This window comes from Castor canadensis, chromosome 12 (assembly GCF_047511655.1).
Source record: "Castor canadensis chromosome 12, mCasCan1.hap1v2, whole genome shotgun sequence".
Lineage (NCBI taxonomy): Eukaryota > Metazoa > Chordata > Mammalia > Rodentia > Castoridae > Castor > Castor canadensis.
Window position 1 is genome coordinate 40,220,211 of NC_133397.1, and position 144,179 is coordinate 40,364,389.

Here is a 144,179-nt window from a genome sequence, read left to right on the forward strand (position 1 = left end):
AGTTGGATTTAATTACAATGACTATGATGGAACTGGCAACGTCTCATTCCCTGTTGGGGTGCAATACCCAAGGGCCTGGAAACACAAAGTGAAGTGGCAACTGCAACCTTCTCCCACAGGGCCTATCCTGGCAATTTACCCAGAGTTCTCTGGGTTTGAAGCTCATCATCCCAAACGAAGAGTACTTTTAAATTGCTCACATGTACTTGGCACTGCCAACTAAAGTAGTATTTATAAGGCAACTGCCTCCACACGTGGGGCACAGTATCATGGAATCCCAGGCCTAGCAGGTATAAAAAGAGGTGATGCCATTCATAATCCCGTCCCCTACCTCCAGGCATCACTGCCACCATACTCAAATAAGCAGAGCTCACTGACCTCCCTTTCCAATTTGGACTGCAGATGATCTTGTGTTAGCCTGATTCAGGAATCAGGGTACGCACCAATTCATTTAACACTCATTCGAAACACTATTCTGAGCCAAGGCACTATATGGGCACAAAGATGTTTAACATTTGACTCCTGACTTCAAATACCTTATCCTCTAGTTGGGGGATTTTAATTTAGGCAGATGTAATATAAAAACATAAAGACAGAGGAAAGACCTGGTTGATGAAAGGGAATGATGTCAAGACTCCAGTTGAAGGGATCAAGGCAGTCTCTGCTCTGTAAATAAGAACGGATGAGAAGGAAGAAGGGCAGGGAACTGCAGGGAAGAGGTGGGCAACTTCAGGAAGTTCTGATATATTTCCCTGTTTTATTGTCTTTGTAACACTTCTCATTCCTGATTTATCTTGTTGGTTTTGTTCACCTTATATCCTTAGCAGCTCAAACAATGGCTGCTGCATACTAAGGCTCAGTAAATATTGGCTTAATGAATAAAGGACACACGAGGCAGTGGCAGTGACAATGGAGAGGAGAGGGCATTCAGTATGTGAGGAGGGGTAATGGGCTAGCTTGCCTTCATTGTAACAAATACCAACCTATAAAAAGGTTTATTTTGGTTCATGGTTTTGAAGGTTCCAGTTGATCTGGTAGACCTGCTTTTAGGCCTCTAATTGAGGGGGAGCACATCATGGTAGGATCAAATGACAGAACAAAGCTGCTTACATCATGGCCAGGAAGTGAAAAAGTCCCACACTCCCCTTTAAGGGCTCACCTTCAATGGTCTAAAGTCCCTCACTAGGCCCCATCTTTTAAAGATTCCACCAACTTTCATTAGTGCCAAGCCAAGGACCAAGACTTTTAACACACAGGCCTTTGAGGGACAATTCCAGATCAAAACTACAGCAGACAGGGCGATGTTGGAGCAGTAGGAAGTGAATGGAAGATTACTCTCAGTTTCCTGGTTTGGGTGACTGAGTGGATGGTACTATTGTCAAAAATAAGAACAAAAACAGGAGGTTTTGTGAACTTCAGAACGTTATGAGTTCTAATTTGGGCATGGTATGTTGGGAGACAAGTGAGCTGTCCGAAAAGCACTTACATCTTCAGGTCTGAACCTCATTAAGTGTACATCCAGCTGGTGACTCCAGCAGCATGGTTAGATCGTCCGGTGTAAACAGAAAGACTGTGGGACTCTCTCCAGGAGTCAACAGAGAACAGACTTAGAAAAATTAACGAAAGGGAAAGACAACGCAAAAGACTAAAGACTAAAAAGTGGTCCTTGGTCACATGGATGTCATTGATAGTCTCAGGATGCCGCTGAATACTTTCAATGAACTTGTAGGGAGAATAATTTAGACTGTAATTGAGTCATGAGTTGAAATAAAGGGTGAGAGCTAGACACGCTATCACCGGCAAGTCGTTTTGGCCGGAACGCATCACGGGTGTCTAACAGTACGCGGCGGGTGAGTTAGTGAATGCCGGCCGGATGCGGACGTCCGTTCCCCAGCCATGCGCTTTCCCTTTCAGCCATTTCGAGGGAAGGGCAGATCCATATAAAATGTGAGCAAAATGAGAGCGACAGATTTGTGAGTCATCTTCGCGGCAGAGTAAAGCGGACACGGGAATACTTGAATTAAACGAGGTGCCCGGTTTCCCGTGGATCTTGGAATTTAGTGACTGGGTGGCTCCATACTGGAGGGAGCTAGGGAGATTCATTCACATTTTCCTACCCTGCACTCACGCCCTCCATTCAGCATTTCCCTGTCCTTTTCCTTGACAGAGTTGAAAGCAGGGACAAAGCTTTCTCCCTGCTCCCACCTCAGGTTGACCTTCCATCTTCAAGCCCACCTCTAGCCCTCCTGCCGCCACGTGATCCTCCTTAATTAAGCCCCGTGACTAACTACCACCGCCCCTTCCCCTCCGGCTGCAGCCCGCTTTGCCCCGCCTCTTGTGACCACGTGACCGCATATCTCCGACCTGACTGGCTCCTCCCTTTCCCCCAGGCCGGACCCAGCCGCCGTCGCTGCTGCCCGACTCCAAAATGGCAGCCGCGCATACCGCGCACCAGACCGGCCGGACCTCCCTGACTCCCAGGCCGCCCCCCTCTAGCTCCCTGCCTCCCTCCTTCGGCCTTCATCTACACGCCTCCGGATTGGCCACTGGGAATCCCGCCCCTCCAAGGCCCCGCCTGCTATTGGTTACGGTAGGCTGCCCTTCAGAGAGGCGTGCCCCCGCCCCCCGCCCCCCGCCCCGGGAGGTATTTTCCATTCCGGTGGGGGTTGAGGGGAGGGGGGAGGGGAGACGGGTGAAAAGGGGGAGGCGGCTGGAGAAAGGGGGTGGGGGCTGGCGGGGGCATCCGGCGGAGCTGGGGTCCCCGGGCTCTGTCCGGATGAAGCGAGGCTGCGCCGGTTGGGCAGTCAAAGGGGACGGGACGCACCGGCGGGCAGGCGGACTCGCCCTCTCCGTGACTGTGCCGTCCGGGTCTGTCCTGCCTGGCCGCAGGTGCCCTGGATGAGGCCGCCTTGCGCGCCCCGGCCGGTGAGTGTCCCTGCGATCGCCCGGCCGGCTGCCAGCCCCCCGACCCCTTTGCTTCTGTCAGCGGCCGCTTCTCTTTGCCCCGGTGCCCGCGTCCGGCGCAGTGCGCCTTCGACCGGCGCCTTGGCATCCCCGCGCAGGCAGCGCCGGTCCCCGGGCCGGGATGGGCCGGCCGGGAAGAGGAAGGCAAGCCCGGGCCGCGCGCCCGTGCACGCCGTGCCGCGCGTAGTGGGAGCTTGCGCGCAGTAGGCTCTCGCTGCGCTCCTGAGGTTGGAGGAAGGTAGGGCACCTAAGGCGAAGGGGGTGGTCCCGGGCTAGTAGGAGGGCGTTCGGCATTGGGGTCGCGGTGGGTCTGAGGGAGGCCACCGGGCGCGGGCTGCAGGAAGGGAGGCAGCGGTCAGGTCACTTGGGGGCTCTGGGGTTTCGACCTGAGGGTCTTCAAGGTCGACGAGGAAAGGTCCCCGGGGAGATGACGGTGGGAAGCGGGCGGCACGGATGCGGGAAGCGACTGGAGCACCTCCGAGGTCCAACCGGAGGTGGTCAGTTGGGGATGCGGAGGCGGGAGCAGCTCCTTGGGCTCTCAGGTGCTGGGGCGCTGGGGTCTCAGCATCCGAGTATTTGAAGCGGGCTGACTTTGTGGAGAGAGCTGCCTTTCAGATGGATGCTGAGAAAGTGTAAGTACATCTTGGTTTGCTTCTGAACTTTGAAGGCTTGGGGAATCGAGTCACGAGGAGGTTTTGACATTTTCTTTTGGCATTCCAACCAAAAGGTGGCTCGCTGCTGGACTTTTGTCAGTGTTCCTTTATTTAATATTATATGTGTATGCCTGATGGTGTTTTCTCAATTACTAGTTTTGCTGCAGATTTTTAAAACTATACCTTGAAATTCTTTGTAGCTGCCTCTCCATCTATACTGGTGGGTTACTTCTTCGCAGTGTAATATTTGGGCTGGACTGTACTGTTATAGTTTGCTACTGAATTTTATTCTAGAAGATTAATGAATAAGCCATGTTTTCTTTTCCTTGCTTGTGTTTCTTTACAAGGTCATGCAAAATTGAATTACATATTCTATAGAGGTATTAAAATATTTGAGGCGTTGAACTGGGAAAAGAGACCTTGGTTAGGTAGAGCCCTAGAAAGCAATCAAGTTTCCTAACATTTGAGAATCTTATATCAGATGCATGGTTTAGTTTTAATAATCTTGTACTTACATAATCTCTTGTGAATGGAGTTAGGACAGAGACAAGAACACCAGGATTAGTTAGTGGCTGTCCGTAGAGTACACCTTTATGGCAGTCCATGGAGGTTTTTCATTTTACTAAAAAGAGTAAGCCAAAAATTGCCCAGCTAGGTCTTTAATCTTTTAAATATTTTTTTAATCCCATGCATTTGTTGAGTATGACTTACAAAAGGAAATATCATTTAATTAGGACACATAATTTAGCAAAATTCTAGATCATAGTTTGCCTTTTAATTAACAATCCAAGAAAACATTTCTACAAAAAAGTGCTAATGTTTTCACTTGGCTTTCTTAGTTCTTGAATAACTAATGGGAAATTATATATTTTTTCTCCTTATTGTCCTTGAATTTTACTATTTGTCCTTAGGGAGAATGTACTGGCATACAAAACAGCAGGCTAAAATATTGAAACTTAACACCTTTTAACATTATAATGGCTTCTACATTATTCACCTTGAGAATCATCTATGGCAAACCAGTTGTATGGAAGGTTTCCCCTTCTGGCCTTGTTTGGATTGGACTATTTTCTCTTATTGTGGAAATAAAAATAATGTTTATTAGCTGTGAAGTAGTGGTAATAACTAAATAGAATGAGAATGGGAAGCTTGGAAAAAAAGATGTATGTGTATGAGTCACATTTCTTTTAGAAACTGGAAGAATAGACCATGGAGATGATTATTTTGTACTTCAGGAAACTAAGGCCCAGAGCAGTTAAAGGACCAGATTCCAGATTGCTATTTACTTCTGGAGCCAAGATTAGTGGGCAGGTCTCTGGGTTCTAGTCCAGAGGGTTTTTTTTTTTTTTTTAAATCACATTCTTATTGTTTATTTCTAAAACATTCTGGTGTCAACTATAAAGAGTTTTGGATTATTTGTGATACTGTACCTTTCTGAGAATGGAGAATTTTGAGTAGAATACTTTTATACATGAAATAATGCAAAACTGGGTGAACTTTTACTTAAAAGTTTAAAACAATTTGTTGTATTACTAATGGAAATGCTGATAGTTCTCTTATTGGAAAGAGACAAACTGTCAGCTAGATTAAAATATTAGATGAGTGTTTTAAAGTAAGCTAGCATTCTATAATTTTATGCTAAAATTAATTGCTTAAAAGAATTTCAGAGTTCAAAAGGCTTTTGTACTTTTAAAGTGGATTATGAGAAAATTACTATTTTCAGTAAGTGTTGAGGTTTTGTATGTTAAAGTGGATCTTAGTACCTTTAAAAAGCAGTAGAATTATATCATAATTATGAAAACATAACTACTATCATAGTTGTAAGAAAGACAGGATTTGTGTCTCAACCACTTTAAGTGAATTTTAGGTACGTGATTTAAGCACTATGTATGTAGGTTTCCTCATCTGTAAAGTGTGGTTATTGAAAGTCCCTGCTTTATAGCACGGGTGAGGATTACCTAGCGCAGTATTAGCCATTATTTTCTATGGTTCACTAGGAATAAATAGGCCCTTGTGTACTCATTTGTTTGCAGTCACTTTCAGACTACAAAAAATTCCCTCTTCCTTAAGGGGCACTTAGTGTTTTGTTTTGTCCTCCTTCCTCTGCTTACTTTTGGCCTTAATTAGGCCTGCATATCATTAAGAGTTAATGTGCCCATTTTTCTGAATATTGTGAGAGATTAAAATATGCCACCCCAAAGTGAGCTTTGTCATATTTCCAGATGGGTATTTGGAGTGGTGGGGTACATAGGAGTAGCTCTGAAAAGCTGTCCTTTACGGGAATAGTTGCATTTGTATAGAGGAAGTCTACATCAGTGAAATAAACCACTATACACACAGGCTTTCTCTGAGGCCCCTTCAAACTGCCTTGTCTGGATCTAGGAAGAAAAATCATATGGATGTTCCCATCTCTTCACATTGCCACAGGATGTCACATACTCTTCTGAGCATGTCACATATCCTCTGGAGCTCCTACCTGAAAGACTTCTATCTGTATCATGAGACAACACTGGTTGATCTTCAGTGCATTTTTTCCCCTCACCCTCCCAAAACCTGTCATCCACCTACATCCTCAACTCCCTATTCTTTCCTGTAGTGCTGAATGCTGTTTGAACTTCAGCTGTTTCCCTCTCCTTTTTTGGGGGGCAATGCAATCCAAGGCCTCAGGCATACTAGGCCTACCTCAGTGCTCCACCACTGTGCTATACCCCAGCCCTGGCACTGTTTTGAGTCTCATATTTTGTGTATTGCCCATAATAAATTTATATGCCATTTTCTCCTGCTAATCTGTCTATTGACAGTTTATTTTAAGACTCAAACTTCAAACCTTGGGGCAGGGGAGGAAAATTCCGTTCCTGTCTACAATGTTATTGAACTACATTTATAGTAGTTTCATTATTCTTGAATGAAAAATGCTAGTAATTATTAGCAGTTATTCTAGGAAATTCAGTGAGTTCTCAAGGCCTTCTGGGTAAACTTAGGAGTTTATCAGGCCTGTTATTAATTGCAGCTCTCTTCTGCCAATGGAACCATGAGAAAGTCATTGAGCCTTGTTTTCTGTTAAGTTTTGTTGTCTATTTAACTTTTAGGTTTTCATGGTAAATTTGTGTAACTCCCAATTTTACAACATAAAGTTCTTTTTAATTTGCTATAACCCGGGTTCAGCTAGTGTTAGGTCCATGTGGTTTGACATATGTCTCAGAGCCATTAATGATGCGTCACCTGAAGCATGGTGGTTTTCTTCTAAGTAGCCTTTGGTTCTGCCTTCTCAGATTTTTTTATTGCCTTTAGAGAATTCTTCCATTTACATTCCTCTTAACTTTGGTTTTCATTCATTTTTGTGGTCATTTCTTCCCATAATATCTTTCCCTTTTGTCAAAATATAACTTACCTGTCACCCAAGAACTTACCTTTTCTATGACTTTTTTGAGTGTATGAGTCAATTCTTTAATCCGTGGTAATGGTGGCAGACATAAGAGAGTTATATAGAGCCATTGAAGTTTATAAGATCATATTTTCTTTCACTGCTAGAGCATTTTAGTGTTTGAAAAGTAAACAACTCCTAATTTTTTGATTATTATAAAGATAATGAAATTATCATAATTTATTGAATTCATGATATGCTTTTGGGAATTTTGTAAAACCAAAACATGCAGAAACCTTCTTTAGGTCTACTATGTAATCTATTTATATGAATAAATTATTTAGTTAAATATGATTTTAGAAGACATCAGAAAATATAACATGTATATGTCACAGTAAAATATAACCAGCCATTGCTCATTTTCTTAGTAGGCTGGAGTTTTCTTTGTAAAATGGCATTGAGAATGGTCTGAGTTGACCATGCACAATACTTTCTTAGCTTTAATGTAGTTGATAGAAAGTGAAAGGGGGAAAAAATGAAGTATTACTCTTGTCCAATTTAATAAATTCTTCATCTGCATCAGCCAAGGGGTAATTAGACTGAATTGTTGACTCATGTTAATGTTGGGTAGTTTTTTTTTTTTTCCTTGAGCAATAAATAGTCTACTTTGTAATGTTTATAAACTTTTGTGATGATTTTTCATTAGCATATGTTAATTATATAGGAGTTTTGTTGTGACATTTCCATACATGCATATAATGTGCTTTGATTGAATTCACCCACTCTATTACTCTTTTCTTATGTCATGTGTGTCCCCCCATTTTTAAACCAACTTTGAATAGATTTAATTCTGTTTTCATACATGTAGGTAAAGCAATTCAATTAAAATCACCCATCAGCCTCTTCTTTCATTCTTCCCCTCCTACTGGTTCCCCTCCCCAAACAGTCCCTGTTTTACACTCATGTCATTCTTTTTATTTCTTTTCCTTTCATTATCATTATTAATAATAATATTATTAGTCTAGAGTCTGGATTTGTTTTTCTCTAGCTTATTTCACTTAACATTTTCTTGCCGCTAACATAATTTCATTCTTCTTTATGGCTGAGTAATGCTCCATCGTGTTTAGTACATTTTCTTTATCCATTCATTGATTGATCGGTGCCTAGGCTGATTCCATAATTTGGCTATTGTGAATAGTGCTGCTATAAACATGGATGTGTGGATATCTCTACTGTATGCTGACTTCAGATAATTGCATTTGAGTAGTTTAAGTGAAAACTAGTTGCCACCTTGTCTCACTTATAGTGAGAAATTCTAAGGAATGATATGAGAGACCATGATGACACTATTATGAAATACAATAAATATACTGAGAGTATATTTTCACAGGTTATTATATGGCATTTAACACTGTGGGAAACCAAAATATGCTACTCCCAAAATATGCTTCTTTGGCATATATCCAGACAGCTATTCAGAGAAGCTGCAGTCACTGGAATAATTCTGAAGAGCTATCCTCTTGTAAAAGAAATTTACACCTGTAAAAGAAATCTACTTAGTAAACAGTGGACACTAGGGGCTTTTTCTGAGGTCCCCTTACCTGCTCCCTAAAGAAGGATCTAAGGAAGATCATACCACAAAAGAGGTTAGAGGACTATACTTCACTTAGAGACTGCCAGCAGGCTATCACCTAGTCTACTGAGGGCAGCTCATATTACCTGAGATTGTATGTACATAACAAGACAGCCTGTTGTTAGCCTTGCATTCCTGCCCCCACTCTCCCATGGCTTGTTGCCACCATGCTCCCCATAAGAAATCTCAAGCCCCTGTTTCTTTCTGTAGCTCTGGATACTATATAAACTTCAATCATCTAGCCCTTCTCCAGTCATATTTTGTCCTGTGCATATGCACATACAGTTTGCTCTTCTTATCCACAGGTTTCTCTCTCTTCTTTCTCTCTCTCTCTGTTTTTTTGAGACAGGGTCTTGTTCTGTAGCCTGTCTGGGCTCCAAGTGGCCTCAGCCTCCAAGTGCTGGAATTACAGACATGTACCACCATGCCTTGCTATCCACAGGTTCTTCATCTATGGCTTCAATATCAGAAAAAAAAATAATGGCTGTACTGACATGAACTGACATTTTTTCCTTGTCATTGTTCCCTAAACAATATAGCATAACAACTATTTATATAACAGTTAGATTGTATTAGATATTATAGAGATGACTTAAAGTATATGGGAGAATATGTATCAGTTATATGCAAATACTGTGTCATTTCTTAATAAAGGACTTGAGCATCTGCAGATGCTAGTATCTTGTGGGAAGAGGTCCTGGAATCAGTCCCCCTCTGATAGTGATGGACCACTGTATATTCTAAATCAAAGGATTGGATCACTAAACATTAAATATAATCCCTGTGGAGAGGTCCAAGCACTTTCTTAAAGTTTAAAATATGCCTATAGCCAAAAGAGAGCTGGTTTAATTACTTACTTAGTCTTTGGCTATTAACATGAGACTGCATTCTAACCCCATTACCCTTCAGGTGATGAGTGCTAGTACCAGTTTTATTTAACATTTCTATAAATGATTTAAAAGATAGACTGTCAGTGAAAGTTGCCAGATTTGTTGCTTACTTCTTGTGCTGTTCCAGGTAGTTAAAAGCCAAGCCAACAAAGAGAAGCTACAGGAACTCATCCTTTGATGAGTTTTCATATGGCAGAGAACAAGATAATGCATTTAGGAGAATATATTCCAAGTTATATTTATAGGACCTGAGTTGTGACCAGGAAGGGGATGATCCAGAGTTATGTAGATGACTTCCTTGAAGGCATTTATTGTAGTTTGCTTCTGGATCAGAAAGACCAAGAATGTGTTGAGGCTGTTGGGCATGGTTCTAAATACAAAAATAGTGTTTGACACAAAAACAGATGTTCAAAAGGATTACCATTTTTAACTTTGTTATGTTCTAGGCTAAGTGATTTATTTACAGCCATTCCTTCATTTAATTCTCTTAACAGTTCTGAAAGGCAGATGGAATTATCTAGTTTCGTAGAAGAGTAGTTTAATCAGAGACAAATCCAATATATTGTGGATTTGGGACTACCACTCTAGACTTTTGAGTGTTAATCCTGAACATTTCCCAGGATATTGGGAGCTATCTCCTAAAACTTCTGATTGTTTAATTGAGGGATTACAAAGTACTTTTTTAACTCTCTGCTGTGTTCTGCTTTGGATGTCATTTCTACAAGGATGTTAATCTGCATACCTGGAGAGAAATTAGAGACATTCTTTTAATCCTTTTTTTGGTCTAGTTATTATGGCATATGGCACAGGAGTATCCAAAGTTCAAGGCCAGACTGGGCTACATAGTGAGACCCTGTCTCAAAAAAAAGCAAAAATCAAGAAAACAAACTATTCTTCTTTTTTTAGGAAAGCTAGGGATGTTTTGCTGTGCATTTGAGATTGATAAATCAATTCTGGCTACCCATAAAACATTTCTCCCTTTGCCTTTATAAAGTGCTAGAACATTAATGCTGATTAATAAAGGTAACATTAATTAACAAGGAAAATGTTGTTTAGTAGAAAAGGTCACCAGGAGCACAGATCAGGATTCTTACAAAATGGTGAGGTGTGCACAGGAAATTAATGTGAGTCAACTCCCTGTATAGCTATCCTTATCTCAACCAGCAAAAACCCTTGTTCCTTCCTATTATTGCTTATACTCTCTCTTCAACAAAATTAGAGATAAGGGCAAAATAGTTTCTGTCGGGTACTGAGGGGGTTGGGGGGGAGAGGAAGGGGGCAGAGTGGGTGGTAAGGGAGGGGGTGGGGGCAGGGGGGAGAAATGACCCAAGCCTTGTATGCACATATGAATAATAAAACAATAAAAAAAATGGTGAGGTGAAAAACATTATGGTAGTATTGAAACATTATTTCTTATTCTTAGAATAGAGGAAATCTTGACCTGTGTCTTTAGAGATGAACAAGTGAAGAGGAATTGTTGGAGTTACAGGCAGGGGGAATCATAGCTTTATTAGGTGAGTCATTGAATCTTTTTGAACTATAGTTTCATCAGAATTGATAAAATATAAGAAAGTACTAAGGGCAGCATTCACTATATTCTTTAATATGTATACACATACATACTATTATGTTTTATGTATGTATGTGTATATATATATATATATTTGCTGATTTTTAGAATCCTAGAAATTGAATTTGTAAGGAACAAGTAAGTATATATGAAAATGACTGGTAAATTTTAAATGCTGTACAAATGAGAATGATAGAGGAATATTGATGATCCTGTGAAGGGTAGATAACAAGAGTACAGTGAAAACTTAGGTGACCAGAGAAAAGAAGAAGAAAAACAACAAGTGGGGAAAAGAGATATTAAAGATCAAAGACAGGAAAAAAACAGTTGTGAAGAAAATTGGATTGTAATTTTATTTTGCCTATAGTAGGTCATAAGTGTATAATTGAAAATTTTTAATAATTTGCTGCAAGGAAGAACTCAGCAGTAGTTGAAACTTTCCCCACCTATCCCTTTAGTCTACATTGACCATATTAGTAAGTCCACAAAAATAGGCTTAGTTAATGGCTTTAAATAGTATAAGGGTGCTCATAAAAATAAGCTGGACTGACTTACTGTTTATTCTGGATTATTAAAAATGAAAGGGTAGAGTGTGTTTAAGGAGAAGGGTAAAGTGTAAGCCTTCTAAATGAATGTAAAAGAAAACTAAGAAATCAAGCTGGGTGTCGGAGGCTCACACCTGTAATCCTAGGTGCTTGGGAGGCTGAGACTGGGAGGATTGAGGTTTCAGGCCAGCCTGGGCAAATACTTCTCGAGACTCCATCTCCAAAATACGAGACCAAAATGGACTGGAGGTGTGGCTTAAATGGTAGGGCACCTGTTTTGTAAGTGTGAAGCCCTGAGTTCAAACTCCAGTCTCACCAAAAAAAAAAAAAAGAAAAAAAATTTGGAAATTAGACTAGGACCAAGGTAGAATGGGAAAAAATTGTGAAAATCTTGTATGCCATAATAGGAGTTTGGATTTTTATAGGTGGGGAAGTGACATAGTTTTGTGTTTTAGAAAATTGATCATAGCAGTTAATGAATAGAAAGGTCTGTAGGAGAAGAGATTGGAGACATTTATTCACCAAATAATTATTGGACAAACAATACATACAACAAAACGAGTGAATGCAGCAATTCTGACCTCAGGTAGGTAGATTATAGTCAAGGATGCCATTTAAGGCTCTCCCTTAGTTCAGGAAGATTATATGTGAATTAAGGAATTTGTGGTGGGAATGGAAATGAGACCCGGTTTCAAAGAAATGTAGGAGTTCAAGTCTCCAGACTTAGTGTTGGAGGTGACAGAAGTTGGTGTTCAAGTTTGGAGGTGGGAATACTCAGTTTGCATTCAGATGAGTACTTATGCTTTTTAGATAAGCAGTGATACGACCAAGATACGAGATGAACATGCAGATCTGGATCAGGAGACCGGTCAGATTTATAGGTAAGATTTGGAAGGCATATAGCTTATAGTTGAAAATCATGAGATTTGACTCATGACATTTCTAAATGATAATACATTTAGAACAAGAAAATAACTGATACTACTGACACTTAATTCAATAGTAAACACTTTAAAATATTTACTTATTACTACTGCCAAGGAAAGCTGCCACTTAGCTTTATTTAAAAAATGTAGAAATGCTAATAAAAACCCAAAATATTTTAGAGTCCTTGAAACAGTGTATTAGTGTCTAGCTAACCAGTTTATACAGGGGATTGTTACAGGTTGTACTTCCTTATTCCTCTCCTAGAGTTCGTTTTTGAATCCTTTTTTGCTTTCTTGGGCTGGTGAAGTAGTCCAAACTGAGACTGAAGCTTGAAGGCTTTTTTCAAATCTACTCCAAAGCGTCACTAAGTCACCAGTTTTTATTTTTTGTTTGTTTGTTTGTCTGTCTCTTTCTTTCCTACCCCTCTAGCCCTTTAGAGCTTAAGGTCCTGGCAACTCAAAGAGGAAAAAGTAAAAATAGCACAAGAGGAAGTACCCTGAAGAGAGCTGTAACTTTGCACTTCTCCCTCAAAGGTTCACCCTAAGCTAGGGAATGGAGTTGGTGAGTCATTAAGATGGGATGTCCAATTTCAGTAAATAAATATATCTATTAAGAGCAAGATCTTCTAGTGCTGAGGGGAGTGTGGAAAGAATCTAAGTTAGGTTATTGAGCACTTAGTGGAAAAGATGAGTTTTTGGTTCAGCTTTAAAGGTAGAAAGACAAGACTATGCAGAGAAAATAAAAATAGTACTCTTAAGAGGTAGGGAAAACAGAATCAAGAAGGTAGAACATTCAGGAAAAAAGCAAAGGAACGGGCAAACAGGATTCCATATCTAAAGTGCATAGTTTGAGTTGGGATTAATAAGAAATTAGGGTAGTTAGATGAGTGAAGACTGTTAGCCATCTTTTCCCTTTCACTGTAACAAAATACCTGAATTTATTTGTAGGGAGAGACGGTTTCTTTTGGCTCACAGTTTTAGAGGTTCTAGTCCGTGACTGACTGACCCAATTGCTTTAGGTCCGTAGTGAGGCAGGACATTGTGGTGGGAGCATGTGGCAGAGCAAAATTGCTCATTTCATGACCAGAAAGCAAGAAACAGACAGAGCAGGGTCCCATAATTGCCCTTGAGGGCATATTTCTTAGTGACCTAAGGACTTCCCTCAAGGCTCCATATCTTAAAGGTTCCACCACCTCCCTACTGCGCCACATTGGGGACCAAGCCTTTAATATACAGGCCTTTGAGGGACACTAAAGATCCAAAGTATGATTTTGGATTTTGATTTGGGATTAGTAAGAAATTAGAGTATTACATGATTAAAGACTAAAATTTGGAATTGGAACTCCTTGAAGCACATAAATAGAAAATTAAACACAAATGGAGGCGGTAATGTAACTTAAATACCAATTGAGTGCTTAAATGACAACTGTTACATAGTTTATAATGAATATAGCAGTGATTAATTAATTTATATACAATCTTTTTGTTTTCTTATTATGTAATTCTGTAAAAGTGATTCTCAAACTTTCTTGGACTTAGGAATTATATGAGCCTCTTATTTAAAATAATAAAGTTTTCACAATACCTGACTTCAAACTATATTACAAAGCAATAACAATAAAAACAGCATGGTACTGGCACAAAAACAGACATGAAGACCAGTGGAACAGAATAGAGGATCCAGATATGAAGCCACACAACTATGAGCAACTTATCTTTGACAAAGGAGCTAAAAATATACGATGGAGAAATAGCAGCCTCTTCAACAAAAACTGCTGGGAAAACTGGTTAGCAGTCTGCAAAAAACTGAAACTAGATCCATGTATATCACCCTATACCAAGATTAACTCAAAATGGATCAAGGATCTTAATATCAGACCCCAAACTCTTAAGTTGATACAAGAAAGAGTAGGAAATACTCTGGAGTTAGTAGGTATAGGTAAGAACTTTCTCAATGAAACCCCAGCAGCACAGCAACTAAGAGATAGCATAGATAAATGGGACCTCATAAAACTAAAAAGCTTCTGTTCATCAAAAGAAATGGTCTCTAAACTGAAAAGAACACCCACAGAGTGGGAGAAAATATTTGCCAACTATACATCAGACAAAGGACTGATAACCAGAATATACAGGGAACTTAAAAAACTAAATTCTCCCAAAACTAATGACCCAATAAAGAAATGGGCAGGTGAACTAAACAGAACTTTCTCAAAAGAAGAAATTCAAATGGCCAGAAAACACATGAAAAAATGCTCACCATCTCTAGCAATAAAGGAAATGCAAATTAAAACCACACTAAGATTCCACCTCACCCCTGTTAGAATAGCCATCATCAGCAACACCACCAACAACAGGTGTTGGCGAGGATGCGGGGGAAAAAGGAACCCTCTTACACTGTTGGTGGGAATGTAGACTAGTACAACCACTCTGGAAAAAAATTTGGAGGCTACTTAAAAAGCTGGACATCGATCTACCATTTGATCCAGCAATACCACTCTTGGGGATATACCCAAAAGACTGTTACTCCAGAGGCACCTGCACATTCATGTTTATTGCGGCACTATTCACAATAGCCAAGTTATGGAAACAGCCAAGATGCCCCAGCACTGACGAATGGATTAAGAAAATGTGGTATCTATACACAATGGAATTTTATGCAGCCATGAAGAAGAACGAAATGTTATCATTCGCTGGTAAATGGATGGAATTGGAGAACATCATTCTGAGTGAGGTTAGCCTGGCTCAAAAAACCAAAAATCGTATGTTCTCCCTCATATGTGGACATTAGATCAAGGGCAAACACAACAAGGGGATTGGACTATGAGCACATGATAAAAGCTTTAGCACACAAGGGAGGGGTGAGGATAGGTAAGACACCTAAAAAACTAGCTAGCATTTGTTGCCCTTAATGCAGAGAAACTAAAGCAGATACCTTAAAGCAACTGAGGCCAATAGGAAAAGGGGACCAGGAACTAGAGAAAAGGTTAGATTAAAAAGAATTAACCTAGAAGGTAACACCCACGCACAGGAAATCAATGTGAGTCAATGCCCTGTATAGCTATCCTTATCTCAACCAGCAAAACCCCTTGTTCCTTCCTATTATTGCTTATACTCTCTCTACAACAAAATTAGAGATAAGGGCAAAATAGTTTCTGCTGGGTATTGAGGGGGGGAGCGGGAGGGGGTGGAGTGGGTGGTAAGGGAGGGGGTGGAGTGGGTGGTAAGGGAGGGGGTGGGGGCAGGGGGGAGAAATAAACCAAGCCTTGTATGCACATATGAATAATAAAAGAAAAATGAAAAAAAAAAAAAAGAAATGGTCTCTAAACTGAAGAGAACACCCACAGAGTGGGAGAAAATATTTGCCAATTATACAACAGACAAAGGACTGATAACCAGAATATATAGGGAACTTAAAAAACTAAATTCTCCCAAAACTAATGACCCAATAAAGAAATGGGCACGTGAACTAAACAGAACTTTCTCAAAAGAAGAAATTCAAATGGCCAGAAAACACATGAAAAAATGCTCACCATCTCTAGCAATAAAGGAAATGCAAATTAAAACCACACTAAGATTCCACCTCACCCCTGTTAGAATAGCCATCATCAGCAACACCACCAACAACAGGTGTTGGCGAGGATGCAGGGAAAAAGGAACCCTCTTACACTGTTGGTGGGAATGTAGACTAGTACAACCACTCTGGAAAAAAATTTGGAGGCTACTTAAAAAGCTGGACATCGATCTACCATTTGATCCAGCAATACCACTCTTGGGGATATACCCAAAAGACTGTTACTCCAGAGGCACCTGCACATCCATGTTTATTGCGGCACTATTCACAATAGCCAAGTTATGGAAACAGCCAAGATGCCCCAGCACTGACGAATGGATTAAGAAAATGTGGTATCTATACACAATGGAATTTTATGCAGCCATGAAGAAGAACGAAATGTTATCATTCGCTGGTAAATGGATGGAATTGGAGAACATCATTCTGAGTGAGGTTAGCCTGGCTCAAAAAACCAAAAATCGTATGTTCTCCCTCATATGTGGACATTAGATCAAGGGCAAACACAACAAGGGGATTGGACTATGAGCACATGCTAAAAGCGAGAGCACACAAGGGAGGGGTGAGGATAGGTAAGACACCTAAAAAACTAGCTAGCATTTGTTGCCCTTAACGCAGAGAAACTAAAGCAGATACCTTAAAGCAACTGAGGCCAATAGAAAAAGGGGACCAGGAACTAGAGAAAAGGTTAGATCAAAAAGAATTAACCTAGAAGGTAACACCCACGCACAGGAAATCAATGTGAGTCAATGCCCTGTATAGCTATCCTTATCTCAACCAGCAAAACCCCTTGTTCCTTCCTATTATTGCTTATACTCTCTCTACAACAAAATTAGAGATAAGGGCAAAATAGTTTCTGCTGGGTATTGGGGCGGGGGAGCGGGAGGGGGTGGAGTGGGTGGTAAGGGAGGGGGTGGGGGCAGGGGGGAGAAATGAACCAAGCCTTGTATGCACATATGAATAATAAAAGAAAAATGAAAAAAATAAAATAAAATAAAATAATAAAGTTCTAGCCTCCTCCCTCCACCTTAAAATTCTGGTTCCCTAAGTTAGGAACAGGGCCCAGGTTATTGTGATGCATGTGGTCCACAGACCAAACTTTGGGCAGTACTGTTCTAGAGAGTGAGCAGAAAGTAAGAAGATAACGTTTCAATTTTAAGTTATTGTTTGCCTTTTTTAAAATAAGAGACAGAGGCATAATTAACATATAATGAAATACATAGATGTTGTGTTCAGTTCCAAACACTTTGACAATTAATATATTCATGTAATTCATAATTTCCATCACCCCAGAAGGATTCCTTGTGTCTCTTCCTATACACTTATTGTTGTCTTTTCCTTTCCATATCTGCAACAGCTGTTCTGATTTCTTTCACTAGAATTCCATGTAAGTGGAGTAATGTAATATGTATTGGCTTCATTTGATCAATATAATGTTTTTGAGGTTCATCCATGTTAGATGTGATAGTAGTTTCTTTCCTTTTTGTTTCAGGTGAGTATTTCTTTGTATGGATATTATTATTGTGGAAAGGGTTGTTTCTGATTTTTAGCTGTTAAGAATAAAGCTGCTATCAACATTCTTGTTCCTGTCTTTTTGTGACATGTGTGAAAACTTGAATGAATATTTAGAAGTGGAACTGCTGGATTAGAGGATAAATGTGTAGAACAGGTTCTGAGATGGATTTCCTGTTTTATGCTGTCATGGTTAATCTTAATTGCCATCTTGGTCGGATTGAAAAGCACCTAGGGGATTAGTAAAGCATACCTCTCAATGAGTCTGTGAAGGCATGTCCAGAGAGTATAACTAAGGGGTGGGGACCCATGCTGAATGTTGTGGCATCACTGCATAGACTGGGGACCCCGCATGGAATAGAAAGCGAGAAAGGAGAGATCCAGATAATGCAGGCATTCTTTTTCTCTGTGTGGGCTGCTATGCTGTTAACTGCCTGCTTTGCCATGCTCTTCCATTCGTGATGGACTGAAACTTCTGAAACCATGAGCTAAAGTAAATACTTGTCTCATAAGTTGTTTTCTTCAGGTATTTGGTCACAGCCACATAAAACCAACTAATACTTCCACAGACAATCCAATCCACTTATGAGCAACTACTTAATTCACAGGTTACTAAAGCTCTTGACTATTTTTCTTCCAGTCTTTTGTTGTGTTGCCCTGTCTTCAAGTTGTTTTTTTTTTTAACTTCTCCTTTATCTAATTTGCTTTTATGCTTGTCCAGTTAATTTTTTATATTAGATACCTTTTTTTTCAGTTCTAAAATTTCTGTAGTGGAGAGCTCAAGGTATAGCTCAAGTGGTAGAGCACCTGCCTAGCAGACATGAAGTCCAGCACCACCCAAAAATAATATTTCTCTCTGGTTCCTTTTTTCTGTGTATGGTTTCTCCTCTCAATTGAGATTTTTCCTGGTTTTATTCATTATGTTCATGTTTTTTATAATGCTTTTCTATTAGCTGTTTTAAGATCTTTGTATTCAAATTCCTCTTCTGCCTCTCATATCTGAATCCTGATTATAGGCTATCATCTCTTCTCTCCCCACCCTGCAGCACTGGGGTTTGAACTCGGCCTCATGCTTGCTAGGTATACACCCTTTCCACTTGAGCCACTCCTTTTAATGGGTTTTTTTGAGTTAGGATCTCAAGAACTATTTGCCTGGAGCTAGCTTCGAACCACATACTCATGATCTCTGTCTCTAGGAATACAGGCATGAGCCACTAGCACCTGGCTTCATTTCTTTTTTCTTATGTCTGGTAATTTTTTTTTATGGATTTTATGATGTTGAGTGTCTTTTGGGAGGTTTTTTTTTTTTTTTTTGAGTTTTCTTCTGGCAAGTAGTTTGTTTATGGATCAACTTGATCTCTAAAGTTTTTTTTTTTAGGGTTTTTTGGTTTGGGGTTTTTGTTTACATTGGCTTTTGGTTTAGGGCTGGATTGGACCCACCAGTGTGTTCATTAACCCTAGCTGTCTCTTCAACCCAGCTGATAGGGACCAAATGATCCTGGCTCTCTTTGAACTCTTTTTAAGTTTTTTGAGAGCTAGCCAGTATTTGTTATTTTGGGGGCATTTCTTTCTGTCTAGTCTTGTGGAGTGATATACCACACATACGCAGATGGGATTTGTATTTATCCAGAAACTCAAGAAGATCTCTTTTGTAGAATTTTGGGAACATTTTCTTCTCAAAAAGCTTCTTTCTCTGTATTTTTTTTTTCAATACTTTAAAATCATCATTTCAGGGTGGGGGCAGGGGGGAGAAATAAACCAAGCCTTGTATGCACATATGAATAATAAAAGAAAAATTAAAAAAAAAAAAAATAAAAAATAAAAAAAAAAAAAAAAAAAAAAAAGGGCTGGTGGAGTGGCTCAAGATGTAGTCCCTGAGTTCAAGCCCCAGTACTGCAAAAAAAAAAAATAAAATCATCATTTCATCTTCTTCCAGCCTAGATTGTTTCTGATAACTCAGTAGTAATTCTTACCATCATTCACTTGGTATAATTAATGTGTCTCCTTTTCTTCTCTAATTGCTTTAAAGATTTCTTTTTTTATCTTTTGTTGGCAGTTTTATTAATTCTAGGATTAGCTTAGCCTTAAATACAAAGGCATGGCTTTACTGGGGTTTCTATTGAATGCATGAGGTGGTCAGAGAGATCTCTCCACTCTAGCTGCTAGGACCTTAACATCATCCACATCTTTGCAAACTTGGGTTAGTTGTTCATTCCCCACGTATTGTTCTCATGGCTTTGTGGAGTACTGTCTTGTGGATATGCAACACACCTTAGTCTCCAGGTAGTCAGGAAATATTGCTACAGATATCTGAAACATTTTTGCTGTGTAGGAGCCTTCTATTTTTCAGACCCTCAAATTTCAGCAGCCTCAATAGTTTTACACTTCAAGCTCTATTTCTGTAGCTCAATGAGATTTCTGTGCTTTTTTTTGGAGGGATGGGAGTGGGTGAGGGGGAGTTTCTCTTCCCTATGGCATAAGCATAAATGCCAGGACATTTGTGATTCTTTGTTTCTCTTCTCTCAGTAAGCAAAATCCCATATTGCCTGTTATTTAACATCTAAAAATAATATTTCATATGTAGTCTTCTTGACTTATGATGCAGTTACGTCCCAGTAAAACTCACTGTAAGTTGAAAATATTGTCAAGTCAAAAATGCATTTAAGAAGCTAGGTGGCTCATGGCTGTATTCCTAGCTACTCAGAAGGCAGAGATCAGGAGGATCGTAATTCGAGGCCAGCCCAGGGGAATACTTTATGAGATCCTATCTTGAAAATACCCAACACAAAAAAAAGGTCTGGTGGAGTGGCTCAAGTGGTAGAACACCTGCCTAGCAAGTGTGAGAGGCCTTGAGTTCAAGCCCTAGTACCACCAAAAGAAAAAAAAATGAATTTAAGGGTTGAGATGATGTAGCTCAGTGGCAGAGCACTTGCATAGTATATGCAAAGGCCCCAGATTCGATCTCTAACACCACAAAAAATATGCATTTAATATACCTAACTTTACTGACCATCATCGTAGCTTACTAGCACAGCACACTGGAGTGTAGGCTATTCACCATTGAGCTCGTGTGGCTTTTGGGGAGCTGCAGCTTGACGCTGCTGTCCGGCATCTGGAGAGTATTGCACTGCATAGCACAAGCCTGGGGAAAGACCCGGATTCCAAGTATGGACTTTTCTGAATGTGAAACCGTGGCACTTTGATACCATTGTTAAGTCAAGAAATCATGAATTGAAGCATCATAAGTTAGGAACCATCTGTACTACCTAAGTTATGGTTGTTCATAGAGATCTAGCCTGATACCAGTTACACCTCTATTGTAACTGGATATGAAAATACAAAAGTTTATTTTAATTTTTCTTATATTTAAGAAGTTTAAGTTTTGGTGTCTCATACTTTTTAGAGTATGACTTTATTTTTTAGAATTAAATCTTTTAATTTTCAAGCAATATAAGAGAGGTACAGGAAAGAAATTTTATTCTTGTTGTTTTGTTTATTTTTTCTTGAGACAGGGTCTCACTATGTAGCCAGACTGCCCTCTGCCTCCCCAGTATATTACATGCTCAGCTTAAGAAAGTTTTTAAAGTAGGAAAATGATTTCAGAGCTCAAGAGTTCACAAGTTTTCTGAGCATCATTTCAGTTTTTATTGCAAATACATAAAAGGATAATTTTAGTTAAAGTTTTATAATTTGTTAAACAAAATCAATTCAGGAAAAATTGCTCAACCATAGGTAAATGTTTATTCACTACAAGACCTGTTTCTTCTGAAAGATTTTCTTCTAAGTTTAAGAAAAAAAATTATAGCCGAGTGCCGGTGACTTATACCTGTAATCATAGCTACTCAGGAGGCAGAGATCAGGAGGATCGTGGTTCAAGGCTACCTGAGCAAATAGCTTGAGAGAACCTATCTTGAAAATACCCAACACAAAAAAACAGCTGGTGAAGTGGCTCATGGTGTAAGCCCTGAATTCAAACCCCAGAACCAAAAAAAAAGATTATAGAAGAAGTGTAAATGGTTAGTGATTATGTCGTGCTCCAATAGGTCTTTCATGTAAGAGTCAAATGTGACATACATACATTGGTGCATCTTTCTAAATGGAAATTTGGCAATATTCAGAATCCTTAAATTGTTCATACCCTTTGCCCTAAATTCTGTTTTTAGGAGTTATTCTAGGGAAATAAGGACACACAAATATGTATGTGTTACTCATTACAATGGTATTTATAATGTTATAACATTTAGAAACCTCTTAAATGATTAAAGTATGTATAGCTGTGTAACCAAATACCATGAAACGATTACAAATCGTATTCCTTAAAATTTCTGTTTAATGTTACAATTATAATAAAAATAATTGGCAGGAAATAAAAACTCATGGATTTTAGGATGTTTAAGGGTGTAGCAAAATGTTCACAATACAGTGAGTAAAAAAGTAGAATGAAGCTGAGTGGCTCACATTTATCATCCTAGCTACTTGGGAGGCGGAGAACAGGAGCATCATGGTTCAAGGCCAGCCTGGGCAAAAAGTTCCTGAGATTCCACCTCACCCAATAACTGGCTGCACTCAGTGATAGGAGCCTGGTCCCAGCTACATGGAAAGTGTTAGTAGGCAGACCAGGATCCATAAAGCAAGACCCTATACAAAATAAAACAAATGCTAAAAGAACTGGAGTCATGATTCAGGTGGCAAGAGTGCCTGCCTGACAATTGTAAGGTCCTGAGTTTCAAACGCTAGTACCTCAAAAAAAAAAAAAAAAAGACAAAGTAGGATGATACTTTTGAGTTTCTTAAAAAGGAAACATTTATTTTAAAAAATAGGATGTAATAATATATGCTAACTTTGAATAGTTAGATATAGGTAATTTTTCCATCATCTCATACTATGGAATATTTTTTATATTTTCTACAATAAGCATGTACTATATTTATAGTTATCCAAAAAATGACATGCTTTAATTTTTGAAATTCTGATAAAATTAATGATTAGGAGAATGAAGACAGGATTGAAGTGAGTTTTACTTATTATCTTGATGCCTTTTTTCCAGTTTTGGTATTTGGTTACACGCTATACTCATACTTTAGTGAACTCTTCCTACCTTCCTTCCTTCTTTCCTCCCTCTATCCCTCCCTCCCTCCTTCCTTCCTACGGAGCTGGGTTTTGAACTCAGGGCCTGCACTGTGAGCCACTCCACCAGCCCTTTTTTGTGATGGTTTTTTTTCGAGATAGGGTCTGGCGCACTATTTGCCTAGGCTGGCTTTGAACCTGTGATCCTCCTTATCTCTGCCTCCTGAGTACCTAGGATTACAGGCATGGGCCATTGGCACCCAATGTGAACTTTATTTTTATAGATCCAATAGACAGTTATGCTTTTATGTGTAATATGTATTCTAAACTTTTCCCAAACTAAGGCAATTCCCATGTTTCAAATTCTGAGTTTCTATCAAGTACCTCTTTATACACTTGAAGAGTTTTAATATTGTAGCCACTGTTATTGCTCCCCTCCATGCAGGTGGGATGTTAAAGAAAGAATGGAAGTCATAGTCTTTGGTTTTCTAAATAAAATATATATGCCATCTCTATCCCTGACATCAAGCATATGGACCTAGTGCTCTTCAGGAAGTCGTTGTAGTGACTCAGCTTCACACATTTTGATATGTATAGAACATGTTAGAAATCCAGAGAAGAAAATTATATTTAAGAGATAAAGGAATTTTGCAGTTAATGAGCAAAGAAATAGACTCCAGGAAGGCACCATTCATTCAGAAAATGACTTTAACATAAATGCTGTAGACTTTTTTCCTCAAAAATTATAGATCCAGAAACTCATTGTAGTTGGGGGAATCAATTTCATTCTAAGCAAACTTAGAAAAGACTAATGTAGAGCTGGGCATGGTAGCTCATATCTGTGATCGCAGCTATTCGGAGGTAGTGATCAGGAAGATTTCAGTCCACGGCCAGCCTGGGAAAAAAGTTAGTGAGATCCCCATCTCAACCAATAAAGCTTTGCTTGGTGGCCTGTGCCTTTCATCTCAGCTACTTGGGAGGCATAGGTAGGAGGATTATGATTTAGCGTGGGCTGGCAAAAACACAAAATCCTATTAGAAAATAACTAAAGTAAAAAGGGCTGGGGGTGTGGCTCAGTGGTAGGGCACTTTTCCTAGGAAGTATAAGGCCCTGAGTTCCAACCCCAGTATTGCCAGAAAAAAAAAACTAATGTAGGAAAGTAACTAACTTCTAAATTTACATTAAGACTAAATAGTATCAAGCCATGATGGTTTTGTGGCCTACATCTTTCTTGTAAGCTGTATCTACTAAAAAAATGTGAGCGATTGAGTCCACTGATCAGAGTGTCCTGATATTGTCCTGAAGATTTGAGACAGTAAAAGTTCATTCTTCATTACTTTATTATTAGACTTTGTAAAGGGCTCTGTAGCTGTGAACAAGTTTTTTGTAACCTCTTGAACCTCAATTTCTCACTATTAAAAGAGCGATAATAACTGGCTACTTTATAAGATTGTTGTGAGAACCAAAAAAGGTAATCCATGTAAAGTGACTAGCATAGTGCCCAGTTCTTGGCCATTCAGTAATTGTTAAAATTGTTTTCTTGTACTTTGAAACCTGAGGCCTGAACTTAAGGTGCACTGATCTTTTCTTCTTCCCTGAAGATGTTGCTGGGAACTTTAACATTATGTGATTTATAAGAATATTGTTTGGAATTAACCTCAGTATATTGAAGAACTCTGATGAATTTTTGCATAGATTATTTTTAATGTGAGATCTAGTCATTTTAATATTTAAGAATTTTTGTTTTAAGGAATTCAGTAGTATTTACATTTTCAATTTGGCATTTTTTAAAATAACTTGTTATTCCTTGTAAAACAAGGAAGTCAAGTCTCCAGACAGCAAATTTAATAAGCTGTTTTTACTTATGGTTGGCAGATTTGTAAGGTTCCTACCATTAGTATTTCTAATTTATTGTATTTGTAGATTATTATGGTGTAAGGGATGTGGCTCAATTCCTTGGTTTTTAGATGGGCTTAACTGGGACACAGCAAACCAAAATGAAACTAAACCAGACAGCTGATGTGTTCTAGGGGGGTCCCTGGGACTGTGAGGTGCCAGTGCAGCTGGGCCCAGGACAGAGAGGCCCTTGATATAAATGTTTGTACTCTGAGGAAGCAAGAAGAGCTGCCAGCTCCTCCTTCTTGGTGTCAGCATTTTTTAATTTATTTTTTTCACATGACTGTGAGAAGGTGGTTGAATCAAAGCAGAGATTGCTGTCCCCAGCAAGGTACAAACAATCTGAGTCCTTTCTAGATGGAGTCCCTGTCTGTGCCTCCTTTCTTGTTTAGCCAAATCCAAATCAGAGGTGAATGAACAGATGTCCTTTTTGTGTTAGGTGTCATGTCCACTAACTAGGCACTGGAACACAGTTCGGACTTACCCTAGAGTTTTTAATGGCAGAGCTAAGACAGGTCTCCAGCTTTTCACAGTTTCTCCCAACTTCAAATAAATGTCTCTTCTCGTCCCTTCAGTGAGAAGAGACATATGAGAGATTTATTAAAGAATGTTTTGACATTTATTCAGATATTGTTCTCCAACTGAACTACACAGTACTTAACTGGTATCTAGTTATCCCGCAGGCCTTTGTTGTCTTCCCGGCTGAGCCCCTGAGGATCTGGACCTTTATGTGACCTTTAGAGCATGGGATGTTTTAAGCATTTGGTAATTAACTTGCTGATTGAGAGTAAATATTTATTGTCAATTTTTTAATTGTACCAAATTTTACATTAACATAATAGAAAACAAATAATAGAATAGAAAAGGTCAGATTTGCTATTTAAGAAGATTTAAGATTAAGTTATGCAAGCATTGTTATTTGAAAAGAACCCTTTGATCCCACATTAAACTTTTTGATCAATGCCTTAAAAATTAAGAAAAGTTAGGGACAGTGAGATTAGGTCACTTATTTAAATAAATGGCTTAGCCATCCATTTTTTTAAAAATTACAATCTAAGAACTTTTGCCATAGTGATTTGCAGTGGGTTTGCTTAGTTGGGAGAAAAAGAAACATTAATTTCATGCCTTCTTGGAATGGTTTATAGAATAGTGCAACTCTGACCAGTTTTAGAACCTGATCCTAGTCAGCATTCTTCAAAGTACATGCTTTTGCTGTCAAGAAGATTCAGGTGAGAAAACTATGGATAAATTAGCATAAGTCTGAAACTACTATTAGAAAAAAACAAGGCAATATTATGATAATGGACAGTATTGTCATCTCTATTCTAAGGATCCAATGAATATCTAATAAGTATATGAAATCTTTACTTTTATATTTATATATCTCGTTTTTTGTGTCTCAAATTATATTTTTCACATGGTGATATTAAATATTTTACTGATACTAGGGGTTAGTAGCAGTAATAGCTGTGTGATTGGTTGACACATTGCATTAGTCAGCTTTCAGTTACTATAGTAAAGTACTTGAAATAAATTTAAAAAGAGAAAAGGTATATTTTGGCTCACATCCCTACCAATTGGCTCCATTGCTTTGGATTTGTGATGGTGGGAGTGTGTGGCAGAGCAAACCATTTACTTCCAAGAACAAAAGAGAGAGAGGGGAAGAGACTAGGATCTCATAGTCCCCTTTGAGGACAAGCCCCTAATGCCCTGAAACCTCGCAATAGGTCCCACTTTCAAGGATTCCCATCGTTTTCCAGTAGCACCAAGCTAAGAAAGAACCAAGCCTTTAACACATGGAATTCTGGGAGGGCATTCCAGATCCAAACTATAGCACAGATGTAGCTTTTTCTGAGTCTAGAGTTTATATCTATCTCCTATCTTTGTGTTAAATTTAAGTCTCCTCTCAGGTACGGCTTCATTCTCCCATTTTACTGATGCACACGTACACAAAACATTCACTTTTGAGCCTTAATTTGTAAAGAATTAGAAAGTTTTAAGATAATGCTATGTACTTTTAAGACAGTTTTGAATTTTTTAAACTAGTATGCAGCAAAATTGATTATTTCATATATAGATCTATTTATTTCAACTCATACACAATCCATCTAACCACCACCATAATCAGGACACAGTTACTCCATTACCCCAAAAAGCTACCAGGTGCTGTCTCTTTTGTACCACATTCCTAGCCCTAATGCCTGATAACCACAAATGGTGCCACTGTGCCTAGCCTTTCTGTTGAAAAGAAGTCTCACAAACTTCTTATTCAGGGGTTGGCCTTGAACTGCAGTCCATCTCTTGCCTCTTGAGTAGATAGAATTACAGGTGTGAGCCTCCAGCACCTGACTTGCTTTGGTTATTTTTAAGGTTGCATCTCTCATTTGTGCCTGGGGCCGGCCTGAACCATATCCTCCTATTTATGCTTCTTACATAGCTGGATTACAGGCACACACCACATGTCCAGTTTTTTTTAAAGTTGGTTGAAATGGGCTCTCTCTAACGTTTTTAGCAGGGCTGGCTTTGAACCATGATCCTCCTAATCTCCACTTCCTGAGTAGCTAGAATTAGAGGTGTGAACCATCATGCTTGGTGGTAAACTGTATTTCATAGCTTCTTGTTCTTTGCTGAGACCTGCTTGTTCCAGCAGTTCACCCTTTTTGGAGCATTTTTATAATAGCTGCTTTAAAGTCTTTATCAGATAATTCATCATTATGTCATCTCTGTTGGTGTCTGGTTTTTGTCTCTTGCAAGTTGAGATTTTCCTGATTCTTCATATGCCATGTTATTTTGAATTGCATCCTGGGCATTTTCAGTATTACTTTTGAAATTCTGGATCTTGCTTAGATTCTATAGAGAATGTTGATTATTTGTTTTAGTACTCAGTCAACTCTGAGGTTTAGCTTGCAAACTGTAGCAAGCTTTCTGTGGGTTATTATTTCAATGTCAGTCTGATTTTCAAAGCTTACACTTTGCTCTTTGGGTCTGTCCTGAGTGTGTACTACCCATTGGACAGTTTTAGGTAAGCGACTACCACCTTTCTTACTTCAGTTCTACAAGTTTCTGGAATTTAGGTTAAGAACCATGACTTCATAATCAACTTTCTGGGGTCAGTGTCCTGGGTTCCTTCCTCTCAACAATTTTCCTGATACTTTCCACTCCCTTGCAGACTCCCCTTTTCAGTTTCTAGCCAGGCAGCTGGATCTTTGTGGACCTTGCTCACTTCCTTTGATTGCACCCACACTGGAAGCCAAGTGGTGAAAACACAGAGAACCTATACCTTCTGGAACTATGGAGGAAAGCTTCCCTCTCTTGGAATTTTGGGTACTTGTAGGCACCCAACTGTTATTGCCAGGAGATCCCCTCCCTTCTCCTTAAGCCTGAACTAGAAGATTTCTCTTGGAGCTCTGCATTGATGCTCACTTCTTGGTTTCCCCAAGCCCAGGTGGTGGGATACCAAGAGGAGAAAAAGTAAACCCATCCTTGCCGTGGTACATTGAACTCTGGAACAGTGTGTACTGTTAAATATGGCATTCATTTATTCAACCAATTACATAGTTGTCATTTGAGTGTTTAGCATACATTGAGCACTTTACATGTATTAATTTGTTTAATTTTCTAACATTTGTCCCACTTTTAGACTTTAGGAAATTGAGGGAAAAACTGTGTAACTATATCCAGAGTAAATAAATAGTAACATGCAGGAATTTGAACACAGGTATTTCTGATCCCAAAACTTTGCGGTTTGCTTCTATGCCAGTGGTTCTGAACATGTGGTCCCAGGGCTAGCATCATCAGAATCACCTGGAAACTTGTTAGAAGCCCAGACTCTCTCCCAAATCAGAAATTCTGGGAGTAGGGCCCAGAAAAATTTGTTTTTGACAAGCCCTCTGTTTAGCTATGCATGCTAAATTTGAGAACCAGTTCTGTATGCTGTGTCACTTCACAAGCACTAGGTATGGCTTAGTTTCTTAGCAAAACTAGTTTCTAAGAAGTGGAAGTAATTTTTTACCATTGTCTGAGACATATGCTAGTATGCTGAGATTTTTTTTTGTAGTGAGGTCAATGACATATAGCTTGAAATTCACACTTAAAAATATTACTCAAAACAATAGCTAAAATATAAATACTGTGACTTAAAAATATTTGGATGTACACATATATAAAGCTATTCAACTTAGATAATAGGTTTTGGGCAATAAATCACTTAGCCTCTGGTAATACTATGTTATATAATGCCCTGTATTTAAAATTTCAGGATAACTTTTAGACTAAAATTGAGTTGAACAAAGTGGCCTGTATCTGGAGAATGGGTCCTATTTTATATGATTTTCTTTTTTTTTTTTTTACAAAAGATTAAATTTTTAATTAAATTTAATTTGTGTATGTTTATAAAATACTGCATATATTTACCAATCAGAAAATGTCTGTCAGCTACATCTCTAGAATCTGTTTTTAATTAGTCTGTAATTCACATATGCCTTGAGATATATGCAAGTTAGTTGATTAGATTAGTAGATATTTGTAGATATGGAACATTGTCTTTCTTTGTTATATACTTTGGGGTCAGAAACACTTCTGTTCAAGTCCCAGCTCTTCTTTTACTAATAGGGTTGCTGGGGTTGGGACAAAGCAGATATTATTTATTTCCCTCTGTGGAAACTGACTTAATAGTCATTATAATTTATATCAGATTTTAACTCTGTTACCTCATGGTATCTGCATTAGCAAGACACAGACTGTCTGCTGAATAGTGCTTAAGGAATATAAGTATTAAGACTGAAAGGGCTGCTATATGCTGAATGTGTTTTCCCAAAATTCATAATGTTAACACGTAATTCCTAACATTTGAGAGGTGATCAGGTCATAAGTGTAGAACCTTCTTGAATGGGGTTAGTGCCTTTATAAAAGGCTGCAGATGAACATTCTCTTTCTACCTTGTGAGATTTTTAGTGAAAAGGTGGCTGTCTATGAACCAAAGCAATCCCTTCCTAGACACCAAGTCAGCTGGTGCTTTGGTCTTAGACTTCTGGCCTCCAAATGGTGAGAAATAAATTTCTGTTGTATATAAGTCACCCTGTTTATGGTACTTTCTGTTATAGCAGCTGGAAAAGACTTAAGATCAGGTCTCTGCCCTAAGGATCTTACTGTCTATTGAAATAATAGGAAAACAGTTATTATTACAAAAACAATGATTACTAAGACAAAAATAAGTACACAGTACTGTGGGTATGGTATGTGAGAGTCAGGTTTGACCCAGAGAACTGAGCTGTTGGCATTTTGAAATCAGCAAGTGGTACACAGTTCTGTTAAGGAACATATGCATTCCTAAAAATCACCAAGTATAAGAAAAAATGGAATGGGGCCACAACACGGCAAAAACTTCATCAGTAACATGTTTTTTAGGTCTGTGGCCAATAAAAATGATAGCATCGTTTTACATGTTGTAATGGTTAAGAAAAACAAGTATTGCAATATTTATGGTACTTTCCATTGAAAAAGACCTAAGTAGGCATGGGAAAAGTTGCCACTTGTAGTGATTGTGAAGTGGTAGAAGGTTGTCGGGAATTTGGTAGAACATTAACACCAGATGTGGATGAGTGTGAACTGAGGTAGCTGGTGTTTTACACATACTTGAGCATCCTGGGCTGTGGCTGGGTACAGTTTTCTTCATGAAGCTAGTGTTTAATGGCACATGAACAAATGTGATTTGTATTATGTTCATGGTGTTCTCCAGTGTAACAAGAACATTAAAACAAATTTGAGTTTTCAAAACTAGTATGATAGTAGAATAGACCATGTCAGGGTGTTTTTTCCCTTCTGAGTTGGTTTAGCAGCAAGTTGTTGGAGCAGGAGCTCAGCTAGCCTGGACGAGTCAAGAAGCCTCTACAGAAAAGATGGCAGTCGGACTGTGAGGAAAGAGTGTAGTATTTTTCCAAGTATAGTTTTAAGTAGGAAGAAGGTATTTTAGTCTTAGGGATGTGGAAGAACATGCAAAAGTAAGCCTGTTGCATTCCGATGTTAGTTAAACCACAGTTGGAACTTGTAAGGAAGGAAAAAGAAATTCTGTTAATAAAATTCAAAGGTTAAGTAATGACCAAATTTAAAACAACCTAATATGCTACTTGAAAGAATTTATATTTTATCCCCAGTAAGTACATAGGGAATTGTATTTTCTAGTACTGATTTATATGGTACTTTCTTGTGACAGTATAGAAGATAGTTCAAAGCATATACAACTGGAGACTGAGAATCTAGTGAGTTCAGGAGGAACAGAGTTGCTTACTGGCAACTTTCTGTGTTTCTAGTTATCATAATTACTATAATTTCTTGATTTTAAGGGCTAAAGCCAATAGAGTTAGCCTTCTGTATGGCGGTGTGTTAGGTGCTAGTTTCACTGTTAGTTTTATTCTTATGATGTCTAGAAGTGGTCAAGTGAACCACCATTGCAGGAATATTAACATCTTTGTAGGCATTCATTGGTAGATCAAAGGTCTTTGCCCACTGGATTCTTGTTTTTTGCCCAAATTATTATTAGTATTTTTGAGACGGTCTCCATATGTAGCCCAGGCTGGCCTCAAACTCCTCCTGCCTCAGCCTCCTGAGTACTGGGATTACAGACATGTACCACCACACATGGCTTCAAATTATTTTATAATAAAGAGTAACCAATAAAAAGCAGGAGATTTTTAAAATACCAAATGAAATTCAAAGGTTAAAAAAAAGCAAAACTACAATCTTTGAAGCAAAAATTTTATTTAGCTACAAATGATTTGAGTAACAAGTCTAAATTAAGAAAACTGTATACCCTGTCCTTTTAAAAAATGTTTTCTGGCAATGTTCCTTTGCAAATGTTTCGATGTTTGTTACAGAGTGGAGTACTGGTAACACCTGTCTTGTTGAAGATACCAGAATCATACTCAAACTAATTGAAAACAAATATCATGTTAAAACAAAAACTATGCCTATGGTTTTAAGTTAGTAAACTTCAGTATCCCATACTGATATGATTGGTGTACAGTAAATATTTGCTACTTATGTTTAGGCAGGGTTAAGAATAATGGAAACACTGTGAATCTCTTTTGGGTTTTTTGTTTCTGTTTTTTTTAGAATTTTCTGATTGTTAAAACTTTGAAGAATATGATTAATGGATTATAGATTCATAAAGGACATATTCCGTCTTAGTAATTTATTATACTTCTGTGAGCTTATAGTTGCTGCTGTATGTTGGTTTCTTAACCGGACAGTGGTAGTATTTTGGGAGGGATGTGGTTTACTGGAGTTTGAACGCATAGCCTCATGCTTGCTAGACAGGCACTGTACTACTTGAGCCACTCCACCAGCCCTTGGTGTTTTGTTTTTTTTTTTTTTTTAATTATAAAGTTAAAAATTTATAAAACTAACATCACAGCAGAACAGTAAAAGAATATTGGTTGCTTAATAGAAGTTAAAGCTCCCAATAACCTTTTAAGAGTGCTGATTTTTTCTTCCTTATATTCAGTCTCTTTAATAGGGATTAGATTATCAAATACCAAGTTCCTACTGTAGATAAAATACTGTTAGGCTAACAAATGACAGTCACTTGTGAAAAGAAACCATAGTTTTGGGCATAAAACAGTGCTTATTTTTTGTTGGGACTGGGGTTTGAACTCAAGGCCTCATGCTTGCTAGTCAGGCACTCCACCAACCCAAAGAATTTTATGTAGATATTTTACCCTTAAGGAGGTAGAATTTACCCCCTACTCCTTTTATTAGTTTTCTTTTGTGTGTGTGTGTGTGTGTGTGTGTATGTGTGTGTGTGGCAATACTGGGGTTTGAATTCAGGGCCTCACTCTTGCTAGACAAGTGTTCTACCACTTGAGCTACTCTGCTAGCCCTTGAGTATAAAATAAAAATGAAATCTATTACCAATAGATGGTTATAATTACACTATAATTGACTAATCTCAGTTTACTTTAAAAGGCAGATATTCCAATCCTTACTTAATCCAGACATCATCTTTTCTTCCTGCCAGATATTTTTCCTAGTCCTCAGCTTTTACTAAAATAATAGTGTATCTTTCTGTCATAGCAATAAGTTTTTTTCCCCTCTCTAACCCCTGTCCTCACCATATCTTGATCCATACTGCTTGATTATTTTCTTACTAAGCTTTTTGGCTCTTCTACAATATACATAGAACCTTCTGTGGAGTTATAGTCAATTAATAAAAGCAAGCCCAAAAATAAAGGCACCTTTTTTTAGCATGTAAGACTCTTGAGAGTATCTTCTCAGCCTTTCAGGTGGCTCTTTCTTTTACTGTAGCCACCTGCCATGTGCATCAGCCATTGTAACCCTACCCTACCATTTAGATAGCCAGATTCTTTCCTGAGTCTGTGCCTGAAACGCTCCTTTCCACTTGGCAGTTCTGCTCCATGAAGTTATTAAGAAAGTAATCTCTAGCTCATGGCTTCACAATCTCTCAGCTTTAATCCTTATCCTTGTGGCCCAAAATTGAGGTGTCTTTAAGCAGCAAGATACAGGAAGAAAAAAAAAAGAAACAAGACATTTGCCAGCTGTCACTTAAGAAAGAATTCCTAAAGCTCCCATCACGTATCTTCATCTTTTTTTTACCAGAACTTAGTCCGTGGCCTCAAGAAAGATTGAGAAATATATTGTTTATTCTAGGTAGCTCTGTGCCAGCCAATGATACTATTGAGGGAGAAAGGAAAAATAGGTAGGAGGTACAACTAGCAGTCTGCCACCCACCCCCCAGCAAGAAGTAGTTGCTTTATGCTTTGGATTCCCACAGCTCTCTAAATCCTACTTAGTCTATGTTATAATTTGTTTGCTGGATTATGGATTTCTCAGAAACTGAGTATGCTTCTCATCTATCTCCAGCATCTTTTTGTAAACATATTCAGGAAAAGTACAGCAAAAAATATCAGATAGGAGTAGATAGCAATATTTAAATACCCATGTAAACAAGGTTAATTGCTTATGTAGACACTGGTATCTACTTCTTATACTTAAATTTTGGTTTTCTTTTCTACATTACATACAGAGAAAAGCAGACACTGCCAATAGTAAAGGAGAGGGCTTATCCTTTTCAATAATGCCTCAAAATCAGTTAACCACAAAGAACAATTGTTTTCTTGCACTTTAAGTATACAATTCAGTGACATTAAACACTTTCAAATTATTGTACAACAGTCATCACCTGTCACCAGAACTTCTTCAGTTTCTCCAACTGAAAGTCTGTACCGATTAAACACTGTTTCCTCTTTCCTTCATCTTCTCAATCCCTGGAAACTACCATTCTGCTTTCTGTCTCTGTGCTAGAAGCCTCATCTGAACAAGGTCATTCAGTGCTTACCACTCTGTGATGGACATACTTCATTTAGCATAATGTCTTCAAAGTTCATCCAGGTTGTAGCATGTGTTAGAGTTTCCTCCCATTTTAAGGCTGAATAATATGCCATTTTATACGTACCATGTTTTGTTTATCCATTCATCTGTTCATAGACACTTGGGTTGCTGCATTAAATTGGTTTTTGTAAGACTTTTTTTTTCCCACAAGTATTCTTAACATATAGGCAGTCACTTACTGTCATAATTTCACCACCACTACCCCCCAAACACAAACCACATACTTTCGGGGTTTTTTAGGGGGGGAGTTAAATACCTTTTTTTAACAGAGCAGTTTTCTGTTAGAGAAAATTAAGCAGCTAGTACAGAGAGTTTCCTGTACCTTTTCCCTCCTCTGTTTTCCCTATTAACACCTTACATTAATTAGTATGGTCCATTAGTTACAGTTAATAAAACAGTATCAATACATTACTATTAACTGAAGTCCATAGTTAACATTAGAGCTTTCTCTTTGTGTTGTGTAGTTCTAAAGGTTTTGACAACTGTGTAATGTCATGTACCCACCATTTCAGTATCATACAGAATAGTTTCACTGCTGTAAAAGTCTCTCATGTTCTATCATTTATCCCTCTTTTGCCCCTAATAATTACTGATCTTTTACTGTCTTTATATTTTGCCTATTACAGTGTCAAATAATTATAATCATACAGTAGGCTGTCTTTTCAGATTGACTTATTTCTCTTAGCTATATACATTTAAATTTTCTCTCTTTTTTTGTGGCTTCCTAGCTCATATTTCTGTTGTTGAATAATAGTCCATTGTCTGGGTAAACTGGTTTGTTTATCCACTCACCTATTGAAGGGCATCTTTGTTGCTTCCAAATTTTGAAATTATGAAAAAAAGCTGCTATAAACATCCATGTGCATGCTTTTTGTGGACCTAAGTTTTCAGCTCAGATGGAGAAGTACAAAGGAACATGACTGCTGCATTACATGGTAAGAAAATGGTTTATTTTTGGTAGTACTGGGGTTTGAACTCAGTGCTTGCTAGGCAGGCATTCTGCCACTTGAGCCACTCCACCAGCCTGAATGATTTGTTGTTTTAAGAAACTGCCCAAGTGTCTTCCACAGTGGCCAGAGCATCATGCATTTCTGCCAGCCACCGGTAAGTGAGAGTTCCTGTGACTGCACAGCCCCACCAGCAGTTGGTGGTGTCAGTGTTTTGGATTTCAGCTGCTGTAATAGATATGTACTGGTATATTATTATTTTAATTTGCAATTCCTACTGACATGTGATATGGAGTGTCTCTCTTTTAGGGGCGGGGGGCAGTACTGGGGTTTGAACTCAAGGCTTCGCACTTGAAAGGTTTCCCACTTGAGCCACATCCCCAGCCCTTTTTGCTGTGGTTATTTTGGAGATGGAGTCTCACTTTTTGCTCTGGCTGGCCCAGACTGTATGATTCTCCTGTTCATGCTTTATGGGATGAGAGGCACACGCCATCACACCCAGCTTTTGTCTAATGAGATGGGGATCTTGCTTTTGGCCTGGCTGGCCTTTAACCTCAATCCTTCCCATCTCAGCCTCCCAAATAGCTAGGATTATAGATGTGAACCACCTGCCCAGTGTGGAGCATCTTTTATTATTGTTGTTGTTATTATTATCATGTTATTGTTGTACTGGGGTACATTGTGACATTTACAAAAGTTCTTAAAATATATCATAGTTGAATTCACCTCCTCCATCATTCTCCTTTTGCCCCTCTCCCCCATTCCTGGAATAGTTTTAACAGGTCTCATTTTTCCATTTTCATACTTGAGTATATAATATTTCTGCCACCTTTACCCTTTTATACCCTTTTCTTATATCCCCCCCCACCCGCCACACATATGTACCAATCCTCAGACATGATCTATTTTACTTCCTGGTCTCTGTTTTTGAAAAAAGGCATTTTTGTTTGTTTAAGATAGCTAGCTATACAGAGTATCTCATTGTGATATTTCCATGTATATATGTATTATAACCCGAATTGGTTAATGCCCTCTATTTTTCTTCCCCCCACCCTCCGCCCCCTCCCTCTCTTCCCTACCCACCTTGCTTCCAGGCAGAACTTTATTTTCTTTTTAAAATGGAAATAAATTTAAGAAAAGTACAAAGATAAATAATCACCTATATTAAGAAGTTCTAGGAAGTAATCCACTGCCTCTCCCAATCAGTTTCTGAAGTAAAACTAAAAAATAAAATCCAAGGTATGATGAACGTTGTCCAGGTGTTAGATCTGGAAAGTGCGTCCAAAGATGAAATGAGAGGGAAATGCAGTGGCGTTTCAAAAGAAAAGGCTGGATTTGAAGACTCAATTACATGGTAAAAGATACAGGAGAATACAGTCCTAGATTCTTACTCTTTTGAAATACAGTTTCTTACCATGTCTAGACAATAAGAAGAAACATAGCTGTAGCTTAATAGATTTACTTTTATAAAAATTTAGCATTGAAGAGAAAAGAGTAAGAAAAATACAACACTATTCCTACCACCTAACCTCCTTTGCTATCAAATGGAAGTTTAGTGACAGTAATTATTGGATATTTGATTACAATAATTTGCCTAATGTCTGGAAAATTTTGGTTTCAAGTCTCTATCCCAGGAGGCACAAAGTACAAATCACAGTCAGATTCTGTTACTAAAATTCTCTGGTCAAATTTGCAAATAATTATCTGTTTAAGTAGGGTACATATCCAGTGTTTTAAATAGAATCCTACAGAAGCTCTCCCAGTGAAGATAATTAGTCAGTTTGGCAAAATGGTGAGTCCTGCTTTAGTAACCAACTCACAGACCAGATGTTGATATAATCAGTTGCCTGCACCAAGACCAAAGCACCAGAATAGAGTACCTTGGCTTTGATACCTTTTTGTCTTTTTCCTTAAAAATCTGTATATAAATCTCTATCCCTCTCCTAGGTGCTTTAGGTTATAAGAAGCAGTATATGACTGTTCTTTGTCTTTTGAATCTTATAGTACAGTTGTAGAGATAAAATTGACATGCCTGAAATGATCTGAAAAGAAAACAAATCCTGGTGTTAACTGTAAACCCTTGTAGAGAAATGAACAGGGAGACATTAGAACTTGATGTAGATGTTAAAAAATAGAGTTGAATAGTGGGGAAGAGGTGTTTCTGAACAAGGAGAATTAAGTTTGAATGAAGTGGGGCCTAATTATGAATGTCAGTGAGTGAACATCACAGGTACAAGATGTTGTAGCTGTTGAACAGTCCTTAAGGGAAATGAGTCTGAAAAGTTGTGATCCTGGAAAGAGGAGACTAAGGTGTTGTAGAAATTGAGGAATGTGGCAAAAGAAATCTGGACAACGTTCTTGGCATTGAATGTTCAGAGAAAAGGTAGATTTAAAAGAAACGTTGAGAAAAAGAAAAGCTGTTGAATGACGTAACATTAAATGTAATGATATTAAGTGAAGAAAGAGTACAGTACTCCAGTATATTCAAAGAAACTGAATAGAAACATGGTAACGGCAGCCTAGTTTGGGGAGAAATGTTACATTAATTTTAGATGTAGTGAATTTGATGTGTGATGGAGAACAGCCAGATTGGGGCAGAATGAGGCTGTTAGTGGACTGAAGTGTAAACTAGAAGTATGTTTCCCATACACATCCAGCTGTACTCAAGGAAGTAAGAATTGGTCCTAGAAAATACTTGCTTAAACTATAAAGACAAGAACATATACATAACTTCTATGTCTATGTAAAAACTGTAACTGAAGAAACTAGGTCAGTAACTAGATGAAATTCATAAATCATATCCAGAAAACTGAAGTTTTTCTAACCACACAATTAAATAGTGGAACAAAATTCAAGTTGCTTTACATGGCTAGTAAGATGCTGATAGAGGGGCTCAAGTGGTAGAGCGCCTGCCTAGCAAGCATGAAGCCCTGAGTTCAAACCTCAGTACCACCAAAACAAACAAAAAAGAACATCTTAAATAGGTAATGTGACAGAATAATATGCCAAGGAGAATTACATTCTTAAAAAATTACATTTTTATTAAATGCTAAGTTATTGAATTAACTATTTAACATGTAGTTTGACTTGATAACATTTGTTGTAATCTACCAGCATATAATTGAATGTTTCATGTTTTCCTTTAGTGGACTGTCTAGTTGGATCTGCTTTGCCAAGTATTTGTGATTTTTTTTCTCTCAGAATGGCTCTCTGTGTAGATAGCAAAATGTATATAACCATATGGAGTCAAATAGAAAAAACTTGGCAAGTCTGTTTACATTATTACTGGGTTAGAGATTGTCTTAAGGTATAATACTCTACAGTAGGGGTTGACCATTATTGGCTTTCACTGAGAGATATCTACCTGAGGTAGTGGTTATTAGCATTTTGCTGTTACCTACCATAAGTAACTGTTTTCTACTTTCTTTGCTCTTTCTTGTGTGTGCTTATTTTTTGCTCTTTATTTCCCTTTTGTATGGTAAAAAGCATACATATGTTTGTGTAAACATAAGGTGAAGATGCAGTTTAACGAGTACTTAACAAAGCACATTTACCTCCCAGATTAAGAAATAGGACATTGGGAGCATGCAAAGAACCTGCTGTGTGTCTCTAGTCAGCTCACACCTGTACCCCAACTCTAGCCCATCTCTCAGAAGTTTTGCTTAGCAAAGATCATTTTTTTCCTTCCTTTTCTGCATCCCAAATGGCGTAATTTAATTGACATATATATATGTCAATATTTGTTTGTATATTTTTATTTCTCTTTCATTGTACATACACTTTCCATTGTATGAGAATGCCATAATACATGTATTTTGTAATATTGAAAAACCTAGCTATGACCATTCTGATATATTTTTCTTGGTGTATATGGGTACCATATAGCAAGAGATTATACTTAGGAGTAGGTAGAATTGCTGGGTCTTCAGATTCACTGGATAATACCAGTTTTTTTTTTTTTTCATCTTTGCAGTGCTGGGAATTGAACCCAGGGCCCTGAGCATGCTAGGCAAGTGCTCTGTAACTTGAGCCACGTGCCCTACCCCTTGCACCCCATTTTTATTTTGGTTTTTGAGATAGGGTCTTGTTAACTTTGGCTGGCTGGCCTCTGCCTCTTGAATAGCTGGGGTTACAGGTGTGCTCCATCGTGCCTGGCTTCTGAACTATTTTTCAAAGCAGTTTTACTAATTTACATTCACCCCCAACAGGATGAGCATTCCCGTTGCTCTGTAGTCTCACGATGACGTGGTATTGACAAACTTAAGAATGTGGGGGCAGAATAATAGTGTCTCTTTATGGTCTTATTAAAGAGAATGAACCTTTTTTCATTTTTGGATTTCTTCTTGGCAAGTACCCATTTTTCTATTTGATTGTCTTTTCTTACAGATTTTATAGTTTTTTTTTTCTGCTACTAGACTTTTAGTCTCTTACCAACTACATTTATTGAAAATGCTGTTTCCCACCATGTCTCTTTTCAACTATGTTTGTTGAAAATATTTCCTACTGTATTTTTGATGAACAAAAGTTTTTAATTTTAATGTAATATAATTTATCATTCTTTTCTCTTACATCATACTTTTTTTTCCTATAAAAATTACAGATCTTTTCTTATCTTTAACCTAGGAACTTCATATTATTGATACTATTATAAATGTCATGTATTTTTATATTTCATTTTGTTTATTGCTGGCATATAGGAATAAGATAGATACTGTATATATTGATTTGTATTTTGCATCCTATAATTATTTGTAGCTCTTTTTGGATTTTTGAAATACATAATTAGAGCATCTGGGTAATGATAGTTTTGGTTTTTCTTTTCAAACTCATAGGATAAATGTTGTCAATGCCTTTTAATTTCTTGTCTGCTGGCTAGGACCTTTATCACAATGTAGCATAGAAGTGATGATAAGTGGGCATCCAGTTTTAAGAAACTTACATTTCAGTGTTTCATCAGGGAGGAGGTGAGTAGTTTTTGGTTTTTTTTTTTTTTTTTTTTTTTTGGAAACTTATCAAATTAGGTAAAGTTTATTTTTCAGTCCTAGTTTTCTAAAAGTTTTCATCACAAATGGATGCTGAATCTTAGGAAATGCTTTTTCTACATTTAATGAGATTATCATGTGTTTTTAATTCTTTAAAGACTTGTACCTATATTCATGACTGAGGTTATTCTGTATTTTCTCTTCTCATAGTGTATTTGTTAGGCTTTGGTATCGGAGCTTCTAGAATAATAAAATCAGTTGAGAAATGCTTGGCTATCCAAATCAAAGACACCAATCAAGGTCAGCCACTGGTCAACCAGGTGGGCAAGTACAGAAAGTTTTGTACAAATGGAAACCAGTCAGATTCTCAGAGGCTTTATGACTGGCTGAAAAAGAAACGTGACTTTTTTCTTTCTTTCTCCCAATACTGTGGTTTGAACTCAGGACCTCATCCTTGCTAGGCAGACATGCTACCACTTGAGCCACTCCACCAGCCTAGAAATGTAACTTTTGTCTTTAATTTTCTGTTGATATACTCAGGGTATATCAAGATGAAGTGGTGGTTCCTATAAGTATACACATGAACAGTGTGTATCATAAAACTCATAAAAAGAAACAGAGATTGCCAGTTAAGCCATAGAAACAGAACTTAAAAAGTCAAGAGTAAGAGTTAAGAGGAGCCAAGACCAAGAATTAGTGAAAGATACAAGTGGTACCAGTGAAGTCGAAGAAGAATACAGGACCTACAGGTAGAGATAATAGCCAGGGTCTGGAAACAAGTCAGATGACAAAAGCTGATACCCAGGAAGGTATTCTTTGGTTCCTGATGCCTACAGGTCCCTAAGGAAGCCCTGGGACCAGACCGGACTCTCAGCTCCAGTATCCTTGAGGTGCAAGCTCATCTGTGTTACTGATTTTGTTTTTGGATTTCTGTGAGAATTCTTATTTCCTTTTTCATCAAATTGATGCTTTTCATCAAGCTGCTCTCCCACTACACACACTTGTGCTTGTCTGCCAAGTGTCAGAACCTTGCAATCTAAAGATTGATAAATGAGTAAAGAGTTCCATTCATAGGGACTGACACATGAGTTGAATTAATATCACGGTGCTGCTGTTTTGATTAGCAAATAGAAAGCATTTTTATAATAATGGAATACCCATTCCTACCATTACTTTTCCCTTCTCTCCTGAGGTTTTATAACATTCTAGAAATTGTCATAAGCTCACCTGTACTAATTGTTAATGTTACATGGCATCACATAATCTATTTCTGTTCCTTAGCCTATAAATAGTATCTCTACATACAAGGGAATGCACATTGCTTACTATTGACACTCTCTTGGAAAGGTATTTCTTGCCAATCCAGTGTTACCACTAACCCCAGTACTGTTTGAGGGTAAGGCTGGCTTTAGCAGAAACCTGAATTTGTTATTCCTTCTTCATTGATTGTGTCTCTCTCCATCTAGGCCCTTATTTCAGTATCTCTTTCTTTGTTGTTGTCCTACCTTTTCTTTAAAAAGTTTTTTTAAATTCTTCATTGTTTATTTTTCTGCCTTTTACATACAACTTTGAGTTTATAGTATGAAATTAGATTTGTCTCTTTGAAGATCTTCCTTTGCATTTTTTCCAACTTGGAAATTAATGTATATTGAATCAAATGGTTTTGGAAATTACAAAAAAAGTTGAAAGAAACAAAAGAAATGACAATAATCAGATACTATCCAGGGATAACCAGAGTGGAATTCCCTGTTTGTAATTTGGGTGGGGTGGGGGGGCAGGGGGACAATACTTGGGTTTTGAACTGAGAGCCTCACACTAAGCAGGGGCTGTACCATTTGAGCCACACCCCCAGACCTTTTGTTTTATTTATTTTTCAGATAGGGTCTCAGGTTTTTGCTCAGGCCTGCCTCAGACCTTAATCCCCCTATTTCCACCTCCCACTTAGCTGGTATTACAGATATGTACCACCTTGTTTTCTGAGATAGGGTTTCACTAACTTTTTTTGTCCAGACTGGTTTTGAACTATGATCTTCCTATCTTGTCTCCCAAGTAAGTTAGATAACAGGCATAGATAACTGTATTCAGCTACTCCTACCCATAAGCTCGAACCTGTGTGTGGCGGGGGTGGGGGTTTGAGGTCAATTTGTATGTAGTATTTTATAACCATTGCCATTTAATATCATGGACATTTCCAGGACAATAAATGCTCCAAAACCATGGTTTTTAATATCTGTTATTACAGCCTATGAAAGTACTTCAATTTATTTACCATTCCTTTGACTCAATACAGTTATCGCTAACATTTTGCTAATGTAACTAATGCTATGACGAGTATCTCTTGTATATAAATCTTGCATGCTTATCTGATTATTTTCTTTGAATAAATTTCCAGCTGTGAAGCCTTGGGTGAAAAGGTAGGTATGCATACTTTTAAAGCTTTGACCTGCCTACTAAGAAGCTCTGAGTTCAAACCCCAGTACAACACAAAAAAAAAAAAAAAGCTTTGCTATATAATGTATCCACATTAGACTCATGTGTTTAACTATAAAGTTTGACATTTTATTTCAAAAAATATTGGATCTGGTGTTATTTAATAAGATGGAGGATTGCCACATTCATAAGTTTCAGGATTACCTGCAGTCAGTAACAGATGATTTTACCTGTAACACATCAAAATGATTGTAAGGTGAACTGTTTAAGTAAATAGTAAACTTTACCACATTTCAGATCTGACAGTCATTTTTTGAATTTTCATGAAGCACCGTGTCCTTCATTATCAAAGAATGTTGAGAATTAATTCTGCTTTAAGTTGCTTTTAATTCATCTCTGAAATGGTTTCAAACTGTTAGATCTAAAAGAATGCTCCTTATAAAAGAGTGTTTAATGAAAAATAACTATACTTCAACTGTGTAGAAAGTTTCTTTGGGGGTGGGGGGGAGACAGGAAGAAAACAAACTTGCTGAAAGAACAGTATTGCTTCTATTACATATTTTTTGTAGCTGGCATTAAACTTTTTTTTTTTTAAATCAAACATGAAATTTGCACTTGATCAAAAACACAACTAGAAAGAGTATAAGGTTAATTGGATAATTCAGTGTGTTGCACATACGGTTTCTTTGGTCTTCATTTGTTCTAGTGGTACTTTCATTTAATTGAAAAGTAGTATTTTTGGAATTAGAGCTGTGTTAAGTTAGACCTTAAATAACTTGAGTCTGTTTGTGGAATGCTCTGGTTTTTGTTGTTGCTGTTGTTGTTTGTGGTAGTACTAGGGATTGAACCAGGGCCTCCAGCTTGCGAGGCAAATGCTTTGCCACTTGAACTATGTCCTAGTCCTTTTGTTCTTTGAGATGTCACTGAAGAAAGGAAAGGGATAGGAGGACTCCCTGATTAAAGAGAAGGGGGAAAATTCTCAAATCTACTTTCCAATTTCCACGCAAATCACAGGAACTTGAAAGCTGCAAATGAAAAGCATTTTGAGGGGTTTCACAAAGAAGGTAAAAAAATTACAGGGTAGAATTTCAGCAGGGTTTATTTAATAAAGCAGGGCAATAAAACAGTAAGAAACAGGGAGAAAGGAGCACCTTGACACACAGGAGGTAGGAGTAAGAAGCTCCATTATTTTTAAGTTCTAATATTAACAAGTCACAAATATTTGTGGTTAGCTAATCCAGTTGCTTGTAGAAGAACTACCTGGGCTGGCGAGGACAGATGATTATTTATCTTCTTTTGAATCTTCTTTCTCTTTGGGTTGTTTATTTCCATTTTTAACCATTTGAAATGTTAATTTTTTCTGAGAGTTTCTTTGTTTTAGTTTTCAGGATTTAAAAGTAGCCACTCAGATTTCTTTTAGAAAAGACTATACACATAAAGCATCCATTTGGTCACCTTTATTTTCCAGGTGATGCAATTTCAGCTCTATTATCTTCATATTCCTAAATCACAATACTGTGAACTATTATTCGGTTGTTCTTTTTGTGCCCAGTTCTTAAAAAGTGGAGGAAATAGCCAAACAGAGGTCACTGATTCCCCCTACCCCTTTGGTGCTTGAAATTCTAGAATCAATATTAAGTCCGGGTAGACTGTGTAAGCTGCTTCAGTTAATCCATGCAAATAAATTGAGGAGGGTTGGCCAGTGTGGCTGTGCAGTAGATTTGGCCCACCAGGTCACAGTTCACTACCACTCAGGCTAGGTATAAAGGCAGTTGGTGATTCTAGAATACCTGTCTTATTTGCCTCCTGGCATTTGAGTATCATATACAAGTTCCAGATTTTGCTAAAGGAATAGTTTGGGGCGGGGGTGGGGTGGGGGGGATCCTATCTGCCTGTCTTCTCACCCGTTAAGGCTATATTCTTTGTTTCAGTTTCCACATTTGTTATTGGTATATAGTTGTGTGATTGATATAGTGGTATCTTGTGACACTGCTGAACTCATTTAGTTTTTTGTTGTTTTGTCTGTCTTTTAAAGATTCCTTACTATTTTCTGTGTGAATAATCAAATCTGAAAACAGTTTCATTTCTTTTTTTTCTAATTTGTATGCCTTTATTTCTTTTTCTTGCCTGATTGAGCTGTTTGTTGCACCTCCTTTGACCTCTGACCTGGCCATTGGTGATTAGAAACCAGAGTTGTTACATTGGCTGCTTCTGCACACAAAACACCTGTCTGGGTTAGTGTTTTCCTTGTGCAAAGATTTTAAATTACTGATTCAAAGCCTTTGAAGGTTGTGGGCTATTGATTTTTTTATTTCTTCTTGAGTCAGTTTTGGTAATTGGTGTTTTTCCGAGAATGTAGTACTTCTTGTAAGTTTTTTAATTTATTGCCTTATGGTTGTTCGTAATGACCCCTTTTAAATCTTTATCTTGCATCTCTGTGTGTTCCTTTATTTAGATTGTACCATGCGTATTCCTGTAGCTCATGACCCCAGACTATTTCTTGTACTTCTTCAGGTTTCTTTGGTCTTGACTTGTTCTGGTGGGTGTCCTTCCACATAGCACTTCTCTCTAGCCACACTCCCACCTCTTCTAATTTTCAGTTTCTAAGCTATGTGTCCAGAGAATAAAGTTTGCTTAAAGTTTAGAGTAAATATGAGTAGAACAGGGGCTTTACGTATTCTCACATGAGAGCTTCAAATTTATCATAAGGTTTTCCACATGTGATACAGTGCAAGTGTTAAAATGAATAGTTTAAAAAAAAAAAACTTTTCAGTTTACTTGTTTCTCAGCACCTGATAGGAAAGGTTTTATTTCACTTTCTGTTAACAAGCTCAAGGTTTTTTAATTGTCCTATTATGAAGTTGTATGTTACATATAACACAAAATGAGGCATATTACTTGTAATTTCTATGTAATATTGGCTAGCTTGCTTCTCTTTATATTCATTTTCTTTATTTAAAGGCATCCTTATTTGCCTTTATCTCTCCCAGTACCTTTCTCAGGTGTCTAATTTTGAGGATTTTTTTCTTATGGTGGTAGAAAAGCTGGCTCAAAAGGAAAGTTGTCCAGATTGCTTTTTTCCTTTCTTGGATTCATTACAAGCTGTTATATTATTTGAAGCTTATTAGTTTTCTTCAGACCTAAAATAGGACCTAAAAGAGAGAAGTATCCTTAAATTTATAAATGAATGATAAATGTATTCTAAGTAAGTTTAGATAAAAAGTAAGAGGATGTATTGTAAAAAACATTTTACTTTAATCCTTAGAGTCTTTCTATTTCTTGTGATACCTGATTTAATTTGCTGGGGTTATAAAATGATTACCCTTCCCAGAGAAGGAAATGGTCCAGATTACATTTATTTACTGTACTCATAAATTATCAACAGGGCCACAGTGAACTCACTGTTAAGCATTTTCCCAGATCAGGGACTCTTTTCTGTATTTAAGCTATCCAATAAATTCTTCAATTGGAAATTGTTTTTGCTTTGTTGGTTTGTTTGTTTTTAACTGCTTTGTGGAGTGATGAGATTTGTGGTACTGGCTTTGATGCCTTGTGCTCTAGGAAGCATGATCTGTAGAGGCAGTGCAGAGGACACTAAACAAAAAAGGTTATAATGCTTAGTGATGCTAAGAGGTAGAAGATAGAGGCAAGACAAACTCACCAATGATCTGTCACAGACATAAACTGGCCTTGCTTTGTGCTAGTATTACTAATGTGCACCATGTCCTGCTTTGGATTGGTTGTATATCAAAAGCTACCTTTCTTTTTTTTTCTTTCCTTTTTTTGTGGTACTGGAGTTTGAACTCAGGGCTTCCTGCGCTTGCTAGGTAAACACTCTACCACTTGAGCTATACCCCCATCCCTTTTTTCCTTTAGTTATTTTTCAGGTAGACTCTCATGATTTTTGCCTGGACCAGCCTGGATGGTAATCCTCCTATGTATCCCACATAAATGGAATTACAGGTCTGAGCCACCATGCCTGGCCAAAAGCTACTATTTTTGAGCCCCTATTATATACTCAGCTGTGCTTGTCTTATATCATGTTATGCTTGTGAGAGAGGTGGTAATTGTTCCTATTTTTAGATGGCAGAGTGAGACTTAGATCTCCCACAGCTAGTGAGTGCTTGAATTTGGTTTTAGGGTCTGCTAAATCTAAAACATATGTTATTTGTGTTATACCCTCCAGTCTTCCAATAGGCTGGCCAGGTAAGAAGTATTTCAGTGACTGGCATATTTGTTAGTATGTTACATAAGATACTCTCTCCATAGAAAATGAAGCAAAACTTACTAGTATTTTATACTTTTCTAGTGAACAGTACCATAGAGTAAATTTTAAATTTTAATTGTAGCCGTGTTTTAAAGACTAAAATGGAATTTTGAAATAAAAAAGAAAAAGAAGAAGGAGGACTGTGTGGATGAACCTTGCCCAGTACTGCACAGATTTAACTCTCCTTAGTTTATGTTGTAGAACTGTAGCTTCAACTGCTGCAGCGCTGTTCCAGGAACTAATATACAAACTTAGGTGGTTGATAGAACTTTCAGTGGCATCATGCTTGCCTACACTGTAAGTGGCCCGGCACTGAAAAAAGCAAAAGCAAAAACCCCAGGACATTCACAGATAATCCTCTGTATTATTTTTGCCAGAATAAAGTGCAATAGGCCAGTAACCTTATTTTGAGTGTGCAGTTGCTTCCTTTGTCACCTTTTAATATTAGAGGTTATGCTGGGTATGTATAATAATTTGAAACAAATTTTATCTTTCTCATGTTTTCCAGTAGTTAAAATTATCCTTTGAAGTTTTAAAAAATGTATTAATGATGCTACTCAGACTTAAGAGTTGTTAATATACAGTCCTACTGTTGATCCAAGAAGAGATAGAAAACCTCAGTAGACTAATAATGGAAGAAACAGAAGTCTGGATTTTTATGAATCTTTCAGTTTTATCAGTTTCTACATCTATAAAATTGAGACAACTTTACTCCTAAGACTGTTGGGAGAAGTAAATGTGTTTATCAGTGCCTGGCACATGGTTAGCACTAGTAATGTAAACTGTCATCACAGCTATCACCATCATTATTGTTCTCTTTTGTCAAGATTAAGCTTTCCAGAGGTTTGTCTGTTTCATGACTCACTTCAAAGACTCTTGGATTTATTTATCATTTAAAAAACTATACTGCTTGGGCTGGTGGAGTGGCTTAGCAAGTGTGAGTTCCTGAGTTCAAACACCAGAACCACAAAAAAAAAATTTTTTTTTTAATAATTGAAAGCTAAACCACCAGAAGTTTTTCTCTTTTGCTAGACTGATTCCCATCTCTGACACAGATAACTAGAAAGATAAAGATGGAGAAACATGTTTTACAAAAAATAAGAAAGGTATAGACATAGACATGGAAAAGGGCTTTTTTTTTTTTAAATCATAATATTTAAAAAAATCTTAGGTTTTTGCATAACAGACATCATCTTGGAAGATATTCACCAAAATGTTATCAGTGATTGATTATCTCTGGGTGGTGGGATTTTAGGTAAAGGTTAGATTTTTTTCATGATTATATAGTATTTTAATTCTTATTTAATAAGTATATGTTTTCCCTTTTTTTTCACAAAAGAATTGCCATTGTTTCACTGTTAGGCTCTAGTGACCACGTTAAATACACTATCTTTATGTCCTTCAGATTATTTTTAGAATATGGTTCCCCAGACTTTTTCATAGAGTCAACATTTGCTTTGGTAAATATAATATCAAAGGCTTCAGGACTTGGCAAACTATGGCCTACCACTTGTTTTTGTGTCTCCCATGAGCAATATACAATGGTTAAGAAAAATCAAACTGTTGTGTGACAAGTGAAAATTACATGAAATTCTCGTTTCACTGGCCATAAAAATAAAGTTGTATTGACATGCAGCCATACTTGGTTACTTGCATATTATCTGTGACTGTATTCAGACTATGGTAGTAGAGTTCAGTAGTTGTCCTCCAAAGCCTCAAATGCCTGCTGTCTAACTGTTCACCAGAAATGTTTGCTGAGCCCTATATTATATCAGGGAAACCTATTTAGTTAGTGTTTTGTTATTTTTTTATTTTTAAATGTTTCTTTCTGTCTTTAGAGTAACCATAGAGTATATAATTGCCAAGTTAAAGATTAAGAGCATTTTAAAAAGTATCACTAAAATGCCATACAGAAAAGTACACTCATAATATGCTATATTTTAAATAGCCTGTTACTTGCAAGTTCTTTTGTTGTTACTCATTTTGTTTTTTGTTTGTTCATTCATTCCTTGAGACAGAGTCTGACTTGGTAGCCCAAGCTGGTCTCAAAAACACAACCTCCTGCCTTAACCTCTAAGCGCTAAGATTACCAGTATGCAACACCTTGCCTGTCTTTTCAGTTCTGAATTCCCCTTTTATGCAAGTTAAGAGAGCTTTTTATTTCCCTTAGTTTTCTTTGTTTGTTCTGTTTTGTTTCATACTTGGCTATTCCATCATGGTAAAAATGTGGCCTGTGTAATTTAAAAAATTTTGTCATGCAATGTATTGCATATAGGAAATTGTGTATAAAATGGTAAAGGCAGCCTAAAAAGTAGGTAATAAGAAAAAACCACAGACCCATTACCTGGGCTAGGAAAGAAAAAATTTCTGGTGTCAGATGCTTCCTTCATCCCTCTCTTAATTCTGTATTCCTCCTCCCAATAGGCAACCATTGCATTGTCTTGCTTTTTATATTTGTATTATATGTGTAAGTACATTTAAACAACATATTTTGAGGTTTTCTTTTTAAAAGGTAAATTTATTCATAATGAATGTATTTATCTGTTATTTCTTCTTTCTCTAAGCATGATCTTTTTGAGATTCATGTGTATTGATGCAAATAGCTTTAATTTATCATTCCTGCTATATGGTATTCCACCATACAAGTGTATGCCAGTAGACTAATGAGTGTTCACTTAGATGTCCCTATGCAACATTTCAAAAAATTAAATTCATTAGCTCTGTGCAAACCCCACTTGCCAGCACTATTCTATCTCTTGTGTTGCCTACTTCTGAAATAACATCTATCCACCCATTTGTCCAAGCTGTCATTCTTGAAATCTCCCTCTTCCTCATTCCACATCCCCAGACAGAAATCAATCCTAAGACTTGACTTCTAAACATCTCACATCCATTTCTACTATCACCACCCAAATTGAGCTCCTCTTTGGACCTCTGCAGTATCTCATCCATTCATATACTCTTTATCATGGATTACAAGGCATACCTCTACAGCTTCACATTGGTACTTTTCTCCTGACTGGCTAGGTCATGTTGACTTCAACCATTGTTCATGCCCTGGGCTTTCCTGCTTTAGGACATTTGCAAATGCTGTTCTCCTTGCCTGTAGAACACTGTCCTAATTCATTCCTATTCACTCTTCAGGACAATATTTCAAAATATCATCTCCCCACAGAAGTCCTTGTTTACCATCCCCCAAAGTCTAGGTCATATCTTCCTGGTATCATTAGGACTTTGTTCTTCTCAATCTCAGCACTGCTATTAACTTTAATTATTGAGGAAAGCCTCTTATCTGATACAATTCAGACCAGTTGTATATAAGTCTAATAGACCAAGAAACCATAAAAATCTTAAATATTTTGCTCTAAGTTTTGATAACTGTATTGTTCACTTATCAGTGTTTTGATTAGCAGCAGGTCTTTTCTCTAAGATTAGGTCTCATAGTTGCAAGTGTCTTGTAGAAACTACACCTGTAACCTAACACCTAAGATTTCAGTTCAGTTTTTTTAAGTAGGGTAATACTTTAGAGTATTTTTCCTTTGCTTTTTTGGTTGATACTGGGGTTTGAACTTGGAGCTTTGCACTTGCACTTGAGCCACACTCTTAGCCCTTTCTTTATTTAGTTATTGTTTGTTTTTGGTGGGTCTTGAGTATTTGGCCTGGGCTGGACTTAGACTATGATCCTCCTAGCTATCTGTGACCTCCCATGTAGGTAGAATCACAGGCCGTGCCTCCACGTCCAGCTTAGAATTTAGACTCTTTATGCATTCTGAGCTTAGAATCCATGTAGATCTTTGCCGTATATTTTTTCAATTCTTTGAACTATTTTCATTGAGTATTTAAAAAATCATTCAATATAGTGAAACAACCAGTCCTCTAACATTTCATTATGTCAATTAACATTCAGTTAAATTGAATAATTATAATATAAATAACACGAACAGGTTTGAAACTTAACTAACTCAGTGAAAGTACGGCTCAGCCAGTAGGATCAGAGGTATCTGACTATTAGATCAGAGGGTTCCATGCTTTTTTGAATACACATATACATAGTCTATTGTATTAATATATTATGTACATTGTATTAGTGTAACTCTGATGTTGAATTGTATGATCATTTTTTACCCATGAAACAGATATTTTATGTAGTTCTATTTGGTTTGGCTCAACCTAATATTAAATAGCAATATTAAGGATAACTAGCCATCCAATTGGATATTTACCTGGTCACAATACAGTCTATAAATAATTAAAAGTAGATCATTTTTTAAAGTCTGCATGGTTCTCAGATTTTTATAAGGGTCTATGCCTTTGAAAGTCATGTACACCTGGAATTCTGGGTCAAATTTAATATTGTTATCTTTTTCCAAACATCAAAATGTCACCAAAATATCAATAATTTTCAATCTATTATACTCATTTGACACAGAAATACTTTAATCTGTCCACATGTTCCAGCTTTTGTTACTGTGACTGAGGGCTTTCTACTGGACAGGTATTACTGTGGTTAAGTAGACTAGGTAGACTAAGCAGTAGAGGCAAGGTTTGTGTTGTGTCATAGTCTTCCTTTGTACCCATTATGGCTTGCATGTTGTCTTAAAATTTGTTGGATTTATTTTCTCATAAAACTTGGGTTAAGTTCCATTGAGATAAATTCTTAGGAACTATTTCAGTTATTTTGTTTTGTAGAAATTTGGCTTTGAGAGGACCATTGACTGCATTCTTTACTTTTATATATGTAAATTTTTGTAGTAATGGAATTTGACCTAGTTTTTCTTAATTCTGATTTATAGTTTATTCCATTAAATACAGTTTTCAATAATGCAATTTAATTTATAAAAGCATTATAAAACCATTTTCACATTATGGTACTTTGGGGATATGAGTAACTTTTTAAAAATTTGCTTTGACAACTGAGGCCAATAGGAGAAGGGGACCAGGAACTAGAGAAAAGGTTAGATCAAGAAGAATTCACCTAGAAGGTAACACACATGCACAGGAAATCAATGTGAGTCAACTCCCTGTATAGCTATCCTTATCTCAACTAGCAAAAACCCTTGTTCCTTCCTATTATTGCTTATACTCTCTCTTCAACAAAATTAGAGATAAGGGCAAAATAGTTTCTCTGCTGGGTATCGAGGGGGTGGGGAGGAAAGGAAAGAGGTGGGGTGGGTGGTAAGGGAGGGGGTGGGGGGAGGGGGGAGAAATGACCCAAACATTGTATGCACATATGAATAAAAAATAAAATAAAATAAAAATTTGCTTTGAAATATAGCTAAGCATGTGTAGAAATGTGAAAGATCGCAGTAGATTATGAACCTTCATTTTAGAGGCAGTACAATAGACATTTAACACTTTTTAAAGTCCTGTAACTTTATAGAAAACTATAAAGTAATAAAGTTGTAATTTAGATCTCAGAGGATTTCAGCTCTATCCTAAATACATGTCCAAAAATTTAACAACAAAATAACCTCAAATGTGACATTGTAAATATTAAGATAGTTGGAATGCCTTCTTGAACTAATATTCCATGAATCACTGTCAGCATTTTTTGTTTCCCAGTGTTATAGCTGCCCACATAGCATTCCCGTGTCAAGAAAAATCCACTTTCTTTCCCCAAGGAGTGTGGAAGCATAATAGCTTTCTTAAATTTGAATATTTTATCTCAATGCAATCTGGTAATAATCTCCACAATAGGAAGAGAGAAATAACTAAATTGCATGCTCTTATCTGTGGGGCAGAACCAAGACTTCAGTGTTAGAAACTGCCTCTGTGCCCTGGCAAGTTCAGATGTTTTCTGCATGTTCTGCTTGTTCATACAGCTTATGCAGAGATGTATAAGATGTGTGCTTTTAGGTTCGGTTATTTTCTAAAACAGTCATATTTTCAGGTATAATTTGGTCATCAGAAAAATATCTATAGAAAACAACAAATGTATCCCAAACACACAGAGAAGACAGACTTTTGGATTAGTTCTTCTCATATCAAGTATGATGTAGAGTTTATTGTCTTACATACTACTGTAGACTAGGATCATCAGCAAAGTTTTTCTGAAAAGAGCCAGTGAAGAAATATTTTAGGCTATGCAGTCTCTGTCAAATGTTTTTTGTGGGAGTTTTGTTTGTTTCAGTCCCCTTAAAAATATAAAAGCCATTCTTAGCTCCAGTCCATACAAAAACTGTCCACAGCCCAGATTTGTCTCTCAAGCTATAGTTTGCTTGAGCCATTCAGTAGAAATATCTGAATTAACAATGTAATTTAAAATTTTCAACTAGCCACATGTAAAAAGTAAAAAGGAGGTGAAACTAGTTTTAACAGTACATTCAACAATTTATATGCAAACTACTACTATTTTAGTATGTGGCACAAACCATACAGATAGTAGCCACATAGATTGACAGCACAGCTCTAGACCAGAGCTACTCAAAGCATGGTCCATGAATCTGGTGCCAGTTCCCTCAAAGGTAAGGACAGGAATGGCTGAAAATCTGTATGTATCAGTCTCCCATATGTCTTATTCTCCTTTATACTGTAGCAGCCAGGAAACCATTGTTCCTTTACTGTGGATAAAATTAAAGGTTTGGAGCTTGGAGAAATTTAATCTGAGAGATTTGGTCATAGCTGAAGTTGGGATATGTTTTGAAAAACCAAAAGGATTAAGGACTAAGTAAAAGTCTGAATTTGCAAATAAAACTTGGGTCCCAGTTCTCCTGTTCTTGCAACATGGCATGGCAGTCAAGTATGTATGACCTAGACAGGAGATTGCAACATTCCTCTTTGAGGTAATTAACCGCTCAGAAGACAAAGTTTATAGATACTAACTTTGGGGGAATCTCCCAATGTAAAAACCAACTCATTGCTTCATCATCTTGTAGTAAAGCCAACCAGTTAGTAAACCCCACCCATGCAGACAGCTTCTAATCAACATTGTAGTGCTAATGGACAGCCAGGAAGCATCAGATACTTGTCTAAAGGCTCTATTTTTTGTTCTTTTATCTTTTGTCTAAAGGCTCTTAAATGCAATACAGAGATCTTAAAGATTCAAGGGGGAAAAAAATGGTGCTGGGAAGAAAAGATAAAAATACTTAAAGTGTTAAAAGAAAGAAAACATTTTTGAAGTGTGTATTCCCAGAGAAATGAGATATTGCATCTAAGAAATTAGAATGGGATGCTATTAAGAGGAATATTCAGCAAACAAGAAAATGGTCTTGGAAATTAAAATTGTGATAGGAAACACTATACCTGCAATAGAAGTGCTGGAGACTGAAGCTAAAAAAAAAAAAAAAATTACCAGAAAACAGAAAAGGAAAAAAAATACAAAATGAAAAAGAAAATAGAAAATAATTAAAAGATCAATGAAAGAGTTGTATTGTCTAATGAAAAAGACTAAAAAGGAAAGGAGGACAGAAGGAGCAGTAAAGAGGACAGTGAATGAAAAGGAGTGAAGCAGCTAGTTTTTCAGAAAATAAAAACAGGTCACATGCAGAAGATTGAGAATTGGTATGGGATTAAACTTAACTCTGTTCAGTATTCACATGGTCACAATGAAAACAATTTAACCAAAAAATGTACTTTCAACTGTTTAAGGAAGAGAGATAAGGAAAAATACATGTTGATGGTATGGCTTTAAAAAGTTAAAAACCTATCATCTTCCATATTATGAAGTCGGTGGATAATGTATTACAGTGGAGAACACGTCAATGTTGTAAATTTAATGAGTGAACAGTTCCATTTAACAGATTTCATTTGAACATAGCAGCGTCCAGGCAAACTTCCTTTGTACCTAACAGTATGTTTTTAATACAGGATAAGTCATCTGAAAGTTCCTTTCTTGATAGCGCAGAAATATGTTCTCTATGTTGTTACTGTCATTAGTCCAAGAGCACTGGTAGTCCAGGAGCCCTTTCTCTAAGAAACTAATAGGAAGACATAATTCATTTTAAGAAAGTTTATCCTTGAGTTGGCAGAGTGGCTCAAGCATTAATAGCACCTGCCTAGCCCTGAGTTTAAACCCCAGTACCAACACAAAAAAAAAGGGAAGAAGAGTTTATTCTCCATTTTTCTCTTAACTCTAGTCAACTTCTAGAATGCAAGTATTTATGACAGAATTAATCACAACTACAAAAATATCAGCACTCTCACCACTATTAGAAACAAGCTTTCTCTTATCACCATAAGAAACCATACTAAAGTCATTTTCCAGTACTGATGCTGAACTGTAAAACACTGATAGTACACAACAAAACAATAAATATGAGCTGGCAGAGTGGCTCAAGTGGTAGAGTGCCTGCCTTGCTAGCGTGAGGCCCTGAGCTCAAGCCCCGGTACCACCAAAAAGGAAAAAAAAAAAATATATATATATATATATATACAAATATATATATATATATGAACAAACAATTATGAAAAAGTTAAAAATGCTGTACTTACTAAATGACAAAATTTTGAAAGACACCTTTTTTTTTTCTTTTATTATTCATATGTGCATACAAGGCTTGGGTCATTTCTCCCCCCTGCCCCCACCCCATCCCTTACCACCCACTCCACCCCCTCCCTCTCCCCCCCAACCCCCTCAATACCCGGCAGAAACTATTTTGCCCTTATTTCTAATTTTTTTGTAGAGAGAGTATAAGCAATAATAAGAAGGAACAAGGGTTTTTGCTGGTTGAGATAAGGATAGCTATACAGGGAGTTGACTCACATTGATTTCCTGTGTGTGTGTGTTACCTTCTAGGTTAATTCTTTTTGATCTCACCTTTTCTCTAGTTCCTGTTTCCCTTTACCTATTGGCCTCAGTTGCTTTTAAGGTATCTGCTTTAGTTTCTCTGCATTAAGGGCAACAAATGCTAGCTAATTTTTTAGGTGTCTTACCTATCCTCACCCCTCCCTTGTGTGCTCTCGCTTTTAGCATGTGCTCAAAGTCCAATCCCATTGTTGTGTTTGCCCTTGATCTAATGTCCACATATGAGGGAGAACATACGATTTTTGGTCTTTTGGGCCAGGCTAACCTCACTCAGAATGATGTTCTCCAATTCCATCCATTTACCAGCGAATGATAACATTTTGTTCTTCTTCATGGCTGCATAAAATTCCATTGTGTATAAGTACCACATTTTCTTAATCCATTCGTCAGTAGTGGGGCATCTTGGCTGTTTCCATAACTTGGCTATTGTGAATAGTGCTGCAATAAACATGGGTGTGCAGGTGCCTCTGGAGTAACCTGTGTCACAGTCTTTTGGGTATATCCCCAAGAGTGGTATTGCTGGATCAAATGGTTGAAAGACACCTTTTAAAAAAATGTTCTCTGCTATCATATGACAAAACCAGTTGAATTCTAAGTTTAGATTTTTTTTCCATTTTATGTTGACTTTCTGGTTGCTGAATGAGACAGTGTGCCTGATGTAGTCTTCAAACAAATTTTTTTTTTGTAAAGTGCTGTAAACTGCTTTAGAGTTCTGGTTTGGTTTGTTTTTTGGTGAACCTGGGGTTTGAACTCAGGGTCCCTTGTGCTTACTAAGCATGTGCTCTACCACTTGAGCCATATATCCAGCCTTTAGCGTTTTTTTTTTTTTTTGTTTTGTTTTTTTTAAGGAGCAAGAATAAAAATGCCAATAAAATAATAATGAATAAAAATGCCAATGAAAATGCATTTTTTGCCTTTGTTTGCAAATTAATACAATATTAGAACTTTTTTATTATTCTATTTTCACTCTTCTGAGATTAATAATTGGGAAGCTATTTAAACCTAAGTATTAAGGGTTTTTGAACTCATTTTAAGTTGTTATACAGTTGTAAACCTGATTATTACAACTTTTGAAAAATCAAATACAGACATGTTTCAATAATACATATTTTCCATTTGAAATACTTGAGGTGGTATTTCAGTTACTTGAAGTAAAGAAACAAAAATCTGTGGAATAATGAAAATAGGGTGATGCCTGGGAAAAGAAAGCAGTTAATTCAGAGGGATTGTTCCTATAACTAGAGTTGTGAGTGCTTTGTCTGAAAGGCAGAGGGAAATGAGCACTCACTGAATAAGGTCAGTGCCCGACAGGCCATAGAGGACGCTTGCCTCACAAGTTGAGCAGGCAGTGTGTGGCGTAGCTTGACTTGCCTCTGCAGTTCTGCACTGCCTTTTCCAGCCTCATATGCCACTTTGAGTAACTTATGTTTCTCCTTTTTGTATTTTGTCTTTAGATCTCATAATCAATGGATAAAGTGGGGAAAATGTGGAATAACTTCAAATACAGGTGTCAGAATCTCTTCAGTCACGAGGGAGGAAGCCGCAGCCAAAGTGTGGACATGAACTCCAACAGATGTTTGGCTGTCAAAGAGAAAAGCATCAGTCTGGGAGACTCATCTCCTCAGCAACAAAGCAGTCCCTTACGAGAAAATGTTGCCTTACAACTGGGATTAAGCCCTTCAAAGAATTCTTCAAGGAGAAACCAAAATTGTGCCACTGAAATCCCTCAGATTGTTGAGATAAGCATTGAGAAGGATAGTGACTCCTGTGTGACCCCAGGAGCAAGACTCTCACGAAGAGATTCCTACTCTAGACATGCCCCATGGGGTGGGAAGAAAAAACATTCCTGTTCCACAAAGACCCAAAGTTCACTGGATACTGACAAAAAGTTTGGTAGAACTCGAAGTGGACTTCAAAGACGAGAAAGACGCTATGGAGTCAGTTCTGTGCATGACATGGACAGTGTTTCCAGCAGAGCTGTGGGGAGTCGCTCTCTGAGACAGAGGTTGCAAGACACTGTAGGCTTATGTTTCCCCATGAGAACTTATAGCAGGCAGTCGAAGCCACTCTTTTCCAATAAGAGAAAAATACATCTTTCTGAATTGATGCTGGAGAAATGCCCTTTTCCTGCTGGCTCAGATTTAGCCCAGAAATGGCATTTGATTAAACAGCATACAGCTCCTGTGAGCCCACATTCAACATTTTTTGATACATTTGATCCATCTTTGGTGTCTACAGAAGATGAAGAAGATAGGCTTCGAGAGAGAAGGCGGCTCAGTATTGAAGAAGGGGTCGATCCCCCTCCCAATGCACAGATACATACATTCGAAGCTACTGCACAGGTGAATCCATTATATAAACTGGGACCAAAGTTAGCTCCTGGAATGACAGAAATAAGTGGGGACAGTTCTGCAGTTCCACAAGTTAATTGTGACTCAGAAGAGGACACAACCACCCTATGTTTGCAGTCACGGAGGCAGAAGCAGCGCCAGGTGTCTGGAGACAGCCATGCCCACGTTAGCAGACAGGGAGCTTGGAAAGTCCATACGCAGATCGATTACATACACTGCCTTGTGCCAGATTTGCTTCAGATCACAGGGAATCCCTGTTACTGGGGAGTGATGGACCGTTATGAAGCAGAAGCCCTTCTTGAAGGGAAACCAGAAGGCACATTTTTGCTCAGGGACTCTGCGCAAGAGGACTACCTCTTCTCCGTGAGCTTCCGCCGCTACAACAGATCCCTACATGCCCGAATTGAGCAGTGGAATCACAACTTTAGTTTTGATGCCCACGACCCGTGTGTGTTCCACTCCTCCACTGTAACAGGACTTCTAGAACATTATAAAGACCCCAGTTCTTGCATGTTTTTTGAACCATTGCTTACTATATCACTGAACAGAACTTTTCCTTTCAGCCTGCAGTATATCTGCCGTGCAGTAATCTGCAGGTGCACGACGTATGATGGGATCGATGGGCTCCCGCTGCCATCAATGTTACAAGATTTTTTAAAAGAATATCATTATAAACAAAAAGTTAGGGTTCGCTGGTTAGAGAGAGAACCAGTCAAGGCAAAGTAAACTCTCCTGTCCCAAAAGGCATTCACTACGTCTGCTTTCATGTGCATCAGACAGCACACCTATAGGGAGCACAGTGTCAGTGCTAGGATTTTTCACACAGTATGTTTAGTTATTAACCTCTGTCATATGGGATCTGCTGTTACTCAAACATGGTGCCTATTTGAAACACCCGGATAGAGCTCCAGGTGTACAGTGAGGCTAGGAGAACACTTGCCAGGTTAGCTACCAGTTTGGTTTTGTAGTAATTTGGTGTAGTAATTGAGTGAGGCAGCTGGGGCATTTGCTATGAAGAATTCTATTTCTTACTGAAGAACAAATTATTAATATTGGATGAGTATTTCAACAGTGTGACTAATGTTTGAAATTATTTTTTCTAAGAATTTTTCTATAACCTTACAAGAGTAGTGATGTTTGTAGTTACAATAAATCAAGCTTTGGACATCCAAATAAATAAGTAAAAGACTGCCTTTTCAAAAAAATGCAGTTTTCTGGCCACACGGGCATAGTGCAGTTCACTTAAGTGTTGATGTAGTTTATAGTCAGTCTCCTTTTCTCTTCTGCAAAAGGAACTGTTAAGTAAACCAGGTTTTCTAAAGTCATTCTTAAAGAAATTTCAGACTTACAAAGTTAGAAGTCTCATTTTATTTAAAGGCCCTTGGTATTAATTTTTTAATGAGTGCTTCAACTTTAAACTTGCATTTGAAATCGCTGCTGCAATTGTAGTCAGGTGTGTGACTTTTTTAAAGCTGACATGTGCAGTCTAAACATGGTTTCACTAAAGTTGGATCTTTTCCTATGCCCATGATGAGCTTGTGAGCCATGACAAAAATGAGACTAGATGATGCCTAGATAAGTCAGATAATAGTAACTACAGTGGTTGCTGATGTTGAGATTATTGTTAAACTATAATTAATGATTTGGATGGCAGTGTTTATCTCTTTGTTGTAAGCTCTCATAGCTAAATTGCTTAAGTATAATTTATAGCACTTCAGTGCAGTTAATTCTTAATGAAAAATATGAAACCTAAATTGCAGATTTCAAAGGTACTGTACAAGCATTGTATCTGTAAATAACTTTACCTAGCACCTTTTTGTCACTTAGAATAGTACGTAATACAACTTGAGTGAGCGCTTTGGGAAGTATTATCAAGTTCTAGTGTTGCTTCTTAGTATTGAACTGAATTTTCAGTTCTGTCCTAGACATTTGCACTACAGTAGCCAATTCCATTCTCCTATCTTTTTGTTAATGTGCTCTGTACTGCTGGTGAGTGCTCCTTAGTTTCCATACCAGCTGGTACAGGTTATTTTATATCCCTATGGCTATTTCCAAGGCTACAAAAAAGAAAAGCTATATTTGTATGCAACACTAATAGCCCTTTGACTGCTAATGTATGTTTCTGCTTGCTGTGCCTTGTTATGGCTGCTTTTTTGTGCTAATAAAGTATGTTTGGTGTTGTTGTATATCTGCTGTTTTATACATTTGCAACAATTTCTCTTGTACGTGGAATGGTTTGGGGTTTTTAATTTAGCATTACCTGACAACCTACTCTAGTTAATGCAGATTTACCTACAGTCTAATACTGACTTATCAGAATAAGCTAACTTTCAGTTTAGAGCTCTCCACCTTTCTAATCCTAATCATATATACTGTGTCACAGTATCTATAGTCACTGCAAATTACTGTACAGTTTAGATTGCAACAGAAAATTCACAGAGAAATTAAAAACCTATTGATTTCTCTGCTCATAAGTGAAAAGATTGAAACTGTCAATAACATATTACAGTAAATGAGCATTTATAGCATTCAGCTGCATCAGAAACAAGTAAAATGAAGTCTCGTGAACTTACTTGTTCAAGTCACCATTTATTAGTTTGGGGACCATTTTAATTGAAAATAAATGCCCAAAATGTAGACCTTTAACCAAAGACTTGTCCATTTTACTGCAAAATGGGGATTTAAGGGACTTAGAATTTCTGTTATTTCTATTAGAAGTCCCTCAAGAAATATATACCAAAGTGTTTGAGAACTTCATCCAAACCTACTTTAAAGTATTATGTGCAATTAAGTTGTTATGACATAATTATATTGCATAATTATTGGGTCCGTTTTCTTGTGCTTATAATGTACCTGGGAAATAAACCTCTTGAAAAAACAGTCCGCACCGATTCTTGGAGAAGGACTACATATGCAAGTAAGACGGTGTGGTGAAGAGGTAACTTGAAACTCCAAGAAAGCACTTGATGTTTTTATGTGTTTGTTGCAAATTGATGTTCTAAGTGTAGTTTTTTAGAAAGTATTAATGCTTTTATGTATTTTGCAACTTTCCTATGTTAAATGCAAATTGTTTTAAATGTGTAACTTTTGAGTTTATGTAAGCATGTGTACACTGCTAAAAGTCACTTTTGTTTCAGTTTGTGTATAATATTAATATGCAACTTTTGGTTTAAATTTTTTTCTTAAAATATTAGTGGCTTACATTTTAAAAAAGAAAAATCACCAGCATGAAAGTGCATCTAAGTCTATATTCAGTGTGTCTTTTTCTGAGTCCATTGTAGCCGTCAACTAAATTTGTGATTTTAATGGTATTTTTTTGAAGTGCATTTTATTACAAACCAGGAAATGCTTTAGAAGATGGGACATCTTCGTAGTGAAATAATTAGCTCAAGGAGAAGTCACTTTGATTCATAACCACTATCATTTTCATACACACACCCCTCTACCTTTCCCTCTCCCCTCTCTCCCTCCTCCCTCTTTCTCCTTCTATCTCCCTCTTTCTCCATATATGTATACATATGTGTATTTATGTATGCATATGTATGCACATTTATATACTTGTGATGTAATGTTACTTAAGATAGTAATACTGCCAACTGATTTTAAATCATTTAGAGGCTTTGTCCTGTAGGCAAAACCTGAGGAATATTCTTTCACCACTCAGATTTTATTATCTGCTCCTAAAGTTTAACCTTGCCACTGTAGTCTTATTTGCAATACAGTCACTTTACAGAGAAAAAGAATTCATCAGCATTTTCTTTGCTGGCCAGACAGTTAAAAAATAATAATAAACAGCTTTTATTATAATTATTAAGTCATAATTAAATTTACACTTCTAAGACAAAAAAAAAAATCGAACCCAAATCATTCTCCACAATGCAGTCTGTGCTCTTACAGTCATTTAGGAAGTTAATGACTTGAACCATAAAAACTGATACTTGAATTCCAAGCTTCATTTTGACAAAATCTAACGTTTATGAACTTTTTTATTTGACATTTTGATCTGGTTGCTAATTCCTTTGCTCTCTGGCACTAAACACTAATCTGGTAAGCTTTATTAAGACTGATCCTAAATCTTTTTTTTATTTTTTTTTTAAGCAAATGACAAAAAATGCTTTGTGGTAGAAGCAAAGAGCCCCAGAGCAAGTCTAAGGAAGACAGCCAGGTCCATCTCAGAGAGTGTGCTAATACAGGAAGGTCACCAGTACCTTCACTTACTCTACCCTGGTACATGGACCTTTACTCAGATGGATCTCCATAAAATTACACCCAGAGGGCTGACTTAAAATGAAAAGTCTCCAAAGAGAGCAATGCTGCTTGGTGCATGGGTATAAAAACACTGTGAGAGGCTCAGGTTTTGTTTTCAAATTTCTTACAACAGCTGATACAGAACACAGGCTTTTTAAAAATAGTATGTTCCATTGAGATTTGAATTGGGATTTTTGTGGGAAGTAGTTGGGTTTTTTGGGGGGGGTGAGGTTGGGCTTTGCAAGGTTTGGATGAGTTGAGGCAGCTGTTTTCATGCCTAGGAATCTTGATTGAATGTTTAGACTTCAGCCATTCATTCAACAAATGTGCACTGAAGGCCTATGTGGCGATCACCATTTTAGGCACTGGCTGTACACTGTGTACAAGACAAAACTACTACCTTCTGGAGCTTAATACATTTTAGTTGATAAGACATGAAACACAAAATCTCGGAAACTAAACAAAATGAGGTAGAGTATGGTGATAGGGGAGTTAAGCATAATCTTACAGGATCACTGGGGAATAGCAACTTTGAATGATGATAAGATTGCACTAAGATCAAAGAATAGAACATTCTAGATGAAGAGAAAATAAAGCCCAAATCCCCAAAGCAGCAGTGAGTTAAGCTGAGAAAGAAAGTGCCAGTAAAATGAGATGATAGGCAATGAGGTTCTGGGATAGATAAGATCTTGAACATTGAGGGCCAGGAGCTCATAGTAAGGAATTTAGATTTTCTCCTGAAAATGATGGGGAACCATTGGAGGGTTTTAAAGAAGGGAATGACATGGCCTGCTTTTATATTCCTCTGATAATGTGGAGAATGGGTGGAGTGGGACGAGAGGGAAGGTAGTCACCAAGGCGAAACTGGTAGTCATCAAGGGTGGCAGTCATGCAGAGAAGTCAGGTTCAGGGTGTAGCTTAATGGCAGCACTGACAGGATTTGGTGATGGATGTGAAGAAGAGAAAAAAGTCCAACTTTTGGTATAAGCATGGTACATTACTGTAATCCCAGCACTCAAAAAACTGAGGCAGAGGGATCACAAGTTTCAGGCCAACCTGGATTAAACAGCAACACTCAAAAACAAACACATAAATTGAATCCTGCCTGATATGTGGAGTCTTGAGATTGAACAGGCAATTGGGTGTCTGAACATAGTTTAGGGGAAAAAATAAAACATTGGAGACATAGTATTTAAGAATATAGGACAGGATGGCAATGGGTTTTTGCATTAGATGATTTCTTTGGGGGAAGTAATTGTGGAAACATTTATTCTTTGTTAATTCAGTGTTCTATATTATTAGATTTTTCCCCCCTAAAGTTACCAATTTTCCATAGAGTATTTGCCTTTGGAAAAGTTTTAAATCAGCAAGGTGCTGGTGGCTCACACCTGTAATCCTAGCTATTCAGGAGGTAGAGGTCAGGAGGATCATGGTTCAAAGCCAGCCCCAGGCAAACAGTTCAGGAGACCCTATGGAAAAAAACTTCATGAAAAAGGGATGGCGGAGTGACTCAAGCAGTAAGAGTGCCTGCCTAGCAAGTGAGAGGCCCTGAGTTAAAACCCAGTACCAATAAATAAAAATGTTTGTAATCCTGAAATCATAAACTTTGCATTGAATTTTAAATTTATCTGTATTGGATTTGGTTGTCATGCTGTTCGTGTCAAATTTGGTTATCAGCATTAATTTTTATAGGATAAATTCAAGTTCATTATTTGATCATTTATAAAGGACCAAAGATTCGGAAGAATCAGTAACCTCAAAGGTCCAAGCTAGCATCTTCTGTGCCACCTCTCTCCTGTCCCTCCCAAGGCCTATTTTGTAATATTCTAGAGGTAATTGCTATAAATAAACATTTGTTGTAGTTCCGCTACTTTTCTATGCATTTTTAATAGTTAAAAGATGAATTTAATAAAATATACAGTTAGATGATAGTAAGAATTTAAAGGCTTGAGTCACTTTTAGAGACTATACTCAGCACCCTCCAAGTGAGGCTCTTCACCTGAGTCAGTGTGCACCTAGGTCACCAAGGTCATGGGCAGGCCCTTCCATGATTAGAATAAATGTGAAGGGCTGGGGGTCCTTTTAAAATAAAATTTCAGTGGAAGATGAGTCACCTCGCTGAGTTTATAAACTGGGAGAGGGGGGTACACTATATAAATGTATAATGAATATAAAAATACACAATACAAAAAACTGGTTTCACTTGAGGTAAGGAATAACAAGTGACATGTGGAGTCACTGATTTGGGAAAAGGTAGTGGATTTGCCTCATCACAAGAGGCTAGTCTAGGAGTTTGATTTAGCAGAAGATGTGGCAGGCAGTGGTAGGGAGCAAATGAAAAGGGACAGGATTGGGTGGGAGAATCCTCCTTTGCTGTTGGTTATAGCATTTGAATATGCTGGATGGAATAGTGTGGACTGGGTTCTTGAGGAAGAATTAGAAATTACTCCAGCAAGCCAGGTCTGGTGGCTCATGCCTGTAATCCTAGCTACTCAGGAGGCAGCGATCAGGAGGATCATGGTTTGAGACCAGCCCCTGCAAATAGTTAACGAGACCCTATTTCAAATATCCAACGCACAACTCAAAAAGAAAGAAATTACATCAGCAGACAAGGGATAAATGACAACCAGGAAAGAAGGGAGTCAGGAAGTCTACATCAGACTAAGCTCTGGAATTAAACTGATCGCAGAAAAGTTACAGAAGAAAAACAGCACAATTTTGAATAAAGAAAAGCAAGTTGTTTGCTGCCCTGGCAGATTTCTAGTTAAATATGTCACAGTTTCTCCAAGTGTAAGCAAATCATAAAGTCAAGCTGTATCTCACAAATAATATGTCCTGTTTTTAAGTAAAACAAACCATATAAAATGTCCTGTTTTTAGATAAAACATAGATAATGTCTTTAAGTGCATGTTCAAGGAAGACGTCATTCCCTAGCCATACTTACATAGGGAAAAACAGGTCAAATCTAAAACATCAAAAATGTTTTTATTTGACACAAATGCTGAGAAAGTTTGCAAAATAAGATTTTGTGAGGAGTTACCCCTCCAAATGCTGATACGATTGATACAGTTTTTCTCACTTCTCAGTTTAGTGTAAAAGCTGCATAGAATTTTTATTATTTAGTAATGCTACATTTAGAAGCATAGAGCAGTGCTACCTAACATTTCTTTCTCCAGGTAGTTACTGGATATCCCTTTCTAACTAAAAACCCAAGAGTTTAGGTTTTTGTTGATTAATGACATAAGCCTGTCATTGTATTCAATGGTTTCATCTCTTCCCATCTGCCTTGAAACGCATATAATTATGCACTAGCCCTACCCTTTACTGATTTTATTTCAAAGGACAAATTATTTTAAATTTATTTTACTGGTCTTAACCCCTTTAAGAAACTTTAAGAAAATCAAACAGTAATACTTTAAAACTTTGTCACCTAATTTTATAACTATTTTTATGTGCCCTTGGGTATAATTGAGATAGTACTGAATTTTAATAACATTAGAAGAATAAAGAAATATTTTGTTATAGTAGCTACAACCTTGTGGATAATATAAATTTGTAAATTGTAACTTTAAAATATTGCCTTAGCTTTTAGCAATTTCTTCCCTAGTGATAATAATAGAGCTAGAAGGCTAAAATTATTTTCTAGAATTTGGATATGCTAAATTTCTCAATCCTTTGAATAGAGAATTTCATTGTTTATCAGTGTTATAAGCAAAATAAATGTAAGGGCCTATTTGACCTACAAACAAATAATTCTGTCAGAAGCTGAGCAATGTACAAAAATAAACCTTCTTGAAAAGCTGCCAGGAGAGTTTCCTGGCCCAGCAAAGAAACCATATATAACTTGAAGTAGCAGACGGCCTGTGACTACATCCTTCTTCTCTTTGACACCTGGCTTGGAGAGGATTAAGAAACTTGTCCAAGGTCATATTAAGAATGTCAAAACTAGATTCCAAACATGGTCTGAGACCACAAGTCAAACTCTTACCTACTATCCTGGGATAATATCCTGAGATCCTAATTTTTGTCAGCCAAATTAATGTTTCTTCCTTTTGTTCTTTTATTATATTTCATGTTTACAACAGATTTTAAATAACTGATCACAGAGGATTCTACACATTGATAAAAGTGTCAAAAGAACAGCCCCTAGAGTCTTCCTTAATCCATATGCTCCATGTTGTTATTTAAGAAGTGCCCCTGTGAATTTGCCTGGTTTTATCTGACTGCTCTCCCCATATTCCCTGCTCTCCTGTTACCCTGCAGTCCTTTTACATTCTCCAGTACCAACATCCTTTTCACCTCAGGGCCTTTGCCCATGCTGCCCCTCCTGAAATGTGACCTCCCCATTCCTCTCCACAGCAAGGTGATACTTTTCAGTCTTCATAATGCTCCAGACACCTGGTCAGGCCCATTAAAGGAGACACATATTCCCCAACCTTTGTTTTTTTCCTAGTCTTTATTATAAAAGCTTGCAAATATTTTATTTTGGGTTTTGAGTTTGGGTTTTCCCTCTAGAGAGCCAAGACTATTTCTATCTTGTTTGCTGTTTTATCTTCAGTGCCTGATACAGAGAAGGTGTTTAATATTTGTTAAATGAGTGAAAAATTGACTAGTATTTAACTTTTCATTCTACTTACAACCAGGGTCATGGAAACCTTACTGCATGTCCTTCTAAAACCTAGATTGTTCTATGTATTTCCATCATTTCTTTGGTTGGTTGGTTCTGCAGAGAAAGGTCCGGTTAATCTGACTTTAATTTGTCTTGATGTCCCATGCTAGTTACTCTCTGAAGACCACCACCGTCTTTTCTAAAATCTCACAAGCTCTACTGTTAGTAACCACCCCCAAATGTGGCCCAGGATTTTGTCAAGTTCTTGACCTGCTGTTTGTGGAACCACCCGACTCCCCTTACTTAAATATAGGGCCACTTCTCTGGTTTCCCAGCATGCTTCGTGTTTTCTCAAATACTCTGATAACTCAGTCATCAGGCACCTTTGTGGAGACTCTCTTAGTTCTCTGGGGAAAACAAAATCTAGACAGAATATATGGAAGTATGTAGAGTTACTGTGCTGTTTTCTGTTTCTCCACCCATTCAGCCATTTCTTCTTGCCAGCCTTCATTCTGCCTTTTTCAGAAATGGTAAAATAGGAATTATAGTTTCCCAGCATCCAGTAACATATCACTTACCATTTCTTTATTCATTATCTAGTCCCAAACATAACTAAAACTGTGTTTTTATTTTCATTTGTTTGTTTTTGAGACAGGGCTTGCTATGTAGCCCATACTGGCCTGGAACTCAATCCTCCTGCCTCAGCTTCTGGAGTACTGGAATTCCAGGTTTGTGCCACCACGCCCAGTGTGTGTGTGTGTGTGTGTGTGTGTGTGTGTGTGTGTGTGAAGTGGAAGTACTTTTTTTCCAATGCTTTCCACCATCCTCTTTAAACATGCACATGTGTCAACCAAAGACAGGGCTTGGAAAACCTGCACTTTAAAATACACTGTTGTAGGTGCTAAAAGTACAACTAGATATTTAAAAGAATGCAGAGGAAGAGTCTTCATTGAAGTATGTAATAGCTGAATCTTTAAAAAGTTGTTTCGGCATCAATTTCATGTGAAAAATACAAATTGTGTTTTCTACCTGAATATCCAGAATGCAGGGTCTTGTGAGTGATAAAATCCAATGGACACATCTCTACTGTCGTCCCTCTTTGTTTCTCCAGTCTTGTTTTTATACTTAGTCTTCAAATAATTTCCCTCCATTACATGTTAAGAGATTTTTTTAAGAACCAGGCATGGTGGCACACATCTGTAATTCCAGCACAGTGATGTTCAGAACCACAGAACTTAGGGTCATTAGTTTCAGTGCTTGTTACCTCTGACCAGTTCCACAAAAAAAAAAAAAAAAAGTGTGCAAGGTGGGTAAGTATTACAAACACAGAAACCAAAAGTGATTCCTTTTATATTAACACTTTAAAAGAGTTTGGAACTTCAGTAAAAACATCCAAGAACGATGCTTTGGAAATAGAGAAATACTCAAAGTATGACGTTTTAAATTCTGGGTGATTACAATCTCAGTTCATTGAACTTGACCTCTAGTGGACAGGTGCGGATGACTTCATCATTCCTTATTAATCGAGTGAAGACACTGAAGAGGACTGATATGCTCATGCTGAGTGGGTGAAATGTAGATAAGGGCACCGTGTCTCTTACAGCCTGAGCACAACACTGCCCACCCAGGTAGCTTTAAAAAAAGAGGAAGATGAAGAGATAATTAATATGACAGCTTCCTGCAGTGAATGGAGAAGCCATGGGTAATACTCTACAAGTGAGGTGTGGGGAGCGTTTAGGCAATGGCCTTGGGTCAGAGGTAACAAGCGCTGAAACTAAAGACCCTAAGTTCTATGGTTCTGAACATCACTGTTTTTAGTAAAAGGCAGTACCCTGAATGGCTATCATGAGATTTTGTGAAGTCCTAGCAAGCTGGGATGTGGTAGGGTTAGAGGCTAGGGTTCAAGTTTGGAACCTGCCACTCTTAGCATTTTAGTCAAATCACAGTTTCTCAACCTTTGTTTCTTCCTGTCAGTAAGAAAATAATACCTACCTCACAGAATCATATTTTGGAAATCATCTCAAATGAGAAATGACAAACACCAAGCATTAATTTTCAGAACCACATGGGACTTGGAAAAATGGACATTTTGTAATTATATATGTATATAGTATATATATGTGTGTGTGTGTGTGTGTGTGTGTGTGTATGCATATATATGTGTGTGTATGTATAGATATATCTATGAGTTAGTATAAGATAGAGCAATCCACTTAAAATTCTTCTGTGGTTTGGGATCTAACCCAGGTTGTTGAGCATACTAGGCAAACATCCTAATTCTGAGCTACACTCCCAGCCCTTAAAATAATTTTTATGCTAAGAAAGAACATCTTCTGCTGGAGGACTCACATTTATTTTGTAGCTGTGTAATTTCTCAGACTGTCCGGACTGTGCCTCAGCTCCACTGCCTATTAACCACTCTGTTTACTAGGACTGGTCTCTTCTCAGGCTTGGTTTCTTTACCTCCTTCATTGAGGTCTGGAAAAATGAAACTGAATAATCTTTGAGAAATGCATAGCACAGGTGGCTGGCAAATAGTAAGTGCCCAATGAATGTTACCATTTTCTTTGACCTTATATCCATCTGCATGTGCTAGACTTGACTAAAAGGTAAACTGAGTCCATAGTTCTCCTATACACTGTTTAATGTGGAGTTTTAAAGATGGACATAGTCAAAATGTTAAATTCTTATCTTTAAAGCTTCATGAGAAAGAAATTACAAATGGTCTTGCTCAAAAAATTACTGGGAAGCAGAGAATAAAACCAACAATAATTCTATTCAAGCGTTTATATTAATGCTCATAAAATGTTTTAGTTTTCCATCAACTAAAAGAATTTATCATTGGAATCAATAGAAGGAGAGTTATTATAAATTTAGTATGCTTTTTTACATCCTGATAGAATTGTGATAATACACATAGGAAGAAAAGTTTAATATTTTTCTCCAAATATAACATTCTATCTTTAACCACGGCATTAAATACAGGGCCAGGAATCTCTCTCTCTCTCTCTCTCTCTCTCTCTCTCTCTCTCTCTCTCTCTCTCTCTCTTCCCCCCTCATGAGGCATGACCACAGTAGCCGTAGACCTAGTGCAGCCGTCTTGTACACCAGTACACACATCTGGGTCACCTGTGGGAAATCCACATTGCCATCAGCTGTTATGTGATACTGAAACCCAATGTGGTTTCTTTTCATGATTTCTGGAATGGTTCCATCTAATTTCTGTTTGTCATTCCCCATTTTACACACTGAATCATTGCCAATTGTTACTGTGACCCCTTAAGGACAGGAACTTTACCATTCTGGTTCTTGCTGTATCACAACACACTGCCTGGCTTATAGCAAACCCTCAGTAAATAGTTGTTGAAAGAATGAATTAATTTTCAAAACTGAAACATTTATGTAGCTACTATGCACATAGTTAAAAAGCATAAAACATGACCTTGCCCTAAAAAATCTCTTCCATCTAAAAGAATTAAAGAACAGTGTCTGCTATTTTTACTTTGCTTTATGTCAAAAACAGTCATTATGCTTTATTCTGACCTTATGACTCAATTCCCTGACTACTTTATAGTAGTACTTTTAAGCACTTTATACTTAAAAGTCTCTTCTGACCATGTTATAAAACTGGGACTCAACCTTTTCAGGCCTTTTCACATCACTCTATGGTTAGATACTCCTTTAAGCCATAAAGAGATTGTGTGCACATCTTCAGATTCTAGAAACACTGGAGCTTTAGAAGATGCTGGGTTTGCTTTGAAGTTGAAAGTCTACCCTTTGTTGAGAAGTGGGGCCCAGGGGATCTGGAGCATATTATATGTATATATGATCCAGTATATGGAGGAAAGTGCTTCTGCCTGTTAACATCAGGTTAATCAAAGAGACAAAGGACAGTGGGCATAGGTAAGAGGTCACATGGCTATCACTCCTGAATGTTTATATTTACACTACGTGCACACCAGAATGGAGCTTCCATTGTTCAATTCAAAGTGTTTAGAGTCTTCTCCTCCAGATCCATTCTGAAGTCCCTAACAGAACGTGTTACATTTATAAAGAATGTCTCTGCACATCCAAATACCAAGGGAAAAGAAAATAGTATTTTTTTTATCATATGGGGGATTGAACTGAGGGCCTCATGGTTGCCCTTTAGCACTTGAATCACACCTGCAGTCCTTTGGCTTTCAGTTTTTCAGATAGGGTCTCACACTTTTGTCCGGGCCAGTTTCAGACCGTGGTACCCCTACATCCAATTCCTGAGTGACTGGAATTAAAGGTGTGCTTTACCATACCTGCCAAAGTTTTTTTGTTTTTATTTTTTGGTGGTACTGGGACTGGCCTAATATTTTGATTTCAATCATTTCTGAGCTCTGGTGCTATGTAAGAGGATGCACGCTGACCTGTGCAGGGACACACATTTCTCCCAGTGTGTCAGCTTGGGAAGGAAGGTTAAAGTGAATAAAGACACTTCCAAATCACACTTCTAGTCCTGTCCTTTGAGGTGAAGCTCACTTCCACCATATGTCATCTGATTCTTCTTTCAGTTCAGGAAAGCTAATGCATGTTGACTTACAAAGCAAAACAAAAACATTTTGAGGAAAGAAGTAAGTATCCCTACCTCCTTTATCACTGATCTGTTCCTTAGGTGACTCTAGTTCTTTTAGGTATAAAAACTTGAGGTAGCTTTTTATCCTTTGGTTATTTTATTCTGCTGTGGAATGAAAGGCTAAAAATCAAATGGTCTATAATATATTTAATTTGAATTTCTGGTTAAACGAATTAAGCAGTTAAAATACATATCCACTTGGGATTTCCCAAACCCATACCTGGGAAAAAAGACAATCTCCATGCTTACCAGGCAATCTCTGTGTCCAATAAATGACTCCTCAGAAGAAGGCTATGGCCCAGCCATTACCAAAGCTCTGCCCTGGTTCTCTCTAATCGAAAGAAGAAAGAGACATTCAATTAGGGGGCCTTTTACCTGGACTTATTTCTTCTTTTCTCTTTATGAAATTAGGAAGAATCCTGTCCTGCCTCTGACAGGTGCACACCTCAGGTGACTTGAGTCATTTTCCAGCCCTTTCTAGGTTCCATCACCTTAGCGCAGCATTTCTCAAGCTTCATAGTTTCAAAACCCCATGGTATTACTGATGACCCCTCAAAACTGTTATTTGTGGATTTATCTACCAATGTTCGCTGTCTTAGAAATCAAAATACATATTATAAAATATATCTTTGGGTTCAAACTGCAGTATCAAAAATCCACTAAAATATACATTTATTAGTTCTTTCAGGCAAGTGCTCTACCACTTATTTATTAGTTCTTTTAGGCAAGTGCTTGAGCCACTCCACCAGCCCTTACTAGTTCTTTTAAAAATAACAATAAACACATTAAACACTAACATAAATAACTTTTTTGGGAGGGGGAAACTTCTGTGAAACAAAATTCAGTGAGAAGAACTGCACTGTTAATCCTCACCCACCTCCGAAGCATCTGGCTTAATAGAAGACAGCTGGATGTTCTTATCTGCCTTTAGTCAGCTCAAATATGTTGCTTTGGTTATAAAACAAAATGAAGAAAACCTGACTTCACAGAGATATACAGTTGGAAACAAAGAGTGTTTTAATAGCCTTTTCAAATAATTGTAGACATGCTTGAGTGGTAGTAGAATAAAGCTTGGCCAAGGGTAGATTCTTAAGGGTTGGTTGCAAAGGAGAATTTGACTCCCTACCCGTGAACTTTTCAAATATATTATGTTCAAATACACTGGTCTGTCTTGCACTTGAGTGAATTGTTGTAGCAAGAGGTCACTTGGAAACTACTGGTTTGTGGAGTTAAGCAGCCCTTCCAAATCTGTACTCATGTCACTATTGAAGGTAAAAGTTCCATTCAACAATAGCACCACGGATCCCATCCGTGAATACTGAGAAAGTCATAATGTTGAAGAGAAGTTTTCCGAAGTTCTAATTTTTACTTGAGAACTCCAATTTTGTCCTTAGCAACTGATACTCTCAGTTGCTCTCCCTCAGTGGCATTGTCAAGAAAACGTGTGCCCAATGGCCAAGTTTTTTACTCATCTTCTAATAAAAATGGTGCTCCACTAAGCAGTGACTAGCTCAGCTTGCAACACAGTCGTGCAAGTGCTTGTCCTGGAGCCCCCCCACCGCCCCCCACAACTCCCACCACCACCCCACCACCTAGCTTCAGGTGCTGCAGGCTGCTTGATGTCTCCACAGAATACTAAAATGATGTGTGCTCAAGAGTTCAAATTTAATGAATTTAATGGTTTTGTTTTATTTTTGCTGCTTTACCAAAAAAAAAAATTTTTTTCAGTACTGGGGTTTGAACTCAGAACCTCACACTTGCTAGGTGAGTACTTTACCACTTGAGCCACTCCTCCATCCCATTTTGCTCTTGTTATTTTTTGGATAGGCCTAGTGTTTTTGTCCAGAGCCAGCCTTGAACCACGTCTTCCTATATATGCCTCCCATTTATCTGGGATAATAGGTGTGCACCACCACCCCACCCCCAGCCTATCGTTGAGAGGGGGTCTTGATAACTTTTTGCCCCAACTGGCTTCAGACTGGGATCTCCTTGATTTCTGCCTCCTGAGTATCTATGATTACAGGTTTTTACCACCACACCTGGCTTAAGAACTTTCCCTCCCTCCCTCCCTCCCTTCCTTCCTTCCTCCCTCCCTTCCTCCCTCCCTCCCTCCCTCCCTCCCTTCCTTCCTTCCTTCTCTCTTTTCCTTCCTTCTCTCCTTCTTCCTTCCTTTCTTCTCTCCCTCCCTCCCTCTCTTCCTTCCTCCTCTCTCTCTCTATCTTTCTTACTTTTTCTTCCAGCAGATTCTTAACTGTAGCTGGCCTTCTTTTTTTTTTTGCCCAGCCCAGGCAATAAGCAATACCATAACCCTCTAGTGCTCTGCCTTGGTTGATGCCCAGGTGCCATTTTTTCCAACCTTTGTTTTTGAAACATCAATGCAAATTTCAACACAGTTGTGTCAGAATAAACCATGAAATTTAAAAAAGTTATTCAACACTTTGTCTATTTCATATAATAAAATCTCTTCAATGATTAATTGGGTCCATGATGGACAAATTCAAGCAAAGAGCAAATCCAGACACATCTGTAGATTTGCCTGTTTTTAAGACACAGGTGCAAATCTGTAAATGATACATTAGTCTTCATGTTTACAGTGAAATATGAAATCTGATGAGTTATCATGGTTTGGAGAATGGTTTCTTTGACTGACTTTTCCTTCAGCAGGCATTCAACAATGTCAATTCTATAAGGTTGTCATTCTCTCAAACAGTGCATGTCCTTCTCCAGCCAATGTGATATGATAGCTCACCTGTAAGATGCTTCAGTATCTTTTTCATTTCTAGTTTGAAACCTGAAGCAACTTTTAAGATATGTTTTCCCCCTTTGGCACTGGGGTTTGAACTCAGGGCTCCAAACTTGTGAGGCAGACGCTCTACCACTCCACACCCCAAGTACCACTCCCCGCCCCCCTGCCCTTTTTGTTCTGATTATTTTGGAGATAGGGTCTTGCTTTTTGCTGGGCGTGGCCTGGACCATGGTCCTTCTATTTTATGCTTCTGCACTTACTGAGATGACAGGCAAGGACCACTGCCCCGGCTTTTTCCATTGAGATGGGGTCTTATGGTCTTGTGAACATTTTTGCCCAGGCTGACCTGGAGCCTCAATCTTCCTGACCTCAGCCTTCCAAGTAGGTGGGATTACAGGCGTGGGCCACTGGTGTCCACCTACAATTTTTAGCTTTTAAAAAAGCACTCTTCATGTCTACATTTAAAATATTCCTTTTTCTTTAAACTCTAATAGATACCAAAATGTCAATTTGAGATTGTTTTGTTGCATAAGGCACAATCTGAGGAATTATTCACCTCCACAAAGGTGAGGGGAAGATGGCGTCCATCAAATTTTCATTTCTCCATTAGTTTCTTTGATGCTGATGTCCCTTACATGAGTCAGGGACATCTGGTATTTCAAACAGGTGTGGATTGAGAAAGTGGTCTTCCTTATTCCTCTTTTTAATCCATCCTTCAAGATAAAAAAAAATAACCTACATTAAATTTTAGGATAAAATACTGAATTTTAAGTTTTTTCAAAAAACTTTCAAGCGTTATTTTTCTTTTAAAAAAAAAGTATATTTATTTCTTGTTGAACTTCCAAATAGATGCAAAGGAACTTTGGAATCTCAAAACAACCATGCATTGGGTAATACCAAGGTAACAGACATTATATATCATCATGTAACACACAGTTTTCTTCTGGAAAACTCCACTGTTCATTCAGGAAAATGGAAGTGAAAAAAGCAAGTAACATCTGAATGTTATTATAAACATAGTTTTGACCTCACAGACCTCCTGAGAAACTCTTAGAATGCCCAAGAGTCCCTAAGCTACACTTCATGAGTAACTGGTCTAGGGAGACACCGTTTTAAATGAGTTTAGATTATCTTAAATATGCCAAGAGGGAGCACATTACATTGTCTTTATTTGATGCACCTTTTAAAAACTAGGAGCAATTAGATTTCAGGAGTTGTTGATGCTTTGAATGAAGTCAGAGGCTTGGTGGCTCTCAGGGTTAACAGTTCAAGAGCCATGGATTCTACCCTGGACCCATTAAGTTCTTCCACCTTTGCAGCGTGATTCTGGAAGCCCATTCAGTCCTCATTAGAAAGCAAGAAACTGCTGTTTTGCTGCTTGATAAATGAATGAAGTTAAATTCCCATATGTTGTTCCTCCAAATCATTTCATGGTCACTTATTTCCTTCAAAGAAGAAACTGCAACTACTAGAAGTGTTTGTATAGGGTTGTAATTTAATTTTGAACATTCCTTATAAGAGAAATTTCCATTGACTCAGTACAAAAATATACAAGTACATACATACCATGTACTATCCAGGACCACAGAGAATACAAATGTGCTCATCCCTCCCTTCAACTGTCATTTTTTGCAGAGACCTATCACATGAACCAAGGGTTTAAGAAAATGTATAGTAATGTTTCCTGTACAGTAATGAGATCAGATATTCAAGTGCAGACTAGGAGAAATAAGAATAGGAATTGTAGGTTCTTCACAGATAAGAAAGACTTGAGGGATGAGCAGGAATAAACAGGGGCAGGGTGGAGGCAGAACTCAGGAGTCAGTGGTTTGGACAAAGGTGAAACTGAGCTTGATGGGCTGGAGGGTACCATGAGTATTTATAGGCGGCCATATCCAGCTGGAGAAGTGAAGGAAAAGGACTGGAATACTTCTCTTCTTCCTCATCCGCCTTCCCTCAAATCATCTTTCGTTTATTTAAGCAAGGAGAATGGAAAGGAAACCAAGACAAAAGGGGGAGACAGAAGAGGGTGGTAGGGAAACTCCAGGGTAAGTTATGGCCAGCCAAAAGAGGCTGTCAAAATAAAATCACCAAGAGCATTTGGAAAGAGTGTGTGGTAGGCGTGGAGTGCATTGTCTAGATGGTTAGCCATCTGCTCCCTCAAAGGCTAGCCTAGCTAGAAAGAGCTTTCTTGCTGGAAAGGGGTGCCTTGCTGAAGGTCACGCCCTTCTGGGGAAGCCTGTATCCTGGAACAGAGAGGCAGGAGGATGAAAGCACAGCCATTTCAGATAACTCCACAAGACCAGAGTGTCTCTGGAACTCGCCATGGGGTTGACTGAGACTCCTTGCAACTTGACTTCTTCCCTGCCCTACTTTCTTCCTCTTCCTTTCACTAGCTTGAGCCCTAATAATGTCTTGCACCCCAAATTCTTCCTTGGTATCTGTTTCTGGAGAATCCAACCTGTGATATTCTCTTATTAAGAGATGAGTATATACATATGCATCTATGTAATATTTATTAATTACTTTCCTCCACTCCATCAATTATTAGGAAATTGAGTTTTCAATCTGTTGACTTATTTATTCAAATTATAGGTATTTTCTTCTAGTGAAAATCTTTGTTGCCAAAAATATTTTATGATGGAAAAATTATTTCCCCCACTAAGCCTGATGTAATTTTTGTCCTCATTGAGATATATGTCATATGCTCAGAACAGTAGGTGAGACATAAATGGATAGAATCAACTAATTTACTGATAATTGGTGGCCCTAGTTGTAACTTATCTATCACACAGTTGTGAGCTACTCTGTAGGTGAGCATCCAAGCCCTCTGGAAAATGTTACCTTGATGGCACTGAATTGCCCCCATGTAGCAGGGTAGAGAGTACCAAAATAGCCTTTACTCTGCACAAATGTACATAGAGTCTTTTTTCATCCTCATAACAGCCTTATGTGATAAGTACTTTTATTATGCCAGGTTATAGAACTTAACCAGCTAGCCTTGTATTATAAAACAAGAAATTGGTGACACTAAAATTTAAGCTCAAAAGAGTCTAAGAAATGACATTATTTAAGAAAGACTTTACTAGACCAACCCTTCTGCAGATAATAACTATGAACTCTTAACTGAATAAAAACAAGTAAGCTACAACACAGCTCTCCAACAGCAATAGAGAGAAGCAGGCAGCTATGCTGGAAGAGAGATGAAATGAATTCCCATTTCCACAGTATTTGGAGGAGCCAGGCACAGCCAGTGTAGTGTGGTGGCAGTAGGAGTGTTGGTGGAACAACTTCCATCTTTCTGGGGAACCAAAACACTGAAAACAGAGCACATAGCTGTTTGGGGAACTTCAGAAGAGAAAGAGCTGGAAAGAGGGTCCCCACATTCTGCCTTTCCATGTCTCTATTGAGCCCCAAATCACACATATGTGGAGTAGACTCAAAGCAAATGACTGAATTGAGATTATAGGTGCTGGCCAAAAGTTTGCAGTTTGAGTCCAACAAAGAAAAAAAAAGGGGGGGGGGGAAGAAAAAGTTTTTTAATGAAAGAGAAAGAAAATAAATAATACTCTTCAGGGGAAATCACATAGTCCATATATAAAAATCTCCAAGGTTTAAAATTTGAAAGGTCCAGCATGAATCCAAAAGTACCTGACATCCATAAAACCAAGAAAATGGAACACAGTTTCAAAAGAAAATAATATCAACTCAGAAGACACCTGAGATATACTGGATGTGGAATTAGCAGACAAGAATTGTAAAACAGCTATTGTCAAACCTATCCTCAATGCAATAAAAGAAAATGCTCACATGAATCAAGACATGAAATTTCAGCCAATAGAAACAAAAAGGGAAGATATTTTAAAGATGAAAAATACAGTATCTGGAGCTTAAAAAATGTACTGTATAAATTTAACAGCAGACTAGAAATGACAGAAAAAAAAAGAGACCTTGAATACAGAGCCATAGAAATTATACAATATGAAGAACAAAGATTTTTTAAAAATAGAAAATAGAGCCTCAGAGATCTATTAGGTAACAGTAAACAATCTAAAATATGTGTAATTGAAATTCCAGAAGAAAATGAGAGCGATAATGGAGGAGGAAAAAAAAAAAAACCTAAAGAAACAATGACTAGAAATTTTGCAAATTTGATCTTTCATAAATCTACAAATCTATAGATTTCTGAAATCATAAATAACTTATAGATTATAAATATATAAATTCAAAGTGTTTAAAGAACCATGCAGGATGTCCTAAAGTATATTGTAGACAAGTTATTGAATGCCAGATATAAAGGACAAGCTTTGCAGAAGTAGCAGGGAAAAACCCAACATATTACATACAGGGGAACAATAACTGCCTTCTCAACAATTGCTGACTTCTCATCAGAAACCAGGAAGACAAGAGAGAGTGGAATAACATTTTGAACTGCTAAGAAGAAATATATCAACTCAGAATTCTGTATTTGGAAAAAATGTCCTTCAAAAAAAATTGCAAAAGAAAGACATCTTCAGATTAAAAAAAAAAACTAAAAGAATTCATCACCAACAGATCTGCCTGAAGAAAGAAGAAATGCTAAAGATATTTTTTCAGACAAAAAGGCAAATATCAAAATCAAACTGAACTGAGAAAGGAATGAAGTGCATTGGAAATGGCAAATAGATGGGTACATTTTTAAAAGTATTTTTCTCTTAATTGCTTTATAGTTTGTCTAAAATAACAATGAGTTTGTCTCAGTGGAATTTATACTATATGTAGATATAAAATATATAATGACTGTTGGGGATATTATACAACAGTTGCAAGGTTTTTACATGTTGTGATAGTTATCTTATGTGTCAACTTGACTGGGCTAAGAGATGCCCAAAGAGCTAACAAAGCATGATTTCTGGGTAAGTCTATGAGGGTAGTCTGTGCAGGTGTTTCTGGGAGAGATTACCATTGAAGTCAGTAGATCAAGTAAAAAGATTTGCCTCTCCAATGTGGCCAGGCATCAACCAGTCTGTTGAGAGCCAAAATGAACAAAAACATGGAGGAAGAGCCAATTTGCTCTTTCTGCTTGAGCTGGGACATCCTTCTTGTCCTGTCCTCAGACATCACAGCTCCGACTTCTTGGGCCTTCTAACTTGGAAGAGGATTTATATCACAGACCTGCTGGTTCTCAGGCCTTCAAACTAGACTTCACCATTGTCCTGCCCCCACCCCTCCAATTCTCGAGCTATTGGGTTCAGCCTAGAACTATACCACTGACTATCCTGGGCCTCCAGCTTACAGATGGCAGATTATGGGACTCTGTGACCTCCATAATCATATAAACCAATCTCTCATAAGACATCTCTTTCTGTGTATCTTCTGTTGTTCTATTTCTTTTGAGAACCCTGACTAATACACACGAGTATCAGGACATACCACAGCCCCTGCCAGTGGGGCATTTCAGGCAGTGGGAATAGCAGGAGCCCAGCATGGAAGGTAAGTGGGAAGAAGGGGGAGGGTGGGTTCAGTAGGTATCTGTGGAGTTGGGGTGGGAGTGCAGGGTTAAGAACCTGCTTCTGTCAGCAAGGGGAATTGGGCCAGAGGGTCACAGAGCAAATACCAGAAAGGCCATGGCTGTCCATCAGCTCAGCCAAGGTTCTCAAGGGGTGGAATTGGAAATGCCATTTACTGGCTTGCTGTTGGTCCAATATTGCTTGTCTTACATTTTCACCCTGGAATTTCTGTTGTCCTCATTCCTTAGAGGAGATTAGACTTCTGTGGATAATAAAATATATTCTCTATGTTAAATGGCTTTTCAACTAGTGTTGTCATTACATTTTTCAGTGCTCAGCCTCTTACATGGCTTTTTCATTTTCATACTGATAAAATAGCCTGTGCATAAGTAAGACAAGAGGCTAGTAGTACTTCTGAGATGGTTGCCAGTGTGCCCAAAGAGATATAGCATTAAGTGACAACTTCCTATGAGCAGGGGGCTTCACTTCTGTGGCAGGATAGCATAAGGAAGTCAGCAGGACCCCAGTGATACTGGGCCTCTGCTGCCAAGTCAGCACCAATCCAAGAATGGACTGGGCTGCCCCCTGGTACAGAAAGCCAGTTCTGAGGCACCTGACCTCACTGCAACTGGCCAGCATTCCTAATACAACACTCTTTCCAAGAAGATTTCCAAGTCCCAGTTCTGTCAGGTGGTTCTGGAGAGAGCCTGGTAACTTGGCTGGTGCCTGAGGCATCATGGCTGCAGTGCCTGGCCACATGAGAGGCAGGTCATCGTGGTGACATAGGACTGAGCTCAGGATCAAGTGAGACAGGTCTGAAGTCCATCTGAACTTCTAAAGGCTGGACAAGTGACTATGAGGCTTCCAAATATGCTATTGAGTGTATAAAAAGATATGTTATTTGTGTTAATAGGCTGAAAGCTATTAACCAGGGCCGGGCATCCTGCTTTTCCTGACCTTGGGTGATGTGGCCTACTCTGTGGCTCTGTCAGGTTCAGCTCTGGCAGCATTCTGATGCACTTCCAACAGTTCTGATGTCCCGGCTGGAGCCTTCTACCTGTTGCATCCCAAGTGTGGTCATCAGCCCGGAAGCAGCTCCATGCCTTCCTGGCAAGGCTGGCCATGGAGCTGGAAGCAGTGGTCCTGCCCAATCACAGAGGGCTCCAAGTCCTTTTGGCCTCGTCCCTCTGCTGAGCCCCTGTGGATCAGGGTCTGCCTTGTGCATGGGGAAACTCAGAATCCCAGAGGAGTCCTGAGGTCTCCTGACTGGAGAAGGGGGTGTGCATTGGTGCCCTTTCTACTGGAACCCCTGCTCCCATCATGTCCAACATCTCCAGGGAATTACCATCTTTCTTGACTAACACCTCACTCTAACCTTCCCATCTTCCTGCCAGGAAAGTAAGGATTCAGCAAAACAAGCTATTCTGTGGGTATCTGATCTTTTGCAAGACAGTCAATTATGAGTGATATGTGGTTGTTCCTAGATCGACTTCCAAGAGGACAAAGATAACCCCAGGACTAAAGTCTCTTAGCTCTCTTTCAAAGTCTCCATTCAGAGTCAACCTGGTGCCACATGGAAATTGCTTCTCTGTGATTCTCTAACATTTCAATTGCCACTGAAGTAACCTAGCCTTTAGACCTGGTATCATTTCTTTTCACTTTAGATAGAATATTGAGGGATGGCCATCTTTGAATCCTAAAAAGCATGGCTTTGGTTTCCTCTGTTCCCATTAAGAAAAAAGCAGCCAAACAAAAGACTATGTAAATAGATGTTATGTTATATTGTTTAGGGAAATAATGATAAGAAATACGTTGTACATGTTCAATACATATACATTTTTTTCAAGGATTTTCCATCTGTTGTTGGTTAGATTTGGGGACACTGAACCCAGGGCTTCTGAGACTATAATCTCACATTGAACAAATTTCCATAAAATGACAATTTTAAGGAAAAAAAAAACATCCTGGGATGTCTGATTGGACCTAAGGACCATCATTTGGCTGGGCTTCTAGCTCAGGTAAGCCAGGCTCTCAGCCATGGTATGGGGTTCTCACCATCTTCTGCTTTTGCATCTTTTGAAGCACTTGCTCCATCTTTTCTCTGCTGACCAACAACCTCTGATTTCCTGGGGCAGTCACGGGGTTGGCATCCCAAGCTCCTTTCCCAGAGAGACATCAATGCTACTTTAGGTCCATATCCAAAGGTCCTGAAGAAGGATTCATGGCCCAGCTTAAGACAATCACTGTTCCAACCACTTGGAGACAAACCACGTGAGAATAAGGCCACTCACTCTGGATACTGCAAGTGAGAGGAGGAGATAGTACCCAGAGAAAACAGAAGGGACCACTGGCAACATGATACATTTTCTTGGTATTCATGATTATTATTTGTCTTAATCCATTTTTCTGCTGCTAAACAGAATACCTGAACTTGGGTAATTTATAAAGGAGAGAGGTTTATTTATCTCACAGTTTTAGAGTCAGGGAAATTCAAGATTGGGTGGCTGACCTCTGGTCAGGGCCTCATGATGCAACATAACAGGCCAGATGCCATCAGATAGCAGAAGCATGTGCAGAAGTACAAGTGCAGAAATGCAGAAGAGGAAGTAGGTGTACCAGAGAGTGAGGGAGGTGCCGGACTTGCTTTATAACAATCTGCTCTCAAAAGAACCAACCCTTTCCTGCAAGAATTAATCCAGTCTTATGAGAACAAACCCAGTCTCTCAAGAAATATGTCGACTCACTCATAAGGGCAGAACCTTTTTGACCTAATTACTTCTTAAAGTACCCACCTCCCAACACCTTTACATTGGCCATCAAATTTCAGCATAAGTTCTGGTGGGGACAGTCCACATCCAAGCCATAGCATTACTATTTGCTTAACCAGTGTCTGTGGCTTAAAAGAACTGTTTTGTTGTATGAGGAGCCCTTTCAAGGACACCTCTGGTACCCTGCTTAAAACTTTGCATATCTAAATGAAAACTTTTACTTCCTCTCCGTGGCTAAAATTTGATCATAAAACTGTGAAATTCAGTGTGAATCTGAGCCATACAGTTTGTTGGTGGGCCACATGAGCCATGAGGCAGCCATTTGAAAGAAAGCAGACAGCAAATCACAAACACTAAAAGGGAACACTCTACAGTGACACCACAGACACCAATTAAAATTGGTCACTTCAGGTAGCAGTGTTTCAGTGACTCTTATTTAGCCTGATGCATGTCAACACCTGAATAAAAATCTTCCATGCTAAAATGAATTTATCTATACTTGGTGGTCATTCAATGTCCTTCCACAGCCATCTGGCCCTGGCTAAGCCACACTGTTTTGGAGTTCATTTCAAAAGCCCAGTACTATGCATATTAAAAAGATTCACTTATCATTGACTCACAGAAGAAAATCAACTTCCCGTGTGCTTGTCAAGGCTGTCTGTGGGTTCATTCAGCTAATCCAAAGTCATTCTCTCACTGTAGTCTATGGACCCCCTCCTCTGCTCCCAGTCAGCCCAGACTCTTTATTGTTCCTGCACACACTATGTGCAGCTCAACCTAGAGTCTATCTGTGTAGCCTGAAGACAACCAAAACAGGTCAATGCTGAGGTCTGCCAATGCCCCACTGTGCTAGCCTTAGAAAGTTTCTTCTTCCTTGAATAAAATGCAAGTAATTATCACTACCTGGCAGGATTGTCATAAAGATCAAATAAGACTTAAAGCACTTGAAGCATATTTGGAATACTTTATTTTGTTAAATGAACAATGTGAACCACATATGTTAAATTTTAACATGTTTACTGCCTAGATTTTCTCCATACTTTTCTATGTGCATGTAATGCTTTGTTTACTTGATATTGTAATGATCATGTTGGAGAAATAGGAACCAAATTTGCCTCCCAACATAACAAGCTACAAAAATGAACAAATATACAACTGTGTTCAGATATGAGACAACAGCACAGGACTATGATGCCTGAGAGAAGAGAAACAAATGAGGTATGTTAGCTTTCTGTTACTGTGACAAAATACCAGAGGAAAACAACTTAAAGGAGGAAAGGTTTATTTTGGCTCATGGTTTCAGAGGTTTCAGTGCAAGGTCAGTCTGCTCCATCACTTTGGGCCTGAACATGGCAATATAGCCATGGGGAGAAAGGACAAAAAGGGCTGGGACAAAATATATCCTTCAAAGGCATCCCCTAGTGACCTACTTGCTACAACTAGGCACCACCTCTTTGAGTTTCCACTACCTCCCAGTAGCACCATCTGCTGGGGACTAAGATTTTAGCACATGGTCTTTGTGAGACATTTAAAATCCAACCCATAACATGAGGTGAGCCTGATGGTTGATCCAAATTTCTACCTGGAGGCAATTTCTGTAACCATGTTGACAGAAGGAGAACCCTAGGAGAGCACCACGATCTTATCAAATTCATGAGAGAGAGATCAGAATCTAAGAAGACTGGAGTGTGTGTCCAAAGAACTAGAGAGGAGAGAGAAATGCTGAGAAAGCTTCCAGAATCTATCTAAGAGGATCCATGAATTTGTTTCTGAAGACAGCTGGACATGAACAGGGTGAAAACTCCATGAAACTTAAGAATTACCATGGATGAACAGTTAATAATGAATAAGTAAGCTGATAAATTCCTCATGGTCTCACAGGACTAGAAGATATTTGAACTAAACAGAATAGAAAGAGTTAAGCAGAATAGAAAGTCCACAATAAGTTCTTGAACCATTCAGTGGAGACCACAGAACGGTCATGCCTAAGCAGAAGGGCAACCAAAGCTTAAAAACAATCCTGAAAAGGGGCAGGCTAATCGGTAAGTAACTTAGCTGCCTGCTAGAGCTAATATTAACATTCTCTAAAGGAACATAACAAAATCCAGCATAGAACAACAGAAATCCACAATGTCCAGCATCCAAAACAATATTACTAGATATTCAAAGAAGTAGAAAAAGTGACTCATAATAGGAAGAGAATCAGTAGGTAATAATAAATCATTAAATGACAGAGATTATGAAAGTAGCATACAGGATCTGTCAAACAACTAGTGTAAAGAAGTTCATAGAGTTAAAGGAAAACATGAACATAAGAAGGAAACAGAACACATCAAAAAGAACCAAATGGCTGATAGAGTGGCTCAAGCAGTGTGAGCGCTTGCCTAGCAAGCATGAGGTCCTGAGTTCAAACCCCATACCACCAAAATTTAAAATAAATAAATATTTAAACAAATTTTTAAAAAAAGAACCAAATAGGACTTCAAACAATGAGAAATATACAAATGAAAATTTCACTGGGCAAGAATAAAAACAGATTAGACACTACACAAAAAAGAAGGAATGAATTTGAGGACAGAAAGAAGGAAACTGAGGGAAAAACCAGCATTGCTTTTGTGACCTCTGAGACAGAATCAAGCAGTCTAGCACTCATGAAACTGAAAGATGAGAGGAGAAAACAAAAATTATTTGAAGAAATTATGAATAATTTTCCCCAAAATTTTGATAAGAACTATAACTCCATATACCCAAATGGCTCACACTAAGATACAATATGATCAACTCTCTGGAAAGCAGTGACAATGAAAACATTTTAAAGCATCCAGAGATAAAAGACATATTTTATACAAAAGAACAAAGATAAAACTTAATACAGATTCTCAAAAAACAGCAGAATGCATTTTAAAGTATTGAAAGGAAAAAAAAAAAAAAACCAACCCAGAATCCTAAATCTAGCAAGACAAAATTTTTAAATGAAGGTGAAATGATGACTTTTTCAGACTAACAGAAGATAAGAGCACTTGTTGCCAGTAGGTCTGGACTTAAAAAATATTCAAGTTATTCAGGTAGTAGGAAAATGATGCCAGATGGAAAGCTGGATTAATAAAAGAACTGGAAAGATCAGGAAATGATGAATATAAGGGGTAAAAATATAAGACCTTTTCCCACCTCAATTAAAATTCTTTTAAAATATAATGACTTGGGCTGGGATGTAGCTTGGTGGTACAGCGCTTGCCTAGCATGCGTGAGGCCCTGGATTCGATCCCAGCACCAAAAAAGAAAAAAATAAATAAAATATAATGACTTAAATAAAAGGAATATGTTGTGGCATTAATAACATATGCACCAGTAAAATGTATGACAATAATAACATAAAGTATAGAAGGAGGAAACAAAAGTATATTGTTGGAAGGTTTTTATATTATATATGAATTACTACAATAGTATTAGAAGGTAGACTGTGATGCATTAACTATTCATATTTTATGCCCTCAAGCAACTACTAAAAAAGAAAAAACAATAAGGAGCTATAATTAGCAAGTCAAGAGTGAAGATAAAGTAGAAGACTGAAAAATGCACATTAAGAGCTGACAGAGTAGCTCAAGCCGTGGAGCACCTGCCTTGAAAGTGTGAAGCCCTGAGTTCAAACTCCAGTGTCACCAAATAAAACAAAAAAGAAAGAAATGTGCAAGTAATACAAAGGAAGACAGAGAATAAAAAGGGAACAGTGAACAGATGAGACATTTAGAAAGTAAAAAGCAGGATGGTAGCTATACATTTGACTTTATCAATGATTACATTAAATGTAAGTTATCTTGACACTCTAATTCACAAGCATATATTGTCAGGCTGGACATTAAAGCAAGACCCACTATATGCTTTTTTTTTTTTCCAGCACTGGAGTTTGAACTCAGGGCTTTGTGCTTGCTAGGCAGGTTTTCAATTGCTTGAGCCACACCTCCAGCTCCCAACTAAGCATTTTTTTATATTAAAAAAAGTAAGTATAAAGATGCAGTTCAGTTTTTGTTTAAAAAAAAGACATGAAAAGATACACTATGCATAAATACCAGCACAACACTAACCAGAAAAGGCAGGGTAGTTATATTAATACCAGACAAAGTACACTACATCCCAAAGATTATTCCCATGGATACAGAGAAACATTTCCTAACAATAAAGGGGTCAATTGATCAAGAAGACAAAGTGATCCAAAATGTACATGTACCCAAATAAGAAAATTTCAAAAATACTTCAAAAACGGACAGACTTGAAAATAGAAATAAACAAATCCACAATGGGAGCTGGAGATTTCAAAATTCTTCTCTTAGAAATTGACAGAACAAATAACCAGAGAATCAGGAAAGGTATAGGAGACTTAACACTATCAATTAACTTGACAGAAATAACATTTATAGTACACTTTACCTAACAACAACAGAATACACAATTTTTCAAGCATACTTAGAACATTTATGAAAAACAGTCCATATGATGGAATAGAGTATAACTCTCGAAAAACTTAAAATAATTCAAATAATCCAGGGTACTAATACCAGTATGAATCACAATATAAATCTGAAATTCAATTAAGGATAAAGAAGAATGATAGAGGGGGTGAATTCAACTATGCTATATTGTAAGAATTTTTGTAAATGTCACAATGTGCCCCCAGTACAACAATAACATAATGAAAAAAGGAATCAATAACAGAAAGATGTGGAAACATGCAAATGCTTAGAAATTTTGAAACTTGTTTCTCATAACCCATTGGTCAAAAAGCTAGGGTTTTAGCTCATTAGTAGAGCACTTGCCAAGCATGCATGAAGTCATGGGTTCAATCCCCAGCACTGCAAAAAGGGAGTGGGGAGGGAGTAGGGGGAGGTAGTGGAGGGGAGGGAGGGAGGGAAGAAGAAAGGAAGGGAGGATTTATTTGAACTAAATGAAAATGAAAATACAACATATTTATATTGTTGTTTGTGAAATGAAGCTAAGTAGCTTGGGAGATATTTATAGTTTTAGATGATTTTAAAACCAGTGATCTAACTTACAACTTAAAAGTATAGAAAATAAGACTATGTCAAACCTAAAGTAAGTAGAACAAATGAAATAATAAAGGAAGAAGTCAATGAAATGGAAAAATAATAGAGCAAAATCAATGAAAACAATTGTTTCTTTGAAAATATCAGTAAAATTGACAAACTTCTAGCTGATCAAGGAAAAAAAGAAAAAAAAGATAGATTTCCAATATCAGAAATCCTATAGAAATTGAAAGACCTTATGGAAGTTAAAAGAATGTTACAATTGTTTAAAAATTTTTAAATAAATTTGACAATGCAGAAGAAAAAAAAGACACAAACTAAGCTGTGTGTGTTGGTACACATCTCTAGTCCCAAATACTTAAAAGGCAGATGCAGGAGGACTGCAAGTTTGAGGCCACTCTGGGCAAAGTTAACATTATCCTATCTCAAAAACTATATAAAAACAAAAGGGCTGAAGGCATAGCTCAAATGGTAGCGTGTGTACCTAGTAAGTCTGAGGCCCTCTGAGACAAGACACAACATCAAATCAATTTTAAACATCTATTTTAAAAATTGAACTTGTAATTTAAAACTTCCCACAAAAAGAAAACTATGGGTCCTGATTGGCTTCACTGGTGAATTCTGTCCAGCATTTAAGGAAGAAATACAGGCGGAGTGGGTGGTAAGGGAGGGGGTGGGGGCAGTGGGGAGAAATGAACCAATCCTTGTATGCACATATGAATAATAAAAGAAAAAAAAAATAAAAAAAAAAAGGAAGAAATACAAATACTACACAAGCTGTTTCAGAAAATGGGAGAGGATAGCCCAAAAGCCTATAATCCTAACTACTCAGGAGGCAAAGACCAAGAGGATTGCTGTTCAAAGCCAGCCCAGGCAAATAGTTTGCAAGATCCTATCTCAGAAAAAAAAAAAATCACAAAAAAGGGCTGGTGTTGTGGTTCAAACATAAGAGTGCCTGCCTAAAAAGTGTGAGGCCCTGAGTTCAAACCCCAGCTTCACCAAAAAAAAAAAAAAAAAAAAAAAAAACGAGGAGGAGGAAAAGCTTCTCAATTATTTTATGAGTCCAGGATACTAATACTAATATCAGAAAAAGACATTGTAAGATAATTACTGACCAATATTGCTCATAAACACAAACACAAAAATCCTTACAAAACATTACCATAGATAACCCAATAATATATAAAATGCATAATACATCATCACCAAATGGGATTTACCCAAGAAACGTAGAGTTAGTTTAATATTCAGAAATCAATGTAACTCATTGTCTTATCAAAGTAAAAAATAAAACTCATACAATCATCTCAAGCAGAAAATAATTTGATGAAATTCAACACCATTCATTCTAACACTCTTAGTCATCTGAGAACAAAAAGGAATTTCCTCAATCAGATAAAGGATGTCTAGGGGAAGATGGATTGTAATGGTAAAAGACTGAACACTTTCTCCCCAACATCAAAAACAAGGAAAGCTATCAATTCTCACCACTTCTATTTGACATTGTACTGGAGGTATTAGACAATACAATAAAACAAGAGAAAGAAAGAAATACTGTAGATTAGAAAAGAAAAAGAAAAACTGTCATTTATTTATTTATGTAGAAAATACTAAAGGATCCATGAAACAATTACTAAACTTTTAGGTGAATTTAACAAGGTTATGATACATGCTTTACATTCAAGAATAAGTTGTATTTTTGTATACTAGCAACAATTGGGAATAAAAATGTAAAAACAATACCATAAGCAGACACAAATGAGGAAGGAGGGTTAAAGAGAGGGAGCATAAGTAGAGAAGAAATGCTAAGGAATAAGTTGAACAAACTGTGGAAGAACTGTTACTGAAAAATACAATAGCTGAAAAGGAAGAATTGTAAACCATGTTTGTATTTGGTTAGACATTATTCTGGATGTTTTTGTGAAAGTAAACTCCCCAGCACCATTCATGGCAAACAATAGGTGCTAATTAAATGTTACTTCTTACTGCCCAAACCCATCTCTTTCATTTCCCTCTGCCTTACTACTCTTTTTACACAGTCAGTATGTGTCACATATTCCACTGCCTCTCCAAATCCCTCCAGCCAGAATGTTTTCCATGTTACTTCAGGTCACAGTCCTGAACTCTTAAAACATCTACCACTTATCTCTCCAGAACTAAGCATGGTTGGATAATGATGTGTGATTCCCAACTTGTTGAATGCATCTGCGACATCTTGCTTCACCATTGGTTTTAACTCAGAGATGATTCTACTTTGAAACCTTATCATTGGTCACTGTAATATTGCTAGGAGGCATTTCTCATTGTTTTTCACCTGGGATGGAGCATCACAGCTTTGCTGGAGCCTGGCAGGTCTCCTGCCCCTACTCAATGACCTTCTGTCTGCAAGGAAGTGGGCTTTGCACCCCACCTGCCCTGGTCTGCATCTCACCCCTCCCTGTAGCCTACCTGTGTGGCTGGCTGTGGCCAAGACACTAGGCCAAACTGAGCCTCAGCTTCCTCATTGGTTCCATGGGTGTGACTGTTGGAGTGAGAAGTGAGAGAATTGTGTCCAGCGTCTGGCTACCATCTGCTGTTACTGAGAGCTGGGCGAATGGTGTAAGGCCAGGCCCCCAGTCTGGCAGGGATTCATAGAACTGGTATCCTTATTCAGGGAACACCTTGATCTGGGGCATTTTGCCAGTCATAAACTCATTTCCCCAGAGAGGAGAGAAACAGGCTGGGTCTCCAGGCTCTGCATCCCTCACAAAAACTTTCTGTGTTTCTTCAGCCTCATCCACACATCTGGTTGTACTTACTGCTCTAAAAATGTATCCATCCTGCTTGCCATGCTCACGATTCAGAACATGGGCAGCCCCTGGGGGAGAAAGCCCTCATAAACACCAAGCATTTTTAAAAGCAGTGCTGCATATTTACATATTTCCAGAAGGTGCAGGAAGACCCAGGACAGAGAGCATATTCTCCTGCGACCCTTTATGCCAGGGTGCCCCTAGGCAAGGAAAACACTGCTTGAAGAGGGCTTCCTGGGTAGGGAATCCAGAAAATAAAAGGGTATTTTGACTGCCTAGAAAGGTTCACTTCCAAAGCTAGGAGGAATAGCAAGGAGAAGTCAAAGGTAAGACACCTGGTTACCAAGTGTCACGCAACTTCATTGGGCCTCTCTTCCCCATCTGGGCATAATTGCTTCAGTCTCCATTGCAGCTGGGATTCTGGGAATAGCTGAAATGAATGAGGCAGAAATATTTGTCCATGTGTTTGTATCTGTGCATGTTCTCAATGCCTACAACAGGGTCGAGCACATAGGAGACAGTGTACAAATGTTTTCCAAATAGATGAATAAGGTTGGAATCATAAGTCTGTTTAGTTATGAGCTTCATGACTGACTATTTTGACATCAAGCAAATAATCTCATCTCTGAGATCCAATTTCCTCCTTCCTAGAAAAGAGATACTGATGCCTACCTCTGATGCTATGGGATGTTGTTAAGTTCAAAATACAGAGTGGGTGCTCACTGAGTGAGAGTTGTTGTGTTTATTGTTCCATCTATCACAATTGTGCTTGGTTTTGCAGGGGTTGTAGGTATATCCCCCATTCTTTTGTCACTTCTTTCCCCCATTCGCCTTCTCCCAGTATGATGGTGGAGAGCCTGGAGTTTCTCGCTCAGTGGCCTGTCTCTGAGGATGAGACCAAAGAAAGCCAACAGGCTTATGTTGTAGTAGGAAGTCAGATCTGGGTTATAGCTAAACAAGGACTAACACTGAGAGAAGTTATGAAAAAAAGGTGGGAGGCTTTCCCCAGAAAATGTGTTGGAACTCAATATATATTTTCACCAGTGTAGACTAGCTCCTGTGTTGACACAGGAGGAGGGACGTGGGACTGGGTGACTTTTCACTTGATGACATTTACAGGCCATGAACTGCTGCAGGGGCATTGTGATGAGGACAGTGGGTTCAGCTGAAGATGCTTGCATGTGATCTGCTCCACACTGCCACACAGAACCTGGGGTCTTTGAGATTACAGAGCTGCTGGAATGCATCAGTGCTGCCTTAGGACAGAGTGAAAAGAAGCAGAGTCCTGAACCAGTCTTGCATAGCTCTAAAAGAGGGATAGAGGAACCCTCCTCCCCCCAGTAAGCCTGTCTTTCCAGGGGTCCTGACATCCTTAGAAACCCACCTAGAAACACATTGGAGTCTCACTTAGGCTCCAGCCCAATCTCAATAGCCAGGTCAGGTAGGGCCAGATCAAGTGGGCCCAGGATCCTACAATGATTGATCCCCATTTCTCCTGCCTATTTTGCCATGGTTTCATGGTGCAAGGGAAGAAAAGGAGTCACACCATCAGCTGAGCTTAGTGCCTTCAGGTCCATATTCACCAATGGAGATGGTCCTTAGTTATTACGAATCCCCGGAATGGGGTATGTGAAGGTGAAGGGAAGTTACTTGCCATGATTGGGGGTGGGACAGAGAGGAGATAGAAACTTCTGTGAGTCCTACCTGCCATACTAGCTGAACTTGACTAAGTTGAGCTGAAGAGTTGGAAAGACAAATCTTGTCCTCTTAGAATCCTCTGAGGTGAGGCATTCTTTCTGTGCAGAGATTGAGGTTGTCATCTTTTGAACTGCCTCTGGCAACTAAGGAACAGATATGCTTTACTTATGGATGCAGCATTTGGGAGGGTCATCTCCAGTTGTCTTCTGGTCCTCAGAGGCAGTTCCCCAAGGTGTCCCATATTGCTCCTCACTCCAGCCAGCCCTGGGCTGATCCATTTCCTCTGTGCCTTCCCACCCTTCTTCTTCTCCACCCCTCCTCTCAACCCCCACTCCTCCTCTCCCATTAGGATAACTTTCTAGGGCCTTCTCCAAGGCCCCTTCCACAGTACTCCTGTCCATCAGAGCTTCTGCACTTACTCAACAGTTCATTATTTCATACAAACTCCCGTTCTCTGCTCCTTGTGTTACTCTCCCCTCTTTCCCTGAATAGTTGTGCATTGCAATGGAGCAAAGACTGTAATTCTTTGGTGTCTCCCAGAGTACTCAGACCAATAGGTGTTCAATAAATGCGTCTTGAATAAATGACCAAAAAGCTATACTACCTCCTACTTTGGAAGGTTTGTCAAAAGAGGTTTGTATACTCAACTTGTACCTTAAGTATATTACTAAGGAATGGTCTTTCTCGGCCTCCAGGCTGATGAAGAACTGGGCTGGGAGCAAGAAGATTAAGATCGTGCTTAGCACTGCCACCAATCTGCGTGTGATAGGGAATAAATCACGTAACATTTTTCTACTTCCCTGCCTGTGCAGCTTGGTCACCTCTTAACCTTACACAGTGCCATAAGCATAAAATGAGACAAAGTTCTGAAAGAGATACTGAATAAACGAAGGCGATGCTTACTTGAAGGGGGAAATGAGGAATTCATTTCACAACCTTTATTGAAATCAACTTTGCATGAGCTGGGAAGGCAAATATAAAGGTGATGGAGATTTTACCTTTGGACAAGGAGAGAGATTTAAATAGCAACAGATTACTGGGAAACTAAGGCAGAAAGACAATGAGTTTGAGGCCAGTTTGGGCAACATAGCAAGATCTGTCTCCCTCTCGCTCCCAAGAAAAAGCAAATAGCAACAAATAAGCATTCCAGAAGTGCCAGAAACAAGGAGAAAGGAGGAAGGAAAGCTTGGGTAATATGGGTGAGAAGTGGCATTTCAGAAGGCCTTAATGCAGTCATCAGATGTCACCAGGAAGAAAAGAGGATGGCTAGTGGGCATTCCTGACTGTGTGCTGAAGGCTGAGGCATGACCGGCAAGGGGTGGTATTCACGGCTTCAGTGGAATCCATCAGGGCTGAGGCTGCAGCAAGGTGAACAGAGACCTCAGAGGCAGCAGAGGGCTGGGGCTTTGCTGCTAGTGGGGCAGGGCAGGCAAGATGGGAGCAGGTGTGGCTGGGGAGAATCAGAACTCTTCTGGTGCCCTGACCAGGTAGGCAGACTGGACAGTACAGGATACCTGCTGGTGATAGGCAGAGCACAGGGCCTGGTCCTTCCCACTCCTGAAGAGCCGTAGAGGAGGTAGAGGGGCAGGTTTTACAGGGCGGGGGTGGAAGGAGTCCCAGGGCCAGATTTTCCTGCTCCCCAAACATGTGAGGGCCTCCTCCTCCCAGGCTGCACAGCTTTCCCTCTGTCTCTCCTCCTCCAGGTCCTAGCTATGTGTGACTCCTACAGGGACCCTCCATGCTTTGGGGACTTGACACTCTCTATCACAGTTGGTCCTTATTTGTTTTCTTGGTCCATCTTTCCCCACTAAGATGTTAGTTCCATGAGGGTGAGCACTTCTTCTCCCATCCTGAGTTATCACTAGTGCGGAGCAAACAGTAGGTGATAAATAACTGAACCAGTGGTCTGGCTGTGCAGCATGAATCAAGAGCATCACATGTAAACATATGGTACCATTCCTGGATTACAGGAGGGGGCAGCATTCCCCCCAGTCTAAAAACAGGGGTCACATTACAAGCACCCAATATTGTCCATGGTAGACCCAACTCTAAATCCATCCTGGCCAAGGGACACAGAAGCTTGCACATGAGTCTCTCTTGGGACCACAGCCAGCTACAGAGAATGGAAAGAACAGGTCTCAATGGGCAAAAGCTGCCATTTCTTTACTTAGCAATACATGTGTCCTCCTAAATAACAGACTTAAATAAGCAAGGCAAACTGTGAAAATCTGTGGTTAAAAACGAAAGGGGAGGGGTGGGAATAGAGTCTAACAGATGGTCGCCGTGCCTCCTCTGTGACAGGTGGGATAGAATCAGCTGCAGGAGCACATCTCTAAAGGGCTTTTTCATTGGCATGTTTAGTGGTATACTGCAGTTAGCTCTGCATGTGCAAACTGCACAGGCAGCCCAGCCCTGCAGCTCTGGAGAGGAAGCCCTCAGGCCTGGCCTGGCCTCACATATGGTAGTAGAGTTGCCTCTCACCAAAAAGAGGAAAGGAGCTCATTCATATCTGATTAAGAGTATGGAAATCTGACTGAGGATGAGGAGGGACAACTGAAGCCAGTCCCTAAGGTGGCTGAGTCACAGCATCCCACAGTTATGCACCTGCCACTGCCCATCGGCCTTCTCCTTGTCTGCTTAAGTGTGGGGGCCCACACCTGCTCCTGGCTCACAGATTACCAGTCACTCTTCTTTCTGTTGGCCATGACTGCATGCTGTGAGTGGCCCTGGAAAGGTCCCTTGTGGTCTACTCCTCGGTTTATGTGGGGCAGTCTTCTGCCAGCCCCTGCCCCACTACCAGATGTCCTCTACTTGGACGCAGGGGCTGGCCAATGGCCTCCAGCATCCCATGGACAATTATAGGCTGCAATTAAAGGGTTTCCATGGTTCAGGTCCAGCCGTACTAGAGTACGTTCCCCAACATGCTCTTTAGTTTGGGGATAAGCTGCTTGGTAGAGTCACCTGTCTAGGATTTCACTTCTCTGTGGCTCCCACTGCATGGTGCAGGGTAGCCCCCTCACTAGAGAACACTGAGGCTGGAAGGCCCATGCCGAATTGCACTGAGTGCACAGGGTGTCTGTGAAACCTGGGTGACAGTGGGGGCTCTTCTGTGAAACCAGTCATGATCTCAGGGCTGCCTGCCACTTAGTGTATCTGGCCAGGTGCTATGCTAACCCTTTAAATGTGAAAGCATATTAAATCCTCACATCCATGCTGTGAGATAGTGCCACTATCATTCTCAATCCTCACTTAACATTTAAGAATATGGAGGCCCAGAAAAGGCAAAGAGCTTGTCCAAGGTCACAGAGTTGGCAGTGGTGAGCTAGGGTTGAAACCCCACCAGTGCTACTCCATGTCTTCTACCCTAACCCCAACTAAATCACAGTAGTACTGCACAGCTCACCCGGACCTCACCTAAGTGTCAGGGGCACCCGTGCTGAGGCCACAGGACAAGTACAGACTCCTGGTGGGAGGCTGCCTTTTGACGGTAGTACCTTGGTCAAGTCATTGTCCCTTTCTGACCCTCTGCATTCTCATCAGTAATATGGGGTTTATGAAAGAAGCTGCCTCATTGGGCAGTTGGGAGGATTAAATATGCTAATGCATGTAAAAGGCCACTGGAAGCCCTCAATGAGCATGCCCATCGTCACCCCATCATTAATGGATGTTTCCATTAACGGACATTCCAGGTCTCTGTCTGACCTTGTCTCCAGGAGATTTGTGAATTGACTTCCAACACCTGCTCTCTTTTTAATTTATCCCTCCCTCTCACTCTCCCACCTTCTTTTCCCTTCTCCCAACCCAGATATTGAATCTGTTTAATTCATTCTAATATTCAGAGTCCCAGATCCATGAATGCAGCAGATTTCAGGGGGTGAGGTGGGGTGGAGAATGGAGAAGCTGGTGTAATTGGACTTAAATAACCTTGTACATGCTTCTCTTTTTAAATTGCAGATTCTATTCCAGCGTGGGGGCAATTTCTGTTTTGCCTTCTCTTGAATAAGTGAGAAGATGTTTTATTTATGGACATCTCCCAGCCTGCTGCCTGTAGGTGTTCAATGTGTACGAATGACTCGGTGTGATCTGTCCCATCCTGGCCAGCGCTTAGACCAAGTGCTCACCCACACTGGCATGCAATGTCTAGCTAATGAAGAAAATGTCCTCAGTTTCTACCCTTTTCATGAATGCACTATTTTAATCCCCAATGCTGTCTCTGTGACTGATTCTTATTACCCTAGCTTTTGGCTTCCTCCCCTCTAATGTATAGAAAGGAGGTTTCATCACAAACTCCCAGCGTGGTGAATGACAGGACCTGAAAGACAGTGACAAAGCTAAGCACTCACCTAGAGGGACATAGATGTTTTTTTACAGGGTTTGATTTGAGCCATGACAAGAAATTCCCTCAACTCTCACTGGCCATAGTGGGTCATATGAACCCAGGCTCAGTCCCTGTCACACAATTTATGGCACTGATTTCTCATCCTCACTGAGCCCCAGCCTCCTGACTGACAGAGCAGAGCTGTAGGGAGCTCACCCAGTCAGCCTCGACAGTGAGTGGGTGCCTCCTCATTCTGACAGCCAGCTGAGCACAGGCCACCTGGAAGGAGAGAGGAGAGAAAGAGCGAGAAGGGAAGAGAGGGAGGACAGACAGATGCATACTGTAAGACTATGTCAGACCGGGTGGGACAGGGTGGTGGGTGGAGGTTGGAAGGGGAGGGAGCCATTTACCGGCATAGTCAACAAACAAGGGCTGAAAACACAAAGTCGGGCATTGTGCTAAATGCTGAGGAAGTAAAAAGGAATTTTTATTTATAATTTATACCCCACCTACTTCCAAAGAGAATTTTGAAGGTGACTCACAATGAAAACCACATATGCAGCAAGATCACTAAACTAGAAATAGAAGATAAAGTTCGTGGAATGAAGAAAGGAAACCAACATTTCTTATCACCACGTGCCAAGGTCTTGAGCATAGTCTGTCATCCCCCAGCCCAACAACCACATTCTACTGGAAACGGACAAGTGAAGGGCAGGCAGCCATAGTGCCCAGGGCCTGTATTACCTTTAAGAGGCCCATGAAAATGTTTTAAAAGTTCTTTAAAATCAGAAGAAGAAAAGAACAAGTTAAAGATAGTGTTTTAATACATAATATTATAGATTTGACTTTATATCAACACAATCGTAAACATATTTTTAGTTGAGTAAGGGTCCCACAAATGTTAAATACAGCTGGGCCACAAATTTAGACCTGTCTACCTTCAGAGCCTGGCCCTTCCCACACCTACACAGGAATATTTGCTGTCAGCTGTGCAGATAAAGAGACCATGATGACATAAGGAATTTTCCATTTCATAAAAAGGACGTTGAGTGGGGCACATGTCATGCTATAATGTGATTATGGGGGAAATGTAGTTTTTAGATTTTTCTTTATAACTAATTTCTATTCTTTCTTCTCAGTTCCACTAGGTAGTGGGGGAAATCCCCCACAGCTTAGTGAATTTCCAGTCTGCTTTAGTAATGAAACGCATCTTTCATAGGTAACTTGGATAATGCAGGTGTATGCCAACCTTCAGGACCATTTTCTCTGTCTGTTAAACCCCAGCTGGCAGGTGACTGGATCCCTGAAGCAGCCCAGGGAGATGGCCTGTGTCCTGTGGTACATCCGGGATCCTCACTATTCCCTAAGTTATGACCTCAGTCTCTGTCAGCTACCCTGGTAGCCCCTTTTCCTGTGGGCAGGCCTCTGTCATTCTGCTGGCTGTCTCAGCAGCTACTCGGGTTCCCTAACCTTCTATTTTTTGCCCACCTCTGTGCCAGCATATGGATGTTTTGCTGGGCCTAGCATGCTGAATAAGGGCCCGGCTAGCCCAGACACGCATTGATGTCTTTGGGCTTCTGTATACTTCAAAAGCTTCCTGCCTAGCAGGTACAGTGCCACATACCTATAATCCCAGCTACTTGGGAAACAGAGCCAGGAGGATCTCTATTCAAGCCCAGCCTGGGAAAAAGCTCCTGAGGCACTATCTGAAAAAAAACTACAAAGCAAAAATGACTGGAGATGTGGCTCAAATGATAGAATACTCAGCTAGCAAGAATGAGGCCCCAACTTCAGTCCCCAGTACAGCCAAAAAAAAAAAATCACATTGATTAAGATAAGCCAAGCTCAAAAAGCCAAATATCATGTATTTTCACTCATCTGTAGAATCTAGACCTAAAATGATGATGGTGGTGGTGATAATGACAATGAGACATGAGTGTAAAAGGGGGACCATCTTGGGGGGGGACAGTGAGAGGAGGTTGGGGGAAAGGAGAGAGTGCCGAGGGGTGAAGAGGATAACAGTACATTTCATATATATATAATGTATGGATGGATATATATAATAATGTATTTACATATATATGTGATAGTATAATGAAATTCACAAATACTGTGGATGGGGAACAAAGCATGGGGACTATAATAGGGGGGAACCTGTTCAAAGTACCTGCATGCATCTGTGGAATTATCACAATAAAACTTCCTTGTACTATTAATGTATATTAGTAAAAAATAATAATAATAAAAAGAAACTTTCATATACCCCTAAAACCCCTAAAAGGAAGAAAGGAAGGAAGGGAGGGAGGGAGGGAGGGAGGGAGGGAGGGAGGGAGGGAGGGAGGGAGGAGAGAGAGAGAAAGAAAGGAAGGAAGGAAGGAAGGAAGGAAGGAAGAGAGAGGGAGGGAGGAAAGGGGGAGTGAGGGAGGAAAAGAGACTTCCAGGCTGTGACCTGATGCACCAGTGAGGAAGGGTGGAGGTGAGAATGGCAGTGACAGAAAAGAGCTCTGGAGCCTGATCTACCATTCTTCCTCCTGCTTTCCTCTTACAGTCCATCAGGACAGAAAGGACAGGCTTTCCCATCATGATCTTGAGAGTCCCTCAGTCAGGCTAAGCCATCGATATGTTAAATGCAAGTCAGAGGAATTAGGAAATCCTTTTCATTCTTAACAATGACCTTTTCATTTTTTCCATCTGCGAAACAATGCATGATTGCTTCCATGGACAAGAAGACTAGGAACAAGATTTACATGGCATGAAAAATTTATCTGAAAATAATTCCAAAAAGTGTAACTATTGCAGAAGCATATTAGTTCATCAGGAGAGTTCAACTATGCTGATATTAAACTCCAAAAGAAAAACATTCTGTGGTCTATTTATAGGGAACATTGAACAACATGGCGAGCACTATCTCCAATACTTATTTTGCAAACCTTCTTCTCCAACAGTTGTTTGTTATATCAACTTTCAATAAAAGTAGGCTAAAGTAGTAGGCATTTATCTGGTGAAAGAAGGCTAATCCTGATGTGCCCAGCTGTGTCCTTACATCTGGATACAGTTTAGCACCTCCTGCCCCACCCTGAAAGCTTAGTACTTTGCTTCTTTCAGGCAAGGTTTAGATGACAATGTCCATCTCTCCCACCCTGGGGGAGGTCAGGGAGATTTTTTCAAAAAAAAAAAGAGGGAGATGGCATACTCAATCTCTCAGTCATCATAGTTCTTCTGTTTTGTTTTTCTTAATGTAAATTTTTATTTATTAAAAAAATTTTTTGAGACAGGGTCTCACTATGTAGCGTAGGCTGGTCTTGAACTCATTATCCTCCTGCCTCAACTTTCCAAGTACTGGGATTATGCACACCCAGCATCATCACGGTTCTTTGGAAGATTAGTTGTCATTCAAAATGTGAATCAAAATGGTTTGGGAGTTTGGAAAAGAACTGAGTTTGGGAAGGAAATGATTCAACCAGTATGAAATGTAGAGAATAAGAGGTCAGACTTCAGGATCTTCTAGATTTGGGCTGCAGAGATGCAACTATGGGAGATCTGGATACAATTATGATTCTGGGTTGGCAGAGTGGCTCAAGTGGTAGAGTACCTTCCTAGCAAATGTGAGGCCCTGAGTTCAAACCTCAGTGCCCCCCAAAGACCCAGGTCTGACTTCTGGAAACATTTTTTTAAAATTATGATTCTTGGAGTGTGTGCTCCCATTTCCTTTGTGGGGAACAGGAAATGTTTCTCTCTCTTCCTCTCCCCTCCCCCACCTTGCCTATACTTTATCCTGTTATACTAAAATAAATCCTTGCTGAAACTTTAAAAAAAAATTATGATTCTTACCCTGGACCAGGAGAAAGATTTTGGAAAGTTGTAAGTAGCTGCCTTGATCAGAAAGAGGACCATGAGGAAATCAAAGAGCTTTGCATTGGAAGAGACTCAACCCCTACCTTTGAGGTGGAGAACAAGACAAGGATGGTTACACACTATGTCTGCCAATATGGTACTAGAGGTTTTACTCATTTCAATAGAGAAAGAAAATTAATTCTAAGGGTTAAGAAAAGGAAACAAAACTTTAAATACATATAGATAATATTATAGTTTGTATAGAAAGTCTAAGCATGTACAAATATTATTTGCCCCAATAAGAGAATTTAGCAAGACCACTGGGTATAAAATTAACATGTAAAAAAAATGAGTTTATTTCAACATATGAACAATAAACATTGAGAAAGTGAAATTTAAAAACTAATCATTTACATTTATGGTGAAAACAAAGTATATGACAGAATTTATGCTGTACTTCTATAAAAATTATTAAGCTTTATGAACTGGCATTAAAAGATGCTCTCATAAATGCAGAGGTATACTATATTCATGGAAAGATGAGTCAATACTGTAAAGATGTTGTTTTCACACATTTTTGTTTTTTAAAAATGAAGGTCAGGACGGTAAAATAGGTCCTGTCTGGGGAGTTGGTACCAGTGGGAGGCTATAGAGGAGTGGAAAAGGGTGAATATGGTAGAAATATTTGTACTCATGTATGAAAATGGAAATATGAGACCTGTTGAAACTATTCTAAGAGGGTGGGAAGGGAGATAAAGGAGAGTGATGGAGGGGGTGAATTTGGTTAAGATACATTGTAAGCACTTTTGTAAATATCACAATGTGCCCCCAGTACATAATAATATGCTAATAAAGATTTTTTTTAAAAATAAAGAGAAAGAAAAAAATGTTTTAAAAAGATGTTTTCTCTAATCTACATAGATTCAAAGCATCCCAATGTAAGCAGAGACTGTAGCATACTGAATGATTCCATGGACAGGACAATGCATTCTATATTTTAATGTTGTGTCCCTGTCTAGGGTTGCGGTGGGGACCTACCGGTCCCCTGAAGCTTTCTTGAAAAGCTCCAAGGCACGGATTGTCTTTTTGTTTTGAACACTGTGATGAGCAGGTTCTGAACCCATCTTTGCTGAGGAGGTCATAGAACGTCAAACATAGCAATGACCTAGAGTGAAGGTGCTGGGAAGGCACGGCATGTCCAGGCTGGTCCTTGATATGCTCTCCCACCTCATCATCACAGAGGGCAGGCACTCAGATGACCTGCTTTGGGTAATGTTTTTCATTCTGCACTGTATTTTATTCCTTGGTTTTCTTCCTCTTCTCCTTTCCTCCTTTCCTTTGTCTCTTGCTCTGTCTCTTTTTCTCCCTCTTTCTCTCTTTGCTTCTCTCTGTGTCCCCTCTACCTTTCTCTGTTCCTATTCTTACCCCCTCTTTTTCTCAGTCTCTCTCTTTCCCAACCCCTGTGCTCAGCAATCTTTCAGTCCTCTATTTATATCTCTTACTCTCACTCAGATGACCTAGTGGTAAAGAAATTAAAACATTTTAGCTGTTCTTCCCTCTCCTCCTCTTCCTTCCCCTCTTCCCAGTGCCCCCCTCCCAAGAGACCAGATCTGACTACAGTTACTGAATTCTCTCCCAGGCCTTCACCTCCAAAGCATTCTGCACCCCACTCGCCCAAGAGCCCACAGACCCCTTTGGGAGTGACCATGAAACTCCAGGCTGGCCTGGGAGCCCTTTCCAAAGCTGCAGCCAGGGAAGGGACTGTCTTCTGACATCTAAATTTATCTATCCTTAGCATCATGAACAAACTTCACCCCCCTACCCCTCCTCTTCCTGGACCCCGCAATAGAAACACAGATTTTGGCTGCCCTTCCTTTCACCCTAAAGAAGGGCTGCTTTTGCAATAAGGGACATTAGAAGATTGTTGTCTGCCAGGAATGCATAGATGTTTTTTCTCCACAGTCTGGGCAGATTTGACCTGATCGACAGGAGAGAGAGAGAGTGTGGGAGGAGAATGGGAAGGGGGCTGCAGATGGTGGAGGCTGGGAGGGTGGAGTGAGGCAGAAGATGAAGGAAAGATCTTGTTCTAGAATTTTAGAATTAGGAAAGGAAAGAGAAGGGAATCGTACGGGACTCAACCCCCACACACTGCACTTTTTAGAGGTGGAAATCAGAGCCTCGTAGACACAGAGCACTGTGTTACTGTCTTGAGTTAGTAACTGGCAGAGCCCAGGCTAGCCGGCAGGTCTGACTCCAGCCCAGCCCAGCACTGCCTGCCTCCTTATTCAAGGCAAAGCAAGTTGACAGTCTTGGCAGCAAAATGAAACTTTGTGATTTACGAGGAATTCTGAGATATCTTCCAGTTGACAGTCTTTGGAGAATTACACAAGCCTACACTTTTGTGGGGGCAGCATTTAATGAAATGAACACGAGTTATTCATTTTTCATTAAGGATGACGTGCAGAGTGCATATCAGAATGAAAAATAGGTCCCCACCCAGAGCTCCACAGTCCCATGGTCAGGAGTGAGTGGGAGGGTCAGGGAGCACCCATCTCAGGCAAGCTGGGGAGGAGAGGGAGCTGACACCTTCTGAACCCTTACTGCCATGTTCATTGTCCTATGTGATTCCCACAGGGACTTGTGAAGCCAGATGCTATTGCTCCATTATGACAAATGAGAAAATGGAGGCTCAGAAGAGCAAGTGACATGTCCCAAGTCACCCAGCTAGTGAGTGACAGAGCCAGGATTCGGTCTCAGGCCTCTCTGGCTCAGCTTTAGTAAGCTGTCCTTGCAGGAATGGGAGACCAGCTGTGCAGGGCCGGTGGTCCAACTGTGCAGACCAATCTTTAAGTAGGGCCCAAGCTGCAAACCCTCCAGATGGATGCTCCAGAGACCTAGGAGTTTGAGCCTGCCAATGGGAAGCCTAGGTGTCAGTAGTCAGCCAGGTCTAGCTGGATGGTGCATGGCTGAACCTATGAAGTCTAGAGAGAGGTTGGACCATAAAAATGACAATGTCCAGCAGTGTCTGTTTTTGCTGCTTTCCTGCTCCCCAGCCTTGGAGCAACTCCTTATTTTTATCAGGAAGCCCAGTCAGATCCCATCTCAGATGAAGTGTGACAAGTGTGGACCTCAGAGCTAGGCAGACCTGAGTTTGAATCCTGAGCCTGTCATGCATTAATTGTCAGACCCTATAAAGGTGAGTCCACCTCTCCTGAGCCTCAGTATTCAAGGCTCAACATTCAGATAACACCTACCTGTCAGCATTGTTCAGAAAGTTTTAAAAGCACTGGCCGGGTAGCTCACTTCCTAGGGCACTGGGCAAAAGTTTTAAAGCTATTACTATTGTTAATAGCAGCCATAAAATCATAACTAACATATATGAGTGAATTTCTGTGCCGTGTATTATGCTAATCCCTTTACCTGCATTACCTAATTTAACCTTCAAAACAACCCTCCAAGTACTACAGTTATCCACTCCATTTTACCTGCAGGAAACAGAAGATCAAAGAAGTCATTTGCTTGCCCAGGCCACACAGTTAGCAACTGACAGGGTCAGAATTTGAACCGAAGTCACTAACACGACTATACAACAAAGTACTAACAGGTAGAAGACACCGAACAAATGGAACTACCAGTCCCTTCTTTGTCCCCTAAAAGCCTGAGTTCTCAAGGTGCCCTCTGGGACTTGCTTTAGGGCTTGCCTACATGGAGTTTCCTGGATATCAGGAGAAAGCTGGGCCAGGGGCAGGGGCTCTCCTGATCCAGGCACTCCTCCCCTCCATGAGTCTTCCTTCCTTTTAGGGTTTGGCAAACAAGGCTTCACTGGAGGCCTCTCATGGAACTGGAAACAATGCAAGTTTATTTTGGCACTGCAGTGAGGGCTGATTCCCGGGCCCTGGATGCCTCTGTGGGAAGCGGACTAGAGAATGCAGCCTGCACTGTCAGTTCCCGTTACTCCCCCCAGCACATCCATGGCACGGTGCAGCCATCCATGCAGCTCTAAGAAGGAAATGAGATAAGGGTTCGCTTTCCATGTTAGACAGATGAGACTGGCCCCTCCTCTTCCCATGCTCCCCCTCAAAAAAGAATGCAACAAAGGCCAAGTACAGCAGTCAACCAGAGGGCTCTTAGCCCCTCACAACGCATCCTCACCTGGGAATTTGAGAGCTTGTGGCAAGGATCACAACAAGCAGGGCCCATGGCCAGCATGGTGATTAAATTCATAAATACACAGAGCTACAAGGGACGGTCACTGTCCTCTGGTTCAGATCTCCAGCTGGCTTAAGTTCAGATTTGGCCAGCATTTGTTGACTACCACCCAATAGCCACACCAAGATTGCTTTTGCACCTCTTATTTCATAGTTCAGAACCCCAGAGTTTGCTGGGTAGCTAGGGATTCAATGGGAAGACATCTAAAGAGCCGTTAACCCAGTGCCCAGTGCTCTTAGTCAGTGGTAGGTACTGCCAAAGTTTTCTTTTCTTTCCTTTTCTTTTTTGACAGTACTGGGGTTTGAACTCATGGTCTCATGCCTGCAAAGCAGCCACTCTATCACTTGAGACACTCTGCCAGCCCTTTTCCATGTTGGGTATTTTCAAGATAGGGTCTCGCAAACAGTTTTCCTGGGCTGGCTTCAAATGTCAATCCTCCTGATCTCTGCCTCCCTAGGAGCTAGGATTACAGGCATGAGCCATTGGTACCTATCCAGGCATCCCCTCTGTGCAGAAAGTAGAAGGTGGATCCAGGAAGGCAGCTGGGCCCACCATGAGGCCATGATGGGTGGACTCGGTGAGAAAAATGACTGATGGATGGATGATTGAGGTATGGAGAACTCATCTTCCTAAGCCCCCATCAGGCCCTTCTTAGATCTCTGTCCTGGAACCCAAGACCCCTGCCCCTGAGGAAGGAGGGGGAGTGGGCCTGGCAGCCATCCATGGCCTCTGCCTCCAGAGAACTCTCTGAATAGGAGGAGACAGCTCACACTTGCAGTTCCCGCTCAGGGCGAGGCTGAAACACTTCTGGTTCCTATTTAAAGCCCCATCTCATTCATCATTTCAGCACCAACCAACAATTAAACCTGATTCAATCAAGCACTGGCTACACAATCGGCTTGTCGCTGGCTATTTAAAACTCTATTCTGGCCTCTGGGGCCTTCAAGCCAGGACTGTTTGTTCTGCCAACAGCAAAGCCCCACCCGCAAGATCCCCAGATCCTGAAGACATATGTAGGGTGTAGGGTCTGCTTTAGCGTCCCATGCCAGAGCAATCTCTGCCGAGCTCTCTGCAGGCTGAGGGAAGGCACTGGGAGGTGTTGGGTATGTCAGGAGGAGGGATGGAGGAAGCAAAGAAAAGGCAAAAATCCACTGAAGTGGTCAAATGAACCCGATACACATACTTATGATGCTTAGTTTGGCTTTCCTGGACTCTGAGCAGGTGCAGCTGCCTAGGGAGTGTCCTGTGCATTAGAACCCTGGGGGTAGCCCTAGCACTGCAGCCCACTAACCAGTTCTGTGATCCTAGCCTGGTCTCCTGACCTTTCTCAGGCTCACTTTCCTCACCAGAGCCATAATAAAAAATCTTTCCTCTTACCATCTGCCTGGGTGGTTAAACTATTCTCAAAACTTGGTATTCTTTTAAAGCTCTTGGAAAAGCACCAAGTCCCAAAGCATGGGAGGCAGGAGTAAAGCAAGCTGGCAGCAGCGTGGCAGATCCCACAGCAGTCAAGATAAGGATGCCTGGCATGATCACAGCTCTCTAGCCTGATGGAACACAACAGTACTGCTGATGACCCCTTCTGGCAGAGGACTTGGGGCAGACTGGTGTAGTCAAGGAGGTCTTACTAGAGGCAGTGGGCTTCAGCTCAGCTTTGAAAGTTGAGCAAGACCTGAACAAGCCTAAAATAGGAGGGAAGTCAAACCAGGCAGAGTCACTTAGACTGGTAAAAAGCTCCTGCAGCCATTTCCCATTGAATCCTCACAACCTTCTGGAAAGAAAAACACATCAAAAGATGCAGCTTAGGCTGAAAGAATGGCTCAAGTAGTATAGTACCTGCCTAGTAAACACGAGGCCCTGAGTTCAATCCCCAGTACAAAAAAAAAACAATACAGCTTGAGGCCAAGAGATTATGGGGTAGACAGAGGGGTGTGTGCTGTGTCAAGGGAGCTAGCAGCCACCCATTCCTGTCACTGTGGACATGTGCTGCCCTGATGTGGTGAAAGAGGCCTCATGGGCCTCCAGGCTCTGTGGGGAAGAAGCAGTAGCCAGTCCTGTGGGACTTCAGGAGAAAAAAGAAGTGATGTCAGGGCTGGGAACAGAGAGGCCTGAGAATGGCTGCTTCCTTCCTGAAGTCTGTTCCTCCCTGCTCTTGGCTCCTGCGTGGACAGTCAGGACTCCATGACGGTGAGGGTTCAATCTCACAAAGCTAACCAGACTGTAAGTCCCTGGAGGACAGGGCCTTAGTGTCAAATGGTGGTGTAGAGGATGTTGTAACCAGGAGTGGGCCAGACTTGACAGCAGCCAACTCCCAGTTCTGCCACTTACAGTCTGTGTGATTTTAAGCAATCTCATAATCTCCTTGAGATTCCCTTGTACAATGAGGATAAAAAAATAGAGCCTATCCCACAAGGCCATTTGGAAGAGTTAGTGAGTTAATCAGAGATAAATGCTTAACAAAAATGTCTCCATTCGACATGCCCTGGAGCAGCGAGAACCAGACTCAGTGAACAGCATGGGCTTGGCTAGCCATTGATTGGAAGCTCAGGACACCAACTATAGCAGCAGGGACTGAGGTTAGACACCAAGGAAGCTCCCTGCTGTGAGGGATGGTGACAAAGTGGAGTGCAGAAGTTACGGGGGGGGGGGGGTTCCTTCTTGTGAGCCCTCAGGAACTTGACAGCTCCCCTCTATCCTGAGTGTCTTATGCCCCCATTCTCCTGGGGGACAGCTAGATCGTCAAGGTCCTTCCAGGGTTCTTCCTGGATAGTCATGATCCCTGCCACATGGTTGGTGAGTGACAGAGGACAGAAACAGATGAGGAGAATGGAGCCCCTAATTCAAGACCCTGCAGAGGTTGTGTGAGGATTCAACAAGATGTCATAAATCAGTTTCAGGACATGCCTCTCAAACTCTCTGTGGTAAAGAACCGATTTTTAAAATATCTAATCAGTGTGGATCAATGCTATAAAAATGAGTTTGGAGAGAAATGATCACATACTTGGATGTCATGGAAAATGGCAGTCAAAGTTTCTAAGTGTTTATTCCAAACTCCTATGCGTAGCTCAGAGTCTGCAGGGGACCACAAGCACACCACTCGGAGTGGACCCAGTGAAAGCTAATGTCCCCTTCTTCCTTCCCGAGGCTTTACCTCCTCCTTGGTGGGCTAGGAAGAGGGGTTCCCGCAGCTCCTCCCCCAAGCCCCCTGGTCGTCTAAGACCATATGTGTGCCCTGTAGGATAGGCCTGAGTAAATATTCTGTGTTCTGGTCAACATGTTCTGATTTTTATTCCAACAGCTGCCATTCAGTAGACGTGCTCCTGAAAAGGTAGCATGGCTTCTTCATCAATGCCAAGGAGGATGAAAACTGGGTGCTGAGGAGCCATAGCCTCCGGGAAGGTGTGGGAATGGTGTCCGCCTAACTGGGCTATAGTGCAAAGGATTCTGCTCTGAATTATGACAACGGCTGTCAGAAATATTTTGAAGTCCTTAAATATGCCAGACCTTTAGTTCCATGAGTCATATCTCTGTTTTTCTCCACAACTCTGCAAGGTAGTTATTAGTGTGTCTATGTCCAATGAGACATCTCTACTCTGGAAGTTCCTAGAAGAAGCCATGCAGCCTTGAGGGCTTAGCACAGCACCTCCCAAATGCTGGCATGTGAGGGGCCTCAGGAGATCCTGGGGAGCTTTAAAAATGTGAATTCCAGTCCCTATATCCTAGATCTGAGTCCGGAAGCCTGGGCCTTCCCTGGGCTTCCCAGGTGATTCTGAAGCACAGCTGGCTTGGGCACTGCTACCCCAGGGATGTGAAGGCCTGGGATCTTACAGGTCAAGGGGAGACTCAGAGAGCCCCAAGAAAAGTCACCATGCAAAGGCAATATAGACCTACAGTGGCATATCATGCAGCCCTTAAAAAGAGAGACATTTTTAATAACATTAGGGACATTCATATGTTAAGGGAGTGAGTCAACTCATAAAGTTGTATATATCATTTTACTTCAACTATGTATAAAAGTGCATATTAGGAAAAGACTAGAACCAAGCTTAGTGGTCCTTCCATATAATCCCAGCACTCAGGAGGCTGAGGCAGGAGGATCAAGAATTCGAGGACACCCTGGTATAAATAATATATACTAATAATTTTTTAAGTGTTCCAGGACAGCCTGTGATACATAACAAGACTCTGTCTCAGAAAAACAAACAAAAAGACTGGAAGGAAAAACACAAAATACATTAATCCCACCTTGTTTGTGAATTTATTACATGTGGTTTTGACCCAGCACAGTCAAAAAAAATACTAAATAAATAAAAAGTTCAAAGAAATTGCAAAAACAAAAGTTGACACAGAGAAGCTGTCAGGCAGCCCCCATTATCGTCAATTGCATTTAAATGATGGTGTGGTCTGCTGAGTGTCTCCCTACCCTTCATTTTGTGAAAATCTGCCTCCCAAAAAGCAAATGGCACACAAAGGCAAGGTAAAAGTGAATGCACTTAAGGTAAGTAACAAAGTAGAAATTTGGGATTTGTTGAAAGGTGGCATGTCTTTAATGGAAGATGGGTGGCAGTATGGGAAAATTTAATCAAGCTCTCCAGTATTCAAGACAAAGAGCCTAAAATAAGATCTAGGTTATGGTGAGCAGTATCAGTGTATACAACAGTAATTTTTGGGACAGTGGCGTAGCCTACTCCATGTGATTTCAAGTTATGGATGCTGAGAGCTTCTGTACATACAGTATAGGTGAATTTGTGTGATCTTAGCATACTGAGCTCTGTGCACTCTGAGCATTGGTGGGATTCCTCAGTGGGTCTCCTTGGAAGCATACGCCCTTGGACATCAAGGATCCACTGTAATTTATTGATTCTCTCCGTATGAAGACTACCTGTGATTTTATTTCCTCATTATAGTTTCTGACACAGAGGATGTATTACCTTTATAAATAGAACAACTCCAAGCCCTGTTTTTGAAAGAGGAGCCTCCCGTGCTCTACCCTACCCAACCAGCGTGAATCAGCTTCGACAATCTGAGTTAGCAGACATTGCTGAGAGTTTTGTTTTCTTCTCAGCTCATGGGATGGGAAATCACCATTTCCCCTGGGTTTCCTCCAGGAACTGGAGACCCAGAACAACTCTGGCTGCAGAACCAAGGCAGGTACAAAAACACAAGACACATAAGGCTCCTTGGGAATGGCCTTTATTCATCTCTGCAGCCTCCTCTCTTCCCACACCTGCTCTAGAAGTCATTTCTGTAAAGTTCCATCATCACTTTGCCCCCAGGCTCTTTCCCCAATTGTCCCTTACCTGGAAGGCTCTTCCCATTTCCCCCCTCTCTTACCTAATGTCCCTCAGGCATCATTGTAGCTGACCATGGTTCTAAGGGGGTCTTCCCTGGCCACCTCCACAAGTTCCCAGAACCCTGACCTCCCCTACTGGAGTACATGTCACATTGGACTATATCATGGGTTGCATCTATGTTTCCCTGCCAGTCTTTAAGCTCCATAAATGTTAAAGAGCCTGGCATACAGTAGAGATTCAATAAATGCTCATTGAGAGAATGAAGGAACCATATCTTGAAGTCCTGGTGGCCAGCATCACCTATAGGGAGCTATAGGTGCTTGCCTCTCCCAGATTCCCTTGGTGGAAAGTTGTGTCCTCCTGCCCCAGAAAGTTCTTTCTACATGAAGTTGTGGCTTGTGCTCAGCAGATCTCCCTTCAGGACCTGCTCAACAAGGGTCTGGCCAATGGGCCTTATGCATGTTGAGTGGACCAAGCCCAGACTGGCATGTTTTGGCAGCCTCCTGCTGTCCTGTTCCCAGGGTCCCCTGCATGAGGTGTGGACACAAGGACAATGTGACTGTCTCTTCCTCCCATGAGTGATATCTCCTGACAGAGAAGAAAACACCAGGCACTTTGGGAGTGGAATGAACTGCATAGGGAGAGAAAGGGGATGAAAACAGAAGCCTGCTCTGCTACTGCAGAGATATATTTTAGGAGTTAAGGATTCTGAGAAGGAAGTGATCTTATGGGTCTAGGAGGGGCTAGCCTATGCTTTTTGATCAGCAGCAGCCTCCCAAGGCCAACCCTTAGGAAGTTAAGGGTTTAGTAATGTCTCAGGCCAGCCCTTAGGAAGTTAGGAGTTTGGTAATGTCCCTGTCTCCACCCCACCACCTTCTCCACCCTTCAACACTTCTTACTTCCTCTGCCAGCATCAGGGAACCACTGACCACATGCCTCTGGCAACCACATGTTCCAGTCTTTGAAGGACAGCTCAGATCCAAAATATTCTCATCCCACATCAGACACAGTGGCTCACCCGAAGCCTCTTCCATGCAAGGGAGTTGGCTGACACTCTCACCCAAACCGAGGTGTCAGGAACTGAGGGAGGCTTGGAGCAGAGGGTGGGGAGGGGGTGTAGATTTAAAAAAGTAGCCAAGGATATAATCCCAGCGCTCAGGAGACTGAGGCAGGTGGATAACAAGTTCAATGCCAGCCTGAGCTACTTAGGGAGTTTGAGGCCAGCCTGGACTATGGAGAGAGATCCTATATCAAAAAGATTTCTTAGGGGTGGACCAATCAGGTCAGGGAGACAGAGCAGGGCTTCCTGAAGTGACCACCTTCTTGACCAATAAGGGAAGGACTGTTTGGGGCTGGGGGTGGATAAGGAAGTCTAGCAGTCAGCTTGGTACAGACTACCCCTACTATGGAAGATGAGCTGCCTGGCCACAGCAGAGGTGGCAAGTCCAGACTCCTTGCTCCTCTAGCCCCAGCTCTGCCTTAGATGGCCCTGGAGCCTTGGACAAGATCCCACTGTCCTCAATTTCCTTGCTGGTAAAATGGGAACAATTCTACCTACCTCTCAGGGCTGAGGTGAGTGCCATTGAGCTAAGCCACAGAGACAGGCAAGCCAGACTCAAGACACTGGAAGAAGGCAGGAGGTAGCAAACAGGCAGACAAAAGATATGTCTGACTAGGTGGCTATATGGCAAGTGCCTACCTCTCTCTACACTGTGAGGACAGGGCCAGCTGACTTCAAGTGATCTTCGGCTCTGACTGTAGTCATTGCCATCTTCATTCATGAAGAACTATGTCATCATCCCACCTTTCTGAAGGGAACTTTTCTGAGTCAGTGCTGAGCAGCCTGTAACTAACTCCCTGCACACGAGAGCTCAGTGCACGTGTGCACTGCTCCTTCCTGAGGCTGTGGGAGGCAGCTAGGCAGAGCCAGTGCTGAGGGTAGATGGGAGACCTACCCTCTTCTGTCCCCAGAGGGCTGTGAGTGGGCCACTTGCCTCTTCACCCCTCACCCTCTGGTAAACTAGGTGGGGGTTCTCTTCCCCTAGTCTCTGTGATTCTCCACAGCAGCACCCCCTCCATACACACATGGGTGTGCAACACATACAATGTCCCCTTCCCCACCTGGTCACTCTGGACAAGCCCAGGCTTGGGTCCAGGAGCATCTCACCCCTAGAGGACTGGGCTCTCCTGCATGGCTAGAGAAGTAGATGGAGCTTCCATTCTGAGAAAGCTGCCTCCTGCTCCTTTCAGGCAGGAATTTGCTCTCAGGGAAGAAGCTGGCCTGCACTAGCTTTGGGGGGAGTGTGATTCACACCCTGGGGTTCAGGAAGACCACACTCCCCTCCTAGCTGATGTCCTGAGGGTGTGATTTCAGTGCACTTTGGGAAGGGGAGGAGAGGGGGAGTGAAGAGAGGACGGGAGGGGAGGGGAAGGGAGGGGAGGGGAGGAGAATGGAGGTTTCATCAGAGTAATGCAGCCAGGTGGCCCTGCCCTCTGCTACCACAGCCTACCCTAGGTCTGACTGTGCATTCAGCGGAGCAGACACAGCCCTGGTGCAGCCCCACCTGACATGTCTGTCAGAGCCCAGATGAAGCTTGCCAGCTCTGCTGCATGCCCTGAAGGCACAGCCAAACACACAGACAGAGCAGGAGCCTCAGATCCCGGGCAGCTTCCAGATGGAGTTAGATGCCTGGGTGAACGGCCCATCTGTGTCATATGTTGAAGCCCTGACCTGCAATGGGATAGTATCTGAAAGTGGGACCTTTGGCGGGGGTCATTGGGTTTAGATGAGGTCATAAGGTTAGAACCCCATGATGGGATTAGTGCCCTTATAGCAAAAGGAATTGAAACCAGAGCCCTCTCTTTGCCATGTTAGGACACAGCAAGAAGACAGGCATCTGCAAGCCAGGAAGAACCCTCACCCGGAACCAAATCAGCCAGCACCATGATCTGAGACTTCCCAATCTCCAGAACTGTGAGGAGTGAATTCCTATTGTTTAAGCCGCCCAATATACTGCATTCTGTTATGGCAGCTCAAGCTGACTAATATGGCATTCCATCCTGCTTGACCCCTCTCTGGAGTGGCAGCAACTTAGACTCCAGGCCTGCCCTGAGCTTGGTCCAAACCCAGGAAGCTAAGACTTTGGAGACCTTGACTACCAAAAGAAGGCTTGGGGGTCCTTGGATTGGCCCCTAGCTAGCACAGGACACTGGCCTTCAGTGCTTCCTGGGGAAATGACAGGGGAATGGACCCTGGGACAGTCTAGAACTGCCCTCTCCACATTGTCCTTGTCCTTGCCTTGCATCCTAGAAGTATCCATGTGCCTTGTCTGTAACTGACTAAAAGCTCCCATTCATCCATCTGCATGTGCCTTGCTTACCCCCACATCCCCTATCCAGCCAAGAGGACTGGCAGATGGTAACCCACCTGGAGCAGGGGGAAGAGGTGCACCCACAAGCCATGCTGTTCCCAGCCTCTGCCTGTGAGGCTCACCTGCTGGCAGGTGCTTGCTGTCTTTTGAACATCTCAAGTGTGTAGGGACTTATAGTTTACAAGGGCTTCCTCTTGCTTCATTCCATGGGATCCTCACCACATGGTCATTTCCATGCACACTGTGCAGAGCACGAAGTCCAGTCTCTTGAGGTTGAAGGAGTCCATGCTGACCACTCAGTTAACAACAGGTTGAGCCCCTTCCAGTCTGAGCCCCCCAGGTAGCCAACTTCTGTGCGGAACTTTCCTTCTGACTCAAAGCCCCTGCCTTGCCTAGACAACCCTGTTGGGTATCAAGCACTTACACCTTCCTGCCTTGGGACCTATTTGCTTGTCCCCTGTCTGAAATGCCCTTGCCACTTCCTGCTCTTTAAATTCTACTCATCTCTCAAAGCCCAGCTCATGCCTCTTCTTCACCTGAGAGCCTTCATTGCCATTACAGGTCCCCCACTGCCCTTGAATCAGCATCATGAAGCTTCCTATCTGTGGTAGAGCCTGCTCTTGCCCCTCAGTATCTATTCTTCTCTTCTGCCTCAGTAATAGAACTCTTGGATTTTAATGAGCTACATGGTATCTAGATAAATCCTATATTTTCTAGACCTTATACATTAGCTACAGTCAAGTTGTGGCCAATGGGATAGCAACAGTATCATTTATGACTTTTGAGAAGTATTCATGAAAAGAGAGGCATCTTTCTTCTTCTATCCATCTCTACTTCTTGCCAACTGGAATGTGAGCATAGTGGTTAGAACTCAAACAGCCATTTGGGGTCATAAGGTAGATATCACATGTGCAAATGGTGGGGCAACCAGACAAAGGTACCCAAGACCTTGATGGTGATGGAGCCCTCTTACCCTCCCTGGGCCATTTATTTTCACACACTGCTTATCTGAGGAGATAATTAACTTCTCTCTTGTTTAAGCCATTATTATTTGGGTGTTCTGTCATTTTAGCCAAACACTATCCTAACTGGTTTAAAAAAAACAAGTAAACATTGACAGTCGAGTGGGAAAACAGATAACCAAATGAAATAATGCTATTTGACACTAATAATACTTACTGTAGCATCATTTTAAGGGACCATCAATTCTAAGATGCACTGTTATTTTATGTACTATAAAGAAAAACAATACTGCTATTAAACTGAGTCATAATGCCTTAAAAATAGTCCCACATGACACATGAACCAGTCACACCAGCCTCTCATTACTTTGAAATTCTTTACTGTTTATTCCAAAGGATTTCACAATTTCTCTGGCCTTCGGATGCCTTGCTTGCTATGTGACAGGCCATCTTTGCAAACATATCTCCCTAACAAGACTTAACGCAGCTCATCTATTTGTGTCTTCCTTTCCTGTCCTGGGAAGCATTCGGTTGTTACTTTAGAAGAAGCAAGCTATGGTTATTCCTTTGATGACAAGTATCTTCTTCATCAATATCAAACTGATGCCCTGCCACTCTGGGTCACATCTTTCTTCATACTGGACAATTCATTTCTCTGCTGAATCACAGCATTCTGGAAGGCACTTCAGATGACCATTAAATTAAACACATAAAACACTAAAGAATGTGCAAAACTCAGTTGAAAAGCATGGCCAAGATTGTGCTCACACGGGCAATGACAGCTATGAGGGATGGCCACCTGAATAACAGTGATTACAAAACAAGATGCTTCATCTCAGAGATGTGAAGATTTTTTTTAAAGTGTCTTCCAGAGCAGGGCCTGAGGCAGGGAGGAAGCAGAGAATGACTGCTTATTGGTATGGGTTTCTTTTAGCGATGACAACATTCTAGAATAAGATAGTAGTAATGACTGCACAATAGTGTAAAAATGTAGCCAGGCACTGGTGGCTCACACCTATAATCCTAGCTATTTGGGAGGCTGAGATAGGGAGGATTGCAGTTCAAGGCCAGCCTGAACTAATAGTTTGAGAGACTCCATCTCCAAAATAACCAGAGCAGCCAAACATCAATGACTCACGCCTGTAATCCTAGCTACTAGGAGGCAGGGATCAGGAGGATCAAGGTTCAAAGCCACCCCAGGCAAATAGTTTTAGAGCCCCAATTTCAAAAACACCATCACAAAAAAAGGGCTGGTGGAGTGGCTTGAGGTGTAGGCTCAAGCCCCAATACCTCCAAAAAATGGGCTAGAGGTGTGGCTCAAACAGTAGAGAACACACTTTGCAAGTATGAAGCTCTGAGTTTAAACCCCACTCCCCCCACCGAAAAGCATAAATGTACCAAATGCCATGAGTTGTGTCCTTTGGTTAAGATGGTAAACTTTATGCTGTGTGTATTTTATCCCAACTTTTAAAAGTATATGTTTTTTAAATGGACTGGAGATGTGGCCCAAGTGGTAGAGCCCTATTTCGCAAGCCCAGTGCCCTGAATTCAAACCCAGGACTACCAAAAAATATTATGTGTGTGTGTTTTAGGTTTTATGATAATGATGGCTGCTTTTTTTGTTCGGGGGGGGGGGGTAATGGGATTTGAACTCAGCTTCACACTTGATGGGCAGGTAACTCTGCCACTTAAGCCATAACCCCCAGCCCTTGACTGCTTTCTTTCAAAAATTGCAGTTTCAAGTGAGGGAAGTCAATCTGAAAAGGCTATATTCTGTATGATTCCAGCTATTTGTCACTCTGGAAGAGATAAAACTATGGTAACAGTAAGAAATCTGCAGTTGCCAGGGTTTGGAGAATGAGGGATGAAATGAACAAAGCACAGAGGATTTTTAGAGCAGTGAAACTCTTCTGCCTGGTGCGGTAATGGTGGTATGTATTGTGATATGCCAACACCAAGCATGAGCCCTGAAGTAGATGATGGACTTAGGTAATTAATGCCACCTTAGTTTCATTGGTTGTAACAAATGCACCACTCTGGTGGGAGTGCTATAATAGGGAGGCTGGGCATGTGTGGGAAGAGGTATTTGGGAAACCTCCGAACCTTCCTTCCAATTTTGCTGCAAATCTAAACTGCTCTGAAAAAATTAAGTACACTACATAAATCATTTAATGCAATCCCAACAGTGACCCCATATCATAGCCAAGAATTGCTCATATCTGCAGAGCACAGAATCCCCAGTGATTGGAACTCATTCACTCACAACCCCCCACACACACCAATAGCAGCCATAGACTTCAGTCAGTTCTACCCTAACACTTGTTTTAAAGATGGGAGTTTGTTCCTTCCAAATTGGTATTCCATATATTAGGGAATAGCATGAGCATAAAGCAAGTTTTCACGTTTGCTCTTGTGTGATTTTCTCTATGAAAAGCTCTATCAGGAGTTGGCAAACCACAGCCTGCTGGCCCGTGGCCAGTCTTTACAAATAAAGATTTATTGGGACACCAGCACTTGTTCATTCACCTCTGGTCTAAGGGTGCTTTCACAGAGCTGAGTTATTGAAAGAGACAGGAGACTCTGCAAAGCTGAAAGTATTTATCAAGCTTTTAAAGAAAGACTTGGTACAAGCTAGCACTACATAAAACCAGAAACTGCCTGCAGGAGAGTGAGCCATCCATCAAACATCTACCTCTCCCACTACCTTTGAGCACCACCAGCCACATCTGGGGTCAGCTTTCACCAGACTGCAGGACCCCCTTCTCCTACCTTTGCATGATTTCCCCACCACACAAGCAAGCTTCAGGGCTGTTTCAAGGTCGAGTCATATTTATTGTAGGGTGTATGCACTTCTGAACAACTTAATATGTGAGAAACTGCACTACCGGTTTTATTACATTCTGACTTTTTTTTTTTTTTTGGTGGTACTGGGGCTTAAACTCCAGGCCCACACCTTGAGCCACTCCACCAGTCCTTTTTTGTGATGTGTTTTTTAAGATAGGGTCTTGCAAACTATTTGCCTTGGCTGGCTTTGAACCACATCCTCCTGATCTCTGCCTCCTGAGTAGCTAGGATTATAGGCGTGAGCCTCTGGTACCCAGGTACGTTCTGGCTTTTTTAATATGTCACTGACAAAGTTTTGAACGTTGTGCTCTCATGCTACATAAATGAAACTTCGGGACATTAGGCCAAGTGAAATAAGTCTGGCTGAATAGTATTCCGTTGTGGGAATTGCTTTGGTCTGAATGTATGTCACTTCAAAATTCATGTATTAGAATTTACCCCAAGATTATAAGGCCATGACATTTTTACCCTCATGGATGGGATCAGTGCCCTTATAAGAGGGCTTGAGGAATTTCATTCCTTTTCCCCTGTCACCTTCCTTCATGTGAAGACACAGAGTTTGTCCATTCTCCTTGTGAGGACATAGCAACAAAGCACCGTCTTGGAAGTAAAGAGCAGCCCTCGCCAGACCCTAAATCTGCCAGTGCCTTGATCTTGGACTTCCAGCCTCCAGAACTGTGAGAAATAAATTTCTGTTCTTTTTAAATACAGAATCTCAAGTATTTCATGGTAGCAATGCAAACAAACCGAGACATGTTTATACCACATTTTGCTTATCTGTTCTTCCATTGATGGACAGCTGGCAACTGTGAATAACGCTTCTATGAACATGGCTTTGTAAATACCTCTTCCAGACCCTGCTTTGAATTCTTTTGGTTTATACACAGAAGTGAATTCACTGAGTTATATGGCAATTGTACGTTGAACAATTTGAAGACCCACCAAACTGTTTTCCACAGAGATTGTAGCATTTTACAATTCTACCACCAGCCCGTGGGGGTTTCAGTTTCTCCACATCCTTCCAACACTTGTTATTTCCTCTATGTGCTTATAGTAGCCATCCACATAGGGGATTTTTGATTTGCTTGTCTCTGATGACTAGTGATGTTTAGCATTTTTTCATATGCATATAATCTTTGGAGAAATGTGCATTTAAGTCCTTTGCCCATTTTTAGTCAGGTTACTTGAATTTTTATTATTGACTTGGATAGAAGCGATTACATCAGGCATCCTTGCTTCATTCCTGATCTTAGGGGAAAAGCTATTTGGCATGATGCTAGCTGAGAGCTTTTCATAAATAGCCCTTATTGTGTTGAAGTAACTTCCTTATATTCTTACTTTATTGAGTATCGTAAGACCTATTGGTTTTATTGTGTAATTATTTTGCACAGCATGATGATTTTTAGGCATACATATATCACATTAGTGTAGAATACACTGAAGACAGTAAGACCATTTCCAAGTTCACAAGGAGGAAACTGAGTCACTCAGAAGATAAGCAGCTTGCCCAAGGTCACAGTCAGAGGAATGCCAGGCTTTGAGCCTACAGGTCACGTGTTTACCACATATCTCTACTTATAGTAATAAAACTCAACCTTAATGGAATAAAGAAACTTGTTCAAGGTCATCTAGCTAGAAAGTGGCCCCAGACATATGTGAATATATGTGTGATAAATACAAATATGCAAACAAATATAACAAAAAGAAACCCCATTTCTCCCCATCTTTATGCTTCTCTATGGAGGGCATGCCTGTTGAGTGACACCCTGACCTCCCTGCCCCTTGCTCACCCCTCCTCTGGGCAGGCAGGGTGCCTTACATGACTGGCCACCTTTAGAACTGGCAATGTGAGAGTGTAGCCCTTCCTTGCTTTTCTGTGTGGCCACACCTGTCACAGCTCCTCTATGTCACATTCTGCCCAGGGAAGGCCTTACTTCACCACTTCCTGCAACATGGTAAGGCGAGGCATAATGGCACTTCCTTGTAGTTCCAGCTATTTGGGAGGCTGAGACAGAAGGATTACTTGAACCTAGGAGTTCAGGATCAGCCTGGGCAACATAGGGAGACCCCATCTCTTTAAAAAAAGAAAAAGGCTGGGCATGGGAGACTCATGCCTGTAATTCTAGCTACTCAGGAATTAGGAATCAGGAGGATCGCATTTCAAAGCCAGTCCAGGCAAATAGTTTTCGAGACCCTAATTTGAAAATACCCAACACACACACACACACACACACATACACAAAGGGCTGGAAGAGTAGCTCAAGTGGTAGGTGTGCCTGAGTACCAAGTGTGAGGTCCTGAGTTCAAACCACAGTACCACCAAAAAAAAAAGGGGATGACCCCCCAACTCTGAAGTGTGAGACAGAAGCCAGATCAGCTAATAGGCCAACCAGCTTCAGAAATAGAACCTGTGACACACAGAGGAGGGCCATCAGGAGGCCCAAGAAGAGCAGGAAAGGCTTCCCAGGGACACTAGACAATTGGGTGAAAGGACAGAGGCCCAAGGCCGGGCGAGCCTGCAGAGGCTTCTCTTCCCACCCTGCAATTCCCCCAGAGCCCTGTCCCTGATTCAAGGGCACCAACTGCCACCTCCTGGTCCAGGTTGATCCCGGAGACCCAAACTCTTCCCTCTGCCCAGCCTCTTCTAGAGTGTGCTTGGGGTCCAGCAGAAAGCAACCTTACAGCAGATGGGTTTTGGGGATTTGCACAGCAAGAATGGCCTAATATCTCTTGACTGCCTAGACCATTGGCCAGTCTTTCACATCCACAGAATAAGGGCACTCATAGAAAAATGTTGCATCTTAGATTAACCATGCTTTGGTTCAGGGACTGCCCTCACCTGGCGGGAACCACCCATGCCCTGCCCCGCTCTTTGATTATTGGATGGGAATTGCCTGGTTCTCCCCTTCCCATCGGTTATCATGGGTTTTGAAAGCACCTGAAGAGCAAAAGCACGCTCTCTTGGCTTCTAGCTTCCACCTGGGCCCCATCATGCTCCCTTTTGTATTTTCCTTTCCTAACTTTTAATAAACTCCATTTATATCCACATGTCCTGTGATGGCTTCTTCCACGGGACACAAAAAATTTGGAAGTCTTCTGATCCCAGACTGCACCAGTGCTATTAACAGAAATGGGGATCTCTACTCAATTTTCCGAGCCCACCGAGACCCTAAGAACTAGAACTAGTGACAAAATCAATTTTGAAGTAATCCACAAAGGAGGCACACAAGGTAACAGGCCAGCAGAGATTTATTTAATTAGGTAAACAAAGCAGGATGCAAGGAAAGAAAGAATAAGCTAGCACCTTCTGACAAACTGTCAGAAGTTGGGAGCTGAGACTCAAGAAATGGTCTACATGGGGGGTATTTATGTCCCCTAACTGTGCTAGAGGTTTCTAGTTCAGAATTGGTCACCTGGATGTATGATCACCTAGCAACTTTCCAATTGTCCTACCATCCAAGCATGGAGACAAAGGGTCTGAATTGGTCTTACAATTGAAAGGTCTTGTGACAAGGCTGTCTGTCCTTTGTGGGCTTTTTTTTTTTTTTCTTCTTCTTTTTTTGGTATTCTTCCTGGTCACAGATTTACAAAAACCAGGCAATCTCTATTCTCAGACCCAGTTAGTCACCTAGGGGCAATGTGTCTCACTTATCATCTGAGGGAGAAGGAAAGGTGATGGAAGGAATGCAGGTCTGTTCTTGTGATTTTTCAACCTTGGTTCCTGATTCTATCTCAGTTCCTGAATCTGGATTAACTTTATCTATTTTGAACTGAGATCAGAGAAAGGTGCTAGCAGAGAGGGTTAGTAAGTGCTAAAATCCCTTCTGACTTAACTTACCTCATCAGGTTATAAATAAAGAAGTACTGAGCGGCAGCAGCTGAGGGCTCTAGAGAGCCTTTGCTAAGCTCTAGAGAAGATGCAGGGACATCCCCATAGCATCCACACAGAGAAATGTGGCTGAGGGGCCTGAGAAGTAGAATCAGGAGTGCCTGGTACACATTGCTCCTCTGCCACTTGCTTTGTGACCTGGGCAAGTCACTGGGTCCCTCTGAACTTCCATGCAAGTCACTGGGTCCCTCTGAACGTCCAAGTCAGAAGTGACTTTCTGAGATGGAGTCCCCCAGCTCAGAAAGTATTAAGACCCCAGACAAGAATAACCATCTTGACTTTTCTTCATGCCCATTTTGAAGCAAGAGAAATTTCTCTTTCCTATTTCTACCTAATTTATCCTGTTTTACTAAAATAACTCATTGTTAAATTTCCACTTTGTGAGACTCTCCTTTTTGTGAGACCTCCATAAATCTCAAGTTCCTGTGAATTTCATGGAAATTGGGATGAAGGACGGACTGCAAAAGATCCCAAAAGTGAGTATTGGCAAAGGAGACACTTCTCCTTCCCAGGAGACCTGAGGGACATCTCCGAGAGTGCTTGTTGGAATTTAGCAAGTTGAGTGACATTGGTCAAGAAGGAGGTCATTGGTTAGGAAGGGCCTGCCATAAAGAGATTCGAAAGGGGTCAGTCCCTGCTTGCCTGGAGTGTTTCTGAGCCTGATGAGAGCAATATGGAGGAGGTTAGTCCAGGGGGAGTGGGTTTCTTGGGCCAATTTAGCCAAGTGTCTTTTTTAAAGTTCATTTGCTTTTTCTACTTTTCCAGATGATTGAGGACGCCAGGCACAGTGGAGATGGTATTCTATGCCTAGTGCTCTAGAGAGTCCCTGAGTTACTTCTGCTTTAAATGCAGGCCCATTATCACTCTGAAGGCTTTTAGGGAGACCAAGCGAGAGATTATTTCTGTGATTAGAATTTAGACCACCTCCCTAGCACGTTCTGTACTGCAAGGAAAAGCCTCTACCCATCCAGTGAATGTGTCCACAAATACTAACAGCAGTTTTGACTTTGGTCCCCCTGGCATATGGGTAAAGTCTAGTTGCCAGTCTTCCCCAGGATAGGATCCCTGTCTCTGTGCTCCTGGCACCTGGAGCCTTTTATTATTGGGATTTTTTTTTTTTTTTGGCACATTTCACATCCCTGTACAACTTGTTGGGCAGTGTCCCTTAATTTAGTCCCCCCAAACATTTTGTTGACCAAAACCAAAGTATTGTCTAAGCCCAAATGATAAAGTTGGCAGAGAGTCTTAAGAATTTTCCACTGGAGTGGCTAAGGGAGCCATAGCTTCTCTCCAGGGGACACCCACCAGCCCTGGTGATCTAACTGGTACCCTTGGTCTGAGGCTTGCTTACTTTCCTCTGATCGATATTGTGGTCTCTCTGGGGGAGCAGAGTCCTTTCCCAGAGAAGAGGGCCAGCTGTATATTCCTGCATAGCTGCCTATTTAGCCTTGTCAGCTGCTTTGTTCCCCTTTCTTATCTAGCTTCCCCTTTTGGTGACCTCTACAATGAATCACTGAAACCACTTTAGGCAATAGAACAGCATCTGGGAAGGCTAGTATGTCGCTAGCCCAGGTCCCCCTGCGTGCCTCCATGCAGCCTTTCTCTTTTCTTCTCTACAAATAAAATCTTTCTAACCTCTGCTGCTGGAGTCCTCCTGTGCTTTCATTCTCAGAATGGGCCCAAGAAACCTGAACACCTGAAAATTCCTGCGTGTCATCTGTGCATCAGGGAAGCTGAAGGACCCCTTGTTCTTTCTTTTCTCTGATTTAGGGCTGCTCATGATTAGCTAGTGCTATCTTCATGCTTTCTGGGCACAGGATGGTTCACATCACTCTTTTTCTTAAGAGGGCACTTTTGTGTATTTCCTTGGAGATGTCTCATCACTGGGGATCTCTGACCTACAATTCCTTCTTGTGACCTGGGTGATAAAAGCAAGAGCACACAAGGGAGGGGTGAGGATAGGTAAGACACCTAAAAAATTAGCTAGCATTTGTTGCCCTCAACGCAGAGAAACTAAAGCAGATACCTTAAAGCAACTGAGGCCAATAGGAGAAGGGGACCAGGAACTAGAGAAAAGGTTAGATCAAAAAGAATTAACCTAGAAGGTAACACCCACGCTCAGGAAATCAATGTGAGTCAACTCCCTGTATAGCTATCCTTATCTCAACTAGCAAAAACACTTGTTCCTTCCTATTATTGCTTATACTCTCTCAACAAAATTAGAGATAAGTTTCTGCCAGGTATTGAGGGGGTGGGGGGAAGAGGGAGGGGGCGGAGGGGGTGGGGAGAAATGACCCAAGTGTTGTATGCACATATGAATAATAAAACAATAAAAAATATATCACTTCCTCCTTCCTCAGCCCCAGGACATCTGATGGTTCACCCCAGTTTTTGCTTGCTTCAGGTCCGTTAGCTTTCTAGCAGCTATATTGGACAGAAATCCTAAGATGCCACTAGGACCTTGTCTTCATGTCCTAGAGTGCTGTAACAGAGCTGCCATAACTGGGTAGCTTGGAAGCACAGAAATCGATTCTCTTATCAGTTCTGCAGGGCAGAAGTTGAAGTCTAAAATCAAGCTGTCCACAAGGTTATGCTCCCTCTGAAGGCCACGAGGAAGAATCTTTTTCCTTTTCTCTCCCACCTTCTGTTGGTTACTGGCATTTTGTGCATTGCTTGACTTGCAACCACTCCTCCTTCAGCTCATCCACTGAGCAGCAGGTCAGCCATCTCCTGGCCCTCAGATGGGAGCTAGGCACCAGTCCCCAGGGCTCCCATAGCCCAGGGATCCCATACTCATCTCTGAGAAGCTGGGATGAAGCTCCCCTTACAGTTTTCAGGCGATAGTCAGGCACTTGTACTCCTGTTCCTTTCGAGAGGAAGATGGTAGAGTTCAATAAACATAGGCTTTCCCCAGATTTTCTCTCTTTGTCTCCAACCTGACCCTCAATCACCAGAAGGGCTGTAAGAGAAGCCAAATCAGTTTTAACATATTTCCTTATCAGATTTGCATTTTGCTCCAGTGCCTTTGGAAGCTGATATCTGTCACCTTAACCTCTCAGAGGACTGATATTTGGTTACACCCCTTCCTCAGGTCTGAGGAATTAGCAACCCAATAGCCCTTCATAGATGGTCTCCCCAGCAGGTCAGTAAGATCTTGGAGGTTGGTGTGAAGCCAGGTCCTGCATGCTCTAAGGGCATCCCTACTGTCAGCAGCTGCTTTGTTATAAGGAAAGAAACCCATGGACTTAGGGTATGGCTTCTTCTATACTGTGACCTTACACAAATGACAGCTTCATTTTCCTCATCATAAAGTGGCAATTTAAAAGAATATAGTGCTATGGCAGAATTAAATGTGTTGAATGTAACTGAGTGGATGCAATGAATGCACCTGAGTCCCCGAAAAATTCACCAAAGCCTCCAGGGCAGCCCAGAGAGGTGAGGGAGAGAAAACCCTGGATTTTGCCCTCACAGAACTCCCCTTTTAGGGGAAGATAGCATACAGATAACTCAAAACAGAAATAACCACCTGTACTTCGAGACAGTCACAGGAACAAGCCACAGGAGCTGGCCATAGATCCCTAGTGGGACTTGGAGGAAGTAAGCAGTCCCGATTCACAATGGCTTCTTAGAGGAAGTGGGCCTTGGGCAGGGATGGGTGAAAGCCCTCCCTGTGGCCTCCGTGTGAAGAAGGCCTGGACAAGTGTGAGTGGTAGACAGGGTCACACACCTGCCCCACTTCAGTTCTCAGCCTAGACTGCTCAGTGCAGTCACCTGAGGAGAGTTAAGAAATGCTAATGCTAGGGACTCTAGAGAACCCCCAGGTTATTGGTTTGATTCTTAGAAAAGCAGTTCAGAGGATTCTACAGTGCAGCCAGAGCTGAAGACCATTCTGGCCTCTCAAATCTCAGCAGGAGCAGAGTAACTTCTGGTTAGAAAAAAAATGCTGAGAGAAAGCAACTTTATTTTTTTTAATTATTTTTTTCCTTTATTGTTGTGATGGGTTGGGAGTACATTGTGGCATTTACACAGGTTCTTACAATGCATCAAATATATCATACATGAATTCACCTCCTCAACCACTTTCCTTCATCCCCCCCCCCAATTTATTTTTAAATAACAAGTTGTCAGAGTGGCTTGATGGCATCAGACTCTCCATACCTTTGCCTGCCACCAGCCACTGCAGCTGCATTCTCCCAGCTGCTCCAGCAAAGCCAAACACCTGCTCCAGGATCTTCTTCCTCCCTGAGAGGCCTGTTCCCAGGAAATGCCCTCATGACTACTAGGGCATCTCAGTGCTATGCCCTGCTTGTGAAAATGCTTTGATCCTCAGAGCCTGGGCAAATAGTTCACAAGATCCTATCTCAAAAAACCTATCACAAGAAAGGACTTAGTGGAGTGGCTCAAGGTGTAGGCTGAGAGTCCAAACCCCAGTACCACAAAAAAAAAAAAGTTCTGATCCTCCAACACTGAGCAGTTTTGTCAAATCTTATCAGGTGCCAGAGAATTTTCCAGAAGGGCCAGAAGAGGCCTCTCCCAGAGAGCAACTCGCAGCAGCAGTGCTGAGACCAGAGCCAGAATCCCCAGCCCAAGTAACTGACCCCCACTCCATGCCTTAACTTCCACATCTGTGAAATGGGGGTGGCCTGTGTGACCTCACCTGGACTCTCTGAGACCTCAGAAGCTGCTCCAAGCTGAACACAGCTGGGTCTGAGGTATGGCTCACCTCCCAGGCCCAGCTTCCTAGGTCCTCAGCCAAGCATTGGACTTCCTGCCCGGTAAGCCATGGGCACAAGGGGCCTTCACAGAGTCTGTGTGTGGTTTTCCTGGCGAGCAGGGGTGGAGGCAGGAGCCTCTCTAAGCCAACACAGAGACTTCATCTGTGTCCTGAGCTCAGGGAGGAGTAGGTTGAACAGCCCAGGGGACTCTATCTTGCCCCTGGATTTTTCCGTGGTTTTTTCAGAGTCTTTCATTTGATCATCAAAAAAACCCTCAGCAGTGGAGACCAATGAGGACAATTAGGTCCATTTTACATGCAGAGAGGCTGATTTGCCGAGGTGAAGGAGGCAGGGCATCAGAGCAGTTAAGAACATCTGCTACTCTGCCATTTAGCCTTCCCCAGCCTCAGTCTTCTCACCTAGAAAAAGCAAGTGCCACGTCGTTGACTGCTCTGAGAAGCCTGGTCCTGCTCCACAGAGATGGTGCTCAGGGAGGCCTTTGGTCATGAGGTAGGATCCAGGAAATCAAGTTAACATAGAGACAGGTCCCAGAGAGGTCCATGATGGGCCAGGTACTATACTGGAACATTCCATGCATCACAACAATCCTGCCAGTCGGGCATGCCTTGCCCCATTTGCAAGAGGGTTAGCTGGAGGCTGAGCGTTCACATACAACTTGGGCTCTAAGTCAAGTCCTTCCAACTCCTCTGCTGTTCAACTTGGGTTTAGCCCTGGAGGATCTGATTCTGTATTATCTGCTCCTTAGACATAGAGCCAGAGGCATGTGATCAGGCCCAGCCCCATCACCAAAGCAGGCAAAGAACCTGGGGAAGAGAGGCTTTACACCTGCAGATATGCCACCTGGCAGGCTGACTTCCCGGTCCCACCATGTGGTCCAATTGCTGCTGGCCCCTTGGTTCTTATTCCTCAGGGACTTCAGACAGGGCAGGGCGAGAACCTGCACAAGGGGTGCTCCACAGAAGCTGTATGCATATATGGTAATACCTCCCATCTCCACCACAGGGCTGACTGAGCGCTTCATGGTAGTGTGATGGCCCTGGATCTTGTAAGCTTTCTGCCTGAATTTGGGGCAGTCTTATGTCCCTGAGGTCCCCAAGACAATGATCAGTTCCATTGAGAGGACAAGGCCTTCCCCTACTAATTTTAACTTTCTTCCTGCTTTGTCCTGTGCACTTGGGTCCCCAGGCCACAAGGTGGACACATTGGTGCTTACACACTGGGTGGAGGAGCCTATCTTGCAAAGCCTTCATTCCAACCTGCCTATAAGGCTTGGATTAGTGTGCAATTCCCCTGTCCCCACGCCATCTTTCTAAATCTCAAGTTTTCACTTGACCTTGACCATCAGCATCCTCTCCCATCCCAGTTTCAGAACCTAGTGGCCTTAGAGCAAGGATCTCCTGTGCTGAAGGTCCCTGCCTCTCTCTCCTGGCCAGTGAGCTGGGCTTTGAGAGAATTCTTTCAGAGAGGATGGATCAAGCACGTTGGAGGTAAGCAAGAGGAACATCAGCAAGGTGAGTGTGTGTACGGTTAGATTTATGGTAGTTGGGGCTTTACCATTCCTTCACTGGGAAGGAATCTTCCAGAAGAGGATGTCTTCTAGGCAGAAAAGGTATGGGAGGCTGAGAGAAGGTTTGGAGTTTTCTTTTGTCCTTATTGATTAGAAAGAAGGGAGAAGTCGATTCTGAATGTTTCAGGACAAAGAGAGCAGGTGCACAGGGAATTTCATGATTCACCACCCAAGGTGAATCGCCCAAGGATCCAGCCAGAGCTGGAGGCTAGAAAACCTTCCAAATTTGTTCACAGGAGAAACTGGCTAGAGGAAACTTACTGGGCTACAAGCTGGCCTCAGTGGATGGCCATTGGTTTGCTTAATGGAGAAGAGATGTTATAAGCAACAAACAAATCTTAGAGTTTGGAGGCCTTGTTTCCAGGGGATTTATATCCACCTCCCAGGTTCCCAGATGATCTTGCCCACAAGCCCTTTGTTCTGTCAGACTACATGAGTCAGGATCCAGTGACCATGATGTGCCATGCCCCAAACTGGGGATCAAGGTCCAGACTCCATCAGGCCTGTCTGGGAAAAAGAGAACCTCATTCATCCTCCTATTTATTGATGAGTTAATCCCAAATACCTTGGATGATAACTGTGGTGGTTCCATTTGCTGAGTCAGTCTCCCTGCTGTGAATTAGACCAGGAGAAATGCACAGCCATCCATGAATGTGCTCTTTCTTTTGTTAGTGGCTCTTAAGGGATTATTTCAAAGAAGGATAAATGGCTGAGTTGAATTTACAACTTATTCCCTTCAACAGATTTTCTTGAATTCCAAACTCAGGATGAGGAACAGGTGTTCCTGCCAGTTACTGAGCAGGAAAGTGGCTTCTGAGGCTGGAAGTACAGCTCAAGTAGTAGAGTACCTGCCTTAGCAAGCACAAAGCCCTGAGTTCAAACCCCAGCAGAAGGAAGGAAGGAAGGAAGGAAAGAAAGAAAAGACTTCTGAGAAAGATAGATGTGAGTGGCCATCCCTGAAGCATGGGTATATATGGGCAGCATGGTTGGAGGTGACCTGGTGGATGTCACTGGGGCTCCAGAATTACAAGGAGTTCCTCATGGTGTCCACTCACCCTGTCCAGCTCTACTGGTTCCATGGGGTCAGGAGGAGCCCTTCCTCTAGGTTTCTCCCTCTCCTCTCAGCAGAGGAACTGGAGAAAAGTATATTAAATATGGTACACGAATGCACCATATTTACCATGAGTGCTAAATTATTTCCAGGATCAATGGTGGGACTAAACTGTCTCCATGTTTCTGATATTTTTAATAGTGGATTTTTTCCAAGATCTCATCACAAAAATGCAGTGTCCTTGGGGAAGGAACCTAGTCTGTTGGCCTGCCACTTTCCAGGTGTACTTCATCACTTTGACAGGACTCACTGGTCTACAGAAATGCTGTGTCTTGCATGCTTCTAGACTGCAAGACGTGGGTTGTTTGGTTTATACTGAAGTTCAACTTGTAGTTCCCTGAAAACAAAATAAAGTTTTTGGCCTTTTGAATTGATTAAAAAAAAAAAAAAAAGATGAAACTTGGTCTTTGAAATCATCTCCTTCCTCAGATCAGAGGCATTTTTACTGAGAAATTTTATGTGGATTAAAGAGTTACATTGTTAAACTAACAGAGAGGCTGGAACATTTGTTAAATCTCTGAAGGAAGAATGTCTTTTATTAAACTTGGAAATGATTGATGAAACCACAAAGGGAAGATTAGTAGATTTGACTACAGAGAAATGCAAATTTTCTGTATTTTAAAAAAAATGACAGGAAAGGGGCAAGTAGGGAAAATATTTGCAGTATTTAAGATAAAAAGTTACTGTCTGTTTCTATTTATTTGCATTGTCTCCTCCCTAAAAAGTTTTGAAACAGGATCAGGTGCTAGTGGCTCATACCTGTAATCCTTGCTGCTTGGGAGGCTGAGATTAGGTGGATTGCAGTTTGAGGTCAGCCCTGGGAAATAGTTTGCAAACTCCCATCTCCAAAATAACCAGAGACAAATGGACTGGAGGTGTGGCTAGAGTGGTACAGTGTCTGCTTTTCAAGAATGAATTCCTGAGTTCAAACCCCAATTCCACCAAAAAAAAAAAAGTTTTGAGAGGGGAATATTACATCAGGAGTTGCAAACTGATAGTTACAAACAAAAAGCCTCATTTATAAATAGAGAAGCGGCATGGTGAAGCAATTTCCATGAAACCAATTATGACTAGCAAATGGATTTACAGAAAAATGGCCTACCTTGCTAGTCACGAAAGAAATACCAAGTTAAATAGAAAGAAGCCTTTTAATTGACAGGCAGGACTCATTAAGATACAATAAAGTAACCAGCCCCATAAGTTGCCAGGACCTGAATAAACTGCTACAATTCTTAAGGAAAATAATACAGTGATATATAGTAAGAATATTTGTTTTCAGAAACAATAATTTTACCACCAGGAAATTATGCCAAAGATTCAAAAATTCAGGAAGAGTTATATGAACAAAAATCCTCATTGCAGTCTTATTTTTTTTAAGTGAAAATTGAAAGTGACCTAAATGTCTAAGGTAGGGAAATGGTTAACTGTATAGTTTGCCCTATCCACTCGATGGAATACAGTGCAGATTTTAAAGTAGTTTTCAGTCTGTAATCCTAACTACTTGGGAAACTGAAATTGGGAGACCTGCAGTTCCAGGCCAGCTGCGGCAAATAGTTCCCGAGATCCCATCTCCAAATAACTGGAGCAAAATAGATTGAAGGTGTGGCTCAAGTGGAAGAGCACCTGCTTTGCAAGTATGGAGCCTTGAGTTCAAGCTCCAGTCCCACCAAAAAAAGAAAAAAAAGTTCACAGAGAACTTTTTAAAATTTTATTTGTGGCAAACAAAATATAAGTGTTAACTTTAAAAAGCAGCAGGATAAATGACTGTAGTATTCATAATCTATAACTATGACAAACTACATTTCTGTTTGAGTTTTTAATCCATATTTTTGTTGTACAAATACATAATATTTATCATTTTAAGCATTTGGAAATATACACTTCAGCATTAATTACATTTACAGTGCTGTGTACTCATCTCCATTTTCTTTACCCAAATCCTTTCATCATCCCTCACATAAACCTATTAAATAATCTCTCTCCCTTCCCCCTTCTTCCATCCCTGGGTAACGTGGAACCTACTTTGTGTCTGTAGAGTTTGCTCTAGCTACCTCGTCTGAGTAGAATCATACAATATCTGTCCTTGCATGTCTGGTTTACCTCAGGATCCATCTATGTGGTACTGTTACCAGATGAGGGATGAGGGGGTCCACATGGTTTCCCAGGTTCCACACAAAATCAAGGAGGTAGTGAGGATCCACACATGAAAAGCATTCCATGGTGTCTCACAACAGGCAGTCTCACAAGGTGAAAGTTTTAGCAAGGATTTATGTGAGTGTAACAGGGCGAAGTACAGAGAAGTGAGGGAGGAAAGAGAGACATACTTCCTGCTCCCCACATAGGAAATGGGAGTAAAGACTCAAAATGGTGGCTGGTATCTGAATTCCAGTGTCTGAGTCTGGTCCTTTTAATATATGTATTAAATGTACTAAAATTATGTTATTAAAATAACAAAATTTTTAAAATAATTTCCTTGTCATCTCATCTATCATGCCTCAGTAGTATATATAAAAATTTTATTCCTTTTCTATGACACAGTGATATTCCATTGTGTGTATATATTACATTTGGTTTATTCATTTATCTGGTGATGGACTCTCAGGTTACTTCCACCTTTGGCTACTGTGAAAAATGCTGCTATAAACACTAATTTCCAGAAAACTATTTGAATTCTTGCTTCAGATTCTTTGGTAGACATACCCAGGAGGGGACTGATGGACATGTGCTAATTATATGCTTAATATTTTAAGAACCACTAAGCTGTCTTCCACAGCAATAACACCATTTTACTTCCTCAGCAGCAGTGTAGAGGGATCCAGTTTTTGCATATTGCCTGTTATTTTCCTGGTTTGTTTCTGTTTTTACAGCCATCCTACATGTGAAGTAGGATCTCACTATGGTTTTGAGCTACATTTCCTTGATAATGTTGGTGACTAATGCCCTATTTTTTTTTTTTTTTGAAATAGGGTCTTGCTATTTCATCAAGGAAAGGAGCACACATGGCTCCTTTCATCATCCAGGTTAACCTTGAACTTATCATCCTCCTGCCTCAGTCTCCCAAGTGCTGGGATTATAGGCTCAAGACATTTTTAATTATGTTACTTGGGTATTTTTACTGTTAATTTCTGCGGTTTTGAGCCATCAAGGTTGTGGTCATCTACAGCAGGGCTGGGAAAGTCATCGGTTGCTCACAGTCTGGCCGTGGGCAGCATGGTCCCTTGCTGAGGATTTCCTGGGGAAGAATGATCACTGGTATCAGCCACACCAGCACAGCCTCATTCCTGTCCTGGGCGAAGTCTCAGCTCTTTCCTTCCGAGGCCTGAGACCTGCAGGCCAAGAGGGCTGGAGTCCAGATTTCCTTCTCAGCGTTTGCACACATGGCTCCTTCAAGAGGAGAGTGACTTACCAAGGCTCCCAACATGCCATGTATCCTCGGCATGTGTCCAAGACTTCACAGTGTGCCCTCTGTAAAGGCAATTTAAAAAAAGAAGAAAGAAAACTCCCTTTATTTGTGTCTCAACAAGTTGTAAAATGCCTCTTCTACTTATGTGTTCCTATGCCCCCACCCTCTTCCCTGGACACAGTGGCTTATGAATCCCTTGCTCCTGTCAAACACAGCAGAGAGATGGGGAAAGCCAGTGGACTAAGAGGCCTGGAAATGGTACACTGAAAGGCCCATGGGTGCTAAGCCACCAAGAGGACAGCATCCCACCTTCCCTCTGCCTCCAGGGGACAATCCCCGAGCTGCTTCTCCCAGCAAGCCTCTGTCAGCATGGCTTTGTTAGATTCTGGCAAAAAGAGGCACCCACACAAGATCTGGAAGGCTGAAACAAAGAGAAGCCCTGCTCTGAACTGGCCTGGAGTGACCAGGAAAGTGCCTATAGGTACCCGGGATAGTGCTGCAAGCAGTGGAGACATCTCTCTCCATGTCTTCTCTGAAGTCCTGGCATGTCCTGATATCATGGCATCTGACAGTGGCTCTCCTGACCTTCCTCTATCCAGCCATTTTGTTTGGAATATCTAGAGCAGCACACTAGCAGATAAGGAGGCTTTCTGAGATGATGGAGGAGGGTCCTAGTCAATCATTCCCCCAACACTGAGGTGAGGATATCCCTATCCCAGTGTCACAAGGGAGAAGCCATCCCCTTTTACTAGGTCATTCTGCTTCTCTTATTAGAAAGGGAAACAGAAAAGCTGTGGGGGAAGACGGGGGGAAAAACCAGGAAGAAGTGAGAAGGGATACCCATGATAGCAGAAGGAGAGAGGAAGAGACCCCATACACTGACAGAAGTGGCCAAAGTCTCCTCCTTGTCACTATGCAGACTGTGTTGTCAAACGCTAGCCCTGCCCTTGGCGACAGCAAGGAGCCAGACTGCTCCTTAGCCCCAGGCTTTCCAAAACTCCAGTGTGAACAGAAGACACAACACCCCACTGGGTGGAGAATTCTGTGGGCTGCTCCAACAATGCACAGTGACTTTAGCCTGGAGTGTGAATGAAATCAAGCAGAAGGGCAGTCCCAGCCCCCAGCTGGTGAAGAACAGGACTCAGATTTGCCCTTGCACCACAGGGTAACATTGATTTGGACACCCTTCTACCTCTCCCTTCCTGACCCTTCTCTAAGCACCTCCATCCTATTTTGGTACCCTATTCCCTCCAGCCATGCCTAAATTCACCTTCCTGGGAGAGTGACAGTTGCAACCCCCACTGGCTGTGTGCCCCTCCTTCTGTGTGTCCTGTGAGAGCATATTTAGCCTGATGAGGGAGGGTAGGGGCCAGAACCTGGAACCTCCCACCTCACCCTGGTTGTGGTCCCTTATATAAGGACAAGTCAGAGCTGGGAGAGCCAAAGGGGCTCATGGGAGCTGGTCTATATCTCCCAGTAGCCTGGATTCTCAGCATAGGGCAGGCTTCACAGAGGGCTTAGAAGCTGTCCCTTCATTGTACTCTGAGTGGAAGAGGTGAGAGCAGGGGCCTAAGACCTTGCTGTCTGCACTTCATCACAGAGCCTCCCTCCTTCTCCCTGCCTGGCAGCTCTGTGTCCCCCAACCCCAGCGAGCCAGCACCTCACATATGATTACAATTACCACAGGGTTGGCCTGAGCCCAGCTGCACTGTAAGCACATCCAGGCTTGGTCACAGGCCATGTTTCCATCTCAATAGAAAAATGAAAAGGTTTGAGAGATACATGGTAATCCAAGCACACAAGCAGAAAGAAGTGGGCTGAGAGGGAGACAGCCTCAGTCTACCAAGAGCTCCCCAGATCGTCCCAGGAGGCAGAATGACCCTGATCCCAAGGAATAGGTTATTTTGTGGTAGTAAACCACAAAGAGCTGGCAAAAATTGGCCAATGGTTGTTATAATAGTCACCCTCCTCAGGTTGTGCCACTTTTTATAACCTTTGTGGGTTTTATCCTTTATTTCAGCATCACCATCTCCTGACACAGATAAGAAAACTGAGACACGGAGTTTCTGTTGGGGCCTGGTGGTCACCGAATTGCAGAGATGGGCCTCCAGGGAGCCAGCCTGGCAAAGAGCCCCTCACTTGACATTTTTTCTGCTACAGGGAACAGCCTAAACTTTGCCTGCGACTCTTCTGCCTCCTCTGGTCACCTCTATACCCAATGTCTGATGGACCATCTGGCTATCTCAGCCCCACACCTCTCTGCACAACCCTGCTAGGGCTCCAGATTCTATCCTGGCTACCAACTCAGGCTCTCTGATATGGATCTCTCATATCCTTGAGGTTTCCAGACCAATGTTTTGCCAGTACTTCCTCCCCAGAGACTAAGGATTCCTTCTCTCCCAGACTTGAACCATTCCTGCATTCCTATGTCATACATCTCTCCCAGCTGGTCATCTCCCACAACTGGGGTTGGGGGGCGGGGGGAAGCAAGCTGGGCCTGCAAGACACCTCACAGATTAAGATGGATGTTGGAGCACTATTGCTCTCTGCCCTTGGGGCAAAGGAATTACATTTTGCAGCCAGTCCACTACCACCAAGTGAAGTGTTAAAGACCTACGGAGGACAGCAGCCATCAAGTAAGTATCAAGTATCAGGTAGGGAAGAGCCCCTGCCCCACAGGAAACAATGGCTTTTTGATTGCCAGAGTCCCTGAGGGGATACAATTCCTCAGAAAACGCTGTCTGTCTGAGATAACTGTGTGAGCTCCTAGCCTGGCCCAGGCAGCCCAGGGCCTGTAGCCAGGCATCCAAGCCTTAGGGTGAGCTCCAGAGTGCAGCTTCTTTGCCGACTTGGGGATTTGCAGGCTTCCTGGACAGGCCTTTTGAGCAGCAGCTGGAACCAGGAGGTTGGCCAAGGTTTTCTCAGAGGCTTTGCAAGCAGTTGGGCCCTTGGGGAAAATGCCTTTGAAACACAGGGGTGTTATCTCATCTTCCATCTCACCAGCCAAAGCCAAGCCGAGCATTATCCTAACTGAGAGGAGCTGGGAACCGTGGGGGTGGGAGGCTAACTGTGGAAATGAAGCATTATTCTCAAAAGGTCATCTCTTGCTTTCTCCTGCCTTCAAAAGACCCAAATGATCACTTTGTGTTTAAGCCAATCTTGGTTTTCCAAAGAACTGAAGAAAGGAAAAGATGTTTTTCTAGGTCTAATTATAAAAGCCATAAAGCTGGAAAGTTAGGGAGAAAATCTCTCTCCCCCCTCTGCCTCTGCTAGGTAGAGACCTGAGCCCACAGGGAGGGGTCAGTCTGTGATCATTCCAGTGGGGGAAACTATCAGCAGGGCTGGGGGCCTAGCATATGCAAGACCCTGGGTTTGATCCCCAGAACGACCAAAAAATAAAAATCGCAGAATTCCATCAGCAGCTCTGGCCATCTCAAGATGCTCTCCACCCCCCAGACTAAGTCTATTTCTTCCACTGAATCCTCGTGAGAACTGGAAAGTGGCCAAGAGACTAGCAGAGCCAGTGATATGTGTTCTTCTGGAATCTTGGGGAAAGAGGCCTGGGGGGGGGTCTCACTCCCTCAGCCAAGGGCACCAGCAGTACTGACTCAACAGCATGTGGCTGGGAGGGGGGTCTTCCTTAAGCAGCCAGTTGGTCTTGCTCTGACCAAATGAAACAGAGTGAGGGTCCATCCGTTTCCTACTTAAAGTAAGTGCTTGGTAGGGGGAAGTTTGGAAAGGAGAAAGCCTTTATTTCTCTCCTCCACCTGTCAAAACCACAAATCTCCAATTCCCCAAGGTGAGGCAGAGGCGATGGGTGGGGGACAGGGAAGAGCATGTGGCAGGACTGGCTGGTCTCCAAGAGCCCCTCCAGTTCTGACCAGCTGTAAGCTGTGAAGCCAGGCCCTGGGGGGGACCTTGCCCCCCAATTCCCTGCTGGAAACCTCTCTTGTCCCCACCCCTGCTGACGGCTCTGACTGCTCAACATGACATTTTCTAAATACTAGAGCCAGAGATAAAGAGCAGCTGGGAAAGGAGAAGGCTGGGAAGGCCTAGGAATGGGAGCCAGGCCCGGGAAAGAGAGGGGGCTCCCTGCTTCCAGCAGACTGAGGTTCCTGGACTGTGCTGGAGCGTGGCACACACAGACCCACATGCAGGACCTGTCACTTTGCTTTATGCTTTACCAAGTCAGGGTCCAGAAGCTAGAGCCAGACCCCTTGGTCTGGCCAGTCATTCATTGGTCGGAATGCTAATGGCAAAAGGTATTTCCAGAAGATCTCGGTCCTTGTGCTCTCGTGTAGAAGACTCCAAGCAGAACACATGGCATAAATCGAGTTTATTAGAAGTTAAGGGAGGAAATACAGGTGGAAGTCAGGAAGCAGAGAGCATGCTTCTCTTCTCCAGATGCTTTTAACACCTACACTAACCTATGGGAAGGGCAGATTCAGGTGATTCCCATCCAATAATCAATGAGTGTGGCGGGGCATGCGTAGTTCACAGGCCAGGTGAGGACGGTGCCTGAGCCAAGGCATGTGCAACCTACACACACAATACTAAGTCCTATCTTTTTTAAAAGTCTCACACTTTCCCTAACTCTAGCCTGCCTCAAGAACACGTACTCCTCTGGGTGCTCCAGTGCAGGCACAACCCCCATATCCCTGAGAACTCCCACACACCTGCCCAGAGCAAAAGAATGACAGAGCTAACCCCGTTGCCAGTTTTAATGAAGCACTGTACAGCACTGTGTCCCAGTGCCCAAACAAGGGCTGCAAGGGCTGATGTGTGGCTTTGCAGCACTCAGGAAATATCTGCAAAAAGAATGAAGTGCTAACGACTCCTGCAGTGAGCTGATATTTTAGCCAGGGTCAGTTCCCCAGGGATGGAATTTCAGAGGCAGGAAGGCAACCAGGTGTCCCCTCCAGGTAAGCACAGAGAGGCTTGGGTAGTGCAGAGAACTTGCTTGGAGGGTGAGCTGAGCTTTACCTATTGGGTGCTATGAGTGAAGTCACTGGACAGAACAACAGCGATAATAGGCTCTCTGGCCAGTGGTTTCAAGGTCACTTCCAGCATCCCTTGGATCCCTGAAGAATTGCCAGGTCAACCTGATCTGCATCTTTGCATCCCAAGATCTCCTGAAAAGTGGGTCAGACTCCCGTTCAATCTCTACCCCCTGGACTCCCTCATCTGAAGACTAACAGCCCCCACTATGGTGGTGTGCTTCCAGGGACACCCTCCTACCTTGCACATTCTGTGAGTGATCGTTGGTCCTCTCAGCCTGGACAAACTGTGAAATACAGTATCTGGACAGCAGCCAGCTCAGCCATGCTGCTATCTTGAGGCAGAAACCTTGAAAAGAATCCCAACTCCAGCCAAGGAAAACACAAGCCAGGTCTGGCTAAGCCAGGTGGCTTCTCTCTCTCCACCTTCCTCCAGCATCCCCCCAACTCTGGAGCCAGTGACCTCAAGAACTCACTCCCACATGGCTTGCAGCCAGCAGAGACATGCCAGCAGAATTCTATAGCCTTGCCTGCCCTGGCCATGGGTGGTTGCCAGTGAAAGTGGGGGAGGTGGGCTCTAGATCCAGCCACTTTGGGAGGCAGAGGCATTCACCATGGCTATCCTGCCACCTGCCTGCCCTAGTCTTCCCGTGACAGGACCTTCAGGGCATTGTAATGGTGTGGAGGTAACATGGGGCTCCTGTCCTACAGGGAAAGGAAGACATTTCCTGACCTCCTCTTGCCATCCATCTAGGACCTTCCATTCTCCTGCCGGCTTAACCTCAGTCTAAAATGTCAATATGAAAATGTGCTGCTGTTGGTGCAGTTTAACTGTGTGGAAAACCCTTTCCTACTTTTGGGGCTTCTGGCTCCAACACCTTTCCACTCTCTCTCCTCCAGATGAAAAGCCCGGGGTCCCACACTGGGGCTTATGTTTTTGTTCACTCTAGAATAGCATCGTCCAATAGAAACAATGCAAGCCTTGTGAATCACTTTTGTGACTTTGTCTGGTAGCCATATCTTATAAAAAGTACAAAAAGGGCCAGGTGTGGTGTTTCACGCCTGTAATCCCAACTATTCAGGAGGCAAATGTAGGAGGATCAAGTTCTGAGGCCACCAAGGGCAAAAGTGTGAGACCCTGTCTGAAAAACAAGCTACAAATAAAAGGACTTGGGGGGGGCTCAAGTGTAGAGTACTTGCCTACCAAGTATGAGACCCTGATTTCAATTTACCAAAAAAATAAAATAAATTATATTTATTCAGTACCACCAAAAAACTAAATAAATCAAAAGGTACAAAGAAAACCGCATGATTTATTTTAGCAAAATATTTTATTCAACCCAATATATTCATATTAACCCAAATGAATAGTATCATTTTAAGCTTTAATTCTTGTAAAAATCATTAATGAGATTTATTTTCATTCTGTTTTTCATGGTAAGTGCAATAGTTTCCTACAGCATCTGTAACAAAGTGCCACATCCACAATCTCTGGTTCTGGAGGCTGGAAGTCAAGGTGTAGGCAGGGCCTGCTCCCTCTGAAGATTTTAAGGAAGGATCCTACCTAGCCTCTGGTAGTTGCTGGCACTCTGTGGCATTCCTTGGCTTGTGGCCCCATCACTCATCTCTGCCTCATTATCACAGGGCCTTTTTCCTTCTGTGTGTGTCTCTGTGTCTTCATATGACTATCTTATGAGAATAGCAGTCATTGGACTTATAGCACATCCTCTCATCCAATAAAATCTCATCCTAACTACATCTGCAAAGACCCTACTTCCAAAAAAAGGTCACATTCTGAGGTTGCAGGAGGACACGAGGGGCACAGCTCAACCGCACAATCTTAGATTCAGCTTTATCTCAGCGAAGTCAGTGACCTCTCACCCATTTGAGACTCAGCTCCGAAGATTCCGTTGCTGGCAGCTGACGCTCTCTTTGGCAGTCATATACTGTTGCTGCATTTGGTCTTCTGTTGGTTTGTCTCTTTTTTGCATTTTGTGAGGCCAGCCCAAGCTACATAGTGAGATCTATCTCAGGGAAAAAAAAAAAAAAGGCAAGGGAGAGGGGAGGAGGAGAGGGGAGTGGGGGAGGGAAGGAAGGGAAAAGGGAAGAAAAGGAAATTAAGAATGGTGGAGGGGCAAATTTAAGCACTTTTGTAAGTGTCACAATGTACCCCCAGTACAACAATAATATACATTTAAAGAAAAAAAGGAAAGACAATTATTAATGGTATGTTTTTACATTTTTTCACAGTAAATCTTCACAATTCCACGTATCTTTGACCCTCACGTCACATCCCAATTTGACATCCGCATGAAGTACTCCACAGCCACATGTGGCTATCAGCTAACCTTACTGGAAGCCCAGGAAATTAGAAAAAAAAAAAAAAGGGGGGGGTGAGTTCTCTAGGTCTCCCCTGGAAAGGCCAGCGAATGTCAGCAGATGGCATTTACCTGATAGCTTCACCAGCTCCAGGGCCTCTCCTGATTATCTGCCATCTGTGGGACATAGTTGTCTCCTGGGGCAGAGGGAGTGTCCACAAGAAACAAGCGCACAGGACTGCTGTGTCCAACCAGACGCTGGCTTTGTGCAGTCACAAGAAAAGTGCTGAGCACCTGGCTGCTCTCTCATTTCCTTTCCTGTAGGCCGCTCTTGGGGAGCCAGTCCTTACAAAGAATGATCGACAGTCTCAGGCGTCCACCTTCCCACCAGAGACAGGCCAATGGCTGGAGGAAACAGCAGCCTCCCTGTCCCCACAGGGGGTGTGTGTGGCCACATGCCTGGGGACCAGCTCTTTTTTATACCTTTCTTGCAGCTCTGGACACTTCACCCCAACATCTTGTCCCTTTAGATATATCAGTCCTGCTAGCCTGGGGCCCTTCTGTCCCTTTGGGGATGACTTTGTCTGTATCTTCTTTGATTTCCATGTGGCAATTTCATGGTCAGACTCTTAAAGAGCAGTCTCATTCCTCAGGGAATGGGCCCCTCATTTTGCCCCCTTGAGATGAGGCACTTCTTTATTTTCCTGGACACTGTTCCATATCCTCTGTATTTTTTGGAGAAAATCAGAAATAACCAGAACCCAAACCCCGAAGCTGGATGGGCCCCAGGGATCTGAGCTACCTCTCAGGCTCCGTGACTCACATATAGCAGAGACACAGCCCCCACCCAGGATGCCCATGCTGGGAGTGATCAGGAGTGTCCCCACCTGGACTGCCGGTCCTCAGCTCCCATGACAGGGTTCCTGAGCCAGGGCATGGAGATGACAGATCATGCTTGCACTCTGTATCAAAAAAAGTAAATCACTGGATGGAAAATGAAGGAGAGGGACGGAAAATGAAGGAGAGGGACAGAAAATGAACGCATCTCTGATGTCAATGCAGAGACATCATCTATCTATAACCTATCTATCTCCATCTATCTCTATATCAATCTAACTCTATCTCTATATCTGTCTATATCTCAATTTCTATCTATCCATCCATCCATCCATCCATCCATCCATCCATCCATCTATCTTGAGAGCCTTCCAATTTTTTTCTGTGATGCACAGACCTCATAAAAAGTGACTCAGCCTTACATAAGAGACAGGAATTTGAGGGGGACCAGGAACGTGATGACTCATTGCCTTGAAATTTTCAGTGGATTATACATGTTTTCTTAGATGATTTAAAGAAATTTATCTTCAATGACTGTCAGAAAAAATTGGTTTGGGAGGCAGGTTGGAGTGAAGGGGCTGCATCAGAGCAGGGAAGAATATTTGTGATGAGCAGGAGTAAGAGGGAGACTAGAATAGTCCAGGCAGAATCCAGAAAGAAAGGTTAGAGTCAAGCCCACATCCAGAACCCAAGTGAACTGTTCCAGGCTATCGTCAGTTCTTTGGATCCATTCATCTCCCCCAAAACCCATTTGTTCTTCCTCTAAAACTGCCGCATCTACCACTTCCCTCTCCCCCAAGAAGAGGGTATTTAAGTTTCAGTCATTTGCTCCTTTCTTGAATTCCATACTTTGACTCCTGCACTTGCTTATACGTTAATAAATGCGTATGTCTTTCTCTTGTTAACAGTTTATTGTCAACTCTTCTGGGTAGACTCAATTGTCTAACCTTTAGCAGATGGACGGAAGTTGCCTTAGCCCTTACACCTCCTCAGTGCAGCCCTCTGGTTAACGCTTTTGTTTGGTTCATCAATTTTCAAAGGATTCTAAAGCAAGGACTACCTTGGAGAGTACTGTCTTCTCTTTTAGTCAAAAGAGCCTTGTAGTCATTTAGGACAATATTTCCTAAAGTTATGTGAATCTCAAATTTCATGAGGTGTTAACTGCTATTGTACACATACATACATGCATATATATATACATGTATAATGTATGTGTGTATATCTGTAATCAGTTTGGGGGAATACTGATTTTAAAGATGAATATGTTTCTTTATTGCATGATTCTAAGACTTTTCTGAGGATGCCATGTGGTGTGACAGGGCCACACTTTGAGAGCTTAGGCATCTGCAGGGCTACACCCTGTTATCCTTTGAGAGCTGAGGCCTCCCCCCACCCCAGCACTGGCACCATTCTCTGGCATTCGCGGGGACCTTGTGTCTCCTTGTGGTGCTCCATGTGTGGGATGTCATCTCTCCTGAGAAGCACTCATGTAAAGGAATAGCTCAAACTTTAATTGGACTTTGCTCTCCACAGAGGCCTGCTTCCATCCTAATTGAGCAACTAGACTAAAATTTTGGAACTCACTTGCTATGTGACTAATGTAACTCATCTATTGTGTGTGTTCCCTGTGAGACTCGTTCACATTATTCTCCCCTTTTCAAGTATTGTGATCTCAACAAAAATATTGTCTTTGGCAATAAACTCCTGAGATTCATGAAATCACTCTTTGATTATCTCCTTATTTTCACAATATACAACTGAGATCTTGAAAACAAAGAAGGAAGGAATTGGGCCTAAAATTTGTTTAATGAAGCGTAATACCATGAATATTTAACAACAAGGGCATAACCAGATAAATAAAGGCATGTCACCTCCTCAGAATACCATGAGACTGTGTAAACACCTGGAAAGATTGTCTGTCATAGTCTAATAGATGAAAAGAGGCCATGAGGGGAAAGAAGAGGAAATCATTACAACATGGTGGAAGAAAAGAGAGGAAGTGGGGAAATGGTAAAGGAGGGTGGATATGGTGCAAAAAATGATATCTGTTGAAGTTATTCCAGGAAGGGGGGGAGGAAGGGAATGAAGGAATGATGGAGGGGTGAATTCAAGTATGATAAATTTGATATATTGTAAGAATTTTTGTAAATGCAACAATGTACCCCCATCCAGTACAACAATTAAAAAAAAAAACAAAAATGGTGGAAGAGTGTCCCAGAGAAAGCCTCTGTCTGATCCAGTACCAGGAGGCCCCTTTGGAGGGAAATGGGAAGCCCTTAAGGAATGCTTAGATGGACTGAAAGGAAAAACAAAGTGAAGGAGAGGGCTACTGACTTGCATACTACAAAAGAAATAGCAGGCTGGAGGCTGGTGGCTCACACCTGTAATCCTCAATACTCAGGAGGCAGAGATCAGGAGGGTTATGGCTCAAGGCCAGCCCCAACAAATAGTTCAAGAGAACCTATCTCAAAATAAAGGACTGGAAAAATGGCTCAAGTGGTAGAGCCTAGCAAACATGAGGCCCTGAGTTCAAATCCCAGTACCACCAAAAAGAAGAAGAAAGAAAGAAAAGTTCAGAAGAAACAGCAGGAATTTGAGAGTTGGGGCCGGCACTGGAGGAGAGTTAGGTACTGCCATATCTGTGTGGATTCTTCAGGCAGTGTTTTTGAGGTATGGAACATTCTGTTTTGAGTCATGTGCTATATGGTCACATGAAGTCATTCCCCTCTCCATCCCTACAGCTTTAGTTAGTGACCAAGGTCAAGTATCCCCTTGCAGGGAGCTGAACCAAAGTGGCTCCAGCCCCTACCTCACAGAAACCCTCAGGTTGTTGGGCCCACAGCAATAAGAAAAAGCTCTCGAAGTGGCACTGTGAGCAGAGTTCAATAAAGGAACTATTTATGAAGGTGTGGGCCAGCTATAAGGAGACCACAGGGGTCTGTAGATCCCAGGGGCTGGCAACAGCCCAGTATTACTAACTCCACTGAGGCAGGAGGGGAGAAATAAGGCTATCCACAGTCTAGCAGAAGCTGTGAGTACTGAATTGTGTTCCCCCAAATCCATCTATTGAAGGTGTAACCCCCAGTACTTAAAAATATGACTATATTTGGAGATAGATCCTTTACAGAAGTGACCAAGTTAAAATTTTGGGGCTCTAATCCAGTCTGACTGGTGTCCATCCTTGTAAGAAGAGGAAATCTGGACACACAAAGAGTCTGTCTGTCTCTATGTCCCTCTCTCTCTCTTTCCTTCTCTCTCTCTCTCTCTCTCTCTCTCTCACTCTCACTCTCTCTCTCTCACACACACACACACACACACACGCACGCACACAAACATACATACACGTAAGGAGGTACAGAAGAAAACAACCCTGTCAACACCTTGATTTGGGGCTTGGCTTTTGTCCTCTAGGGCTGCTAGAAATAGATGTATACAGTGCAAGCCCCAGTCTGTGGTACTTTGTTATGGTGGCACGAGTGGACAAATACAATGAGTACCCCAACTGTACCTCATGATCTTTGGCTAGTGCCCCCTATTGACCAAACCCCATCAAACACCAGAAGGCATGGGAGTGAGTGCGCATAGGAAAGGGGCCAGCCTCTGAGGTCCAGAGCAGGCTGGAGAGTGGACCTGGAAGGGCAGACATCCGGCATCCACACACCTGGAAGGGTGTTGAGATGATTTAATATATCATAAGAGGGCAACCAAGGGCCCTGGCACTGGATTTACAAATAGGATAGAGGATGGTATGGTGAAAGTAGGCCACCACTTGGACCAAGACTGGAAGAAAATAGGAAAACGACAATGGTTGGTAGGATTGTAGGTGCTCCCCACCCCCACCCCTGTCCATGCTTTTCTTTACCAATATCACTATATTGTTTTAGACTAAAAGAGACTTCAAAAGCAGACTTTTTTATAGTTTAATCTACCTCCAGGAACAGCTGTCAGGGCAGGGGAGCTGCAGGGGCAGAGGAAGGGAGATGAGGGCAGGTGTCTCCCTGGGAATATTTTAAGCCCAGCACAGAGGAAGGGTGCCTGGGCCTCCTGTGCACACCAGTCCCTGGGTTCTCTAATGGCTAAAGGATAGACCCAGAGTGTGACCTTCCTAGATATGATGGGTGACACTCCCAGCCCTGGATTACATCTCAACATGGGGGCAGTACCCAGGGCACAGTTCAGAAAGGAACAAAACCTTGGGGAGCTTCCCTAAGTGCCCCTCAAGCCCCACTTCTTAAAGCCGGATGTGGTGACACACATCTGTAATTCCAGTACTGGGGAGGCTGAGGCAGGAAGGTCACAAGTTTGAGGCCAGCCTAGGCTACATAGCAAGACCCTGTCTCAAAAAGCAAAAGAAAAAAAGGGCTAAAGGTGTGGCTCAAGTGGTAGAGTACCTGCTTTGCAAGTGTGAAGCCCTGAGTTCAAACCCCAGTCCCACCAAAAAAAGAAAGAAAGAAAGATAAAAAGCCTTACTCTCCCACCAGAGTCCTGGGGAATTGCCATTCATGACTTTACCCAGTCTTCTCTCAGGCTAGGCCCTGTGGGTTTCCTCCCTATGGAGTTAGTCAAGTGAGGCTGTGACTATCTGCCCCCATCCTTCTCCCACTATACAGCTGGGGTTCTCTCCTTCTGCTGCCCCTAGACTATTGTCCAACCTGCTGTCCTGCCAGCCCCTCCCTGCTCAGTCCCCTGCCCTCCAAGTCTTGGCCTTTCAGAGTAGGAGTTGCTGGTTTCTCCCATCTCTGTTCATGAGGACCTCAGGGGGAACCAGAGGGAAGGGGTTCTGAAAA

At 41.0% G+C, this 144,179-nt stretch overlaps 1 protein-coding gene across 14 annotated transcripts; it reads left to right on the forward strand.

Annotated features, from left to right (window-relative positions):
- Window positions 1-2,395: 2,395 nt before the first annotated feature.
- On the forward strand, window positions 2,396-63,831 carry Socs5 (suppressor of cytokine signaling 5). 14 transcript variants are annotated; one of them, XM_074049624.1, is made up of 5 exons: window positions 2,396-2,590; window positions 10,928-11,018; window positions 12,430-12,500; window positions 12,976-13,107; window positions 56,817-63,831. In XM_074049624.1, exon 5 carries the CDS (start codon window positions 56,829-56,831, stop codon window positions 58,437-58,439), a length of 1,611 nt encoding a protein of 536 aa, XP_073905725.1. In that variant the 5' UTR covers window positions 2,396-2,590; window positions 10,928-11,018; window positions 12,430-12,500; window positions 12,976-13,107; window positions 56,817-56,828; the 3' UTR covers window positions 58,440-63,831. The 14 variants fall into 14 exon arrangements, with proteins under 14 accessions (XP_073905725.1, XP_073905731.1, XP_020011462.1 ...); XM_074049621.1 differs by lacking the exon at window positions 2,396-2,590 and adding an exon at window positions 2,712-3,202; XM_074049623.1 differs by lacking the exon at window positions 2,396-2,590 and adding an exon at window positions 2,712-2,925.
- The last annotated feature ends 80,348 nt before the right edge of the window (window positions 63,832-144,179 follow it).

What these genes read in the sequence shown, in the direction of transcription:
- Socs5 (XM_074049624.1), top strand. Translation starts at nt 56,829, where the DNA reads ATGGATAAAGTGGGGAAAATGTGGAATAACTTCAAATACAGGTGTCAG.